Genomic DNA, 130,298 nt, shown 5'->3' on the forward strand with positions numbered 1-130,298 from the left:
TTAGTTTTTTTTTTTTTTCCCAGTAACAATGTCTAGCCACATCATTAGGTACAATGGAATAACTGGTGTAGCTGCTAGTGATACCATGGGCTAAAGTTGTAATAATTACACGATACATTTTCTTTGCTTTGGCCAAGTTGTAATAATTACACAATACATTTTCTTTGCTTTGGCCAAGTTGTAATAATTACACAATACATTTTCTTTGCTTTGGCCAAGTTGTAATAATTACACCATGCATTTTCTTTGCTTTGGCCATGTTGTAATAATTACACAATACATTTTCCTCTATTTGCTTTGGTCATGTGTATAGCCATGACTATAGACATAATAAAACAGGTTAGGGCATTTTTCACAGCCTCTCTAAACTGTGGATTGGTCCCTAAGAAAATACAAAAATACCAACAGCATCAGCCCCTGTGGACTGTCGGCCCAGGGAATGCCTTATACCCTAGATTACCAGCCTAGGCCCCTATAGAAATATATGTATGGACTCACATAACCCTCTCCATTGCCCTGTAGTTGCCTGGGGTCGCCAGAGCATTGACATGTGGTGCCTGGTGTCTGGCTCTGCTGCTGTAGCTGGAATCACTTTGCACCTGTAGCAGGGGAGTCATGGGGAAGCGGTAAGGGCGTCTGGCTTGTCAGCCGAAAGGTTGCCGCTTCAAGTCCTGACCCGCCAGGTTGGTGCAGGAAGAAATTAACCAGCTATCCCCCATCCTGACTGAGGTACCCTGACTGAGGTACCCTAACCATGGTACTGACCAGGGCTGCCCCCTAGCACCGGTGCGGCATAAATGCAATTTTTTATTGTGTGCAGTGGAATGCTGTGTTACGATGCCAATGGGAGTTTCTTAGGTGGGCTTTCACTTGGCTTCACATTAACCACATATCATCGTAGTCAGTGGTTACAGTGGAAGAAGTTAAAACGTTTAATTACTCACTGGGATCAATACTATAAAAACTGTGGTGGAGGACACTCAACTCTGGCTGTCTGTATTGAGAAGATAAGGAGGTGATTTCAGCTGTAATGAGATTCAGCCATATAGCTGGATCGGCCATAAGGCATACAGGGCATTTGGCTGGTGGACTGTTAATGACTTTGGCCTGGTCCTTCCCTCAGTGTAGGGCAGTGGTTCCCAACCAGGGGTACGTGTACCACTAGGGGATAGATAGAGGAACAGATTATAGAGCATGAGTGAGGAGGGTACTCACAGTATAACAAAATGGTTTAAGGGGTACACGTGACAAAAAAGGTTGGGAAACACTAGTGTAGGGGTATCAGTCCTCATGCCGCTACAGCTGACCTGTCCGAGTCAGATTTAAATATTCATTTTGCCTATCGCTAGCTAGTAGCTAGTAGCTAGTAATAATGACTACAAATATTGTCACAGTCTTCATTGTCCCTCTCAATGCCTGGAGGACCGGTCTTGGCTGAAAAGCCACGGCCTGTTTTTTTTGTCCCAATCCAGCCCTGGATTCAGTCCAATACTCAGTAATACAGTAGGCCTATTAGAACAGCTTGATGCTGGAATGTATACAAAAACATCAAGCATTTCACTTCACATTTATGAATGGGACCATATCAATAACACATTACAAACGCTCTGTGTACTAGCAGGCTTACTTCAGCTCACACAAAGCCATACATATTTGAATATAGAGTAGAGTAACTTTATTGATCCCCGAGGGGATTTAAGGAGAAGTGAATTTTGCCTGGACTGACATTACCTGTGCTACTGTTGTGTGCTATTACTTACACTGAAATGGCAAATCTAATCACTGAAAGGATTGATATGCTAATAGTTATTCCATAGCTATTGTGTCCTTTTTGTTATTCAAATATGTGAAGTAATCACCGACTGACTGCATTAGTTGAACAATTAGATCATTCATTGTGTAAGCTTGGATCACTGTTTAACCAGAATTAAACTATCTAAGCTCATTACATCAGAGCTGTAACTCTCGCAGTTGTATTCCAAAATGAATCACGTTTTCAATCTCTCTCTCTCTCTCTCTCTCTCTCTCTCTCTCTCTCTCTCTCTCTCTCTCTCTCTCTCTCTCTCTCTCTCTCTCTCTCTCTCTCTCTCTCTCTCTCTCCCCACCTTCAGTCCTATATTGTTTGATACAGTAGATGCCACTCACTGTTCATTCATCTCTCTCTCTCTCTCTCTCTCTCTCTCTCTCTCTCTCTCTCTCTCTCTCTCTCTCTCTCTCTCTCTCTCTCTCTCTCTCTCTCTCTCTCTCTCTCTCTCTCTCTCTCTCTCTCCCCACCCACCTTCAATGCCACTCACTGTTCATTCATGTCACTGACTGACACAAGCAAGTAGTCATATTCATAATAAACGTCATAAGAAATGTTCATCTAAAGGGATTTAGGCCTATCTCCTGTTTTGTTTTGTACCCTTTGTCCTGTCTGCAGCTGAGCCTCTTGTTGCCCCTGTCTCTCTCCACTGTGCACTGCAACCTAAGTAATACTTAATGCTGATGTAGGTCAATCCCTTATAAACCATGCAGAGCCACAATCCTCCTCTCCTCAACTCTGATGACATTTATTTTTACAATTAATCTATTTAACCGAAGCGCTGATTATGTGTTGTTGAGAGTGTTGTTGAGAGTCTTTCTGGATGCTCGACTTCTTTTGTGCCAACTATTTTCAATCATCCTGCCAAAAAATGTGATGAAACTAGCTGTTGATCAGCTGATCAGCCTTTGCAGGGTTGAACAGCGACATCATGGGTCCAACTCAATATGTAACCTCCTGCCCTCTTCTTTTTGCTTCTGGCCTCGTGCTTGGCTGACGCCCCACCTCCATGGACAAAACAATGAGGTGTCCCCACTGTCAGCCTATGACGTCTTACTTCGTATCACAAGGCCACAAGAAAAGTGAGAGGAGGAGGTGGTATCACTATTTTAAGGGGTCTTTAATTACAGTGTGCTTACAAATTTGGAATTACTGGTGTAATAACATATAAGTACAACTTTACTACAACACAAAACTTTTATTACATCGTATATGTTGTGTATCTACATATCATCATGCCAATAATGACTGTAATTTCCTATGCAGTGGTTTTATAATACTTTGCCAAAGTGATGAATTCCTCTAGGGAGACAAAGTGCTGAACTAAGGCAGAGGCCTATCAGGCACCCTTGATATGTAGATACACAAAAATACACCTTGTGAGTATGATGTAATAATATTTACTACAGTTGTACTTACATGTTATTACACCAGTTATTGCACTGTGCCTAAATACTGTAATTAAAAGCCACTTAAAATGAAATGTTACCTGGGAGGTTAGATTTTCACATTAACACAATTACATACATTGAAATTGATTCACTTGCATGGTTAATACATTGATTTAGGCCTACATTTACATTTACAATTCCTGTGAATCGCCAAACTAATTTAAATATTGAAAAATGAATACTGTATCAAAATTTTTAGGCAAAATGCGTTTGGTGTGTGGAATAATTGGGGTGAGGGTGGCCACTAACATATTCTTTGATTCAAAGATAGAAAGACAGCAGGAAAAGTTCTAACCTCTGTCTTTTTTTATAAATACGATTTTTTTGGGGTCTTTATCGACTTTATTTGATAGGACCGTGTGAGAGGTGGACAGGAAGCAGTTTGGAAGACAGACGGGAAGGGGTCGGCAAAGGACTCGGGTCAGGAATCGAATCCGGGTCAGCCGCATGGCAATCGAGTGCCCTACCAGTTGGCCACGGCAGAGCCTCTAATCTCTGTCTTACCTGATGTTTAGTCTAGTAGGCCTAATGTCCCCCTCTTTCAAACAATGTCTACAACAGTGTCTGGAACACAACAGCACCTTTGGAACACAACAGCACCATCTGCTGTTTGCTGCCATTTAATGCATCTTACCTATTTGAACATGAAACAAACAGATGGTGTGTTGCGGGCCGGACAGTTTGCGCCAAAAGAGTTAATGGTGCCCGTTTACAAATGTTAGGCACAAGCTTGTATTGATGAGGACAGTTTATAACTCTAATGATGAAGCCAAAGTAGACCATAATAACCAAAGATCTGTCTGTCTGTCTGTCTGTCTGTCTGTCTGTCTGTCTGTCTCTCTGTCTGTCTGTCTGTCTGTCTGTCTGTGATATCTGTCTAGGCCTACTGCCATCCGAAACTTCTACCATCTTTTTTCCTTATTTCTCAGTTGTTCCCACTAGCCACGGGTCACTCTTTTGTGAGAAAAGTAGCTGGAAAAAGTTCCATGATAGACTCAGCCAGCCAGGATTAGAGTTTGGAGTAAAAAAACAATGTCTCCAAAGTGTTTTGGTGTTTCATGAGCTTGTAAGTGGGTAAAATTCAAGCAACTTTCATGGTCTGTATTTTCACAAACCAATTCAGTGGACCAGAGTATCTAAAGAGTTCTTTTCCACAACTCTATAATAAACTCATTCGATTACAATTATCATAACTGCTTTTTTAATCAGGATTTTATGACATCCAAACAAAGAAAGAAGGAAAATTACAACTGGGTTAATGTTAACTGACATTTCCTAAACACATACAAACATGAAAAGAGACATGAAAAGAAGATTTCAATCAGGTAGGTACATTAACAGAGAAATACATTAAAAAACATTTTAACAGGCCTGTTTTTGAAAATGAATATCATTTTGGAAAAGAGTTGTCCTCTTAATGAGAGACAGTTCCCCTTCTAATCGGCATGCAGACCAAAGCCACTTCAAATGTCTCATATAATGTCACATTGAGACACGTCTTCTACTTTACTGGTGGAGAGCCTTTTTTTTATTTCTAACGAGAGTGCAATGAGGCGTGCACAGATGGGGACGAAGTGGTGCTCAGAAACCTAATGGACAAAAAAAATGCCCTTTCTGAAATGTGTCACAATGTGGTCCATCTTGACATGATGATCTACTAATGCTTCACGATCAAAAGCATTGACAATGATGCCCCAATATAATATAGCCTCTAGTAAAGCAGCCAGAAGTTCCACATGCCCCCAACCACCTTCAGCACCTGCCCCACAAAATGTGCATGCAACTAGCAATGAATGCGTCATCAAGGGATGACTCAGCTGAACATTCCCAGGGCAGATTGGCGGTCTGGTGGCCTGACTAGCAATCTTGTGCACAGTAAGCCATCCCTTCATTGTAAATCGTCTCACACACTCTAGCCTCTCTCTCTTTCTTTGACTGTGTCGATGTCTGCCTGTCTGTCTATCTGTCTGTCTGTGTATGTCTGCTTGCCTGCCTGCCTGCCTGCCTGCCCCCCCCCCTCTCTCTCTCTCTTACACACACACACACACACACACACACACACACACACACACACACACACACACACACACACACACACACACACACACACACACACACACACACACACACACACACACACACACACACACACACACACTCTCTCTCTCTCTCTCTCTCTCTCTCTCTCTCTATCTCTCTCTCTCTCTCTCTCTCTCTCTCTCTCTCTCTCTCTCTCTCTCTCTCTCTCTCTATCTCTCTCTCTCTCTCTCAGTGTGTGTGAGTGTGTGTGTGACCCATTAAATGGGATGCTAAACATGCTTTTCGTTTGCTCTGGTGTCACGATAAGTGCTCAGCACTACATAAGGTCAAGGAGAGGTCAGTAGAGGGTAAACACAAAAACAGACAAACCACACTGAGGGCATTTTGCTGCCTGCTGCCACTATGACGACTTCAAGGCCCAGACTTGCTGTTCTGCTGAGGAAGACTGTGAGTCGCTGCTGGGCTATTTTTGGAACAAAAATTCCCCGGCTGAGATCTGACCTTGTGAATGGTAGGCTATGTATAAGTGCAGAGGTGACCTCGGTGAGGATGGAAGAAAAAATCAAATTGAGATTTAAATGTATTGCTTCTCATAATGCACAATTCAACAATACATATTATATGGGGTAATGCAATCCAATAATATGATAATGTACGTATGTTCTCTGGTCCTTATTTAAAGGGACACTGTGAGATTTGTAGTTGTTTATTTCCAGAATTCATGCTGCCCATTCACTAATGTTACCTTTTTCATGAATACTTACCACCACCATCAAATTCTAAGTATTCATTATGACTGGAAAAATTACACTTTTCATACATGAAAAGGGGGATCTTCTCCATGTTCCGCCATTTTGAATTTCCAAAAATAGCCAATTTTAGCTGCAAAAATGACTGTACTTGGACCATAATAGAAAATAGTTGTTTATTACTTGGTAAACTCAAGATCAAATTTGGCAGTAGGCAGACCAGTTTCAATGAGCAGCATAGTTGCAGTACCTTTTTTGACCATTTCCTGCACAGTGTCCCTTTAACAAATAGGGCTGTAATGATATTGTATCGAACCGAGAAATTGCGGTACGCAAAGTCACGATACTGTATTGCATTGCAAGAAGGCAGTACTGTGATATGCCATTTCAAAGTTCTGTTACCCCTCAGCCCAGAAAACAACCACATGATATGATGTGATGCTTCCAAGCTTCAAATCATTATCATTTGTATTTTAAAATGTTTTTTTTTTAAACAAAACTGTGGTGTATCGAAACGTAGGTTAAAAATCGTGACACAAATGTGTGTTGAGTTGTACACCCCTAATGAATAGAGATTGTGAAAGTTAAGAAAACTTCCAGTCTCTAATAAGACAAGATGAAGCTTACTGTAAAGGGGCACTGTGTAGGATGATGGCCAAGTATTGTAACTATGCAGCTTATTGAAACTGTGCTGGCTACTGCCAAATTTAATCTTGTCATAAATATTTACTGAATAATTAACTAATATTTACTATTATGACCATGGACCACAGTACGTTTTGTAGCTAAACATGTATTTTTAGAAATTCAAATGGCAGACATGGAGAAGATCCACTTTTTCATATAAAAAGTGCAATTTTCCCAGTCATAATGATTACTTACAATTTTGGTAAGTATTCCTGAAAAGGATAACATTTGTGAATGGGAAGCATGAATTCTGGAAACAAACTAGGCCTACTAAAACATTACACGGTGCATGTTCAAGGAAAGTTTCAGTCACTATATTTACCGGACATTACTGTCAATGAATTCCTGCTGAAAAGGGGATTTTTTTTGGGTGAGTCACTCCTAAAGCACTCTGGGAGATGCGAAAGAAAAACAACAAAAGCAGTGACAACAAGATACAGTTTCCACAAAGCGCGGTTGTCGAGGGCCGATGATCATCACAATAGCTGAGTCACCACTGACGAGCACTGCTGTACCTTCTTCCTGATGGGTAACTTACACTGAAACAAAAAGACTAAAATAACATCCCCAATCATACATCACAGTGGACACACATCACATTCATCATAAAAACAATTGACTTGCAATGATTTTTCCGTCTCAGTTCAGTGTTTTGTAATAGACACATGTCGTTTCACAAGTTATATCCAAGCTATTTGGACACAAGTTATATCCAAACTATTTGGATAAGTGCAACTCAAATCTACACAGGGCCAATTATTATACATGTTGCACATGTCACTACATGAGGAACATCACTTCCAAGCTACGTTCTGTACTTACCTCCCTTTAATTGCAACCAGGACCCAGGAATACCTGCTATTGCCACAACAAGTTCTATTGTGTAAACCTTGGCTAAATACAAACCAGTGGCGGTTCACTCTGGAGCAAGCCAGTTACTTCAGTTTTCCAGTCAAGGGTGTATACTGGTACCGATATCCGGCGGCAGCTAAAGACAGCAAACTGTTTGTGTGTTGTGGACATGCTGGGGGATAGGGGGACACTGTGTGGGTGGGTGTGTGTTTTGGGACTTTGAGGGGTCTGTGCCTTCGGCTAGTTTAAGATAGGATGAGCATGTAAATTTCACATGCACCCGTGTTTTGTATAAGCACCATTGGAACAGCAAGACCCGTTGAACCTATAGACCTTATGTGTGAATCTACAGATACCATCATAAGCCATTTGAACAGAATAGTAGGCCTGGTGTGCTTTAAATCGCAACGTGACCTTGTGAGTGCAATCAGTGTGTGTATGTGTGCGTGTGTGCCTGCCTGCCTGCCTGCCTGCCTGACTGTCTGTCTGTCTGTCTGCCTGCCTGCCTGTCTGCCTGCCTGCCTGCCTGCCTGTCTATCTGTCTGTCTGCCTGCCTGCCTGTCTATCTGTCTCCTGCCTACCTGTCTGTCTGTCTGTCTCCTGCCTGCCTGCCTGCCTGTCTGTCTGTCTGCCTGTCTGTCTGTCTGTCTCCTGCCTGCCTGCCTGCCTGCCTGTCTGTCTGTCTGTCAGCCTGTCTATCTGTCTGTCTGTCTGAGGATGATAATGGGTTCAGAGGGGAGCAGTGGTCTGTCTGAATTTACGTAACAAGGAAGAGAGGACCCTGTCTTTATTTGATGTCAGGTGCCGTGCTCTGCTGCCAGTATCGTCTCAAACAGCCTGTAAAGTACTTTTCCTCTGTGATGGTGCAGGATGAGCCCTCTCTCACCCTGAACGGTAAACATTGTTAAAACAAAATGTCTACTCCGTTCCCTACCCTTCAAGTGCAAAATAAGCCTCCAAAAGAATGTCCCAACTGCTAAATAGTGGATTAAATGAAAACCAAAGGGAAGCAAGACTGTGTGTGTAATAATAATTATGAACAATAATTATTGCTGAAAAATGAAGGAAGTGAAACAAAGTACAGGTGACGTCAGCTATACATTGTCTCAGAAGTAGGTCAAACTATATACACACAGTAGGCCTATATTTATTTTTAACATAGGTCAATTTGATGTCAGGAAAGGACGAAGAACAAGGAACACTCTGTTAGTGTCATCTAGGAATGTCCCAGGGGAATCAGACGGCTGTTCCGTAGTGTTCCATATAAAATCGATTGATTGGTGGGAAAAAGTGGCAGGGGACTGTCATAGCTAATAGCAGTAGCAGTAGCAGACACAGTAACAATAGTACTGGCAATAGTAGTAGTAGGAGTAGTGAACAGAAGTTGTCATATTACCATTAATAGTAGTAGTTAGTAGTATTAGTAGTAGTAGTAGTAGGCCTATTAGTATTATTATTGGTTGTAGTGGTTGTAGTAGTAGTGTTTAGGTAGTGGTAGTGGTACACAGTAGTGTGCGCACACACACACACACACACACACACACACACACACACACACACACACACACACACACACACACACACACACACACACACACACACAAGAACGCGTCAATATGGCAACGTTTCTACTGTCAACAGAATTGTCGTGCAAGCCACAGATGTCCTCCACAGCATGCTGGTGACAGCAGGCCATCAGGATAAGTGGATTGTGGCGGTGGGGACGGAACACTTCCTCTTACCGCACGTGTGGGTCCCGTTTGATATCATGTGGTTGCCGGGGCGATGACAGCGCCCTTGTCCTCCTCTCAGCAAAGTATCAACGATGGCTTAGAGTAGTGTTTCTCAACGGGGGCTCTACAGCCCCCCCAGGGGGTGTTAGGGAGCCCTCAGTGGGCCGTGAGAAACATACAGCTGGGCCCTGCCGTGGCCATCCGGTAGGGCACTCGCCTGCCATGCGGCTGACCCGGGTTCGATTCCCGGCCCGGGTCCTCTAGCAACCCCTGCCGGTCTCTCTCCCCATTCGCTACCTGTCTACCTCTCGTACTGTCCTAAAGTCTAAAAGACCAAAAAAATATCTAGAAAAAGAGAAAGATACAGCTGAGAGAAGATGCTCAGTTGCAACTGGGGGCCATTAGTCTATTTTATTTTGAAATACTAAAGGGGGTCATTAGGAGGATTGATGAGGTCAAGGGGGTTTGTTTTTTCAAAAGGTTTAGAGTATTAGGTATTAGGTATTAAGATTTGAACATGAAAATGGATATATCACAGGAATACGAGTGGGCCCAGTCCATTGAAACAGCCCACACTCAAATGCAACAGAATATTTGCAGGCCCATTTGAATTATATGGGAATCTGTTTAAACATAAATTGAAACATGAGCAATTTAAAAATATTGAGTTTGGCCCGCGACTTCGCTCCAGATTTTGATTTTGACCCTTGGTCAATTTCAGTTTGACACCCCTGCTTTAGAATCACTGGATTAGAGCTGAGTAAGGCCAAATGGATCTGTACTAGCAGAAGACTGTAGTCGCAACCATGGGTATCACTGGCGCTTTCCACTCCTGATTCAACTGCTAACTCCCTGGACGCTCCTTCAATGTGTCATGTCAAGGAAAACTGTCTTCAACTCACATCCTCACCACAGACGTACCCCAAGGATTAGTGCTGGGGCCACTTCTGTTCGCAATGTACTGTACAACACCACCTCCCTGGGGCATGTCATTTGAACACATGGGTTCACTGCTATGCTGATGACACCCAGATGTACCTGCCGTTCCAGCCAGATGACTCCACAGTTTTGGCACGCCTCTCGGCCTCCCTCACCGCCCTGTCAACATGGATGAAGGAACACCACCTACAGCTGAACCTGTCCAAGACAGAGCTCCTAGTGATCCTAGCTAAATAGTAAATCTGTCACAACATCAACATGAAGATAGGCTCTGCCACTGTGGCCTCAAACAAAGTCGGCGACAAAATATTGGCGTGATTGTCAATCTGTCATTTTCCAACCGTCATTACATTAGTAGCCTGCCGATTTGTGCTGATCATCATAAAGACAATGAGACCCTATCTGACTCAACATGCAGCACAACTACAGGTTCAAGCCATGGTCATCTCCTGGCTTGTGCTCCTAGCTTGTGCAATAAAACTACTGCAGATGGTCCAGAACGCAGCAGTCCATTTGGTATTCACTCAACCCGAAAGGACCCATGTTACTCCTCTATCCATCAAGTTGCACTGGCTATCGCTCGCTGCCCAGATCAAGCACAAGGCCTTGACCCTTGCCTACGAAACCACCTCAGGAACAGCTCCAGCTTAGGGGTCAGTTGTCCCAGGCCCAGGGTGAGAGGGCCCCCAGAAATGGGTTCTCATAGCACTGTATGCATTTACAGGGGGGCCCTTTCAGATGATTTTGTCTCGGACCCGGTCAAAGCTGTCAGATGCCCTGAGGAAAGGCATGAATGTTGTTGCATACGCTAATCAGGGATAGGGGAACCTTTTTCATTTGAGGGGCCACTTCAAATTCTTCCGAGGGCCGTAAAAGTCCTCAGAGGGCCATACTATGAACACAAATCAGGATTTCCCCCTGCACTGTAGGCCTATATTGAAGGCAGCCACCTTTAAAACAGATCCCACCTTCTCTAGGTCCCCTGAATATAACTTAATTGTATTGCAAATGTATTTTCTAAGATTCCATTACAAAATATGTCATATTTCATGTGAAGCTGCATAGCATTAAAATTACATCGGGCGCCGGATAAAACGCCCTCAAGGGCCACAAACGGCCCTCGAGACATAGGTTCCCCCATCCCTGCGTTATATGATGAACATCTATGTAATGACAGTGGAGTGACTCAGCTAAACATCCCCGGAGAACTGGGCAAAAGGAGAATTGCCCGTCTGGTGGACTGGCATTCTTGTGCACAGTGGGCCCTCCCTTCATTGTCAATATTCTCTATGCACTCTGGTGTATATGTGTGTACTGTATGTGCATATGCTGGCGTGCGTGTGTGAAATCTTTCCCTGAAACTCTACAAGGATGAGAGATTTTGAATTCAGGCAGAAGGGAACTCCCAAGGTCTTTTGTCTCACCCAGGACTGGCACCATTATGGCCAATGTGTTTACATTTGACTAGTGTAAATAAGACAGTGTGTATTCATGTGCATGCATCGCTTTGTACTATATTGTAAAAATGTTAATGGTTCGTGAGCTTTTTCATGTGGCGATGGTGCTTGCACGTTAGGTGATTTAGGTGTTTGAAGTATGCACGTGTTTTGTTTGTGTGTGTGTGTGTGTGTGTGTGTGTGTGTGTGTGTGTGTGTGTGTGTGTGTGTGTGTGTGCGTGCGTGCGTGCGTGCGTGCGTGCGTGCGTGCGTGCGTGCGTGCGTGCGTGTGTGTGTGTGTGTGTGTTTGCGACTTTGCGTGTGTTTGTGTGTGAATGTTTTCTTGGAAGGAGTTGGGCCTGAAGCCGGTGGCTAAGCACTTCATTAGAGAGACCTAAAAGGCCATCAAGACATCAGAACTCAGACCAGTTATCATTCCACTCGGCAGGAAAAGCAGGCAAAGAACAGGAACGTTTGGTGCGTTTACAACCTTTTCATCTCTTAGTCTCTCTCTCTGTCTTTGTGTGTGTCTTTGTGTGTGTCTTTGTGTGTGTGTGTGTGTGTGTGTGTGTGTGTGTGTGTGTGTGTGTGTGTGTGTGTGTGTGTGTGTGTGTGTGTGTGTGTGTGTGTGTGTGTGTGTGTGTGTGTGTGTGTGTGTGTGTGAAAGGTAAGCTCTGGGGCCAGGTTGCCATGTTATTCTTTTTCTCCCCTCCCTCGTCCTTGCCATCAAACATTAGAGGATTCTCACACCGAACCAGTCAAAATGTAACTCTGGTAAATTCGGGTGGATTTGTAAACCCTTAACTGTCGACCGCCAATGACTCTCTGAGCAACTGCTGCAGCAACATGCAACAGTCAAATGTCTCCGGCTCTGTTGCCCAGTAAACACTAAACCATACTGGTACACTGGTGAATGACCTGGTGCAGTCTCTCTGTCCTCAGAGACTGTGGACACAATTGCTTTTGTTGTGTTGCGGGCGGCAATTCCACTCCATTTAAAGGTACTCTGTGTCATATATTTAGTAGTTCGTTTCCCGAATTCATGCTGCCTGTTCACAAATGTGACCTTTTTCATAAATACTTCAAATACTACAAATTCTAAGTATTCATTACGCACATTCCATACGCGAAAAGGGGGATCTTCTCCATTGTCCACCATTTTGAATGTCCAGAAATAGACATCTTTAGCTGCAAAACGTACTGTTCTTTGGTCATACTAGTAAATATTAGTAAATTATTTAGTAAATATTCACGAAAAGAATTTTTGCAGTAGACAGCACAGCTTCAGTGAGCAACACAGTTGCAATACTCTGGACAGCATCTTACACACACATCACATCATACATCTTTGCACCTTTAACTATTTAGTTATTTAGGGAAACTTGTTAAAATCCCCAGTGCAATGTGGGATTAGGTGCATTGCTCAAGGGCACTTCACTATCAGTCAAAGTGGCTAGGAAGTTGTCATTGCTACCAGCCAAATGGAGCTTTCACCAGCATTTGGCTGGTTGGTGGGTGTTCATTTAGAGCCCTGGATGACGGTGTGAGGACACTCTTCAATGTGGGATCCAGTGGTGTAGTCTACGTAGAACGCAGGTATACAAAGTATACCCACTTCTAAATTTAAGGGGCTTCAGTATACCCACTTAAAATAGATTGTTCCATTATTTACAATAGCATAAATATATACAGTGTATACCCACTTCAAAAAATGCTCGAATATACAGTATACCCACTTCAAAAAAGTAGACTACACCGATGGTGGGATCCAAACCAGCAAACCTGCCATCTCAAGGCCTGGCCTGCTGGGAAGATCATACAAATTCAGATCATTCGAAGTCCAAAATGTGAAACTGACATTTCTTAATATTTGTCAGGCTTTTTGTGCCTTTATTTGTGTGAGGACAGTTGAGAGAGACAGGAAGCAAGTGGGGAGAGAGAGAGAGACGGGGGAAGGTCGGCAAAGGACCCAGGCCGGAAGTAGTTATCGATTTACCCTGGTTAAACAAATGCCACATATCACCAGAGTTGTATATTGTAGAGGTAAAAGTACTTTTACAAATTTAATTACAACACTAGTAGTAGCATGATATTACAAAGTGGAAACCATGTAATATCATACCACTAGTGTTGTAATTACATCTGTAAGAGTAGGCCTATTTCTACTTCTACTTTATACAACTCTGCATATCACAGATGGAACTGATAGACTTTTATGATCCAATCAAGGGGGAGAGAGAGAGAGAGAGAGAGAGAGAGAGAGAGAGAGAGAGAGACTGAGAGACTGAGAGTGAGAAAGCAAGAAAGCGAGTGAGAGAGAGAGAGCAATAGATCTTAAAACGCACAAGTGCACCTGTGTGTGTCCCATCATTTATGAACTGCTCCAACAAGACTGTCCAGGTGAGAGGGAGAGAGAGAGTGAGTGAGGGAGCTGAAGGGAGGGAGGTGGCACCTGTTCCCTGTTACCTCACCTGCCCAGACTAAATACGGCCAAGAGGAGTGGGAGAAGGAGGGAGGGGGAGGAGGGATGGAAGAAAGGGAGGGAGGGCAACTCAGGTGGGCGGCACAGCCCAGCAGCAGAGGTGTGAGAGCCCTTTCCCTCAGCTAAGGAGAGAAACACACATTCACACACAGTGGTCACACACTCACACACAACACAGCAGGGACAGACACAGGCAGACTAGTGCCAGTGGTGCTAGAGCAAGTAGGCTGGCCTCGGGAAAGGGCACCTTTTTATTCCTTTATCCCTCCTTTCCTCCTTGTGAAACATGGCCGGTGTGAGCAGAGCCAGAGGACTGCTGTGGCGCCTCACCTGGGCCCTGGTGCTCTCTCTGCTGCTTCAGGGGCCCCTCTGTCTGGCCAACGAGGAGCACCATGACGCATCATCCACCACCACGGACACCGGAGGAGGGGAACATGGCACCAGTGGCGGCGGGGACAGCCATGGGGACAGCCATGGGGACGAGCACGGGGACGGGCACGCGGTGGCGAACATCACCACCCTGCCCATCGTGACTTGGAAGTGGCATCACGTGGAGACGCCGTACCTGGTGACCCTCTGGATTCTGGTCTGCTGGCTCTGCAAACTGGGTAAGGAGAACACAAGGAAAAATACTGTATAGTACTGTTTATACTGTAGGTCCACATGCGACACTATTCCATGCTTCTGCAGACAAAGTTTACTTTCAAAACGTTTGTATGCTATGATTGTCCTCTATTGTGAGTCGTTTTTGGTGTTAAATGTCATGTAATGTCATGGGTTTAGAGAGTTGGTTAGTCTGCTGGCTCTGCAAACTGGGTAAGGAGAACACAAGTTCAACAAAGACGCTTTTGCACACCTCTGTAGTTGGGCAGGTGCGTAGGATATTATCCCAGTGGGGTTGTCATTTGAGGGTAAAGAAATCCCACACACTGTCCATTCCACCATCAAACTTTAATACAACGTTTCGGTCATCCGACCTTTTTCACGTAAAGTAGAATGACCAAACGTTGTATTAAAGTTTGTTGGTGGAATGGACAGTGTGCGGGATTTCTTTACACTTGAATAAGAAGAACACAAGGAAAATATACTGTAGGTCCACATGCGACAGTATTCCATGCTCCTGCAGAAAAAGGTTACTTTCAAAACGTTTCGGACGCTCAGTCCTTCATCACAGTGCGCTGTCGAAACGTTGGCCTTCGTCTGGGAGCATCGAACAGTGTTTTGCGGACCTATAGTTTCCTTAGCGTGCGTTCTCGGACTTCCATCAGTCATTTAGTAGGGAATGCAGAGGTGGATGTGTTGAATGAAGACGTACTGAAAAGGACATAATTATAGCATACATCACTTACACTTTGTATCTGCAAGTGATGTATGCTATGATTGTCCTCTATTGTGAGTCGCTTTTGGTGTCAAATGTCATGTAATGTCATGGGTCTAGTGAGTTGGTTAGTCTGCTGGCTTTGCAAACTGGGTAAGAGGAACACAAGCCATCAGTCAGTCATTGGTGGTAGAAACATTGTTTTTGCTCCAACCAATTCATGAATTAGCTGATCCTAATGAGCACATCCTTTAAGTCAGGTTGAGGAGATAATTTGTGAAATCACCTGTGTAGAGTGCAAAGGCAGAAGGATAACCTAAGCAGGACTTTTAGAAGCTGTTAACATGTAGGCCTATATGGATATTTTTGAAAACGCATTGGTTTCGGCCTCTTGTTTACACGTAAACAGAGTTTTAGAATGCATTTCAAAACACTGGTTTTACAAATATCCCATTTAGGGGGCTAAGACACACCTGTCACAATGGATTTTTAATTGTTTTACCCCATGTCATGTTCACACCCACACGGATAAAAACATATCCACATTTAAAAATATGCACATACGTGTAACCTTACGTTGACAGTTATATATTTCACACTGAATGTAGTTTACTGAGTTAGTCAGTACAGAACAGTCATGATCAAAATTGATTCATTAGTTACAACAGGGTCACGTATTCCAAATGACCTGGTTTTACTTGTCCAATTCAGCCAATTATTGGGTCATTATTCAACCAATCACCTGGCAGAACCAATTCTTTTGAAATACATGGCACTGGATTGTAATTAATGCTCATCGCTAGGGAATACAGTGGCGGGGCATTTAAATGGATTTGGGTACAATATTGTCGCTCAGTGTTGAACTGTACTCAATGGAAGTGGACAAGACATGCAGTGCTGACATACCGTAATAGTGAAAGCCATAGTGAGGAATATTCAGAGGAACTGGGTAGGGTGACAGTGCTCAGTCACACAGTAGTGAATGCAATGATGGGGCTACTTGGTGGAATTGTGTCAGGTGGAGGTTGCTACTGTTTTGAATTCGATATGCAGTTGTGTCAGTGCCCTCCTTCAAAATAGTTAGGCTATATGTGTAGTAGTACCGCACACCCCCATGCTCCAGATATTGTGCTGTCATAAGTAGGCCTTCTGTAAATTTGACTTGTTTAAGACAAGAGGTGCCATTTCTAGATAGAGATAGACTAAATCGAACAGCTGTCTCATAATTATTCCATACATAAACAGACCACTGTTGTCTGATGGCAGTCATCATCAGTTGGAGGTGGAGTAGTGTGTCAACCAATACCGTCAACCAATAGGCCTACAGTATGTTGAATCAAGACACATACAAGCGTAGGGGCAGATGGGCCTGTCGTTCACTATAGCAAGGATATTTAAAAGGCTAAAAAAACACCCCAGATGTTAATCAGACTTTCAATTTAACATAATTGAAGTGTCTTACCAACGGAAAATAGGCTATCGCAACCACACACGAACACACGCATGCATGCATGCATGCACATAAGTTATTATGAAAACAGTTAACATACTTCCTCATTGCTTACTATCTGAACCAAAGTCATACCATATTTACTGATAACAGTCTCCTTGGTCTTGGGTGTCACTCAGCTTGAAAGCTGAGTTTTTACACTGAAATAACGACTACAATTTTAAAAGTATTTTCAGTAGACTACACATGCACAGAAAACCTTAGCAAGGCTGCATGTCAGGCTGCAATTTTCAGCTGGCAATCCACAAGAAGGTCTTCACATGTCTTCACATGAGAGCTTCCCTGCATAACATAACTAAATCCACTCACCTCTAATCATGGGTACTAACCTGCACTCAGTGGTGTAGTCTACGTAGAACGTGGGTATACGGAGTATACCCACTTCTAAATTTCAGGGATTTCAGTATACCCATCCATTATTTTGAATGGCACACATATATACAGTATACCCACTTCAAAAAAATGCTCCAATATACAGTATACCCACCATAAAAAATAGACTACACTACTGCCTGCACTACATTTCATAGGTCCTCCAATATTTTCTGCTCTCTATCTGTTCTACATTACTTAGGCTACTGTTGTACTCTGTACTGACCCATTACTCTGTACTTGATTGGATGTCCTCCTTGTGAGTGTCTTTGGTCAAAAGTGTCTGATAAAGTTAATGTAATAATGATATTTTAAAAAATGGATTGCATTAAAAAAAACTTCCCCTCTCCACTGTAATATTGAAGTGCTCATGGGTGACACAAGCGTGACATGGACGGTGGAGATTGACTCATCAACACAATAGTAGCTGCAGTATAATTGTGTGTCTGATGTGATGATGATTAAGCAATAGTGTTGCGTAATTACCATGGGAAACATTTAGCTGAAAGAGGGTTTCAATATAACTAAAATGCGTAGTGTGACAGTTGATGTTGGCCATTGTCAGTGGTGCAAGGGGAAAACTGACAGGAACCTGTCCTTCAAGGGAGATTACACTGACACTTGGATATGTGAGAAGTCAGAGAGTAAGGAAAGTGAGTGTGAGTGATTTATGCAACATAATGTGTGATGTTCACCATATGTGATTATCAGTGCAGGGGAGTCATGGGGGAACGTTGCAAGACTGATAATCCAGGGGACCAGATCTGCCCTGCACAGGCAAAGTGCATTACCGTATTGGCCCGAATATAAGACGTGGTTTTTGTTCTAAAAATAGTACTCTAAAAAGGGGGGTCGTCTTATTTCCGCGCGCTAGAGAAAAAAGTTAAAAAAAAAAATTAAAATAAATAAATAAATAAACTTAACCTGAATTCGGCCATTAGCCTATGCTTCACAACAATGCCACAAAACTCAATAATGGATGGGTTAAGAGATTGTTTTGTCCATATCAAATTTGCAGATGCTTGTTTCGTTATGACAGTTGCACCGCACGTCTATCAACTGTCAATGTCAACGCGATGCGGACGACAGTGCAAGGGGGAAAACACAAGTCAATCGCGGCTTGTTGCTCTGCTTTTATTTGTGTTTGGTTTTACAGTCTCATCAGGAAAGGTTTGGTCGTTCTCTCTGGTCAGCCGATAACGCCACTAGAACTAACGAAATGAAGGGTGATTTGACGAACAACCTGTAGGCTAATGTTGCCTTCACCAGCTCGGGACCTCTCGAGACAGCTGACGAGACTGCTCACATGACAATCGAGTTCTGGAGTTTGGCGCATGAACGCCACTGATCCCGGAACAATCGGGATTCATGCGTGTTTTGTTTTGGTTCTCTTTTCTTTTTTTCACCTCACCTTGAGCCTCCACACCCACGACATATAATTTTAGCTGAAGTAAGCTAAATTAAACAGCCAGAGACCAGCATTACTGACATATGTGCATCTGCAATTGAATGACATTGACTGGTGTTGTTGATAGTGATTACAAGATGATATTTTAGCATTTATGATACTGTTTACATGTCAGTTGCATGCATGGGCGCCATGTTGATGATGCGTGTGTCGTCACACAAAACACAAGCTCAGGAACTCGTTCTTCTATACTTCCGCCAGAGATCAACCTCGATAATTATCGATCTGACATTGCGTCACCAAATGTTCACTCCCACTTTCCCGAGGTTTTAGGTCGGCTTTCTGGGGATTCTCGATTTTTTGAACGAGCCATAAGTTTGGGATGCTGTCATAAGCCAATCAATGGTCATCTGTGTGCGCGACAAAGCGGCACCTTTGAGTCACCTTTGACAAGCGGTGCCTTTTGACGATATGCCTCGCAACGATGCAACAACACAGAATAATGGTTAGGGCAAGAGATTGTCTTGTTCATATAAAATCACTAGGAGTTTTACCCTTGGTACGAAATTAATATCAATCGGACTTTTAATGTCAACGTGGTCCTGATACGCGGCGCATGGGTTTCAAGTAATGCGCCAATCTGCCTTTGGTCACGTTCGGTGTCTACAGTCCAACCAACGGAAAACTTTGGATGCATAAAATGAACGGCGATTTGGCGAGACGGCTGCTGGTTAGATATTGCTGTCAACAAGCAATTCGCAAAATCTGTGCATTGCACAATAGATGGCCTATCTCTACTGGACTGGTTTCCTGGCTGGCGCAGACTCTGAGTGTAGGCTATGTTGCGTCGCACTTTACAGGCGGGCCCAGACGGCTGTAGCCTGTTACGGTGCCTATTGGCGTTAGACAGGTGAAGTGAGTAAAGAAAGGAAAAGGATATGAGTAGCCATCTGTAACGGAGGCTAACTAACACAGAGTTGGCGTGGAACGTTGGTAAACCTCCCTCCGATAGCTTCATACAGTCTCGTGCCGTTGGGCCGAGAGACTAGTCTCTTGGCCCAGCGGTATCGTACTGTGTCTCCCATTGCCGGACCGTTGTAGTTGACGAGGTCGCACGTTCGATCCCCGAGGGGGGTGAACAGGTGCAAGATGACCTCCGTCACAGTGGTGCCGTGACCCGGGATGGGAGTGAGGTTTAAGGGGGAGAGTGTAACGGAGGCTAACTAGCAGAGTTGGCATGGAACGTTGGTAAACCTCACTCAGACAGCTTCAAACAGTCTTGTGCCGTTGGGCTGAGAGACTAGTCTCTTGGCCCATCGGTATCGTACTGTGTCTCCCATTGCCGGACCGTTGTAGTTGACGAGGTCGCACGTTCGATCCCCGAGGGGGGTGAACAGGTGCAAGATGACCTCCGTCACACATCTGTGGTCTTATATCATGGAAATTTCATGAAAATTATATTGTGAAATTTGTTCTTTGTAAAAAGCCTCAGGTTTTCCAACAAATTAAAAACTGCATTTTGAGAAAAGTTTCAAATGTGAAACAAAATTAAGTCTTCAAAAAACTTTTTTCCCCAAAACATGAGCCTGAAAATGGGGGGTCGTCTTATAATCAGGATCGTCTTATATTCGGGCTAATACGGTAATTACACCAACATTGAAACTGAGCAAATCACTTTCAAAGTATTGGTATTAGATTGGATATTGTTGGTTATTGCTTTAGTATCTGACATAACAATATCCCTAAACTGGGACACATTTGGACCACAAGGCTTTGTCAGAAGATAAAAGGCAGAGTATCATTTATTAATCTCGAGGGAGTTAAGGTGTGACAATGAAAACTAAATATGCCACTGCACTTTGCCTTTGTACGGAAGATACAGTATATAGATAGAAGGGGGGGGGGCACACCAACTGTTTTAGTGGAGGATCCATATCTGAAGTCTGTGCTGTACTTATGGCATTTAGTTATGGTAGTTATGACTTTTTAAAGATATTTTTTGGTCTTTTATGACTTTATTTTTACTATAGGACAGTGAGAGAGTGACAAGAAACGAATGGGGAAAGAGAGATGGGAAAAAATCGGCAAACGACCCGGGTTGGAATCGAACCCGGGGTCGACGCGGTGTAGCAGCCCAGTGCCCTACAAGTTCTGACTTATATAGAGGTCACTTAACCAAGCAAAAGGGAAAGAAATCTGGTGCCACACGGATGTCTATTTTCTGTAATTTATTCTTTAGTGCAGTGAGACTCTCTGATGAAGACGCATGTCGAAACGTTAGTCTCACTGCACTAAAAAATAAATTACAGAAAATAGACATCCGTGTGGCACCAGATTTCTTTCCCTTTTTGCTTATGTTTTAGTCCTGCTCTGGTTGCACCGGATTGTTAATTTAGAAACGCGGAGTGCGTATCTCCTTTGTTTTATAAGTCACTTAACCAAGATCAGGCCTGGAAGCTGTGGCAAAGCACCAAGCATTCATCCGATACAGAGTTACGATACGATACGATATGATACGATACCATTAGACTTTATTGTCAGTTTTCACAGAAATTCATTTTGCGTCCCTGAGCAACACTCGCTTAAGACAGGACATACACATAACATCACATGACAAGACTATTGCACAACTGAAAAAAAACAGAGGACACAGGCCTACATACAGACATGCATGCATACATACATTACATACAACCCACATAACTTGAAGATCCTACCAACATGGAGTGATAACTCTATGCAGTCTTATGACTGGTATCCTAAACATCCAGCCCCACCAAACGCTCTCCAGTTCCTGTATAGCCACGTGCCCTTCCCACAGTAAAGGTGAGAGAGTAGGCTAAAGCTGCTTCATATCCCAGAGGCGGTCAACCTTAATAAGAGTTAATAGTTAATAGTTTCTCGCACCACCTCAGACAGCATCAATCAAAAACCCAAATGTCAAATCTGTCAAATATGACTCATTCAAAGTACATTAACGACACCATTGCTATGCATTGCCGTTACTGTGAGTTGAAGTGTGACCGGTGGTTTGTGCATGCTTGGTTGCGTTTACGCACACGCGTACGTACATACAGTATGTGTACACACACACGCACACGGACACGCGCACGGACACGCGCACGGACACGCGCACGTGCACACGCGCGCGCACACACACACTCACACACACACACACACACATCTTCACCTTAATATCTTTGTGGGGCCCTCCCAGTGACTTCCATTTCAAACAAAAGCTAAAAAATGCTAAATTGTGCCCAAACCAAAACAATCCCTAACCTTGTTTCCTTCTGTCAGTGAGCAAATGTTACACTTTACACTTCTACTTTAACCAGTAACAACAACACTACCCCAGCAAAAGGGGTCAAAGGGGCCTTGGATTTGGGCCCCACATGGAGCGAGGGCCCCATCTTGTTGGTGTGCTCCAATAGTAGTGGCCCCACACAGGCAGATTGGTGTGAACGCACGCACGCACACACACACACACACACACACACACACACACACACACGCACACGCACACGCACACGCACACCCACACCCACACGCACACGCACACGCACACGCACACCCACATGCACACACACACACACACACACACACAGACGCACACACACACACACGGTTCCGGCGTAAGGGGTCTGAATCAGCAGGACACAACCACCTCCGTCCATCACCACCCACGGGCGGAAAAGGTGTGAAAAGGATGCAATATAGCGGGTTAATGTGGAGCTACATTAAGCATTTTAGTTTCAGGCCCGCTGTTCCCTGAAGGACATCACGTGTGGCTAGCTTTAGTTTCGGTGACTCCTGTGTGGTTGACTACAGTGTTCTATAGCCTGCAGGGCAGCTGACAGCCTTGGCTATAGGCCCAGGACAACATCATCTGGAAGGGCACCCCATCAATCCCCCACCCCAAAACCCAATCCCTGCATTTTTAAAAAATATATATTTTTTGTGGGCTTTTTATTGCCTTTATTTGACAGGATAGTGAAGGTAGTGGCAAGAGAGTGGGCAGAGAGAGATGGGGAAGGGTCGGCAGAGGACCCAGGCCTGGAGTCGAACCCGGGTCAGCCGCATAGCAAACGAGTGTCCTACGGCAGGGGCGTAGGCAGAAATAATAAAACAGGTGGGCCCAGAAAAAAATCGGATGGGCCCAACCTGAAAGCGTGTAGGTAGATATTATAAAACCGCGCTCAAAAATGATACTTTGAAATTGAAATCATAGAAATCACAGAAGATGAACCAGACTTTTGACAAAATGATTAATTATCGCTCAGTGCTATGCCATTAATTATAGTTCAATGAGGGAAAAGTTGACTGTCAAGTGTGAATGGGGAGGGCCTGGATGTCAAGTGGGCGGGCCCAGTCCCAACCAGGCCCACCCTTGGCTACGCCTATGCCCTACGGTAGGGCTCCTCTCCCTGCATTTTATGTAGAGTCTGAGCAGACGGTTTATATTCCCCCCTGTTTGGCGAGCGGGCCGATTAGGAGACGTCATGATGACAGCAGCTGTCTATCTCACCAGACTGGCTGAAGTTGAGGAATGTAGAAACTGAATGAAGGGAAAAGGAAATTAGAGCAAAGGGATGTTAGAAGAATAGAAACATTAAATTACCCAAACATGGCCGTTGAGTTGACTTCAATGTATTTTAGTGCCATTGCTTCTGTGAAACTCAGGCAGCTACGCCGGCACAATAAGGTGTGCTTTGGCTCACACTGTTGCTGTGAGAAGTAATAAAGCATAAATCAAAGAAATGTACGACTTCAGGAATCAATGTCAAGTGCTAACAACATGTATAGGCCTATATAATATGAGAGACGTTGTTGTAAAATATTAATTAAAGAGATGTCAGACACACAAAGTCCCACTAAAACCATCCACCACTCAAACTTGCAGAAGAATGAGTGCCAACACTGTGTGTCTATGACGGATCTGGCAATAGCATCAAGAGGTCCATTGTGCCTGAAGCTTTTCACACACTGAGCTCTCGGCCGTCTCAAGCAACCTGTTGATCAGGTGCCGCAGCGTGCATCTCGTCAGGATAACAATCAGGAGTCTATAACGACACTCTTTCACGGTGACCAAGCAGGAGTCTATATAACGCACTCTCTCATGGTGACTAACGGGCCCCGGAGCTCCCCAACAATTAGACAATGCCTCTTATTGCGCCATAAAGTTACATCATTGGTAATTTCCAGTGTGTTTTAGAGTGTGCTGCATTTGCGTTTGCTTCATTTGCATTGTTTTTGAATTCCTTTGTTTTGCTTCTTACAGACAATAGTCTCGTAAAAGAGCTGATCCATGTATATGATGAAGCCTCTAGAAATGTTATTTAGAGCTCAATGACACCTCTCAACATTAAGGTTTCTTCAATTCTGATCACAAGGACCTAAAGGTGCACTGTGATATTTCCAGAATTCATGCTGCCCATTCTCAAATGTTACCTTTTTCATGAATACTTACCACCACCATAAAATTCTAAGTATTCATTATGACTGGGAAAATTGCACTTTTCATACATGAAAAGGGGATCTCCTCCATTGCCCGCCATTTTGAATTTCCAGAAATAGACATTTTTAGCCGCAAAACTTAGTAAATATTCATGAAAAATATCAAATTTGATATTGATATAGTTTCAATGATCAGCATAGTTGCAATACCTACTCTGGCCACCCTTGTTCTCATAGCCCCACAATGCACACTGTTCCACCAGTCGAACGCTGTAATTGTCGTTGACAAGTTCTTACTAACACAGTAAGGGCTACACTACTATGACATTACACAGTGTCTTAATGCATTATGACTTCGTCCTTGCCATTCTGGTAACAGCCAGTTCACAACAGGGACCATTAAGTCCCATTTGTGACCTGTGGCATGCCATATCAGCAGGGTAGGTTCTAGGGCCAGATTACTCTGGTGGTGATTTACCCTAGGCACCCTGCAGTGAGGGAATACACAATCATTTCAGAATGCTTGGGGTGTCTAAAATTGGGACAAATTTCTCTCAATACAAACAGAATGGCTTAACGGTTGCTGATAAGATCTACATTAATCTTCACATTACAAAAAACTGAACACACATCTCCTGAGGAATCTTACAAAAAGTAAACTGAACAAGAGTTGTGTGTTATTTTAACACCAACCCACTAATAAGTCTTCTGAGGGTAAAGACAGATAGTTGGCCTATTTTGAGAGAGACAGTCTCTCACTCATCCACTAGGAGAAAAACTTTTAACAGGCATTGTGAAACAATCAAGTGAATCATTAAATAGGGAATCATCCGCAGGGTCCAAGTGTGCCAGCGAGCATCTGTTGAATGATTCCTGCGGCTTGGTTAAACATGTGTAATCATGGCCAAGCAGAAGCGTGCCTGTGAATGTACCATGCCTGTTCAAAGGGTTTTCTGTCATTGTCCCTCAATGGTGGAATAAGCTACCAGCTGAGCAGGGTCATCCCTCTCAACCTTCAAGAGGCTGTTGAGGACTCATCTCTTCCGAGAGAGCTTCCCTGCATAACATAACTAACTCAACTCACCTCTAATCATGGGTACTGACCTGCACTACATTCCACAGGTCCTCCACTATTTTTCTACTCTCTATCTGTTCTACATTACTGGTAGGCTGCTGTACTCTGTTCTGACCCCTCACTCTGTACTTGCTTGAATGTCCTCCTTGTAAGTCGCTTTGGTCAAAAGTGTCTGCTAAATGTAGGAACTGTAGCCCTGCACTGCACACCGTTTCACCAGTGGAGCGCTGCGATAGTCACTGAAAGAACTTTACTAACATAGTACTACACCAGTACAACAGTGCACAGGGCCTTTAGTAATACATAACGAACAACCTGACCATTGGCATTCTGATTACACACAGGTAATTTATAACAGGGGCCGTGTCTTACAAGGTTAACATCCATATGCATCTTGAACTCTGTAAACCAAACCAGTGTCCATGTTATTGTTAGCCCAGTGCTAACATCATGTGTTAATTTCAGTGGTAACCAAATTAAAAGTAGAGGTAAAAAAAGAAAACCTGCCATAGTTTCCTTTGAACACAATTAACTTCACTGAATAACTTGTCTACAGTTTCTATAGTTGTAGTTTCAATGTGATTCGGTGATGGTTGGATCAAATTTTTTGGGGGTTATTTTTAGGCTTTTAGATTTTTTTTTTCGGTAACAACACCATCTAGCCACCTTATTCGGTACAATGGAATAACTGCTGTAACCGCAATGTAATACCATGTGTTAGTCTTGTACTTATAAACCATACATTTATTTCTACTTTAAAAAAAAAAAACTTTGTCCGGACACTGATTCAGCCACACAGTCCACTAGCCAGGCCATGCCTTCTGATGCAACACCTTGTGTTGCTACCAGTTATGCCTGTCACGATAACAAATTTTGCTGGACAATAAATTGGCTAAGAAATTATTGCGGTAAACGATAATATTGTGTTCTCGGTCATTTAAAAAAAATGACAATGGGATAGAAATGTGAATACACCCTTTCTAATTTTGAAAGCATCGCAGCAGTGGGTGCTAGATAGAGCGGTAGATGGTAGATAGAGAGCTAGACAAGGCAGACAGACTGAAAATTAAAAGTACACCAATGTTTAAGCATAATTGTGCTGAGTGAAATGTGCCTATCGATATTCAGTCTAAAAGAGAGTGAGGAAAACAAAGAAGCATGCAATAATTTATTGTGGCAAAAAAGTTATCATGCTTGTAAAAACGTATTGTACGATATATTGACTTATTGAATATTGTGACAGCCCTACTTCCAGTCAAACTCTGCTTATCATCCACTCAGCAGTGTGGCTGTGTATAATCTGTCCTTGTAAAAAATGGCCCAGGAATACCCTCTCATGGGTTTATCACCTCAACTCTCTATGAGCAATGATTGGAACACTCATTCCAAATCGTCTCTGCACTACAAACACAATCTTGACCTCCACTACTACGTCTGCAGGAAATGTAGCCTATATCAGATTGCTTCGGTTGTGGGAGCACGAAGAGGAAATGTGAAGAAAATAAAATAAAGAGAAAAGTAAAGAAAATAATAGACAATATAAAAGAAAAGAAAAGAAAAGAACAGAACAGAACAGAACAGAACAAGACTGAAGGACGCAGGGGAGTGAAGTAATTTGTCCCAACCTGTGACGAGGTATTTAAAAGTGGCTGACCTTGCGTCTTTGGACACCTCTGCCCTCAATGCATCAGTGCCTCCACCTGACCACACAGCAAAAGAGGAAATGTAATGGGGAGAGAGAGGGGGGAGAGAGAGGGAGAGAGAGAGAGAGAGAGAGAGAGAGAGAGAGAGAGAGAGAGAGAGAGAGAGAGAATACAAAAGTTAGAGAGAGAAAGAAAGAGGGAAAGAGAAATAGAGGAGGGGGCACAGGAGGGAGAGGGAAAGCAGAGGAGGGAGGAGGGCTGTGTGCTTGGTTGAGATTATCAGGGACATTGTTAGAACATCTTGCTCAGCCACTTATAGGGATCTCTGTCTGGAGCGACTTTTTCCACTGCACCCTTGTGTTTCACCCAAGGCAACCCGACATCAGTCTGGAGGACTACAGAAGATTCTCACCTTGTCTGGACTGGAGGGATGGCCACAATGGTTTAACAGCTGCAGAACTGGAACTGAGTTTTTTGGAACTGCGTATTATTGTTGGTACTGCAATTGCATGTCACTCTTCGCACTACACGCTGAGTGTGTTGGATCACATACTGCTGAAGACATCAAGCAGCCTTCGCCTAAAGACTTCTGCTTGACAAGTGGAATCATTTCATTTTACAGAGGGCTGAAGACATCTAGAGGGAAGACCCTCATTTTACTTCTCTTCTGGAAATCACTATGCATTTTTCTCAAACCTACCTATTGGCGGCGCTGTTGCTCCCCTCTGTAATACACACAATGCCAACACACACGGAGAGCACTGAGGGCATTTTGGGGGCATCCAGTGACCGCTTGGTACACAAGACCACACTCAATGTGGGATCTGGGTCCCGCTTGGAAAATGATTCCCATGTGCTCACAGTATCGTCTGCACATGCTCAAAACCAATCTGGGCGCCATCGCAGCATGGGTGAGCACCACCATAAGGATGACCACCCCAAGAACCTAACTACGATCCCCCTAGTCTCCTTCAGGTGGGACCATGTGCAGGAACCTTATGTGGTGGCGCTGTGGATATTCGTGGCAGCCATGGCAAAGTTGGGTGGGTATATGGCTTAATTTGGGCAATATCTGAGCAGCCGAAGTGTAAGACAGACTGAGAACAATGCCTAAGAATTCCTGCTATGCACTGAAATGGCCTATTGAGTGAGCTGTCAGGCGTTATAAAGTAATTCCTCTTGACCATTGCTTTGCCTTTGCTTCGTACTGACACCAAGGATTGTGTGAGCCACAACTGTGATGAAACTGTGTCTGATCTCTTGCAGTGCAGTCACTGACTGTTCGGAAAAAATACGACAATCTAGGGCTCTGGCCAAAGCTGGTATTGCAATGCCATTTAATGATCTGTGAAGTATCGCACACTAGATGCATGCAGCAGACAAGACCCAAAATTAAAACATACAGTACCTTTAAAATGCAAATACTACAACTTTATTTTGTTGTTGTTCAAATTAATATTTGAATGTAACACTTTTCTCGGATAGCCTCTAATAACCTAGCATACTGTATTTGGACGACATCTTAGTCTATAAACAGCCCTTTTACTGTAAGTATCAGTATAAATTGTGGTAAGCCTTGGCTTCCAAGAAGATGACAGACAGTGTCTGAGTCATAACGAGTCAGTTAGAATATTATCTAAGTTGCTGACAGTGGCACGAGGAAGTGAGTGAAAACGTTTGTTGTGAGAGAAAATTCTGCTAACTCAGCTTATAGCTCAGACATTGACACATGGTAGTGGAGGGTGACAACACTTACCATCTATCAACGTAGGATGCCGTGCCAGGGACATCAGGATGTTTTTATGAGGGAGGCATTCCAGAGATAGCACCATGCCAAAATAGCCCTGTGTAGCTCAATGCCCACTCTAATGACACATCGATGGAGGCCTGAGCTGTTTGGGTTTGTGGTCGGCCGGGTCAGTTTTGCCTGGCGTAACAGTTGTTATGTGGCTTGCTTGGGATTGCTTGGATATGTTTCACAAGCCTCCATCACAGCATGATGCTGTGATGAATTTGTTATTTTAAAGGAAAACTGTCCAACATTTGCAATATTGGGTAGCCATCTTCCTGATCTGGTGCATAGCTGAATGACTCATTACAGCAGGGGTATTCAATTAAATGTCAACGAGGGCCAGTTTTTCAAATTCCTCCCAGTAAAGGGGCCGAATTTTCCGAATGTATTATGGTTGCCACTGTCAATGAAAAAAATACAGGACTCTTCATTGATTTGGGGGTCTGGGGGTCCTCCCCCAGAAAGTTTTGCATTTCCTGCATTTTAACGTCTCATGTCCCGTTTCAGCTCGATACGGAACCCGTACTTTTATCTCTAAATTCTGAAAAACAATTCAGTATTTCAAGAGGTTTGTGGGGGGCCAGAGCCTTGCTGTCCAAGGGCCGCATTTGGCCCCAGGGCCGCCATTTGAATAGCCCTGCATTACAGCATAAGCAGTCTCTCAGCCACTGCAGTCTGTAAAGGAAAGACATAAGCAAGCAAGGTGGCTCGTGCTGCCAAGCAGCTGGCGTCATGGCTAGGCTAGAGCAGGGTTTCCCAACCTATTCCAACTTAGGGCCCACTTGAAATTTTCATAAATATCCGGGGCCCACCTCTGATCCAGTAGATAATAGCTCAAATAAATAGTCAACAGCAGCACACAAACAAATACAGTGTTATTTAGATGTTTCAGAAAATGATTTCAAGGCTCACTTTGAATACTTTTAAGGCCCACCAGTAATCCCTGGCCCATAGTTTCAGAATCGCTAGAGAACTTTAGCTTACTTTTGACCTGTAGGGGGAGCCAAGCAGAGATATCAGCCAAAGGTTGTATAGTGTCACTTTAAAGGGAGGTTTCATTAGGTAATTTGATGTACCGGTATCAAAGACTTGCACAGTCTATGAAATTATGTAACTGAGTGAGTTATGTAACTGACTTACACAGAATGTAATTTTCCACTTACCACTTTTCTCAATGTCCTTTATCCTCTGTGTGTGAATAAAGCCTTACTGAAAAATGGTCAGCAAAGGATGATTTCTGGAAACAATGCTGTTTTGAAAAGATTGTGGCCCATGAAAAATTATTAAGGAAACTATACCTTCATATCTTAGAGCCCGACCTTGCTGGGTCACCTTAGTTACCCTTCAGTAATAAAACTTCTGAAGACTGTACAAAAACACTTTGTATTCTCAGCCCAGCCCTGTATAAACCTTCAAGGGTTACAATAATTGTGCACTGAAAGAAAAATACATTATTAAGTTAACACCGCTACAGAACTATGGCTGCACATATTATCATATGATATTTCACGCGCTGACACCTAGGACACTGGAAGTGTCAATCATTCACTAACTAAAATAAACAAAATATCACCTCAAAGCTCAGATCATGATGTCTTATGTAATGGTTGACGTGACCTTGGCAAACACAGTGGAAAAATAAGCGACATTTTCACACAAACTACTGCTGAAAGTGCTGGAGTGGGGGGGCAATGATGAGAAATGCTGTGAGAATCAGTGGTAGAAAGAAGTAGAAGTGTTCCTCATCGTTATTATAAAAAAGATCAAACAATATCATTTAATGTTGAATGAAGAGAAGACACCGGAGCAGCTCAGATGGGATGCTTTTTCTTTTTAATTGAAGATGGCTTGCCATCGAAACGTTAGTCCCTAACATGTTGTGCACTTGAATTAAAAAGAAAAAGCATCCCATCTGAGCTGCTCCGATGTCTTCTCTTCATTCAAGATTACCTGCCTCCCTCCCGTTGATGCACCAGATGTAAAAACAGAAGCGCGTGGAACCCCATTTTTGTTGATATCATTTAATGTCTTTGTGACCCCATTCGCTGCAGGGGCATAGCACAAAATTCTGGGCCCTATGTGCCAACAGCTCCAATGGACCCCCTTTACATGATGTTATGTGGGGCCCTGGTGCCTCAGTCCCACAACACCCCCCCCCCACACACACACACACACCACCACCACCACCACCTGTATTTCAACGCCATCGAGTCACAGTACCACACAGACCTCAGGTGGCATTGCAACAGCTATATTAAATTGTGTGATGTGCATGATAACAACAACACAAATCCACTCAGGTTGGAAGACAACTTCAAAACATCTGAAGACAATGCTTTCTGTTTGGACTTCAATTGTGTGGGGTGGGGAGGCTAGGGGTGAGGGTGAATGTCACCCCTACCACTAATATTTACTGTGAGGTGATTTTCTTTGCCTTCAGTCTTCGCCCCTGCTGTGTTTGAACGTAACTACCTTTAATTATTTAACCACTCAACTAGCTAACTACTTGCTTACCAGCTTAAATGTTCTTACAGTACCTTCTATTACTTGCTTGTGCCTGCAGTGGTCGAGCTGAACCATCATGTGACGAGCGTGTTCCCGGAGAGTGGCCTTCTCATCCTGATCGGCTTCGTGCTGGGTGGCATCGTGTGGGGTGCCGACAAGGCCCAGACCTTCACGCTGACGCCCACCAACTTCTTCTTCTACCTGCTGCCCCAGATCATCCTGGACGCCGGCTACTTCATGCCCAACAAGCTCTTCTTCAGCAACCTGGGCGCCATCCTGATCTTCGCCATCATCGGCACCTGCTGGAACGCCGCTGCCGTTGGGCTGTCGCTGTGGGGCTGCTACGAGGGAGGGGCTATGGGTGAGTGAGTGGGTGGGTGACCTTCAAAGTGTCAAAGGTCATGGGGGAAAGGGGAAAGTAGAAGGAAATATTCTGTGGATAATTAGGTTTGAGCTGAGTTAAGTATAGTTCAGTTCATTCATTAGTGAGAGCTTACTGTAACTTCATGGCCGTCACTTTGAAAAATGAAAGTTAGCCACAGTGATTTTGCTCTGGGGCTGATACAAGAGAGAGGCCATGGCTGAGTAAATGACCTTCACTAGTTCAACGGTCAAGGGGGAAAAGGGAAAGGACATTTTCATTTGGTACAATAACATTTGAGTTTAGTTTAACTTGAATTCATTCCTTGTAATAGGTTAATATAATCCTAGACACTGGGTTTGTCATAAGGGTTATCGCCTTGGGGTGTTACAAGTGATTGGCCTTCACCTATAACCAAGTCATGGGGGACAAAGGGAAAGGGGATTTTCAATGGTTGATAAAGTTTTGAGTTGAGTTAAGTCATTAGAGCAAGACAAAAATAACTACTGAATGTTAGAAAATGAAAATCTCCTATTTGTTTAAACCAAACATGTTAAGAAAAAGACCAAAGATTTAATGTGGAATGTTCGAACATGCTATCTTCTCAGATGAAAAGAATGTCAACTAATGTATGATAATGGATTCATTATGAGGTGAAAGGTCACATGTCCTTTGTTCTGCAGGTCATCTGGACATTGGTCCAAAAAGAATGTCACAAAGACTTATGTCACAAGAATTAATCTTACCTGACATGTTTTCACCGTCAAAACGTGTCAGGTAAAACACATAAAAAAAACGTTGACATCTGAAACAAAAGAAAATGAATGGCATGCATCTACTTAACACAGAATATCTGAACAATATTCTCATAAGAATGTCAACAAATGAAATGGAACAATTTTGAGGTGAACGGTCACGTGCCTGTTTTTGGTTCTGCAGGTACTCTGGACATTGGCCTACTGCAGTTCCTGCTGTTTGGGAGCCTGATCGCGGCGGTGGACCCTGTGGCCGTCATTGCCGTGTTTGAGGAAGTGCACGTCAATGAGGTCCTCTTCATCTTGGTGTTTGGGGAGTCGATCCTCAACGACGGTGTCACCGTGGTACGTATGTTTGCCCAGCCCACATTTAACATGCATGCTGACCTGTGTGAAGACAGAAATCACAAATCAGGGTGGATACTTTCATTGATACAAAGCTTATCAAACATGAATAAAAATATTTACTTAGTTCAATAAATCAGTATTCACTTTGGTCTTCTAATGTTAGGGTGAAGACTGATAAATATTGACATAGCAATACATGTCATCATGGCAGATGATGTATTTTGTACATTTTGGAAAATGTCTTTGATGTGTTTTTATTTTTTATTTTTTCTTAGGTGCTCTACAATGTTTTTGACTCTTTTGTAACATTGGGAGGCGAGAGGATTGATGCTGTCGAAATCATCAAAGGCATAAGTGAGAACAGAATCTTAATTTATTATGTTGTTTCATTTGATCTTTTTCTATAACTACCTATTCTACCTAACTATCTATTTATGTATATTCTAACTATTAAGGCTTTATCATAACAATTTTGGTGACAATAGGTTATTCTACAAGCTCTGCGCAAAACTTAAAAAAATATTCTCTCTCTCTTTTCTCCTCCTGTCAAGACAATTAGACAGTTTTGTACACAATTACCAATAAACGGACACTGGACAAGAGAAGTAAGGTTTTACACTTTTTGCTAAAGGGAGAGGAAGAGAGGAGCACTTTTCAGAGTCTCATAGCGAACCGATCTTGACTCTCTCCGAGTTTAGCAAAAGCAAGAGTATTTATTTCATAATTTACATCATAGGTAACGGCTGTAAAACATAACACTTCCAATTCCTAACATATGCCGCCTGGTCTCAAGATCCTTATTTTCAGTTCAGCATTCTGAAAGATCTTCCTCTGAGCTATTGAACTTTCTACAGAGCTCATGGCTTTCACAAAGCTGCACGAAAACATTTTTTTACTGATGATAATAACAATTTAAAAAACGGGGATTTATAATTATTCTTATACCTCCCCAGTCTCCTTCTTCGTGGTGGCCTTTGGAGGAGCCCTGATAGGGGTGATCTTTGCCATCCTGCTCTCGGTGGTCACCAGGTTCACCAAGAACATCCAGATCATCGAGGCCGGCTTCATCTTCGTGCTCGGCTACCTGTCCTACCTGACGGCGGAGATGCTGTCCCTCTCAGCCATCCTCGCGTAAGGATCCCAGTTATTACATTACATTACATTACATCACATTACATTACATTACACTTAGCTGACACTTAAAAAAAAAATCCAAAGCGTCTTACAGTTATTTTAGCTGCAGGGTATTGGTTACAGACCCTGGAGCAATGTGGGGTTAGGTGCCTTGCTCAAGGACACTTCAGTCATTGATAAAGGTGCTGGTAAGGGTGGAATTTGAACCTGCAACCCTCTGATCAATAGGCCGGCATTCTAACCATTGAGCCATGGCTGCCCCAATTATATCTAACACACATCCATTTTAGCCGGATGCAGGGTCAAAATTTAAAGTTGGATGTAAGGCAAGGATGAACCGCACATCAATGGCCTCCCTTTCAATCCATTTTTATTTTCATGACTTTTTGGGTCAACACGGGCTTTCCTCAGACTGGTGGCCCGAATCGTCATGAAAATAAGGGATCAAAAGGGATCAAAATGGATCATCAGTGTGTGGTTCATCCTTGCTCCAAAACATACAGAGACCAAGATCAAGCCAGTACTTTTACCTAGTAATTTCACCCTGTAATTCACCTAATAATTATGGTATTATAATATGCACAACTGATAGGACTCCTTAGATCATACTCTCTCTCCTTACACCAATCACCAATATGCTGAATGCTGAAATGCAATAGGTTTTCATGCTCATACCGATTGGAGTTGGAACATGTGCATAAAATGGACGATGTGGTCAAAATACTTGCTTGCTAATATATACTAGATCTTATGAATATGTCATGTACTATAACGTAGCCTCTTACTACAGATGGGGTCTTGGGATATTTGGAGAAGGCCTATGTTTTTTTTTTTTTTTCAAATGTAAACAAACGCTGCCCCCATTAAAATAGCTCATATCTCGGAAAGGGCTTAACCGAAAAATGTGGCATCACCGGGTACTGACAAGTCAAGGGTAGCGTGAGCAATACAACAACTTATTGAAATGGACTGAACTGGTCCTCTAAGACAGCCATTACAATTTTGGTGACAGTAGGGTTATAGCATAGGCTCTATGCTAAGGGGTTAATATTTTCTTTCTCCATGACAGTATTACATTCTGCGGCGTGTGCTGCCAGAAGTACATCAATGCCAACATGGACGAGCGCTCGGTGACGACGGTGCGTTACGTGATGAAGGTGATCGCCAACGGCTCTGAGACCATGATCTTCGTCTTCCTCGGGGTGACGGCCATCGACAAAACCGTCTGGGTGTGGAACACTGGCTTCATCCTGCTGACTGTCTTCTTTGTGCTCATATACAGGTTCATGGGTAAGCAAACACAACATCCTGTAGGCCCAGTAGCAAAAAGGAGGCGCACATTTTTTCAGAGAAAGTGCTTGTGGTGGTTAGCCGGGCCGTGCCCTCCTAGTGACGCAACATCCTCTGCGTTGCTTCTAGTCAGGTAAAGAGCAACGCAAGAACTTTCTGATCTCCCAAAAAAACGTGAACTCCTCCTACTTTGTCGGGAAGCAAACAACCATTAGCAAACCAAGGGGAGGCGGGTCAACCATGCCGTTTGGGAAATGTTAGTTCTTATGCTCTTGGTCAGATCAAATCCTGAAGAGATTTGAAAGTCAATGATAATCAGGCTAGGTGGTGGTGGACTTTGTTTAGATTAGTCTTTCCCAGCTCCCACGGGGCGTTAGGGAGCCCTTGGGGGGCATGAAAAGGATACAGCTGGGAGTGGGGGCTGCTCATTCATTGAGGGACATTAGTCCATTTTATGTTTTAATACTGGTGGGAGGGGGTTGTTGCCAGGCTTATGATGAGGACATGGGGGTGTTTGTTCATAACAGGTTGAGAACCACTGGCCTATATTGAAAAAGAGGGCATCCAAACTTTCTTTATTTTTCTGGGACAAGCCAAGTGCTGAACCTGGACAAAATATTTTGAAAAAAGTTTTAAAAAACATCAGTGGTGTAACATTTCTGGCCACATTGCCTTTCTTCAGACAGTGTGCACTTTGCAGACCTTTTTCATGTCTACCTTAGCAGACACAGCACACTTGTGAGGACATTCAGAGATTTGCTAGTTTTAAGGCGTATTACTTTATAAAGAATACAGGGCCACCTGTCATTGCCAAACTATAACTCTCCCTTCTGTTACAGTACCACATCTCTCTCTCTCTCTCTCTCTCTCTCTCTCTCTCTCTCTCTCTCTCTCTCTCTCTCTCTCTCTCTCTCTCTCTCTCTCTCTCTCTCTCTCTCTCTGTACCTGAATACCTTTCTTGAATACCTGATCCCTGAAACAGTCATAAAAAAGTACATGCAGCCAGTGAAAATGAAAGAACTAAAAACATCAAGAGAATTGTGTATGTTCTGCATTGTCAGCAGTGCCTGAACCAGAATGGATGTCAGTTTGAGATCAGTTGGAGATAAAACAATAAAATGGTGTCTCTAATTTCTATCACACTTTGAAAACCAAACACATTTTAAAAGCGACCTGCTCCCCGATGATCTATAAACAATATAACGTACACTTTTGGGACACCCTGTACTGTGTGCTCTGTATTTTCAAGTTCAATGTGGTTGCTCCACACATAATTTCGTTGCCTTCAATGACAATGACAATAAACTCTTTAATCTTGAATCTTGAATTTTCCCATTTTCTCTCCAAAAGGTGTCTTCTTCCTGACGTACTTTCTAAACAAGAACCGGCTGGTGCCCATTGAGCTGATCGACCAGGTGATCATGTCGTACGGTGGCCTGCGGGGGGCGGTGGCGTACGGCCTGGCCACCATGCTGAACGACGAGAAGATCCCAGAGAAGAACCTCATGATCAGCACCACACTCATCGTCATCTACTTTACCGTCATCCTACAGGTGACACCACACCTCCTGTTCATTTGTCCTCCTCAGCCAGAGTGAATAATATGTGTAATACGTAGATAATAAAATTGAATACAATGAAACATGTAAAATAGATTACATAGTTCATCATCTAGGCCTGCTACTTCCCTGTCATACAGGTGACACCACACCTCCTATTCATTTGTCCTCCTCAGCCAGAGTGAATAATATGTGTAATATGTAGATAATAAAATGGAATAAAATGAAGTAAAATAAAACATGTAAAATAGATGACATATTTCATCATCATCTACTACTTCCCTGTCATACAGGTGACACCACACCTCCTATTCATTTGTCCTCCTCAGCCAGAGTGAATTATATGTGTAATATGTAGATAATAAAATGGAATAAAATGAAGTAAAATAAAACATGTAAAATAGATGACATATTTCATCGTCATCTACTTTACCGTCATCCTACAGGTGACACCACACATCCTGCTCATTTGTCCTCCTCAGCCAGAGTGAATAATATGTGTAATACGTAGATAATAAAATTGAATACAATGAAATAAAATAAAACATGTAAAATAGATTACATATAGCATCATCTACTACTTCACTGTCATCCTACAGGTGACACCACACCTCCTGGTCATTTGTCCTCATCAGCCAGAGTAAATAATATGGATAATAGAAAATGAAATAGAATAAAATGAAATAAAATAAAACATGTAAAATAGATGAAATTTTTGACCTTTTTCATCATCATCTACTACTTCACTGTCATCCTACAGGTGACACCACACCTCCTGGTAATTTGTCCTCATCAGCCACAGAAAAGGGGTTATGTAATAATAAAATAGGATTACGTAGAGGCCCAGTACAGACACCCCATTGCACCCGAGAAGGCGCATATATGAGCTTTGCCATATTCCCCCTAATTATTTTATTTCAATTATATTTCTTGTTCCATGTTTCATGTTGTTCATCTCTCTTCTTTATGGTCAGGGCCTTTTTATATTTTATAGCCTATCATAGCAATTTGTTGTTCCATGTTTCATGTTGTTCCTCTGTGTTCTTTATGGATAGGGGATTTTAATATTTTATTTCATCAGTATTTCTTGTTCCATGTCTGATGTTGTTACTCTGTTCCTTATGGTTAAGGCTTTTCTAGATTTCACATCATGAATATTGTTTGATGTTATTCCTCTCTCTGTGCTCTTTCTGGTCAGGGCATCACTATGAAGCCTCTGGTGCAGTGGCTGAAGGTGAAGCGAGCGGCTGCTCAGGACCTCAAGCTGGTGGAGAAGGTTAACAACAGGGTGAGTCTATGGCTTCGTTTTCATGGGACGTTTCATTCTGAATGAACTCGATTTAATTCTGACTGAAAATGAATTAATTCTTCTTTGAAAACACTATGTAAACACTTCACAATTTGGAATTTAAAAAAAAGTTTAATTTAAATGAAATGTAATTTGTGCTGAGTCACAATGACAATGGGAGTTGGAGTTTGCAAGTTGGGCATTCATATCACGACATTTACTATCGGAATTGGATCATATTAGGGTTATATTTGTGAAGATTTGTTGAAGTATTGTCAATGTGACTCCCTAGGCCTTCGACCACATCCTGTGCGCTGTTGAAGACGTCTGTGGCAGAATAGGAGACAACTGGTGGACCAGAGGGTAAGTTGGGGCAAAGACCAATATATATATAATATAAACTGTTATTGTACTTGATATATATATATACTGTATATTTCTAATATATGACTCCATCTCCGACGTGTTTTTAGATGCAATTTAGTAGGTTTTTTTTCAACAGTTCTTTTCATTTTTAATGGTTTCAAAGTATATGAGCCTGCAATACAATTAAATCTTTAGACTTAGAGGGGGATATACTGCCTGGTTGTTCACCCTAGACCATATCAGAAGTGAGATCTTTCAGATCGGAACGATTATGCAAAGCATCTGGGATTTCCCAACCTTGGGGATAAACACACCTGGTGTAAAATGTACAGTAAGTATTAGTATGAGTTCCGTGGCTCTAACGGTAGGACACTGGGCTGCATCGCCCGCAACCCAGGTTCGATTCCGACCCGGGTCCTTTGCCGACCCTTCCCTGTCTCTCTCTCTCCCCAAAAACATTTCCTCTCTCACTCTCTCTCTTCTGTCCTGTCACTAAATAAAGTCTAAAAAGACCAAAAAGTACGGATTCTCTCCACTAGGTGGAAGCGGTTTGAGGAGAAGTATATCTCCTGGCTCCTGATGAAACCCAAGCCCAGGAAGTCCAATGACTACCTCTTCAGCGTCTTCCACAAGCTCAACCTGGAGGATGCCAAGAACTATGTCCAAGAGGTGAGTGCAGTCTTTTTTCAGAAAGTGTGTTCAGCTCCAAACTTTTTTTTTACAAGGTCTTCAGGTGAGAGAGAACTAGTCAAGCCAAGAGCAATGCAAACATTGTTTCTGATCTCCCAAAAAAACAGGAACTCCAACCACTTTGTCTGACACCAATCAACCAATAGGCCCTAGCAAACCTAGGGAGACGGGTCAACCATGCCATTTGGGAAACGTTAATCATTATGCTCTTGGTCAGACCAAGTCTCGAAGAGATTTGAAAGTCAATTATAATCAGGCTACGAGAGAAGTGATCCATACATTTTATTTGTAGAAAAGCCTCTAGTGTGATTCTTGTATGTGATTCTTCTATCTGTCATGCTAACCCACTAAAATAAAATACAACAATCACACTCAGAAGTGAGTGGATACACATACTGTACATACAGGCTCAGGCAACATTGAACTAACTTTACCTGAAGAAGGTCGGATGACCGAAACGTATTAAAGTTTGTTGGTGGAATGGACAGTGTGCAGGATTTCTTTGCACTTGACTGACAACCCTGCTGGGATAACATCCTACGCACCTGCCCAACTACAGAGGTGTGCAAAAGCGGCTTTGTTGAACATTGAACTCATCACCTTCAGTTTGTGAAGATAACATTCATGTCAAAGTGTATTATATTCTATTTACATTTCAGCAGGTATATTGGCTGAACAAACAATGATTTTGAAACTTAGCCCTTGTACATTTGCTGTTACCAGAATGGCAGAGACCATGTCAAAATATGTTAAAGACTCTGTTTAACCTAATGTCATAGTAGTGTATGACTACGGCAGTTAAGTCTTTTCAATTACTAGTACAACATTCCACTGGCAGAGTGGTGAGCATTATATTTGTACACAAGAAAGAACGAAAGTGCAGTCATTTAAAGATACTGTAATCACATTGTTGAATAGCTAATAAAATAATAACTCCCTCTTTGGTGTGCAGGGTGAGCGCAGGGGCTCTCTGGCATTCGTCCGCAGCGCTGAAGAAGACGACGCCCAAGTCAACTTCAAGAAGAAGTTTGGCGCCGACATGGATGACATGCCAGACATCACCGTGGACGCGGACTACAACAACCAAGTGCCCATGTCCTCAATCATGTGAGTAGTATACACACCAGGGGTACATTTCTCAAAAGAGAAGTTGTTAGCCTGTTAGCAACTTCGGTAGTTGCCAATGGGAAAATGCATTGAAAACAACAAAGTAGCCAATGTAGAAAGCAACTTTGGTTTCGAGAAATGCACCCCAGGAGAGCCAACATAACCACTGTGGTGCCTAGGGACACATTATAACTCCATGGGCCCCTGGGCCAGACAACAAGAAAAGCCCCCCTCCATGACATTGTGAGGTTCAAAATGATTTGGGTGTTTACTGAAGATGTTAGAGGGGGTTCGGCTGTTGTGGAGCGTTCTGGGTTTTCTCCCATGAGAAATGTTACAAAGAAGGCAGTTAAAAATGCAATTTTAACACAATGTCAGAATTAATTATCAGAAATAAGTAAATGTTTTACCTTGTACGGAGGCTAGGACTTCAGGGCCCCTGGACCTGGGTCTGGTAGGGCCGTGCAGCAATCTGTCATTGGGGCTGCTTAAGGGTTGCCAAAAATAGGGGCGCCTCATTCGTGTGGGGGGTTTGGGGGTCTTACCCCATTAAATTGTGTATGTCTTAGATGCAATTTCCTTTCATTTTAAACAAATTTTGTCCCGTTTCAGCTCAATACGGAACCGTACTTTTGTTTCTGAATATGGGACGATTCCGTACTTCAAGGGACAGTTGGCAACCCTATGCTGCTTGCTAACGGAAGCGCATCCAACATCAACACCACCACCACTGCATGGACCATTAGAGAGTCCATAGCTGGGGGTACCCTGATAGCAATATTATTACTTCAAACTATTTCACTTTGTACTCGGAGTTAAAACGGGCGTGAAGGTTGACCTTAACAGTGTGCTGCAGGAACGTGTTGTCAAACTAAATTTGATTAAGTCCAGTTGTACAAAGTGGTATACATGGGTTCTACATTTTAGTTTTCTCCCGACTGCGCGAAACTAGCTGCGCACAACTCAGCCTCTGATTGTTGGAAACCACTGTCGGTCAAAAAATAAGCTCACATGGTTGGCTGCCAGTGTCTTGCACCTCCTCAAAACATTGTGTTTACAAACACGGCAAACCCATGTATTTGTGAGACACTTGTTGATCAATCTTCTGAGAACTGCCTGTCCATGGGCAGTGATGGGCAAAATGGAATCATTAGTTGCAATCTAGGGCCACCTACAGTATTCAAAAACGGACCTTGCTTTACCTATCCAATTCAACCAGGTGATCATTCAACCAGCCAATCACCTGGCTGAATCAGACATGTAAAATCAAATCATTGGAATATGCGGAATGGAATATGTGACACTGGAAGGATCTTGGTGAAACAGACTATCATTGTCGTTATTGCTGGCACAACAAGCCCTTAAGAGACAATTCAATTTCCATATTTGGGGTTAATTCCATTTTTCAAGTTTAGGCTACAATTTGCACAGACAGATAGAACACTTTTTCTTCATTGTTTTAGTTTAGTTACTTGACGCAGAAAAGTGGTGATCTTTGACTCCATATTGTAATTTGTGAAAGAACCTGAGAGAAATGCAGCTTGCCCTTGTGTGCCTTATGGACAGGGCCGGATTAACACACAGGCTAGATATGGCTGCAGCCTAGGGGCCCCCATCAGCCAGGGGGCCCCTGATTGGTCATAAGTGAAAAATTGCAATTATGGCAAGATGCAATACTGAAAAATTCATGTCATGTTAAGTAGAGTTAGTATGTTATCCATAATTCCTAGCTCGTAATTATGACACTGTCTATGTAAATTTGTCATAAAAATTTGGTATCCAGGGGGCCCTACAGCCACCTGTAGCCTAGGGGCCCCAGGTCATCTTAATCCAGCCCTGCTTATGAGGTTTGTCTCTTTCAGACATGACACGGTGCCATCGGTGTCTCTGAACATCTACGAGCAGGACACCCAGGGCCAGAGGGAGAGTGAAGCCTTCAACGCCCACCACTTACTGCAGGAGCATCTCTACAGGAGCAGAAAACATGTACGTTTTTAGCATTCGACTTCTTTTTATCCACCATGAGCAAAACCAATGGAAAGGGACAATAGTCATTATCCAGAGAATAACGCAATAAACAAACCAAACATTGACATTCAACATGACCCCCCGCCCCCCCCACACACACACACACACACTCATACACACACCATCTTGTCTCTTTTTTCTTGTTTAGTATCCCCCTTTCTTTTTCTTTTCATTCATTCATTCATTCATTCATTCATTCATTCATTCATTCATTCATTCATTCATTCATTCATTCATTCATTCATTCATTCATTCATTCATTCATTCATTTTTAACCAAAAGCAGAAATAATGCAAGTGAGCAGTATTCATAGGATTGAGAATAGCAATCTACTGTATTTTACATACAGTTCAAATATGTATGCTTTTAAAATGTGAACTTAATAGTTGACTTCCTGCATGGCTTAAGTATACCATCTGCTGCAGCCAACACCTCAGCAGAAAAAATATACGGTTTGAACATTGTACTAGTCAAGAAGAGCAGAGTAGATATTTTATTGATCTGGAAGGAAATGTAAACTAACGCAAAGGGTCAGTATCCATGGTAATGAGAGTAATAGTATATAGGCACAAAACATATGTTTTTCTAGGATTCTGCCATCAGGTGTCCTTTTCACTTTTGCCCTTTTTTCATTCATTCATTCATGCATTAATTAATTAATTCATTCATTCATTCATTCATTCATTCATTCATTCATTCATTCAGTCATTCAGTCATTCAGTCATTTATTCATCCTTCCATCCATCATCCATCCATCCATCCATCCATCCATCCATCCATTCATATCTGTATTTCTCTGCACTCCTACCAGCATCGCCACAAGTACAGCAGGAGCAACTTCACGATCAACCAGAGCGAGGGGGAGGTGCAGGAGATCTTCCAGAGGACCATGCGCAGCCGGCTGGACTCCTTCAAGTCGGCTAAGATGGGCGCCGCGCCCGCCAAGAGGATCACCAAGCACCCTCCCAAGCAAAAGGTCAGAGGTCACCACCAGACACTTATCCCAAATAATCTTCTATTAGAGAAAGATCATTCAAACTTCGCCCACCCAAAGCAAAGGAGTGTGCTCAAGTTTGGTCTCTTACTGTAAGGGGGCGTTGTCCCCTGCTTCTTCTTCACTTTCTGTGGTGTTTGGTTGCGGCATGCACAAGATGTGCCTAACCTAAGGTCTCTTGAAGGGACGTTCACCTGCCGTCACATGGATCAAGGAAAAGAACGGGCTTGATGTATCTTACTCTAATACAAGATTCTTTGCTTAAGCATTTGACACACAGAAATGGCATGAAATATTCATTAAAAAACAATGCGTTTCACATTTCAAGTTTCGTATTACGTCTGTATTTAAGACGACTTGTAAGCTAGTAATTTGGTCTATTTGCAGATGGCCAATGGAAAACACATAGATGCAAACCAAAGCTACCCTTACGGGGATGAAGGTGAGTGTGTTGTTCTACTATTTACAGCAGGGATGTCAAACTCAGGCACAGACAGGAGCCAAATCTGGCCCACTGAGTCATTATTCGGCCCGCGTGATAATTTCAAATGTGTATTACAGTTAGCCCACATACAGTACACCATTAATGCATACATATAGCGTAACAAAACTTGAGCATGGAATTTGACATGCCACAGGATGTGTAGACACATTTCAACTACCACATATGATGGGAAAGAGTGTATGTGAAATGTAACTATGAGTATTAAGTGCATGCACGCTCAATTTTAACAGAACATTTAAAAAAATATATAGGGGCCTATTGAGTTCGGCCCTCAACTTTGTTCCAGATTTTGATTTTGAACACTGATTTACAGGAATCATCAATAAGAGCATGCTCAAAGCATCGCAAATAAAGAAAAAAAGAATGTTCTGCCATAACACACCAGTGTTTTTGTCTAACAATTCAAAGTGTGTTCACGACTTTCATTTTGCTTTTTCCGGTGCAGACTTTGAGTTCTCTGCGTCATCCGAAGGAGACAGTGCATCTGGAGGAGGAGAGGGGGCCACGGCAGCTCCATACAACTTCAGGAGCGTATACACAGCTGGAGGTACAGCAGAGACCTGTAAATCCCATACGTGTGTGTGGTTTGTGGTTTACGATTGACGACGGCTGTTTATTGGCAGTGGTGTAGTCTACGTAGAACGCGGGTATACGGAGTAAACCCACTTCTAAATTTCAGGGATTTCAGTATACCCACTTAAAATTGATTGATCCTTTATTTTGAATAGCACAAATATATACAGTATACCCACTTCAAAAAATGCTCAAATATACAGTATACCCACCATGAAAAAGTAGACTACACCACTGTTTATTGGGCGTTACGACTTACGAATGTCTATCATTTGGCATACGTAGTCATAGCCAATCGGCTCAGTTGTATCTATTCAAACAAACAGCAGTTATTGCCATTCCACGCCTCCCTGCTCTCTGATGGGAGAGAGACAGGGACCATGATCTGGTACCCTCGCTGAGTGTAGACTCCATGCTGTCTTTCAGATCGGAATGATTGTTCAAAGCAGCATGGGATTTCCCAAGCTAGGAATTAATACATACATACGGTATTTTGAAGAAGGGAACCTTCATCAATTCATGTATTTTTAAAAAAAGGTAGTGTAAAAGGCAGTTCTGCCCAGTTATAAAAGGGCAATTCAAACACATTCACAGTTACTTGAGGTACCTGCACTCAAAGAGACGTCCTGTAAGTGTGTAATGCATATATAAAGTGTCAAATGAATCAATGTTTGCACTGTACGTGTGTCATTTTGATTTGGTTGTAACTAAATCAACTTTTTTCATCACCAGGCAAAATGGCCAAACACACACTCAATAATGGGTCAAAGTGGCTAGTAAGTTGGTGTTTTCTACCAGCCAAACTGCAATGTCAACAGCATTTGGCAGGTTGGCTGGTGTTAATTTAGAGCCCTGGTTGTAAGTCTAGTTCATAAAGAATTGACAATAAAGTTGACTGACTTCGATGATTCCTCTGCTCCTTCCTCAGCTGGTATCGAGAACCCCGCCTTCATGCCCGAGATGGACACGCCCCCTCCGATGCGCAACCCTCCCTGGTTGGACCAGGCGGCGACGGACGCCAGTGGCGTGGCGCCTTCCCAGAGTGCTCAGCGGCGGCTGCCCTGGACGCCCAGCAACCTCCGCCGCCTGGCTCCGCTGCGCGTCAGCACGCGCTCCAACGACTCCTTCGCCATGGCCGACGTGCTGGCCGTGCAGGAGGACCCCGAGGACAGCAGCAGCCCCCCTCGGCCTCGCCAGGACGGGACCAACATGTAGGGGGGCTCCCTCCACCACCACCACCACCCCGCCACACCAGCTCTCCAGGACAGGACAGGACAGGGCAGGGCCAACATGTAGGCAAAAGTGTCAAAAGCCCCAATTCAGAAGTAAAAACCCTGCCACAGTCCCCTCCCAAGTAAGCCGACTTCACAGAGTAACTAGGGGGGGTGTTAACCTTTCTTGGCAGGGCAGTGAAGAATGGCCCGGGAGAGAGTGGGGCACAGATGAGGTAGGGTCGGGAAATGACCCTGGCTGCATTCGAACTTGGGCTGTTTGCCCACTTATGGCATGGTGCAGTATGATGCATAAGCACTGTCCACCATATCACCCCCCTGGCCTACCTGTCTCGAATAGTCATTATGAACTGATTCATAGCTGGTTGGATCAAATTTGTGGCAGTGTTTTTACTATTCTGCACCCGGGATTGACATCTCTGTATGTGGGTGTGCCCTTTGCCCTGCCTACAGTAAATACAGTCATGGAGATCTCCCCAGTAGCATTTACCACAGATGCCCTCCAAAGGCAAAGTGCAGTAACTATGTACATATTTTGTGAAAATTGAATTTATACTGAAAATGGTCTTCTTAACACCTCCTTTATTTTGTGACAACGCCTTATGATCCAAATGTGTCCCGTTTTAGAGATATTGCTATGTCAAATTGACAGTAACTACAATATCCAACCTAATACCAACATTTTTAAAACCTTTTTTTTTAGTTACTGCACTTTGCTTTTGTAGGGCAGACAGGACCTCAGTGATATTGAGTACAACCTCAGGGAGGATTCTGTATAACTAAATCCTGAAGAGTTTAGTGGTATCCCCTTACTCTTTCCTAGTCATTCTCCCCAGCCTACCACTGCCTCAATCCTTTGGTGGCTAATCCAGATAGTGAGGCCGCTGTCTGGCTGGGTAGTTTGATTGGACATCAATCAAAATTATGCAATAATTACTCGAGTAGAGCCGTTCAATGTCAATGCAGTTGCCACGGTGTAGCCCAATCTAGAGCAAATAAATGTCTGCTTTCAGGCTTGATGGCTGAATCAAGATCTAAGCTTATTTAATGTCTTGTTAAACAAGTCAACCATTAAGCTATCCAAGACAAATTCACCTCTTCATTCCCTTTTCTGTCTGATCCACCTTGAAGGAAAAATGTGAAAATGTATCATGCACTGAACTGTATTATGTAATATGTCAAAATGTGAGATGACCAAGTGAGCCATGTTCTTCTGTCCTCGAAAGTGTATAAGACCTACTTCTGAGTATCTTTTTCATAAAAGTGCATTTTCACCTGTAAATAGCATTGTTGCAGTGTTGCAGTGTTAGCACTAATATTTATTCGGGCACATCAAGCATAAATACAGTACATTTTTATGTTGATATTTATTTGAGTTGCTGAAATCAATTTAGCCTACTTCAGACTGGGCAAGGATCTTTTGGTTTCACTATAATCCATGCATTGTGGTTGATATTTGAACAAATGTGATTATTATTACTTAAATCTTTCCCTCCATCTTTCAATTTGCCTTTTGTTACAAAATCTACTGTAAATTGTTGTAAAATAAATATTTATTCACAAACAAATCGATCCATTTTTGCGCAGGTGAAAACGTGGTGTCAACAACAGGGCGGTGTGATTAAGGATGAATGGACCTGCCAGGTGTCAAAGTGTCACGCCAAACTGCTAATACACACCCTATGATGATACGTTTGCCCTTGAATACAAAGTAGTAAAGTGTATGCCATATAAATCCAGTCAAAGTAAATAATGGGCCCTTGGCGGCGGGCTGCATTATTTTGCGCTCAAACGCTCATTTCTCATTGGGTTCGGACATGGTGGCGTAGTGGTTAGCGCGTCTGTTCACCATGCAGGCGACCCGGGTTCGAGTTGTTGATATTTGATCAGATGTGATCTTCACTACTGAATGCCCCCCCCTCTTCCAATTTTCCTTTTGTTGCAAAATTTTGCGTAAATTGTTGTAAAATAAATATTTATTCATACAACTAGGCTATGTAACACTTTTGTCCATCAGTGTGTTGGAGGATTATCGTCATGTCAGGTGAGTACGCAATGTCAAAACAAGGATGTGTGAGAGAAGTAATGGACCTTACAGCTCCAGGTGCTCTCCAAAAGCGCTCCAAAGCCAGCGCCCCATTTGCAAAGCTATGACGCACGGCACAATTGATACGGGTCATAGTTATATTAAATATATATGTTAAACAAAAGTGTATGTTGGCCAATATATCCTATGCAGTGGAAGTATATAACGGCAGAGAGAGTAGAGAGATATACTTAAAGCATCTCTGATCACGGGCTGCATTATTTTGCACTCACATGCGCAAGCGGTCTAAAGCTCTCCAAAAGCGCTCCAAAGCCAGTGCCCCATTTGGAAAGCTATGACGCACGGCTCAATTGATAGGGGTCATAGCTATATTAAGTGTATGTTAAGAAAAGTGTATGTTAGCCTATCCTATGCAGTGGAAGTAAATAATGGGCCCGTAGCGGGCTGCATTATTTTGCGCTCAAACGCGTTCCAAGCCAGCAGAAAAGCATATATATATATATATTTTAAAGGCACTCTTATCTTATATTTAGTCTGTTATTTGTCTTATAACGTGTATCTATCTTAAGTTGTTTCTTTGTTTAATAAATCTGATTGGCGGTGTATTCTGCCTAGGCGATGTAAAAAATCAGACACCCTGAAACCTCGCAGTAGAGTCAAGGGTGGATGCCTCGAGATCAGCGTCACTGCATCATGATGCAGTGAGCCGCGCAGTTAACGTAGTGAAGCCCCCCCCATCACGCAGGTACTCTGGGGCACCTCCCCAAAATTGTGTCTCGACGCAGGGAGCGACGGCGTGAAAGGGCGAAAATAGGTCTCTGATTGGTCCTCTCGACCAGCCTGCTCTGTCCTCGTGTCGAGAACAAGCGCTACTTCCTTGTTCTAACCTTCGTCGGTCTACGGACTGTGAGCTCTTCATTAAATAAGTTGCCCGTGCTTTGTTGTTTGATTTATTTACACGAACCAACGACAACACATGCGCTTGCAAGTTACGACGCTGAAGTTATTTGGACAGTTGAACAGTGGTTCCGAGGTCGAGGAAACATTCCGCTTCGTCCTCGACAAATGAGCCACTTCTTTGTTCCAAACTACTACTGTGGCTGCCAGTGCGATCAAACATGCACGTGATATAAAGATTTAATGTTTCATTTTCATTCTCGTCGAGTCTGTGATGCTAAAAAACAACCGACACGTCTAGTTTACTCTTTGTATTGAAGGCAGTTTCAGCGTGGAATGACATCGCGCAGACCGTGCTTCAAAACAGGGCATAAACAAGAATTAACTGCATCATGGCTGCGTCAAGCTCACTCTGTGGCACAAGTAGGAAGCATAACTGAGCCTTGTCCCACAGTAAAGTGTCGCTAATGTAAACGTTGACAAAGACATGCGCATACGGTGAATGAATTAATGGCCTATGAATGAAATAAAATCTACTTTTAACCTTTCAAGCCATTTACAGTAGACTACCTCTTCACATGTACCCAGTCTTCTCTACAAGGTGTCCAAAATGCATACACATTTATTTTAAATAAGACCTGCACAATGAAAGCATAGACAGAAAATTCCAATTTCTTGGGATTTGCCTCAGAATTGGTCCATAAGAATCACATCATAAGAATAACATCATAAGAAATGCAAAATAAATAAATAAATAAATAAACATAAATCAAAATTCTGTTAAGGTTTTTGAGATATAAAATGCATCATATATGATGCGTCAGGCTTTAAAGGTTTGACCATGCCAATTAAATGACCATTGAAAAATGATTTTTAATGCATTTAAAACTCAGAAAAAGTTGTCAGACAATTTAATCTGAGGATTATTGGTTCGGGTTGTTGATATTTGATCAGATGTGATCATCACTACTGAATACCCCCCCCCCCTTCCAATTTTCCTTTTGTTACAACATTTTGCGTAAATTGTTGTAAAATAAATATTTATTCATACAACTAGGCTATGTAACATTTTTGTCCATCAGTGTGTTGGAGGATTATCATCATGTCAGGTGAGTACGCAATGTCAAAACAAGGATGTGTGAGAGAAGTAATGGACCTCGGCCTTACAGCTCCAGGTGTCAAAGTGCCACACCAAATTGATAATAGACACCCTATGATGACTATGATAATTTTGCCCTTAAATACGAAGTAGCAAAGTGCTTGTGTTTGTTAATATATGCAATGACGGCAAATTATAGGCTCGCCAGTGGCGGACTGCATTATTTTGCACTCACATGCGCAAGCGGTCTAAAGCTCTCCAAAAGCGCTCCAAAGCCAGCGCCCCATTTGCAAAGCTATGACGCACGGCACAATTGATACGGGTCATAGTTATATTAAATATATGTTAACAAAAGTGCATGTTTGGCCGATATATCCTATGCAGTGGAAGTATATAACGACAGAGAGAGTAGAGAGATATACTTAAAGAATCTCTGATCACGGGCTGCATTATTTTGCACTCACATGCGCAAGCGGTCTAAAGCTCTCCAAAACCGCTCCAAAGCCAGCGCCCCATTTGGAAAGCTATGACGCACGGCACAATTGATAGGGGTCATAGTTATAGTGTATGTTAAGAAAAGTGTATGTTAGCCTATCCTATGCAGTGGAAGTAAATAATGGGCCCGTAACGGGCTGCATTATTTTGCGCTCAAACGCGTTCCAAGCCAGCAGGCCATTTGGAACGCTATGACGCACGGCACAATTGATAGGTGTCATGGTTAAATAACCCATGGAACTTTTCTCATTGGGTTCGGATACGGTGGCGTAGTGGTTAGCGCGTCTGTTCACCACGCAGGCGACCCGGGTTCGAGTCCCGCAAGACCCAGACCCGGGCGCAGCATGGGGCAGTGCCGAAGAGAGGACGCACGGCGAGTAGAACAGATGATACGTAGGGACAACGTCACACAGGACCGTCGATATAGACAGCAAGCAAGTTGAGTCAGCAGGCAGGGCAGCACGTCAATCAACGTTGAGGACAATGCCATCGATGGATCACGTTCAATATCAATATGTGCTAGTATATGCACCATTAATCTACAGTGCTAGTATACGCACGGCACTGCTAATCAGACAGCACGCTCAACCCCGCCACTGTGGCTGAACCTTTTGTATTTTCAGACTGGACAAAAAATAAAATAAATAAAAAAGCACACATAGCCTATATTATTTTAAAAGCACTCTTATGTTATATTTAGTCTGTTAATTATAACATTTGTCTTATAACGTGTATCTATCTTAAGTTTTTTCTTTGTTTAATAAATCTGATTGGCGGTGTATACTGACTAGGCGATGTAAAAAATCAGACACCCTGAAACCTCGAAGTGTCAGTCCCACAGTAAAGTGTCGCTAATGTAAACGTTGACAAAGACATGCGCATACGGTGAATGAATGAATGAATAGCCTATGAATGAAAAACATCTACTTTTAACCTTTCAAGCCATTTACAGTAGACTACTTCACATGTACTCTTCACATGTACCCAGTCTTCTCTACAAGGTGTCCAAAATGCATAAACATTTTAAATAAGACCTGCACCATGAAAGCATAGACAGAAAATTCAAATTTCTTGGGATTTGCCTCAGTATTGGTCCATCATAAGAAATGTAAAAAAAATAAGCATAAATCAAAACTCTGTTAAGGTTTTGAGATATAAAATGCATCATATATGATGCGTCAGGCTTTAAAGGTTTGACCATGCCAATTAAATGACCATTGAAAAAGGACTTTTAATGCATTTAAAACTCAGAAAAAGTTACTCAGAATAAGACAATTTAATTTGAGGATTATATTTAAATATTCAGTAAGATCCTTTTTAGGCTGTCCTTGTTTTAGCGGGACCATATTTCATACATCAACTGCCGTTCCCCTTTCACAGCATTGCAACCACCCAAAAATGCCCCCTGCCAGAACCCTCACATAGCACATGGATTTTAATCTAATGATATGAAAACCGGGACATTCCACCATTTCATTCCACCATACACCGGGACGACCAGGACACGCTCTAAAATCAGGACATGTACCAGGAAATACGGACGTTTGGTCACCCTATGAACACGTTAACCAAATTGGGTACCTTGGGAACAAGCAAACTGTAGTGGTGGTATGCTTCGTTTCATTAATTTCAAATTTCTTTATTGGAGGATAGCCTCTTGAGATAAAAATCTCGTTTTCGAGAGGGTCCTCGAAAGTCACTCATTAGTGACCTACGACCTACTTTATCCCCTACCCCCCATCATGTGAATGTGTACACTTGTATGTCCATGGGGTCAGAGAGAGAGAGAGAGAGAGAGGGGGGTGTGTTCTGATACACTCATGATAAGCAGGCACAGGTGTTAAAAGGTAAATAAGGAGTTATCCCCTTCCCCTATTAAGCAGGACCATTATCCGAGAGTTGGATTGAACATCAGACGGTTGCAGGTTCAATCCCCACCCTTAGTAATCCCTTCCTCCCTCCATAGCTGATGTGCCCTTGAGCAAGACACATGACCACACATTGGGCAAGGGACTGTAATCAATTCTCTGAAATATCCGAGTTGCTTTGAATAAAAGCGTCAGCTAAGTGTAAAGAACTGTAGGCCTAATGCTATCCCCTTTCCACATCAGGTTGCAAAGTAAATGTATAGGACCATATTTCATACATGAACTGCCGTTCCCCTTTCACAGCATTACAACCACCCAAAAACGCCCCCCTGCCAGAACCCTCACATAGCACATGGATTTTAATCTAATGCTATGAAAACCGGGACATTCCACCGTTTCACAAAAAAATACACACTCATGATAAGCAGGCACAGGTGTTAAAGGTAAATAAGGAGTTATCCCCTTCCCCTATTAAGCAGGACCATTATCCGAGAGTTGGATTGAACATCAGACGGTTGCAGGTTCAATCCCCACCCTTAGTCAACCCACAGGAGGGAGAGAGAGAGAGAGAGAGAGAGAGAGAGAGAGAGAGAGAGAGAGAGAGAGAAAACAAGACACACAGAGAGAAAGCATGAGAGATCGAGAGTGCAATATAGAACATCATCCACGTGAAGAGAAGTTCATTTAAAACAAGAGAAAACACAGGAAGCAGTTTTTGTTTACATATATATTTTAATTAAAATAACAATTAAATAGGACAACCAAATAAAAGGCTCAAGGAAAGACCTAAGTCAGATAAGTGTTAAGACAAAAACAACAACAACAAAACAATCTTTACATATATATTTTTTTCTAAAATAGGACATTTTGTTTTTTGTTTTTCATGATCAGGCAGGCGATTTCAGCGCATCATACTGTGATCAAAAGCAGTATTTAACCGTTATTATCTCGCTTTTATTTTATTTTACTTATTAATGAATTCGTTATTATGCAGCAACCAACAGTCAGCTCAGGTGCAGGGTTTTGGAGATGTCTGAAGTACTTCCTAAACATGCAGTCCATGATTCTCAAACATGAAAAGATTGCTTGGATGTCTGACCTTTCAGGGGGAAAAAAAACAGCCAATCAAATTTCTCGATCCACCCCTCAAAACTCCTTAAGCACCATGTTCATTGGCTGAAACCGCTTGTTTCTCCATTGTCACACAGGGCTGTGTACCGATTCGGTGCGTACGTAACACAGCATACAGACAAACATATCTGCGAGGGGAAAAGAGTGTTGAATTTGCTAGTAGAATAAATTAGATTAGAATGACAGACTGCATATTTAAGATGGGCGGATGCCAGTGTGGCACACTCATACACAGACTCTGTTTGTTGTAAAGATCAGCAGAGTGTTAATGTACACTAGACTCACAACTCGGCCTCGTTGCAGCAAAACTAACCGTTCTAAAAATGCAATGTTCTCCACGGACACATGGAATCCACTGTCTGAGGCCACAGAGAAGAATCTGACTGGCAGAAGCCAAGCTGTGTGTGCTGAGCCACACGGGTGCCCGCTCTGCCTACAAGCATGGTTGGTCCTGACACCTTGACGATGATCCGCACATCCCGTGTTCTTGGCATATAAAGAGGTACACCACTCTCTCCGTTTCTCAGATACTCACATACACACGCACGCACATACATACTATACAGAATATCATATATATCAATATATACTCATCCATGTAGACAAGGCTCGTTATGCCCCCTTTAAACAGTTTTTTCTTGAGTAAAAGCATTTTTTTTCTTGGATTAATAGTTATACTTTTGTGTTTCAGCACCATCAGGAAAGGCACATTCTACTTAACTACTCACTTTCAGGATAAATCCTTCTCCTCCCTCCTCTCTCTCAATTTCAGATGAGAATTTAAAAAAAGGACAGAGGAGAAAGGACTCTAAGCAGGAAATTATGTCAGAGGCACAGAAGGGCAAAGGATGTCACTGGCTGCCATGGCAACGGCATCAAAGACACATTCTAGAATCTTAGAGAAACTAGGCTGCGCAGGCATGCAGATGGAATACCAAAATGGAGGACAACTCGACGGCTATTTAGCCTAGCAAACTAGATTACCCTTAACAACAGGTTGGTCTAGCACTGCACCAATGGAGCTGATCCAAAAGGACACAAAATATGTGCTTCAAACACAGCACTGTGTGTGCATCTGGTTTGCATCTGTGTAGCGAGTCATTGGTAAGGACTTAGAAAGTTCAAAACACTACATTGACCCTTGACGACACTGTGACCCTTCACGGTGGGCCAAACTCTAAATCTGTGACAAAGTCGTGGACTGACCTCAATATTTATCCATATTTTTTCAATTTCACAAACTCATTCTAATATGGTAGTTCAAATGTGGTTGCACATATTCTGTTGTATACGAGTGCGAGATGTTACACCAGCCTGGGCCAACTCATATTCCTTTGACTCATCAAATCTCGTGTTCAATAATGTTACAATATATTAGTGGTGTATGCGACCACCTGTAATAAACATTTTAAATGATCTCGCGGGGCAAATAAACTGAACTTCAGCTTGGCCAACGGTGCAGTGCCAGAGTATTCATCTGATGTTGCAGTCTGGCTTGCCTGGCTGCAGATGTTAATCTACATGTCCTCAGCTGATTTCAACATGCCAATCAGTGACCTAAAAAGACAATACATTCATGTCTTGTCTGAAATTATCTCAAGACACCAAGAGGCAATTAGTGCATGTTTCTTTTCATTCTTTCTTTTTTTTTGCAATTAAGAGACTGACACGAGTGGTGTGACTAGTCTCGGTCTGAAAGATAACACTGACATAATTTCCATGCTATTTTCATCTCCAGGTTTCTCAAGTCTTTTCACGTTAAAAGCTTTTTTTCTGTAGCGTTCCTTTTTTCTTTACTTTTGGAAATGGAGCATTATTACATAAAAACAAAAAAGAGAACAAAACAAAGACGAAAAAAAAGGTAAAAAACAAAATGACAGGAAGGAGAAAGGGAAGCATACAGGAGATGGGGGAGGGGAAGAGGGGAGCTAGCTGAACCCCAAACCGTCAACACCATCGTCCCCCTCCCCTCCCCCAGAAAACACCATTTCCCACAAGTCCTCACAAACGACATCACTTCCACACAAACCAAAAGACTACACACGACTATGCGTCAACAGTCTATTGCATTACTTAAAACTTGATTATTATTAGTCTCTATTATTATTGTCTTATATTAATATCATTATCGTCAATATTGATTTCATTAATTCTGATCTAACGTCATCCATATCATTTTTTGTTGTTAGCAAAAATAAGTGGTGTGCATTACATAATTTCATTCTTCTTCTTTTAAATATAGAAATATAATTGCACTCTGAGTGAAAAAGATTCTGAGGAGACCAGGTTACATCACAGCTAGAGGGAGGGGTCAATACATGCCCCGCCCACACATTAGACAGTATCCCGCCCCTTCACATACAACGCCCCACCTACTGGGCTCCAAAGGCCATTTTCCCTGGCAACAAGAGTGGATAGTAAAGAGAAAGATTGAGTGAGAGATAGAAAGAGTGAGAAAGAGAGAAGGAAAGCGTACAAGACAACACGAGAGTTCCTGACCCTCCGTAGGGCGGTTTCTGAAGTCTCACAGATAGACAAGAGCCAAAGGACAACCCCATTCCCCATGCCATGTAATATAATATGGACTAGCTCGACGCTAGCAGCTAACCCTAGGTGGTAGCTATTGACGACAATGCGACGGCGGGCACTCGACGGGCCGAGTAAACACTCCTTTCAAGTAAAAAGTCGGGTGCTGGTAACGCGTTGGCTTCTGCTCATTGAGGTGAGTTAGGGGGGTTAGGGTTGGTGGGACAACAGGCCATACATACATATGCCACTTTCCATGCCACCCTGAACACACAGGCACATACTGCCCCCACCAGGCCAGGAGGGAAATAACAATCTCCATAAACTCAAACGCAGACCCGGCAGTCGTTAAGACCCTGACACGCACGCTAAACCCAGGATTCCTGGCGTCTCTGAAGACTTTCTTCTTCTTTTTCTTAAAAAAAGGTCCCTCTGAACACAGTACCGCACATCTTAGCACCTTGAGTGTGTGTTGCATCACAAACACACACACATTTTTTAATATATATACGCACACATGTACACATATCTTAAGTGCAGTTGCATTTTTTTCATACTTTGTTTTTTGTTTGTTTTCTTTGTATAACAGTTGCACTTCATCTTGTTTTTCGCATGAGCAGAGTACTCTTGTGAGAGTACATCACTATGAAAAGGTTTAGCAGCTAGTTTGGTACTCTGGCTAATGGACAGGCTAGTCTATTGAAGGACATGCTACTGCACCACAATCTCGCACATAAAAAGGCAGTGAGAGACACACAAACAAACACGTGGGGGAGGGGTGGTGGTGGGACATGTTTCGGAAAGTTCTAGAGACACTTTACAGCTTGGAGAGACATTCTTGGAGAAATCTCTCCGCCCCCCCCCCACCCTTTCCATCCCCCCGTATACAGGTGACATGACTGGAGTGCTGAAACCGTAGCCCACTCGTCTCTCAACTAGATTCCCATCCAGCACCAAATCAAATCCCGCCACTCCACTCCACTCCACTCAAATCCACACCCTGCCACTTCGCTTAGTCTACCCTCCACCCTCTCCGACAGGCACAATGGTTTGGTCCCAGCACAACACCGCTGAAGTGACAGAGGCATTGGTTGTAGTCTGCTTAGGGGATGCTAAGCAGAGGCAGAAATGCAGACAGAGAGGGAGAGAGAGAGAGAGAGAGAGAGAGAGAGAGAGAGAGAGAGAGAGAGAGAGAGAGAGAGAGAGAGTGAGAGAGAGAGAGAGAATGCCCATTTGAGAAAACATGACACTTTTTAAATGCCGAAGCCACCTCTGAAATATGAAGGCGTGCTTTTTTTAAAACAGTGCAAGAGAATGAGCCCCTTCTGTGAGAACAGCGAGAGGGGATTTGGGGTTACTTGCACGTGGGACCACTTCCCTTCAGAAAGACTCACGATACCTTCAGCTTTTCGAAAGCTTACTCCATGCTTCACTTTCTTTTTCCATAGAAATTCAGTTTGAATAAACTTGAAAATAATATTTCAACATCCCGCCATTTCTTTCTATTTTTTAAACTCTGTTCATAGTACTTTTTGATGGTATATGAAACATCTTTCAACGCCGGGCTCCATATATGTATAAATAAATATATATCCACAAATCTTTCAAATTTCATATATATATATAATCTATTTCCTTTCCTCCACCATCGACAGGCACTTGGTCTTCTCTCTGTAAATACGACTCAACAAGATACTGTATCTGCTCCGATAGCACGTTCCTACTTGCCATTGGTTCAACAGTTCAATGGTTCGACAGTAAGTTCTCTTCTTCTGTTCCGAGCACAAAGTGAAAGCAAAAAAAGTACACCCTTGCACCTCGGACAACAACCGAAAAATCTCAAGAGCAACACAGATAATGCTGCAAAGTTGCTCCATTGGCAAATTAAAAATATGAAACGCACAAACTTTTCTCTGCGTTTCTGTGAGTTTAGTGGCTGCGATATCATGACACTCATAACGATATCAGATCCCAAGGCAAATAGAGAGCACCATATTATACAGTCATCCAGCCATCGAGCCATTCTCTCAGGCCTTACTGAAACATATTTACTTTCCTGACATGCAACGAGTCATTCTCTCCTCAGCGTGTGTATAGGGGAGGTTGGGCTGAGTCGGGGGGATCTACTGACTTAATCTATTCCCTTTGGAGACACTGCCACTGTTGTTTCGGGAACAACAGCAAAATTGCATAAGCCAATCACGTGAAGCCACCCTTGCCTGGATCCACTGGACCAACCAATCAGAGAGTGTGACTGGAGGGAGGGGAGATCCAGGGGGTGGGTGGCTTATTGCACTATATAAAGGAACCCTGCATGAGGGAGGAGGGTGGTTTAAGTGTTTGTTGGCATTATAGCTTCTCTTCAGACCAATTTACAACACCACTACAGACCCAGTTGCAACATACATGCACGCACACGCACACAAAGTTAGGGACCAAACATTTTTGCAGTTTGAGGTTTCGAGGAAGCTGAAAGCCAAGATTCTCCCACACCCCAAGTGGTTTTGCTTACTAGGCGAATGACGTTCACACCATAGGAAACTGCTGGTGAGCAGTCTCCACATGGCCCAGTATAAACATGGCCCAGTATAAAGCTTGAGTACCATCTCAAAAGGCTCAGTTGCCCTCACAAGGCTGGGGTTTGGCATCAGACTCTCAGGCTTACAGTGTGGGTTAGGGATGCAAATTCTCCATTAATCATTAATCATTAGTTGATTGCCTAATCGATCGACTTACGATTCATTGATAAGCAGCGTTTTTCCCCTGAAATCTCATCTTTAAAAAATAAAAAAAACCTATCAAATCTAAAAATTGAAATTAAAAAGTGAGAAATTCTATTTAAATTCCTTAATCCAAAGGTGATTTAAATATTCCCACTATTCAGAACCCTAATCACACATACTCTTCACATGCCCATTTCACCTGGGTCTCTTGTCAGTTGAATTGGCGATTAATTGTGATTAATGTTTTTTTAATCAACACATTCATTGATTAAAGTTGATTAATCGTTTGCATCCCTAGTGTGGGTATGTGTATGTTTGTGTGTGCGTGCGTGTGGTCTGTCTGTCTGTGTGTGTGTGTGTCTGTGTGTGTGTGTGTGTGTGTGTGTGTGTGTGTGTGTGTGTGTGTGTGTGTGTGTGTGTGTGTGTGTGTGTGTGTGTGTGTGTGTGTTTGTGAGTGAATGTTTTGTGTGTGTGTGTGTTTGAATGTTTTGTGTCTGTGGGTGTTCTGCTGAAGGTTGACATTAGCCAATGGGGTCTCACGTCACAAATGCTGACCAAACGAGACACTGTTTGTACTCTTGCCCTCATCATGTCATTATCTCACATGTTCATCTTAAATTGAAAAATAATAGATTCAAACTAAATAAAAGACTCAGCCCAGGGGCCACATTATGCCAGGCATTTTGAAAAATCGGCAGCCAAAACACAGATAAAATAACCCCCCCCTAGAAAACAGTTTGCTTACAGCATGCAATGGGGATATAGGTACTAAAAGTGACAGCCATGCACTGCCGGATGTCATGATTTGAAACTTTGAGAGTGTCCTTGACGGAAAAAGAGAGGTTGCCAGGGAATGGTGTGTAAATGTGATTACAAAACAGTTCTCACGTCAGTACTGAAGTGAAACACATGTTGCGACTGTGGTACAGACAAGGGAGAGAGTGTGGGGGAGGCTGCACAGAGAACAGACACCTCGTACGACGCTCAATAAAAGCTTAAGCACAATCAACACCACCCGTCACTCAGCACCCACCGTTACTGACGGTACATACCTCCTTCCCCAAACTCAACACGCACGCGTCTTATTCACTCAAGGACACTCAACAACTCACAAAAAATGCAAAATAAAAATTAAAATGAAATGAAATACATTTTTTTGCCATCAGTCCCAGACAGACAGGAGGAAAGAAGCACCCCGACTCGGTAGGAATAGAGCAGAGGGGGGGGTCTGGTTGGGTCTCTGCATAAGACCACACAGAGAGTGGGTGTGTGTGTGAGAGCAAGAGAAGGAGAGGAAGAGGGGAGGAGAGGGAGAGAGAAAGAGAGAGAGGGAGAGAGAAAGGGAGACGGGTGTATGGAGGGCGGCTGAGAACTGGCTGCTTTCTCTATTGCATAAACAGTGCAGTGCTCTCCCTTGCCAAAAAAAGAAAGAAAGAAAAACAAAAAAGAGAGAAAAGCGTTGCTGCTGGGTTGCACTGTGTAGGGCTGCAGGCCCGCCATCCTGCCATTGGTCAGACTCTTACTCAGGTAACAAGGTTTTGGTGCGGAGGTTGTCACCTGATGCTGCGCGGTGTGTCGGATGGCCAGGGGGGAGGAGAGGGGGGAGAAGAGGGGGTGGGTGAGGTGGGGGTGTTGAGGGAGGAGTAGACGGTGAGGTCAGATGTTGGAGGTAATGGGTCAGGTGGGGTGGTGGCAGAGGAAGTGGAGGTGGAGGAGTAGGAGGAGGAGGTGGTGGAGGAGTAGGAGGAGGAGGTGGTGGTGGAGGAGTAGGAGGAGGAGGTGTGGGGGCACTCAGGCGAAGTACATGGTCCGTAGCGTGTCGTGGTGGATCTGCACGGCTTTGGCCAGGGCCTGAGGGTCTCGGCCGTTACTCTGACCTGATACATGGCTGCCCTCCGCACTGTAGAGAGAGAGAGAGAGAGAGAGAGAGAGAGAGAGAGAGAGAGAGAGAGAGAGAGAGAGAGAGAGAGAGAGAGAGAGAGAGAGAGAGAGCAAAGTAAAGACATAGTGTATTAAAACAAAAATAACAACAGAACACGAGAAGAGCGATGGACCATCCAAGCCAAATGTGAGCAAAAATCCAGCACAAACATCCCTTTTGAAAAAGACGACACATGTATAGATGGGCAAATAATTAAAAATTCCTTCCAAAATTGACAACACATTCATACATCCATCTACTGCAGCCAGCCCTCCAGCTCACATGTTATGCGTGTGTGTGCGTGTGTGTGTGTGTGTGTGTGTGTGTGTGTGTGTGTGTGTGTGTGTGTGTGTGTGTGTGTGTGTGTGTGTGTGTGTGTGTGTGTGTGTGTGTGTTTTGGGCTCACCTGTCCACCTCCTTGTCCACCAGGCGTGGAAGGCCACCAGAGGAGCTTAGCAGGTGCGTGCGTGCGTGCGTGCGTGCGTGTGTGTGCGCGCGTGTGCTCACCTGTCGTGCTCCTTGTCCAACAGATGGTATTGGATGCAGAAGGCCACCAGGTGAACGTGTGTGTGTGTGTGTGTGTGTGTGTGTGTGTGTGTGTGTGTGTGTGTGTGTGTGTGTGTGTGTGTGTGTGTGTGTGTGTGTGTGTGTGTGTGTGTGCGCGCGTGTCCTCACCTGTCGTGCTCCTTGTCCACCAGGTGGTATCGGGCGCGGAAGGCCACCAGGTGAGCGTAGTAGGCGGGCGCGGGGATGGAGACTGAGCGCGTGCAGCGCACGTAGGTGTGGCACAGCTGGTAGGTCAGCAGCTGGAACTCATCCGCCGTGAAGCAGTTGTCGTCCCACAGCACGTGGTAATGCGAGGGCCGACTGGTACCCTGAGGGGGGTAGAGAGAGAGAGACAGTAAGTGGGGTGGTGTGTGTGTGTGTATGTGTGTGTGTGTGTGTGTGTGTGTGTGTGTGTGTGTGTGTGTGTGTGTGTGTGTGTGTGTGTGTGTGTGTGTGTGTGTGTGTGTGTGTGTGGTGTGTTGGACAGTGTTAGTATGTGACAGTATGTGAAGCAGTTATTGTCCCACAACACGTGGTAATGCGAGGCCGACTGGTACCCTGAACAGGGAAGAGAGAGACAGTAAGTGGTGTGTGTGTGTGTGTGTGTGTGTGTGTGTGTGTGTGTGTGTGTGTGTGTGTGTGTGTGTGTGTGTGTGTGTGTGTGTGTGTGTGTGTGTGTGTGTGTGTGTGTGTGTGTGTGTGTGTGTTTATGATGTGTTGGACAGTGTCTATGTGAAGCTGTTGTCATCCCACAGCATCCCCCCCCCCCCATACATAATTGTAATGTTATGCAGTATCACATAAAATATGACATGTTTTGTAAAGAAGTCCAAGAAATTACATTTGCAATACACAATTAAGTTGTACTTTTCAGGGGACCTAGTGAAGGTGGGGTCAATGGGCGAGTCAACGGGTGGGTCGATCCTAGGAGCGCCTCCTGGTGTTGGGTGGTGGTAGTGATGGGAGGGCGGGAGACAGGATTGAGTGTGTTGGATAGTGGTAGTGGGAATGCATGGGGATGAGAGATGGGAAGTGTGTGTGTGTGTGTGTGTGTGTGTTGGATTGCTACATGTGGACTAGTTTATCCATAGCATATGGTAGTGGGAGGGCGGACTGGTACCCTGTGTGCATGAGTGTGGGTGAGCAATCAAAAAACAAGCAGGATACTAAAGCACTCTTCAAATAATCCTTCATCGGGGCAAGAAGTGGATCAAGCAGGTTGTAGCTTGTGTGCGTGTCACGCGTGTATGTGCAGGATGTTTGGAGTACTAACAACATCGTCTTCTCTACCTTTGACGTGTGTTCTAGTACATGCATGCAGGTGTGCGTGTGTGTGTGTGTGTGTGTGTGTGTGTGTGTGTGTGTGTGTGTGTGTGTGTGTGTGTGTGTGTGTGTGTGTGTGTGTGTGTGTGTGTGTGTGTGTTTATACCTGTATTCCGGCATGGCTGCAGAGGTAAAAGTCAAATTCGTAGGGGTGTGTGATGTCCGTGTCCACAGTGGTACCAGCAGGAATATTGCCACTCCGGCCCACCTGTCATGGAGAAAAGCCTTTGTTCACTTTTCAGCCGCCATCAGTGGACTATGGCTGTAATTGGAAAATCAGTCCAGGAGTAGTGAATAGAATGAGTCCCCCATGATTGGTTGAAATTTGCAGTAAAATGATTTTACTTTTTTTTTTACTTTTTACTACCTGTTGTACTGCATTTACTATAACTGGCCCATGGATCAATTGTGCTTTTGGGGTGCTAACGTCAGGTAGTGCAACCACAGTGAATGCTAAGCAATTGGTAATTTATGCACTGGAATGAATTATGCTTCTTAGGTAATCCACTAAAACAACAACAACAACAAAAAATGTAATCCATACAACTTTTGCATTCGCTGTGACGTCTGCTACTTCTAAAACATCATTGATTCCCATACAGTTGACTTGTTCCGTCACATTGTGTGACGTAGCAGAGGACAACTGCATGTGGTTTCCATGCAGCACAGTGCAACAGAATGATCTCTTCTTACTCAAAGAAAGACCCTGGCCCCTCTCGTCTTACCCTCTCGTTGCGGTCTGCGCAGAAGAGGCGCGTGTGGTGGCGTTTCTGCACCACGATGTAGGTGATGCCCGGCTGGTACTCCTTCTCCAGGCTGATGCACGCCTCGCGGATGGCCAGCAGCTCGTAGTACAGCACCTGCACATCAACACCACACAGCCATCAGACCACGCCAGCAGAGACAAGTGGCATCATATGGAATAGGGATATCGGCTGTGTCTCAAATGGCACACTTGTGTACTTCAGGCGAGATATCGGCTATGTCTCAAATTGCGCACTTGTGTACTTCAGGCACTCTCTTTCAGTGCGTAGGGCGTCCAAGCTGAAAATACAGTGCACGGAAAGTCCAAACCTTCTATTGACAATAAAAGCACTAAAGACCTCAGTGCATTGTGTGTGCACTATGCACTACATGTCAGTGCACTGACAAGTCTGAGACACAGCAACTGTACATCGATATGTCAGCAGTTGCGTAGTAAAGTTTTTTCAGAACCTACATATGGTCACGTCACAATCACCAGAGTCAGACCAGACTGATACACGCATGACATTGGCCTTGTAGCACAGAGCCTTGGCAAGGACTGTACAGTAGAGGGCAGTAGAGAGAGGCAGGAAGCAGCCGGAAACTAGTGCCATGCCATGGCCTTCTTTTAGCCAATGTCTAAACAGAACACCGATAACTTAAAGTGTGAGCAGCTTAGGATGTGATTTATAAATTACAATTATAATAATAAAATACTTCTAACTTATTAATACACTCTACATATGAAAACAATATGCTACCACTACTACTAATACATACATAATATGTATAAGGTAATATAAATACTACTATTTATTTTATACTAATATAACAATATTATTCATATTTTATCATAACTACTTGGCACATTTCCTTATTGAAAATAAGACCTGAGCCGAGTGGGGCAGAGATGTTTGGACTGTGGAGTCCAAGCGCACCTGTCGGAACTGTCCCTCGGACACGCCGTCTCGGTAGAAGATGATGCGCGTGGGCTTGTAGCGCGTGGACTTGTAGAACTGGATGAGCAGCTCGCGCACCATGGAGGACAGGTCCTGGATGATCTCCTGGCGAGGCCGCTGCACGCGCACCGTGGCACAGTAGCGGCTCGGGTGGGCATCCATACTACCCACCACCTGGAAGGAAAGGGGGCAGGAGAAGAGGAAGGGGCCGCTTAGAATTCATATCTAGGTATTTTTTAAATGATCTTAATATAAACAAATAAATGTGCACAAAATTAAGAGAAGTATCTCCAAGTTCTTCAAAAGGTGGGCAACCATACAGCCCGTCAGCTGGAAAAATTGCCAGTCAAGGATAAGATGCAGCTTATGGTATATATATTTTTTCATAAAACAAAAGTTCATATATTCTCAGAAGCGGGGTGTTTACATGTAATGGAATGAAGGAAAAAACAAAATGTTGAAAAAAAATTTTTCAAGACATTCTATGAAACCACATGTGGATTAAACAATGGTGGATTAAAGTCGACATACTGCAGCAATAGAGGGTTTCTTGCCGTCTCCTGCTGGAGGGTGAGTGACATCGGCACCCAGGAAGATGACTGGCTGCTGAAACACTGTGGGCCTGAGAGAGAGGACACAGGGCAATACAACAGGCTTGTCATTGGTGATGTGTTGGCTCACCCAGGCAGAAGGATCTTTGTCAGATTGATTGTTTGCAATACAATAGCACAAACTATTTACAACAGTAACCTGTGATGCGAGATATGGACTGGTCTTAGTCATTCAAGTTGTCATTTCCATATTTAAGTTTAAGTTATTCCATAGTCTGACTTGAGCCTTAGAAGAACAACTGACATGGTGGACACATCAATATTGGCTTACCGTTGATGGGGGACCAGGATGTTGTTGATGCCACCCAGTTTGACGTTGATCTTGAGGCAGAGGTTGGAGAGGGTCTGAGGACTCGTCTTCACCACGTTCTTCACCTGGACGCACTGGGTGGCCATGCCCAGCAGCGTGTCTCCCACACGCTTCACCTCCGCTGGATGGGTCAGACAGACATACATCGAAATATAAGTAAGGGATAATTGACGACACGGTGTGCGTATAACAGAAAAATAATGCACACCTAGGTGGTGATGCCGTTACACCTCGGTGTGCATTATTTTGCAACAGATTCACTTTGCTGGGGATCCATGGCTGGTGTTTCCAGATGCGCCATGCGACATGTGTCAATTCAGCGCGTAATGCTTTGCAACTTTCTTTCCGTAACTTATGAACGAACCTTGGCGCATTAAGACACTAGAGTTATGCGGTCAGAAAAGTGACCTAATAGTGGGACTACTTTATAGATGTGCATCTATAGACAGTTAATCAACACCCCATTTAGCGCGTCACAATGGGAGATTCCAGACTGCCGTGGTATAAACACAAATAAACAACTAAGCAACAACATAATGTAACGTATACATTGTATCGTCGACTCATTCAAGGCGAAGGCCAATGCATGTGGCCAGGACAGCCATGTAGTAGCACGATGGCTAAATTCAGTGGATTAGCGTAAAGTAGCACGATGGCGGATTCAGCGGATCGTAATGCTCCATCTTCTGCTAAACTTGTCCTAAACTTGTGCTAAACTTGCTCAACAGACAGAGCCTTGTGACCATCACCCCCTATGGTGCGATGTTAGACCAGCCCACCAGGCAAAAAATATGACGTCAATGACGTTTAAGTAGTAGCACACGTCAGGGTGGTACAACAACAGATAATGCCACTATTTTATGGATCAAACATTTTGCTTTTGTTTTTAGTGAATTATCTAAAAAGAAGCATAAGCATTGCAGTACATTAATTACTAATTAATTTATGGCCATTAGCTGTGGTTGTACCATCTGACGTCTGAGCCCAAAATAAACCCCTGATTGAGCAGTGTATGTACCATAGATGGGGGTCTTGTTTGACTAAACATGACAATAAAAGGTGTGTGTCCTGACCTTACCGTAGACTAGGGATGTTAACCGGTGGCCGTTTAACCGGTAGTTGACCGGATCAACACTAAACGGTAAAAAAAAAATCTCTGCCGGTTAAGTGCCACCACAGCTTTTCTCCCCAAAACAAAACCCTTGTTCCTCCACAAGTAGGCAAGTGAACAATGATTGGGGAAATATATAATACGAAGGGCAAAAGCAAACATTGTGTGACAGGAGCCCAACCATTCTAACATGGGGCATAAGTTGTTTGACGGGCAGAGAAAGGCGCGCGACAGGACAGGGTATCATAAATGGCAGTTAAAGAATTTTCGGTTAACCAGTTAACCACCGGTTAATGAGGCTCGGTAGTCGGTTTAAATTTTTTTGACATTTTCTCCATCCCTACCGTAGACGGGGGTCTTGCCGGGCAGGATGACGATGATGAGCTGCAGGCCGGCGTAGGTGTTCTTCAGGTGACGGAACATGGGCTCCACGCTGTCCGCCCCCTGCGCGTACTTGCAGAAGCACGGCTGACCCTGGATGGGCATGCCCGCGTCCTTGGAGATCTTACGTAGCTGGTCGGTAAAGCTTCTGTACATGGGAAGGAGAGAAAGACAGTCTTTGAAGCCACATGTGTGTGTGAACGTGTGTGCGTCTGCATGTGTGTGCAACATCTGCAGAGAAAAGATTCTTTGAAGCTGTGTGTGATTGTGTCTTTATGTTAGTACAGGGGTGTCGTACAGGGGGGGTTAAGTGTGACTGAGTCACCATCAGGGCCCCATGTATATAGGGGGGCCACACACAGTCCGATCTATGAAGCTATATGGCTGTGGGGGTCCATTGGAGCTGATTGTACATAGGGCCCACAATTTTCTGCTACGTCCCTGTGTCTGTGCATCTGTATGAATTACACAAATATAATATTTGGTGGTACCACCATCCATGGACCTCCTTGAGGCCTACTTTGGTGATATACGTGTCTACGTGTGTACGTGCATTCTTACTCAATCTGTGTGTGTGTGTGTGTGTGTGTGTCCTTACTTGAGTATCTCCTCTCTGCATTGTCTCTGGGTGGCGAAGCAGGCGATGGCCCACATCTTGATCTCCACTCCGGTGTGGAACTGCTTCCCCCTCATGTCCCACACGCCGTGACTGGGCGTGGCCACTGTGCGGTTCTAGAATCAATGACATCACAAAGCAAAACATGGAATCTGCTTTAGCGCCCTACGCTACACTCAAAAATTAGCCTGGGAACTCCCATACTGCCTTTAGTTCTACACAATCGTTTCGATCTGAAAGACAGTATGGCGAGGATGACTCATAACGTACAAGATCATGGGATCTGTGTCATAATGGCCAAGCATTCCGACCTTAACAGTTTCTCTGCCCAATCAGAGAGCAGGGCAGTGTGTCATAATAGCCAAGTATTCCGGCTCCATACGGAATTACAATAGGCAACTCCCCAGACCTAATCTCACTTGTGATTAGGTCTGGTGTTAACCAGGCAACTCAAAAATCACATCACGCACGCAAATTCAACTATACACATACCGGTATACACACATTCTCACACACACATTCTCACACACATTCTCACACACATTCTCACACACACACACACACACACACACACACACACACACACACACACACACACACACACACACACACACACACACACACACACACACACACACACACACACACACGCACACGCACACGCACACACACACACACGCGCGCGCACACGCGCACACAATAAACAGTATGACTAAAATAATGCTGCAGACAAAATCAAATATACAGTTCAACGAATACTATTCAAATAACAGATCAATGGCATAATTATAAGTAGAAACATTACCAATGGAAAAATAGATATACACACATAAAACACAATAATTATTCTAATCAACTCTCAGTCACACAAATGCTTAAACACATGTTAGGGGTTAAGTGTAATGTGACAAAACAAAACCACTCAAATAAAATCACTCAAAGCAACACTACACAATAAATACCTCATAACCACTACAGAGGTCAACACATCATATGTGGGTCAAAGACGTCCAACATGAAATTGTCCTTCAGTGCTAACGGATACTTTTGCTTACTGTAACTGTGAAAAACATGATTTTCAATTTTTTTTAATGAAAGTCAAGCCAAAAAAATATATCTATATATATATTTTTTTTGCATTTACAGTAAGCAAAAGTATTTGTTACACTGAAGGACAATTTCATGTTAGACGACTTTGACCCTTGTATGTATGAACTACAGCACAGCAGACTAACGCTAATCAAATGTGTTACAAAACATTCTAGGGTTAATGGACATGAAAGCATAATGAACGCTCTGTGCTGTGATGTGTATTGCAAACAGAGAGACAGACATGGTAACATAAACTGCTGATTATCAATTACACTCAAAAGAAAATCAACACGGTCACAGCAAACGCACATACAGACAAGACAGATGGAGAGAGAGAGAGAAAAGTCCAACTATAAAATGCAGACGCACATGCTGATGTAATGTGGGCTCAAGACCAAGAGAGAGACGAACAAAAAAGTGATGAGAGAGTGAGAGAAATGAGTGAGAGCAAGAGCGTATGTGTACGTGTGAGGTCAGAGAGAGAGAGAGAGAAAGAGAGAAAGAGAGAAAGAGAGAGAGAGAGAAAGAGAGAAAGAAAGAAAGAAAGAAAGAAAGAAAGAAGATAGAGATAGAGATAGAGATAGAGAGATAGAGATAGAGATAGAGATAGAGATAGAGATAGAGATAGAGATAGAGAGAGAGAGAGAGAGAGAGATAGAGATAGAGATAGAGATAGAGAGAGGAAGAGGGAGCAACCAGGAGATCTTGTATAATCTTGTATAAAAAAAAGGTAAATCAATGTTCACTCTCTTTCTCCATCAGGGCGAGACAGACAGACAGACAAGAGCACAGCAAGCGGGTGCGAGGCGAGCGGCGTGATTGAATAAGGGGGAGGTACCATAAAGTGCTCAGAGCTCACCCTGCCACCATACTGCAGCATGGGGGCGGGCAGGACGCGGCCCGTCACCTCCGCCATCTCGTCACGCACGCGGAACTGGAACTCCTGCACAAAGGGGTCCGCCTCGTAGTTGGCGCTACGCACCTGAGAGGGCGGGTGGGGGGAGATGGATAGAGAGATGGAGAGAGAGAGAGGGAGCGGGGGTGGAGGAGGAGGTGAGAGACATTCAAATTTAGAGGTGGGGAGGTGAGAGAGAGAGAGGGGGGGGAGAAAGGGAGAGAGAGAGAGAGAGAGAGAGAGAGAGGGAGAGAGAGGGGGAGAGAGAGAGAGAGAAAGAGAAAGAGAGAGAGAGAGCGTCAAATGAATATGAATACAGACACCTGGTTGAACATATTCAACTGGTTGAGAATATGAAAAGACTGACATAAAACAATCAATGCTTCATTTAGTATATTTAATCTTGTTTTTATTTGTTTTAACAAAGGCTATTTTTTTGCACATCAAGACAATCTTTTTCAGAGCGTACCCAAAGGGAATGAATTGGTGTGCGTGCCACCACACCACTGCAGCTTGCAGCACTGCCATGACAGCACTGGGAGAGGGCTGTCGGTGTTGATCAGGAATGAAATTCTCTTGCAATATACAGCCATCAGATACGCTTGCCCAGGCAACACTGGGATATTTCATGGCACACTAGTGTTCCAGTGTTTAGAGGTAGGGTGCGCACATCCACAGGTAGTTGTCCAGGTGCCAGACAAAAGGTAGTAGGTAGTGTGATGAAGCGGTCTGCACCAGGGCTTAACACTAACACACGCCAGGTAGCCAAATGCGGGTGAAAGTTGGCGTTGGCTAGTAGATACCGAAGGTTCACTAGCCATTTTGGCGGGTCCGTTACTATTCTGAATGATGAGGCACCGCATTTTGTAGTTTTTTTCCACGGACCGTCTTTGCTACAAAAGCAATACAATGCGATTTCGCGAGCCTACAATACCCATGAAGCACCTGTGTCACGTGTCACCTGTGTGTCATGCACGCCAAGAATCTGATAGAGCTACTAGTCTTGCGAAGAGGAGTGGCTGCGATCTACCGGCATATCAGCGTTGCGTTTGGAAATGTCACTGAAAACCTTATCGTGAAAATAAAGTAGCGAAGTTCATCTCAACTGACCTGTTTTGCGATCTGTCACTAGTACAATACTTAGTAGTAGTGGACATTAAAATGACCAAGGCGAGAGGAAAACACGCCAGGCTGTCTTTTGAAAGTCTCGAGACTAAAGCGCAGTGATAAGACAAGGACACATGCGACATTAATAATGTTCGGTTTAAATTATTTTCTGATTTGCCTGTATGTCTTCATACCTTAATATTCCTCCATGTTTCTTGTGCTGTTGTTCCCGACTGTCAAACCGGGCTTAAACAACGCACAGTGTAGCCTTCCAGACTGCAAAGCATGTCCCTTGCCCGTTTCGCCCGGCGTCCGTTTGCATTTCAAACAACTCAATATTAAACGAAATGAAAGGAAGTCGTAGCCCCTTCTGTAGTCACCGCATCTGTGTGCGCTTTTTAGAGGATACTATAAGAAAATATTCCAGAAGAGGTGTTATTCCACATCCATGACCGAGGACAGGCGAACTTGGCAATGACTTTTGCTATCTACTTGGCGCATCAATTTGGACGGCGACCTCCACAGATTGGCGCATATGATATGAAGAAAGAGCCTTTCAGATCAAAGACGGAAATATTTTGCTCTCGTGTAGCTTACATTTGTGCCCTTCCAAAACACTGTGCTGGGTGTTTGCATGGTCAATATAGGCTATGCCATTCCTCAGATCAGTAAATCTGTTCTTTCCATAGCCTGCATGCATGGACCAGTTAATAGGCCTAACAATTCTAATTATTAAGCACTATATTATATTATATTATATTATATTATATTATATTATATTATATTATATTATATTATATTATATTATATTATATTATATTGTGTTATATTATGTTATATTAGCCTACATTACATTATTACAGCCTATTATATAATTCATTAAAGCTGCTATGATGGTTAAGAAAAGTATGGCTAGTGAAAAGGCCCAATGGCTAGTGAGTCAGGAAAACCACTAGCCACAATGGCTGGTAAGCGAAAAAGTTAGTGTCGAGCACTGGTCTGCACACTGTGTATTAACTCCAAAAATACTTTATTTCATTTTAACATACGGCAACGTTTCGATCCAACAGAGGGATCTTCCTCAGTTTGGAGTTAATACACAGTGTGCAGACCGCTTCATCACAATACGCTAGTGTTCCAGGGCACAGTGGTTGAAAAGCACTGCTCTACCCCATCCTCCATGACTGATGTGCCCTGAGCATGGTAGGCTACTGTGTCCCCTGACACTTCTCCCTCGGCGAGGCATAATAAATGCAATTTATAAATGCAAATAAATGAAGACTATCTCCAAGATCTCTTCTGAGAGGGTTTCCAGGCAAAACAAAACCAACTCTACTCATCTGTAATCCTGGGCACTGACTTGCACTACACTTAACGGGTCCTTCACTACTTTTATATTATTGTTCTCGATCTGTTCTTCATTATTTGTATACTGCTGTACTCTGTATTGACCCCCCACTCTGTACTTGCTTGAATGTCATCTTTGGAAGTTGCTCGGTTAAAAGCGTCTGCTAAATGTAATGTAATAATTTCATTGTTCACTGTGTGCTGTGGTGTGCAATGTGAAGTTCAAGTAACATCCTCCAGCCACCAGGGGGGGACCTACTCACCAGCCTGCTGATCTCCTCCTGTCTGTCGGGGGCAGAGCGAGCCGTGGCTTTGATCATGGTAGATGTTTGGTTGTCTGTCAGCTTCTTGATGCAGCGTTGACCTGCTACTATATTGCAGACCTGGACAGTGAACAGGAAGGATGGGGAGAAATAAGTGCATTTCATTAAAGAATTAAAAAAATAAATAAAAAGTCTTTCACCACCGTGACATCAGTGAAATTCAATTTTTGGAAAAACGTCTATCGCCTTCCATAGAAAACAGTGGGATGTGGAAAAAAGATAATTCTACATTCAATTTATCATTTTCATTTATCAACCAAGCAATGTTTGTTTGGAGTGAGTGGCAGAGGCCTTTCTGTCTCTGTAGACTGCATAAGCTCATCTGCAGTGATCATGACAATGAACCGATGGAGAGCTGGTTGGGACAGGGAGATGCGCTCCGTTTCGACAAGGAGCCTGGGTCTTTGGTAGCCTGGTCCTGACCATCCCATAATACTACCATTTCATTTCGTATTTATGGTCTGGCATTTGTTTGCTCTGAAGCGATTGCAAGAAGCAGGAAGTTTGCACTCAGTTATGGTTTGAAATTATTAATTGGACACCTCTCACCCAATTGCCGGCAGTTAGTCAACAACAACTTAGCGCAGACCAATGGCTCTGGCGCAGATGTGTACGTCATTGTCACAAGCGTCCTCCCCCTTTCGCCCCCACGTCGGGTGCTTATTTGCTTATTGGCTGTTTTCTGGGGGGGCGTTGCGATCAAAATCCTACTGCTCCAGGCACTCAACAGAGAAGCACGGCTTCTGACTCGTAGTGGAGCCAATCCTTTGGCGGAAGTACGTAGGATGGCTCGCGAGCCTGGGTCTTTGGCGCCGTAGAGGCCAGAGCACCACTATGGTACCTCCCACCCTGGAGGCCCTGGTCCGATTCTACTCTCCATTGCTACAGTAAGTTTTTCCTTTCAAAATCCGACAACCTTCTATGGCACCAGAGTAGCTGGGACTGCGAAATGTAATGTAATGTAATGCATTGTAATGTAATGTAATATAAAGTGAAGTACTGTATTTGATTAGTTATATTGTCATGTAATGTAATGGGTTGCCAATAAACTGACCTTTAGCGGCAGGTAGGTGTGCTAAATGTACTGTAATGAATTGTAATGTAATGCAATGTAATGTAATGTTATGTTATGTCATTTAATGTAATGGGTTGGTAGTAAACTGACCTCCAGCGGCAGGAAGGTGTGCTAAATGTAATGCACCGTCATGTAATGTAATGTAATGTAATGTAATGTAATGTAATGTAAAGTAATGCAATGTAATGAGTTGGTAGTAAACTGATCTACAGCGGCAGATAGGTGTGCTAAATGTACTGTAATGTAATGTAATGTAATGTCATGTAATGTAAAGTAATGAAATGGGTTGGTAGTAAACTGACCTCCAGGGGCAGGTAGGTGTGCTAAATGTACTGTAATGTAATGTATTGTAATGCAGTGTAATGTATTTTAATGTAATGTAATGGGTTGGTAGTAAACTGACCTCCAGAGGCAGGTAGGTGTGCTTCTGCTCCTGCCCCACCTGCAGGCAGGGCAGGTGGGGGTACTTGAGCTGCAGGTTGTACTTCTCTCTGAAGTACTGGGCTACCGTGCGCTCCACTGTCTGACCGTTCTCCAGCTGCAGCGGAAAGCTGTGGAGAAGCACAGGCATCATGAACAATCTCTTCACACATCCACAGTTGGTATGTTTTTGTAACTACCGTATTTGACTGAAAGGACTGGAGGTAACCATTTTTTAATTCAAATGTATTATTTCAAATGTATTATTTATACCTATGTAATCTTACCAATTTTTCTTTACCATTTCACTGAAGAAACAGGTGTATAATAAACAATCGGCTTTTTTTTTTTTACCATGAGTCAGTCAACAGCGTACAATGTACAGTCAAGGGAAAGGGATGCCACTAGTTGACCTACATTCTGATGCAGCAGAGTGCCAAACAACAATGGCCGCTCATACAGTAATTAAGTCTGTTTGCAAAATTGTTGCAAGCAACCATCTTCAAGTACGAGGAATCAAACCTCGTCGCCTGCCCAATGCAAAGGAGCGTGCTCAAGTTCGGACTCCTAAGGGGGTGTTATCCCCTCCTTCTTCTCTTTCTGTGGCGTTTGGTGGTGGCCTGCATAAGATGTGTGCCGCCTACCGCCATCTACAGCGCTAAGCGAACTCCATTTATTCTCAACCCGAATTCACCTAAGGGTCTCCTAGAGGGGCGTTCATCTGACGTCACATGGATCCTGAAAAGTACGGACTTAATTTATCTAACTCTACCAGAAAATGTTTTTTTTTTTTTTACCAGAACTTCCCAATACCCGACATTTGCATTTCAGCAAATAATACGAAAAAAATAAAAAACCTAAAAAAACAACTCAATGAACCGTCACAACTACAGTCAGCGAAGCAGATTAGACGGCGACCTCTTCCTGAACTCGAACCTCTAACCCCCTTGCCTGGTGCCTAGGCTAAGCCCCTCTTCCCCTCTTGACCCCCCGGGATGGGATGGGATGGGATGGGATGGGACACTCACGTTTGGTGGCTGGCGGGCCGGCGGGTCACGTTGCACACCCGGTACTTCCTCCTCATGGTGCCACAGTGCGTCACCTCCACTTTCAGACCTGTACGGCCAAAAGAAATAATGACAGAAAAATAATAAAATGACATGAAAACAAATAGCAATGACCAAAAAAGCGTCAGGTTGCCAACCTAAGGCATAGCACATTTCAAACAAGCCGCAAATTAACTGCTTCTGGCATGAAATACGCAGTACAAATGCAGTCTGTTGTTATTATGATATTATTATAATTACTACTAATAGTAACTGTAGTATTAGTATTGTTGTTATTTAATAGCCACCCAGGCATCAGCTGATAAAGCAATCGCTGTAACAGGTTCACGTAATGTAAGGACAGGCACAGACTCTTTGATGTCTCTCACTCACACACTCACACACTCACACACGCGCGCGCACACACACACACACACACGCACACGCGTCTGGTTAGGTTCACTGTCGTTCCAATCTGCTCCTAATCTGCTTAATCAAGAGAGCTGCAACCCCTTGCCTCCCCACACACACCTTTGATCTCTGATCTGTCTCTGACTCTTGAGTGAGTTTACAGACTGGTGATGAAGCACCTTGAGAGCAGAGCAGGGACATATAATCCCTCTGAAAACCCCTGTTGTCAAACATTAGCCCTGGCCGAGCAGAAACACTCTGGGCACGATATAAACACACCTTATTTGCTTTTGGGATTAATTAAGCTTCTCTACTCTACTATACGTGGGTGAACACATGCACAACTCACCCACCCATGCCACACACACGCACACGCACACACATGGCACACACACACACACGAAAAACAAACATACGCGCACATGTTTCTCTGAAGTATTTTCCGCATGTAAACACACACACAGGCGATTTACAATGATACAACCACTTAAAAAGTCATAATAGTTATGAACGTCCGCCAAAGACACACCCACACCACAAGAAACAAACATAATGAAGAGCTTTGTATATCCATCCACGAATATCCATTTTGGAACATTTTGGGAACTTGACATTTTTGTATTGGGCCTTCCATTGCAAAATGCATTGTATACAGGTTTAAAAGTATGTTCTCAAAATTGACTCCACGCACGCACGCACGCACGCACGCACACACTTTACGATGATACAACCACTCAAAAAGTCATCACAGTTATCAACGTCTGCTACAGACACACACACCACGATAAAACCAACACAAGCACACACACACACATCCACCAACCTTTGATCTCTTTGGTGAACTTGACTCTGTGCGAGTCTGTGAGGGGACGCGGCTGCTCGTCGATGTTGTGGATGTCCAGGACCTCGCACATGAACTGGATCACAGGCTGGGCCTTGTAGAAGGCAGTGGCAGACACTGCAAACACACACAAAAACACCAGAGGACACTCTCAATTAGTGAAAATAGTGGCAGGCAGACACATACACACTGCACACACACACTACACACACACACACACACCACACACACACACACACACACACACACACACTCACACACACAGAAAACATCACGTTAATTTATTCAAGTTAATAATAAAAACAGCGGTTATTGCTGTTCCAATTGCAAATCAAACATCTCATGTTCTTTTTTCAAAAATTTGTGAATCAAACATTTCATGTCCAAGTTTTTTTTCGACCACTTCTTCACGGGCTGTGAGTTTGATGGAGCGAAGCTTCTCTCTCTGTAGTTAACATTTTTCTACAATGTCCGTAAATGGCTAATACAAAAATCCATCCACACAACACCATGGTAAAACCTGGAGTGCGTTCCTTGACAACGTCATTGCTAACTAAGTGACAAACTTACTTGGTTGCAATGCAATTTCCCATTGGAAACCTAGTAAGTTGCTAACTGGTGAGCAACTACGTTCCGTGGGTCCACGGGTCCAGATTAGAGGTATTAGAAATAATGTGGACATCTGAAGTAGCAAAATCCTAGTGTCCTTAGTAACCAATTAACGGAACAGTGAACATCCACATGCTTGGCAGTCATGGGTAAGTGGTTAGGGCGTCAGACTTGTAGCTCAAAGGTTGCCGGTTCGACTCCCAACCCATCAGGTTGGTGGGGGGAGTAATTAACCAGCGCTCTCCCCCATGACTGAGGTACCCTGAGGATGGTACCGTCCTACCGCACTGCTCCCTTGGGGTGCCATTGAGGCCTGCCCCCTTGCACGGGTGAGGCATAAATGCAATTTTGTTGTGTGCAGTGTGCAGTGTTCACTTGTGTGCTGTGGAGTGCTGTGTCACAATGACAATGGGAGTTGGAGTTTCCCAATTGGGTTTTCACTTTCACTTGTCGTCATTCATCATAACTGCTCATCAATGACCAATGTGATGGTGATTCCCCGGGGGAACCAGAGGGCAGTGTTTTTAGGCCTTCTGTAGCCTTGTGCTCACCGTCGATGTTGAGCATCATCTTCCACATGGCAGGTCGTACGGACTGGTGGAAGCCGAACCACACCTCTCTACCGCCCCCCAGAGGGTGGTCGTAACCCTCGGGCGAGGAGAAGAAGGAGCGACCCACTGGCGTATACCTGACGGCAACAACATAGGGACAAAAAAGGTTTAAGACGCATTTTTAACAATATTCACTTACGATCGAACTCAATAACCTGATTAAATATGCTTCCTGATGAATATCAAGCCATTTAAAATGTGCATCAAATTGTTGCCATCATTGCCATCTAAAGGCCAAACGAGGTGACAGCACCATGCATGTATGGGCAATTTGCATGTGGTGGTGACATGGGGAATGTGCGCGTGTGTGTCTTCTTAAGACATGTATATTTGTATGTACAGTGTGTGTGTGTGTGTGTGTGTGTGTGTGTGTGTGTGTGTGTGTGTGTGTGTGTGTGTGTGTGTGTGTGTGTGTGTGTGTGTGTGTGTGTGTGTGCCTGTCTTGGGTGACGTGGTGCATACCACATTAACAATGCACTTTATACTGAGGAGTGTGTGTGTCCATGTCTGAGCTGTGTTTGTGTGTGATGTGTCTTATGTCACGGATGGCAGGTGTCTCAGCATCACATTGACTCTGTGCACTGGGTTGTTGGTGTGTGCCAGAGCATGGCAACCCGACCGAAGCCCGACGGGCCTGGTCGGAACCCGACGGGCCGGGCCGGGCTCGGACAAAAAAAATAGAATATCTGTCGGACTCGGGTCGGACTCGGGCTTGAAGCAAACAGACATTGTGAAAATTGTAAGCAACCAGAGGAAACGTTTCAGTTCATGCAAACGGCAGTTTTGTGATTAAAAAATAAATAATTGAATATGCATAAATGAAAATGTTGGTAGGCTACTCGTGCGAGTGATTATTATTGGCTGTATGCGCGCGCCAGTTACCAGTGGCGACATGGACGCTCACTCCCAGTCAGCCGAGTAGGGATGCCTAGTCAACTTGTTTTCTTAAAAGCGCCAAATCAACAGTTGTCAGCGGACGCGTGGTCTTTTGTTGTAGGCCTAGTGTAGCCTATGCCATGTTTTGGCATGCCGAGGCTGTCTTGAATGTTGAACATAAAATGACGAAGTTTGTCACTGCATTGTTCGCCAAGGATTACATTTCCAGCATGTGCTAGCAAGGAGCATAATATGGATAACTAAGAAGATGCACAAGCTACGTGGAGTAAGGTAGGAGAGGTTTCCTGTTACTACTTTGTCCGCTGTGACATATCATGTCCTTCACGTAGGTTCTTCTTAATTGTTGTCACTTTTACTGTACAGTTGTAACTATGCGCGTGCAACCTTTCCTGATTTTATATTGACCGCATGGACATCAGGGGAAATTACATTCTCTTGGGGGCCGAACAGGTTCTTCTGGGTTAAATTATAGCCCATCCTTCTTAACCACAAGGAGCAGCAGCTTCACAGGGCTCGCGGGGATTTATTTGCATTAACAGTAACGTAACAAATGCTTCGATAGCGTGCTGACTGCATCCAAAACGTATTCCCTAGTTTTCGCCTTTCTTATCCTCTCACGCCCCTCCCATGCATTTGGACACCGCACCCAATATCTCTGGTTTAGTCTAACCGAAGGAAACATAAGGTGCGCTGTCACATGTGTGTGTGTGTGTGTGTGTGTGTGTGTGTGTGTGTGTGTGTGTGTGTGTTTATACTTACTATGCGTGCGTAACTAAATTAGGCTACTGCAAATTGCCTCATCCTAACGTCTTTGCCTATCTTGGCTATTTATCACGTGCTATTTTGAGTATGGAGGAGCCCACATAGAAAATCTTGCTTGCGCACAGGTTCTGTTGTTATTACAGTGGTCTCGGGCTTCGGACGGGTTCGGACACAAACATTTTAAATAGTCTCGGGCTCGGGTCGGGGTCGATCACTTTTCTGTCGGCTGAGGGCCGGGCTCGGACAGAAAAATACGGCCCGAGCCACACTCTAGTGTGTGCGTGTTACATAATAGGTGGGTGCATGAGTGTCTGACGTCACGGATGGCAGGTGTCGCAGCACTACATCGACAGCGTGTTCTGGGTTGGTGTGCATGTCTCTTACGTCAAAGATGGCAGGTGTTGCGTGTACTGGGTCTAGTAGACGGCGTGCACAGGGTTGGTTGTGCATGTGCGCGCGTGTGTGTGTGCGTGTCTTACGTCATGGATAGCTGGAGTCTGAGGACCATGTCGACTGCGTGTACTGGGTTGGTTGTGTGTGCGTGTGTGTGTGTGTGTGTGTGTGTGTGTGTGTGTGTGTGTGTGTGTGTGTGTGTGTGTGTGTGTGTGTGTGTGTGTGTGTGTGTGTGTGTGTGTGTGTGTGTGTGTGTGTATGTATGTATGTATGTATGTACGTATGTACGTGTGTGTGTGTGAGTCTCTTACGTCATGGATGGCAGGTGTCTGAGCACCACGTCGACAGCGTGTACTGGGTTGGTGTTGATGGGCTTGTCCAGCTCCAGAGGTTCTGGCACCCCTCGACCCGTCAGGACCTCATGCAGAAGGTGCCAGCTGACCGGGGACACAAACTTGATGGACACCTTAAAGGGACGGTCCTTACCCCCCTCCCCCGGCAGAGTCACGTCCAGGTCCACCTGTCGACGAGCGCACACAACCAGGGGCAGAGTAAGTACGGTCAACATTTGTCATTATCAACATGCACTTTCGTCATTATTTTGTCATATTTTACATGCAATTCTGTTGCCAGTACCTCAAAAGACTTTGGTGTTTGGCATTCACAGTTACACATGATGGTGTCACAAATATACTGTGTTTTTAGCATCTTATAAAATAAATATCAGCCAGAACATGTTGCCAAAAATCTGTAGACCCCCCCAAGCTTCATGCTATTGCCTTTTAAATAAAGCTAGATTACAATTCAGTTTTAATTTGTTCATCCCTTATACACATTCTTGATTAGATGTCATTTTGTGATTTTAAAAAGCATTCTGCTCAAAAAATCAGTTGTTTATTGTTTAATCATTGTAATTAATCATCGTGATTTCAATTTTGACCCAAATAATCGAGGTTATCATTTGTTCCATAATTGTACGGCCCTAATTCCTTACTCCTGCGGATGCCACCGGGAGGGGGTTTGCGGTGTACAGGCTCCTCTTCCCATCGTACACAGGCCGTCGGTCCCCAAAGATGGTGACTTTGAAGTGCTCCACCATCGAGTCCACCACCTCCCTGTTCACACACACGCACGCAGACACAGACACGCACGCACACACGCGCGCGCAAGCATACACACACACACACACACACACACACACGCACACACACACACGCACACACACACACACACACACACACACACACACAGACACAGACACAGACACACACACACACACACACACAGACACACACGTTAGCATTGTCATTACACACCTGCTTCCGTCTAGCCAGCCAGTTTAATACGCTGACTACCTCATCGCATGTGCAACTCTTACACTTCTCCTAATTAGCAGCAATGCGTGTTCCCTCGACATGCGTGCGTGCGCGCGCGCGTGTGTGTGTGTGTGTGTGTGTGTGTGTGTGTGTGTGTGTGTGTGTGTGTGTGTGTGCACGCAAGCATTTGTCTACTCTATGCACAAGTTTGAAACGTGTGTGAGGTGGCAAAGTCTCTGGGGTGACTAGCTGAAGCTACTAGCTAATTACGTAGCTCCCTGGAGAAAGTTTGGGTGAGACAGACAGGGAAGACAAAGCAAGCACACAACGTACTATTTTCAAGACAAAAAAGAAATGCAATCCTGCAAAGGCCAGCAAACGGAAACGTTGAATAAAAACAAACCGGTCACTTGCTAAATACCTTGTGAACCTTTTTTTTTCTCCAACCCCATGAAAAGCAATACAATAAAAGAAGTGGCAAGCAGCTTGTTGTGGTGAGAATAAAGGATTTTTAAAAAGAGGAAAAGGGACTTTATCGTTATTTTAATAATGACAGAAGAGGAAGGCAGATATGCATTTTAACTAAGAAATTAAATGATGGAAAAAATGCCAGTCAGGCAGTGTGTAATGCTTGTGCGCATCTCTGGAGTGCTGTTGAGGGTGACTAGCCTGGTTATAAAGCTGCCTTCTTCCAATCAAATTATATTAAGAAAGTTCAACAGTTCCAAATTCCATGCACAGCTCCTAGGTGCTGGTAAACGCAGGAGTGTTCAATACTTAAAAAAAAAAAGAAGTCTACCGCACACTTTCTTGACCTTATGCTCATTTATTTAGAGCGAACAACGCATTTTGCCTCAGTGCGTCATCAGGCTCGCTCAGGTATTACCTGAGCTCTGTCAGGTGAGCTCTGTCAGCCACACATGACAGAGCTCAGGTAATACCGAAGGCGAAACACATTGTTCACTCTAATAAAACGAGCATAGTCAAGAAAGTGTGCGGTAGACTTCTTTCTTTTGATCTATTAAGAAAGTGTTTCCCAACAAACATTTGCTAGTCAAGGTGGTGGGGGGGTTAGCTGGTGGGGGGGTTAGCACTTTTACTGTATATGAACTATGATATGGCTGCCCCCCCCCTCTCACCAACAGCTTATGCAATTCCTGTGGAGCTACTTTAGAAACTGTATTTACAATAAAAAGCCTAATATTTTCAGGAGACCTAGTCTATGTGGGAAATGTTTGAAACGGCTGCCTTAACTATACGGTTCTGAAGAAAACCCTGAGATACCACCCATCCATCCATCCATCCCGATCAACTAAACACCCAGCCCTAGGTAGATGGAAGGGTCACACAACTTGCAGGTTGATGTGGTGTGTACATTTGTCAGGCTTGGTGTCCACCTCATAAAGTACAGTGTAGTAGAAGGGGCTTACCAAACTGGTCATGATTACCGTTAATATTTATTGAGGACCACCCATCACAGTTGACTAAACACCCAGGAGCCCTACTGTACGTGCCGGTTGAGGCTTGTCTTTGCAGCCATAGGTAGGGGGCTGCTACTAATGCTTGAGGACACTTGCCCTTGCCACCCTAGGTAGGGGACACACTACTGCTGGTTGACGAGTTGTGGACACTTGTGTCCTTCCAGCCCTCGGTAGGGGACACACAGCTGTGCTGGCCTGTTGACATGGTGTGGAAAAGTAGGTAGTACAATATGCTACTCTGAACTTGTGTTTTTTTTTCTCGCACACCTCTCAGCTGGCAGGTGTGTAGGAGATGGCCCATGGGTCACTCATCAGACAACTTGGAAAACATCTCCTGCACACTTGCTATAACACCTGATGAAGGTATAGGACCGAAACAAAAGAGGTTGGATTAATAAAGACGATTCAAAACCCGTCCACCCAATGCAAAAGAGTGTGCTCAAATTGGGTCTCCTAAGGGGGCGTTGTCTAGTTTTGAGGTGTTTGCACGAGACGTGCGCTACCGCCATCGACAGTGCTAAGGGGACTATTCTCAACCTCAGGACTCCGAAGGTCTCCTAACCGAAGGTCTCCTAAAGGGGCGTTCACCCGACATAAAGTGGATACCGGAAAATAACTAGAATGACGTATCTCTGTCTATAAGATCTCTTCCGAAACGTTGCGTATTAATGAAAACAGCAAAAGGGTCAGTGTGACAATATGCTACTACTCACCTGTTGACGCGGCGTGGGCACTTGTCAGGCTTGATGTCCACCTCGTAGAGGTAGACGTCCATCTTGGGGATCTCCACCTGGAAGCAGTTGGCCAGCAGGCGGATGGGCTTCCCCATGGTGCCATAGCCGGGCCGCCGAGGCACGGAGAACAGGGACTGCGCCCCAACCACTCCTGATGGAGAAGGAGGAGAGAGGGGGAGAGAGAGAGAGAGAGAGAGAGAGAGAGAGAGAGAGAGAGAGAGAGAGAGAGAGAGAGAGAGAGAGAGAGAGAGAGAGAGACAGAGACAGAGGCAGAGAGTGAGGAAGTGAGAGAGCAAGAGAGAGAGCAAGAGAGCAAGAGACGGAGAAAGATAGAGAGAGAGAGAGAGAGAGAGAGACAGAGAGGAAGTGAGAGAGCAAGAGACGGAGAGAGAGAGAGAGAGAGAGAGAGAGAGAGAGAGAGAGAGAGAGAGAGAGAGAGAGAGAGCGAGAGAGAGAGTGAGAGAGAGTAAGAGAGAGCGAGAGAGAGAGAGCAAGAGAGAGAGAGAGAGAGAGTAAGAGAGAGCAAGAGAGAGCGAGAGAGAGCGAGAGAGAGAGAGAGAGAGAAATTTTTATTTTTACATTGCTTTTCACAGACAAGGCATTCACAAAGTGCAACACATTTTTTTTGGTCTTTTTTACTTTATTTATGATCGTACAGTGCAGGTGACAGGAAGCAAGTTGGGAGACAGAGACGGGGAAGGGTTGGCAAAGGACCCGTGCCAGGAATCGAACCCGGGTCCGCCGCATAGCAAACGTGTGCCCTACCATATGCGCCACAGTAGGCCCGTGCATTACAATTTTAATATGGTAGAGAGAGGGGTGGGCAATGGGAGAAAGAGACCAGAGGAAAGATACAGTATGGGAGAGGAAGGGGAGGATAGAGAAAGACACACACAGAAAAGTAAGGATGGACAAAGAGAGGGTCCAGAACTAAAAAGGACAACCGTGCAGACACAGAGAAAGACTGAAAGAGGAAACCAAGATAAAGTGAGTCGAGTGTTGGTGGAAATGAGAGAGAAACCGAGAAACAGAAAGAAAGAGGAAAAGGTTGACAAAAAGGATGAAGATGACGAGAGAGAGAGAGAGAGAGAGAGAGAGAAGGAGAGAGAGAGAGAGAGAGAGAGAGAGAGAGAGAGAGAGAGAGAGAGGAGGAGGCCGGGCGGGAGACAAGAACAGACAAGAGAGCTTTAATCTGATGTTTGGATCTCTAAAAATAACTGCGTCCGTCCAGGCCCTTTGACAAGAGGGAATGACATCACAAAGAGACGAGACATGGAAAAGCACTGTTACACAGCACAGACTTGGACATGCTACTAGCATTTAGCTTGCGTAGTGATTCAGCACGCCTGACTTAAGCCATCTGTAGACGATGGCCGCTAGCCGCGCTAGCCTTCGCAATGGTACACCCACATCAGAGATTCTTTAAGTATATAGAGATATGCCAATGTAATTACCAGGTTCCGGTCTGCCTAAAGGGGCGTGTCATAATACTCCTAGCATTGAATAGAACAGTCCTTAGGTCTGCCTAGGTCTGCCTAAAGGGGGATTTCCCCCCCCTCCCCCTTGCAATAATAGAACCCGGAAACAATGGGCCAATGGAACCTCTCTCTCTCTACTCTCTCTGGCCCAACTGTCCCTTTAACTGTCAGGCCACAGACTGACCTACTTCAATTACTGACTCTCACAGGGGACTTTGATAGTTAAGGTTGTGGCTGCTTTACGAGGGTGCAGGGAAGAGGGATGGTTGACGTAATTACTGGACAAGTATTACTCATATTGCCATGTTAATATATTCATATTATATAGGCCTACTCGTATTACTCATGTTCTTGTCAGCGCATCTGTTTTAAGCTTTCAAGCTAATATAAATGCGATTCAAATGACGGACCGAGAGTACTGTCAAACACACAACCTCCAACCTACAGTCCAATTAGCCCAAATCCAAGTAAAGTGCTCCTCTATTTGTTGCGAGGGGATGCCCTCAGCCTTTGGGCCGTTGAGGTGGACACCTTAACCACAGAGCTCTGAGGGCGAAACACTGCATTTTTTATGCTGCCTCACCATTAAATAGGAAGCAGTTCACTATGACTGAGGCCTAATCATTCTCTTCGTCTGTCTTCCCAACAGCTCCGACTGTATGCTGAGATCCCTGTGTTTAGGCCTCGAATTACGATACCCTCGTAGACTTTTACTAGTGAGAAGTAGTAAGGATATGGTGATAAATGAGCAGAAGTTTACGAACGACTAAGGTCAGGCTATCTGTGTTTAGACTAGCTAACAGAATGGTGTTCTGCACTGAATCGCTTTCTCTCTCCCTCACACACTGACACAGAATGGACTTCTAAAATAGAATTCTAGTCCATCTATTCTATACATAGTGCTCCGAGTCTCTGGCACTATACAAACTGACTCTGATCACATGTTCTCCTGAGGTATAACCATGACGACAGTGTACCTGTGTGGCTAGACGCCTCGCCATAGCAACTACTAGTCACCCAGAGCACTGAGCAGCAGGAGAGGAGATGAGAGGGGAGAAGAGGAGAGGAGAGAGGAGAAAGAAGAGGAGGGCAGAGAAGAAGAGAAGAACAGGTGTCTTCCACCCTCCCTCCTACCACAGCTGCACAGGTTTTTGCATCCACACACACACACACACACACACACACACACACACACACACACACACACACACACACACACACACACACACACACACACACACACACACACACACACACACTTAACCCTTTACAACAAACACACATACACACATGCATGCATGCATGCACACGCACACGCACACACCTCCAAGCACAATTTGCAACAAAATCCCTCCACAATGTGGAATGCAGCCACTGAACAAGCTACTACTTTCTTTTAGTGGTGGTGGTGGTGGGTTCAAGGCCAGCACACCAAGTAGTTGTGACAAACTAAACATCAGGGCAAGTTTTTTTTTTTTTTTTTTTTAATCACGCTTGTGAGAAACTCTGAAACTTCCAAAATGTCTTCCTTTCAAGGCCAAGAGCATTGGCAACACTTGTGCTGCCGCAGGGCCCAGAGTTCAAATCTAATCTGCCCTCTCTGTAGCCATCAAACACCAGTGCCCCTCTCACAACAGCTTGCAGCTACACCAGGCCTCACTGTGTGTGTGTGTGTGTGTGTGTGTGTGTGTGTGTGTGTGTGTGTGTGTGTGTGTGTGTGTGTGTGTGTGTGTGTGCGTGCGTGCACGTTGGTGCGTGCGTGTGTGTGTGTGAGAGAGAGAGAGCGATAGAGAATACTGAATTCAGATTGTTGGGTGTTCTTTTAGAAGTGGTGAGCAAAAACACTTTGTGAGGTAAATCAAAATGCAACATCAGCTGCATTGTGTTGCTATGCCAATCATGATGTGCATGACAGGATTAAGACATGGTGCAGCAATCAAATTCTACCTACAAATGAGCCACTTTATCTCAGAGGGCAGTCAGAAGTAGTATAAAAGGGCAGATGAGCACATGCAGTAAGAGAATTATGTTTTAAAAGTGAAAGGGTTGAAGTTTTCCTGCAGGCTAAAACACGGGACATTTGGTCCTATTGTATTGTTTGCATATGGGAACAGGAGCAGGCGGTTTATCTCGTGATACCGACGGACAGAGCTGGAGTTGTTCTTCATCAGGCCGTTGTCATGGCCACGGCTTTTGAGAAGGGCCACGCACCTGACGGAGCAGCAGAGCAACACCTGCGGGTGACAGCCGAACCGCACTCACGTGAGTGACGTGGCCATCATTCTAACCGCACACATGGCATTGGGTGACTGCAGAAAACCATCACGCCAACTGCCAGACAGAATAATTTGCTTGCCAAACCTGTTCTGATACAAAAAAGACAGTTGGCAAAGAAAGACATTCGTATGGTCTGCATTTGCCTCCGACTTACACGTGTCATCTCTGTTTGCACCTGTGGTAAGGAAACCCATATTTTATACCACCTTGGAGTCCATCTGGCAAATGCATCTAAGTCCCCGTCGAAGACAATATGCTTTACTAAGCCCGTTTTCAGTAGAAACTGTCAGAACCTAAACATGTTGTCGTGGGCCTTCTGAAACGACATTTCTAAACTTTGTCAACTGATTTACTTGCCACGGCGAGTGGATGACATAAAAAGTAGAATAGGAAGCCTACCTGTAGTACCGATTTCCATTCATGAGGTCTCTGTCCGGATACTTCCCGGCTCTCAATGATCGAACTCGGTTCAAGTTTCCCTAACGTTACTCAACGCTACTGCTCCGGTGTCGCAGGTTCACCGCACAACGCCTGTCTGCAGACGACTCCCCGGCTTCTGTCGCTGGTGTGAAAAACGGCCCGCTTGGGGGGTCCGCTTGGCCGGAGGTCCACCCGGCCTCCGTCTTCTTTGCCTACAAGCGCCGACTTCACGACGTATCCTTCACTCTGTCGAGGTTCCGTAATTGCTCCCAGCTGACAACCAATGCCTTCCAACAAACTCCCTAGAGTCTCTGAAAATATTTTTATAGCTAGTTTGGTTAGCCAGCTAGCTACCTCGAACAGTCTCTGGGCGGTTGTGGTAGCAGATCTAGCAAGCTAATGAGGCGTCGGAAATGTCAAACAATACTGACGGAGAGGAGAGGGAGCAGCCGGGAAGTAAATGCCTCATTCACGGCACCGAAATTGAGGGTCTTGGGACTTGTTATCCCCGGTGACTTCGGTTTACCCCCGGTCCTCTCGCTCCTGTAACCGGTTTGGCGTTTCTCCCTTTCCCCGTCAGGGAATTCCAACAGGAAATACCAACTGTCGAAATTATCGTCACATCCGGGAGTCAGATGTCAAATTTCTGGTGTTCTGAACAAGTACAGTCTGTGCTGCACAAAATTGTATTTATTCAATCATTCTGGTATATTTGGACAATTGATGATGATGTATGTACATTTGGTGACAGAGACATTGTTTATTGTTTAGTGCAGTTATTGTTTTAATGCAAAGCTGACTTTGAAATAGCAAAATTAGGAATGTCTAAACGACCAGATGCCACCCAAATTCGCACCCACTTCATGACAGTGTGGGAGGCATTTAATGACATTTCATCACATGACTGTTCCTAAAATGTAACTCTTGATTGATTCTAATTCAATTCAGCATGTTTGTTCAAGGGCCACTCGATCTTGACAATATCTTCTCAAGAAGATTGCACTTTGATTGCACTCAATTGCACTTTGATGGTGCCTTAACTTTGAACTTAGTAGCCTGCTTGGTGGTGAGTTAATACAACAGATTTACACAGATGATAAGTGTTCATCTGTGTGATTCATAGCTGTGGGTTATTGCCAGGTGGCGCTAGTGTACGGCATTTGGCATACGGCTGTAGAAATGTGCCGAGGAAGCAGAAGCAGTAGCCTACAGGAAATGCTGCACTAGAGCTGAATGAAGAAAACTGTTGTTTAGTCTAACAGCAAAGTTTTATTTTATTTAGTAATCATGTCAAAACTTCGTATACAGTTGCTATACTCTCGTGTCATTCACGGGGTATCTAATCAGCCGTACTAACAGAGGGAAGTAGTGCTACATTTAAAGTAAGTTAACAGCTGGTGGAACTCGCATGATAAAAATCAAAGTCCATTTGCCCTGCCCATGCACGTTGATTATGCCTTTTCACTGGAATCAGATATCCTCCTGGTTATTCCATGTAATATGGTGGTATGCGCGGTGTGCGTGATTTCTCCAATTCCCTGTTTTTCAGACTGATCTTTATTTTGTGTAGTAATGGATAAAGTGATCAACTGTTTCCGCAAGAAGCCAGACGCGGTGGCTCGGCTCATATGTTTCCCGTGGGCAGGAGGAGGCTCCATCCACTACGCGCGATGGGGCAACCTGATGAGTTCAGTCGAAGGTGAGTGACGGGCAGCTCACAGCAAAGACGTGGGTTGCTAAATCTGGGCTCAAACGAAACTAACTCCAGTTGAATTACAATGCTGTCATCATGTCTGCACAATGAATAGAAAACATGATTCCCACTATGATAGGCCTACTACCGGTATGTAATGGAGTTACTTACTGTAAAATATACAATAGTTCATTACATGATTATAACGACTAAGATTTTCTATTCTATTAGGCTATTGTTTACATTGTAGTATCATGTAGTAATGTGCAACATAACAGGTGGCGTGTTCATAAAATGACACTGTATCCTTGTATTAATAATCAATAATTAATCTTTATTCCTTTCACACATCCATGATTATGACATCTGTTATAAGTCAGTTATTGGCTTTTCTCTTCCATGTACTGTACTATAGTGTTTGCTGTACGGCTCCCTGGGAGGGAGTCTCGGATGAAGGAGCCGTTCCACCAGAGCATGCAGCAGGTGGTGGAGGAGGTGGTCGGGGCATTGCTACCTGTCCTCAGGGAGAAGCCTTTTGCCCTCTTTGGCCACAGGTGAGCCGGAGGAGGACAAACACAATCAGGGCTGGACTGGGACAGAAAAACAGCCCAGGTGTGACGGAGGTGTTCCTGCACAGCTCGTACCCTTTGGGGACGCGAACCTGCCACCTCGTCAACTACATCTGTTCGGCAATGGGAGTCACAGTATGAGCATGCTTCGCTAAAGGGCCGATCCGATAGCCCAACGCTACCACACTATATTGAGGCTTCGGGAGGGAGGTTTACTAACGTTCCACGCTGAACTCTGCTAGTTGGCATCCATTACACAGGCATCCCTGACCTTCCGCGATATTATGATTAGCTAATTTCACTGTCTTTTATAAAACAGACCAATGGGTCGCCCCATCTAAATTGAGGGCCGTTGCAATATGCGACCTTGCCTCCTCCACTTGCGCTTGTCTCCTTGTCCCGCCTCCTGGCCCCTCCTCCGTGGAGAAAACGACAAAGTTCCCAGCTGTCAGCCTAGCCACAACAACTTTTGAGGGACTGTTTTTCATTCACCATCCCAATTGCAAATGAGAAAAAGACTCTACAATTGAGCCTTTGCAAGATATTGAAATATAATGCTGTTGTCAGTGATGTCATCATGACATATTACTTCCTGGTGTGAGGAGAGAAGCAAGTGGAGGAGGCAAGGTCACATATTGCAACGCACTCCCAGTCTCTAAGGGGAAAGCAAACAAACAAAAAATTAACAGCGTCGGCCCCTGAGGACTGTCATGGAAATGCTCTGTATGCCAGACTACCAGTCCAGCCCTGAACACAGTTCTTAAAAGGTTATCCACCATCTTAAATGACAGATAAGAGTTCATCCACGTATCGATACAGTTTATCCTTTCATCCTGTTTACATGTCATTCCATTTTGAAGAGACCATCAAAATGGGACAGTTAAGAACAGCTTGTGATGCACTGTATATTCACCAAGAAGTACATATTTTACCACAGCACCTCTGATTAACACTGTAACGAGACCAGAAAAGATACTTGTCCCACGTAGCACTAGAGCCTATTAGCACATCTCGTAAGGGAAAAGTTACACCTACTCTCTTCCTGTTGTCCCTGTCAGCTTTGGTGCCATGTCCTGTTTTGCCTTTGCGGAGTACCTGAAGAGAAGTCACGGCATGGAGCCTCTCCACGTCTTCCTCTCTGGAGCGTCTGCTCCTTATGTGAGTACAACAGACTTAGCAGAGGCTGTCACACACATTAAGCCCCTTTACTTGCATGTCCTAGACATACAAAGGAGTTGAAAAATGTGATTAAAAAGAGTTTGCGGAGGTTGTTCATTGGGTGCGGAATTCCACATAAAACATAGATGAGTGAATGAAGGGAGTTACAGACGGCCCTCTTCAGATTTTTCTGTGTTTATAGGGTTAAAGTCAGTTATGAATTTGTTTTGCCGCCTTGTACTCACGGGCTACGACTGCGCAAACCAAGTTTGGAGCATCACAATTCCGCTACTAACCATTACATTGTTTGAATAGTGTTGCTTAAAAAGTGTTTTCCTTTGCTCTTACTTACTGATCATGTCTAGTCCGAGACACGCCTCAATGCACCCTCCAGGAGTGGCCTGTCAGACGAGGACTTTCTCCATTGGATGAGCACCATCGGGGGCACGCCCCCAGAACTACTGGCCAATCCGGAGGTGATGAAGCTTTTCCTTCCCCCACTGAAGGCAGACCTTCATGTAATTGAAACCTATAGGTAAGTGTAGAAAAAAATGGAAGCTAGCTTAGCTTTATACTGATAATGTTTCTGTAAACATAGTTTGGGAGTGCGCCAAGCACTCATAGGTGACTAGTGAACATGGGATGGGTTGGCCCTACCGTGGCCTAACGGTAGGGCACTCGTTTCAAACGCGGCCAACGCAGGTTCGATTCCAGGTCTGGGTCCTTTGCCAGCCCTTCCCCGTCTCTCATCCCAACTCGCTTCCTGTCTGTCCTTCACTATTCTCTCTCTCTCAAAAAAAAACATGGGATACATGGGTAAACATAGCTGTCAGTTAGTGAAATGCCATCTTCCTCTAGGGGGCAGTAGAGGATGGAGGGTCCAGGGCAGGGGCCCTTCTAGTAAAATAAAAGGATGAAGACAATTTTGTGTTCTCTGGGTGTTCCAGTCTGTAGTCTTGCCTTGATAAACATACTGTACATATATTATTGAAATCTATCGTCATGTACAGGATGTAGACATACTGTACGTACATTAGAGGTGTACGAAATCTGATTCTAGAAGTCCAGGGACAGTGAGACAGATTAATTAAGAATTGAAATGAAGTATTAAAAAAAAATACTGTTTGATAATTGATGCCTCATATGATGTCATGCCTTAAAACTCATCTGTTTCAGTTAGCCTATTCTTCATGATTCTTTAACTCTATTTTGTTTTATTTTATTTTTATCTATTTTCTATATATTTATTTTTTGTTTACAATCTATTTATCTGTCTTGTTTTATTTTGCCTCTCTCTGTACAGTGTCCTTGAGTTTTTTGAAAGGCGCTTTTAAATGAAAGGCATTATTATTATTATTATTATTATTATTATTATTATTATTATTATGTCCTTCCAGATGCCCTCGGCCAGACACGCCCTTCCTGTCCTGTCCGGTTTCCTGCTTCGATGGAAAGCAAGACATGCCACATGATCTCAAAGGTCAGCTGAGACTCCCTCTACCTGTCACCTGTGACTGCCTGTCATGTGACCTGACCCCTTGTTGTTGCCATGGTAGCAACCACGACCCACAATGCAAAGGGGGTGCGATGGGTGGATATGACATATGGAAGCAGGAGTTAGCTGAATGTAGGCCTTGTTTGAAGTGACTGACACACACCATGGTTTGCTTAAGGCAATGCATGCTGGATTTTATATTGTTTTTTGACAATCTCATCTGTACATCACTGAAGTATAGGTCATTTATCAACCCATGCCGTAGTAGGCTATGCTGGCATTCAAATGGGCTGAAAACTGTCCAAACATGTAGCCGATTCAAGTGAGCCTAAAGTTGTGCCTTACTGTACTCTCCCTCTCTTAGCGCATTCAGGCCGACTGAGAACCGTGCCGGTGACCGTTCTCGCACCTAATCGCGAACCGTCCGTCGTGTTCACACCACAGATTTTAGCGTTCGCAAACCGGAAAGTTGGTTCGCAATGCGAACCGCAAAATACTAGGTTTTTCTCCGGGAACCGTGATGACAGCGTGGCCGTCAGCAGGTTCATCCGGGTAACACAGTCACGTGCAGGAAAAGTTCAGAGCCCGGTATGAACACGGGCGGTTAGCAGATAAGCACTCTTCAGGCTCCGTTCTGGTCGGCCTGAAAGCCCTATCTGTGGGCACATCTGTTGAAGTGTGTGTGTGTGCGTGCGTGTGTATGTGTGTGTGTGTGTGTCTGTGTGATGAAAGCAGTTGTATTGCTTTTGTTCTTTTAAGTGCTGCCAGTTGACTGTCCTCTCTCTCTCTCTCTCTCTCTCTCTCTCTCTCTCTCTCTCTCTCTCTCTCTCTCTCTCTCTGGCAGCCTGGAAGGACATGACCAGTGGAGACTTCAGCATCCAGATGCTGCCAGGTGCCCACTTCTACCTGAAGGAGGCAGCCAATGAGAAGATCATCCTGGACCATGTGACTAAACACCTGGAGACAGCGGAGATGGACTACCTGTGACTGTGACCTGTAGATATACACACATGACCCACTGAAGCACCTTTGAGAGTCCCATGAGATGTCAGTATCTTTCCTGTATGGGATTCAAAGAAAGACATTTGAAAGCCTTCAAAGAGACTCATTGATCTGTTTCTTGGGATTGAAGGAAAGAAAGATGTTTGAAAGTCTTCAAAGAAACTCATTGATCTCTAAGCAACTCTGCTTCTTCTTTAAGCTCGAAAAGCTCAGGATTCCAGAAGAAGTCAATTTGCTTACAGCTTAACTTTTTGTATAACATGCCCTGGATGAAGGAGAATCTTCACAAACATGTTTGACTGTGGTATACCTGGCACGTCAGGGTGGTGTAACCACAGCCAATGACACTTTTCTATGGATTAAATGCTTTTCAGATGCGCCGTCCAAGCATCTCTATAAGAGGCTGTGTACGTTCGTCCATCCGTCCGTCTGTCCGTCTGTCCGTCTGAAACGCTTTCTTTGTCTGAAACACTTTCTTTAAATCGGGCACCCGCCACGTCACAATGCCAAAGTCAGCAGACCGAAACTACAGAAACTGGACAGGGTGAAGAAATTGCCTTTTCATGAATATCCTTACACTTACGATATAATATTTTGCTGTAGTATTAACTTCAAGACCCCCAGGTCGTCAGATCAGACCTCATTTCTGACATTTCCACTATGGGGCAGAAAGTAACTGACATGAGCCAGGAAATCCTGTCATTGAAAAGAAAATTGAAAACAAAAGAAGAGCAGAACAGTTTTCTATAACACCACAACGCAAAATTACAGCGGTTGGTGGATGAGGTCTTGAGAGACAGGCCAGGTAATCATTCTAGCCATTATTTTACATCAAATATACTCAACACATCAAAAACCTTTGAGCAAAATAATAAAAAATCTTCAGTATTTTATGTCCAAACGGCATGATTTATGTTTATGATGAATACATTCATAAAGAAAACCTCTCTCACAAATATATTTTACACAGTAACCGAACGCCACGTCATAATTGCAGCTATGCTGTTCACCTGTACACCTGTTCATTTCAATCAATAAGCAACCAGTGGACGCATCTTTGTCCGCCTGTTGGACTTGTTTTGTTTTTAGTGGATTATCTAAGAAGCATATTTATTGCAGTGCATTAATTACCAATTACCAATTAATTTATGGACATTATCTCTGGTTGTAGTAACAATTTTCAATGGGGTTTCATTTCTGGTGATTTAGAATTAAACTTGTGAGTTAGCGCCAAAACGTGGCATGGAAATCTACGGGGTATATTGAAGAGTGAAGTGTGGGACACCAGGTCAGCAAACAAGAACAGCTGACGGCAAAGCATCAAGGATATCTGGGCTTCCATTACTCCCATGCACTGTTTCTGCCATTGACTTCAATGTTAAACGCATCATGGCCGTTATTAAGACAGAGAGAGTCCTAACCAAGTATTGAACATTGCATGTTATGTAGAAAGTACCAGATTTCAACTGATTTGATGTGCACTGATGTGAAACGAATTTTGATGAAGAAAATTGTGATTTTATTACAATATGATGCGAATTCCCCAATTCATGGGTTTTTTTAGCTGGAAGACCAAAATATGTAAAAAGAAAAAATTGAATGATTGGAATAGTTAAAAAACTGGTCCATGAATCTACAATCCATGACAGTTTAACATTATTGATGGAATTATGGAAATAAATCAACTTTTTCATGCTATTCTAATAAAGTGGCCTGGAGCTGTAGTTTTGGTACATTTGTATTTATCAACTGTTCACAACAGCTTTTTTGTTTACTTTTGTTTTTTGTTGTTGTCGTTCTTTTCCCCCCTGAATTACTCATGTGGAATAACGCACCGAGCGAAACTTCCTGAGAGAGACAAAGGTGCAGACACCAGCTCTAACTTTACTCATGTAGCCTCATGTATTTATTAACATTTCAAGTCACTACTGATTTAAGCTGGGCCAAGAGTTCCTACATTTACCATGACAGGGCTTCCTATATACTTGTAGATTCTGGCAAGGCCTAACCTTGCATGGGTCGTGGCACACTATTTTTCCTGTGCACCCCCTTTCACAACCATAGTCTACTGTCTGTGTCTGTGTGTCAGTGCCCCTTATCGGCCCTATAAAATAACAGTAATAGTAGTAGAAATGTTTAGTGATACAATTGGTTATTATAATGCCGTTCTTAACTAATAGGAATATTGCTGAGCTTATTTTTTATTATCTTGGTGTGTACATGAATTATTATTCAATATGTTGTGCTATACTTTTTATTCCAATTTGCAGCGGACCCCCATTTCTATTTGTATTTGTATTTAACATATTAATAACAAAATAAAAAGATTTTTCAGACAGTGAAATTTGTCACTTCAAAATATATGCAAATTGTTGCATATTTAATTACACACAGCCTAATTAGCATTTAAACACAAAATTATTGAAAACTAATATTTTTTTTCCCTATCTGACCAGGGATAGAATAGAATTCCCTCGGTTCTGAGGTTCCAAACTGGCATTGTGACGCAGCATTCTACAAAACTACAGTCGACACATTTTAGGGGTTTTGCAGGCCGTTACCATGACACTTCAATTATTAAGTAGCCCGTTTGACATGTTGCTTTGTGTGTTACCTGGCGACCGTCAGCGGGCATGGTTACCTCGCGCGTCCCGGTGACTGCAAACTCGCGCCTTGGAGCGGACGGACAGCTGCCCTTATAACTCCTGTAGCGTAAGGTGGGTTATAATTCATAAAGTACCGCCAACATCGCATTGTATTAACTGATTATCTCTTCAATATTGCGGGTGACGTTTTAATGGTAAATATAGTGAAATTAGCAAACTACAAATTTGCTGAATGTGTGGGGAAGTAGGCACGAAGTCAGACGTTATAAATGGAGTTACGCAATGGATATTGTAGAATAGCTGTAACATTATTTAACGTTGTATATAGGCCTATGATGTGAAACGTCATCCTGTCTTTCAGATATGTTTCAGATTGGTGCTGCTTAAAAAAGCTATTCTCAACAAATGAACATTTTCAACCAGCAAAACGTAGGCCTATGGCTTGATTGGTGGTCTCCAAAATTGGACACAATTTCAGCGTCCTATCCCACCATCCTTTTAGTATCACAAATGCCTACCAAACAACACATAGCTGTTGTAGGGGAGGACTTACAACTTGAATACCTAACCTAACCTAACCTTGTAATTAATCAATCCTTTATTTTATGAATCACACATGTTATAAAATGTAAAATAATCAGGACTGCTCATCAGATTACATGTTTGTACACAGTGCATTGTAGCCAGTGTCTGTTCATATGATAGAGGTATTGTATGGTTCGGTTGGCTATCTCATGTCTTGACTGAGTGAGTGTATGTGTCTGTCTGTGCATGTCCTATAACATGATATCTCCACCCTAAGGCTGCTTGTCAACATGGCCACTCTAAGCGCGAAGCCAGGCCTGCGCCACACCGTGCCGGAGTGGGAGGCCAGGAATAAGCAGCTGTCAGAGACTGCCATCCACCACCGGGAAGTATCCCACAGCGTGCGGCAGGAAGGCCTGTTTTTCCGCAATGAGACCAGCACCAAAGTAGGAACGAGCGCCTACTTGCATCTTGCAGCCGTTTTGTTAGGCCGGGGTGGGCAATGCTCTCTTGTGGGCATGGCCCTGGGTTGTTGTATGTGTGTGTACTGAATGGAGCTCAGCCCCTTCTTCCTGCTATACAAGCAGGCCTTGATTGGTAATCTGGCATGCAGGGCATTCCCAGATGGGCCAACAGTCCAGTCCTTAGGGGCCGATGCTTTTGGGGTTTTGTAGAAATGTTTTTTTCTTTTCTGGTTTTCCCCTGGCTGCACAAACCTGGCTGCGCACAATTCAACCTCTGTCGGTCGGAAACCGATGTCGGTCAAAAAAATAGCTCACGTGGTTGGCTGCCAGTGTCTTGCCCCTCCTCACAGCACGACGTTTATAAACAAAACAAAAATCGTATATTTTACAGGCTAGGTGTCCTGAGGAGGCTGTGCAAAAATGTTTGATGATATAACCCCTGTACAATTTTATAATGACCAATAATGGCCTTTGCCCTTACCATCTAAGAATACAGATTGTATGTGCTGTATGTGGATGGATTTACAAATAAAACATAGGCCATTCCATTACATTGCTTTATTACACTTAAATGAGTACTGTCTGTATTCTAAACCAGAGGTTTTCAACCAGTGGTCCTTGGCCCACAGGTGGTCCATTGTAGTATTGCTGGTGGTCCTTGACTTACCGTGCATTTTAACAAGCACAAGCATTTAAATGGCCATGTGATTCAATTTTATCCTTGTTGCACCAATATAACTGTTGAGTGTTTTTATACCTGGTGGTGGGTATTTTCATTCCTTCACACCAGTATCCCTTCCCACACAATGATCCCCAAATCAACTTCGATAAGGTGACCCCCCCACCCCCCGGCCCTGAAACATGCACATACCCAAACACAGTGGGCCGCAGAGACCGCGGCTTAGTCTGAATGGTGGTCCCTAGGCCACATCCAGTAGGAAATACCTGTTCTAAGGCATTTTAAAGTATCTTGCTCATTTTAAAGTACATTATATCATGGCTTACCATGGCTCAGATTAGGTTTGCAATATGTAATAGGGGCCTAAAGCTGATTACATGCTGAATTTGAACATTTGCTTCATGTCGTCTACCCTGCTATTGCCTTGCCTTCATCTTTTCTTTTTAGACCACATGGGACGAAACTGACAGCAGTCGCAAACTGAGTGACAGGATCGACGTCCTCAATCAATGGAAGACCAAGCTGGAGGCTTGCGCCAAGGATGTGGATAAGGAAATGGATGTCTTGACTCAGGTGCGTTGTGACACATACTGTAGTAACTGTAAAATAAAATCTTGGCCAAAGATGAAAACTTAACTTGGAACTAGAAATGCATTCAGAAAGTGACCTCTGCCAAGGAAGCTGTTTGATAGAACATTTGGACTATGTTACACCCTAATTTATTTCAGGGCTTTGTGCCTTGTTTTTGTGGGGTTCTGCAATGGCGAAGAATCTTTTTAAAGATTCCTGGAACCGGATCGTGATCCGGATCACCACCAAAATTTAATCACTTTAATCATTTCCAAAATCAAATAGACAGACAAACCAACACGACCCAAAACGTGGTCTCCATAGAAAAATAAAAAATAAAATAAAATACGAAAAACTTAAATTCAAAATAAAATACGAACACAACATTTTGAAGATATCCATCTTCAACACATTGTGTCCAAGTTACGTTTAACCAAATAGCACCTTAGCACCACTGAAAAGAACGCCGAAGCCCTCTGACCTACACCTTCTTTGTCTGGTTCACCATGTGTGTGTTACATGTGTCTTGAAAATGTTCATGTCCATGTGGGCATTATGTGTACTTATGTAAACTACTTTTCCCCCCCGTGGATCAATAAAGTTACTCTCTACTCTACTCTACTCTACTAATGTAATACTGTATGTCCAAAACGATGTTGCAGTCCAAAGAGCAGACGGAGCGCGCTCTGGCGGACACGGTGCTGCCGCTGGAGGTCACCATCGAGTGCTTGGCTCTGTGGGAGGGCCGGCGAGGAGGAGAGCTGGTCAGCGACCCCGTGGAGGCGGAGTTAAAGAAGGAAGTGGAGCTGATTGACAGCTGCCAGCGCATGCTGCAGCAACGCATCGACCAGTCTTTCGAGCAGCTGTGGTGAGACACAGAGGGAGAAGAACTATATTGTCTTTTATTTTATGTCATAAGGTTAAAGAAAGATGACTGGACACTCAAACTCGAAAAGTTTTACTCATTCACATGGGGGCCGCTAGGGGGGGGGGGAAGTGGTACAGATTCTAAGGGCCCAAGCACTGATAGGGGCCCTTAAGGGGGCCCAAGCACTGAGAGGGGCCCTTAAGGGGGCCCAAAATTCGAATCTTTCATGGGGCCCAGCATTTCTGGCAGCGCCCCTGCTCATTCATATCTTTGAAAATTGTAGGGTTGGGGTTTATCTCTTTGGTTTGACCTTTTTGTGTGTGCATATTTTCCTGTCTATGTTAAGTTGCTCTTTTAATGTGAGCACATTAGAGCAGTTTTTTTTTTTCATTTTTATACTCTGTGAACTGTGAGCTTGCAAGGTAGAGCAGGGTTTTGTATGCCATTTTTGACAGTGCTACTACTACCGGTACTGCTACTACGTAGTGTGACATGCCCTTTGTTAGAAGCATTTCAATGGCTAGTGTAGAACATGTCCTTTCTTTGACAAAGTTCCATCTTGCTTGTCTTGGGGCAGCCGCTTAACGGTTAGGGAGTTGGTCTTTCAATCTGGGTGTTGTAGGTTCAAATCCCACCTGACCTCTCCCTACACCTGCATCCATGGCTGAAGTGCCCTTGAGCAAGGCGGCGGCACCTAACCCCACATCGCCCCAGGGACTGTAAACAACTGGAAAAAATAGTAAATGTTAGTCGGTCTGGATAAAAGCGTCAGCTAAATGTAATGTAACTGTAATGTAACTGCTTATCAGCTTGTTGCAAGAGGCATGGCACCAGGTGAACGCGGACCTCCAGAACAAGAGGGATGCGCTGGGTGTGGACGTGTCTTGCCTATCACTCAACGCCGCCTCCCCACAGATCTCCCTGAAGCCCAACCCTTTACGGATCCCATGCAGGTGTGTGTGTGGGATTATTGTCAATGTCTTACCAATATGTTAGTTCAACTGTACTTTAGAGACTATTTTAAACACAATTTTAATCTTTTGGGTTAACCCATTCTATAGATTTTACACTTGACAGGTGACAAAGCTCTCCGTGCCGCATAACTTATGTCCATTCTGTTTTTTTTTCTTAATTTGTCATATTATCTTTTGTGTTTTCTCGTATGTTTCCTAGCAAAAAACAAAGGCATAGTCAACTTTATTGTCACAATAAATAAATTGGCAAAGGATAAATGGCAAAGGATATATATATATACACACACCACACACACACACACACACACACTATAATATAATATAATATAATATAATATAATATAATATAATATAATATAACAGCGGTTCCCAAACTTTTTTCCTTGTGCACCCCCTTTTATATTTCAATGTGGTTCGCATACCACCTAAGCAAATGTTGCACAGCCGCACATTGTGGGCAAGCTTCATTTACAATCGAACTGAAGTTTTTTCTGCTATCATTCTAATGGAACTTGTTGCATGACAAGTCTAGGAGTTATAAATTAAGCTTCCACTTCAGATGGATCCTTCCAGCATACAATTCACCAAACAATTAAAACTACCCTGTGTTCATTAATGTTAGATAAAAAAACACACATACCGGTATCCACCATTGCTCTATTCAGTCCGCGCACCCCATTGTAGCAGGCCGCGCACCCCCAGGGGTGCACGCACCACAGTTTGGGAAACCCTGTAATATAATATAACATAATATAAAATATATTATATACTGTAAATATATAAAATACTTCTATGTCATGTCATGGCTAATAGTGACTAATAGTTTTTTTCTTTTTTCCCTCTTGGGTGACTTGCAGTACCAGCACCCCCCAGCAGTGGGAGCAGTTTAGCATTTACAACATCAGCAGAGCCAAGGACGACATGCAGGCCTCTCTGGCTCTGAGGGAGAACATGAGTATCACACGTGCACAGGTAGGAAAGGCAGCGCGCAGAGCACCGCGCACACAGCAGCAAAACGTCAGCTGCCAGCTACCTTGCACTTTGAAGGGATAGGAAATGAAGCAACGACTCGATGCACTCCGATGCACATTCACTAATCCAATGCAAGTATTTTTTGACACGTTCGGTGTCAGTGCGCATATTCTCAGGGTCGGCTAGATGCCCATTCACTGGGTTGACTGAGGATACACTCGGGCTCTGTACACACATGGCCTTGGCTCTGTAAAATGGAAACAGTGTTCACACAAATGCACGCACGCGCACACACACACACACACACACACACACACACACACACATACACACACACACACACACACACACACACACACACACACACACACACACACACACACACACACACACACACACACACACACACACATTATCCGAGCCAGCCAGTGCTGTGCTCATCCGTGCAAAGAGCAGGAGAGGGGTGGGAGGGGAGATCATGGCTGTTGTTTTCAAATATCCGCCACACTTTTCCACAATTGCTTCCTCAACATGAAAGCATTAACCTTGGTAAACCCTTTAGCCATTAATAATACCAACCTCCTCCATAACACAACACCCAGTAAGTCGGTATCAACATAGCCCATTGTTGCCATACCATTTAGTTTTCTTTTTTATTTATTTATTTTTAATTTTGGGGGCTTTTTTTTACCTTTATTATGATGGTGGCGTGAAGAGTTGGACAGGAAGTGAGTGGTGAGAGAGAGACAGGGAGGGGTCGGCAAAGGACCCGGGCTACCCCGACCCCGACTACCATTAGCAACACGGTATGGCCAGAGATTCTTTAAGTATATAGATATGCCAATGTAATAAGTTGCTATGGGCACCTAACATGACCAGGTTCCGGTCTGCCTAAAGGGGCGTGTTATAATACTCCTAGCATTGAATAGAACAGTCCTTAGGTCTGCCTAGGTCTGCCTAAAGGGGGATCCCCCCCCCTCCCCCTCCCCTTGCAATAATAGAACCCGGAAACAATGGGCCAATGGAACCTCTCTCTCTCTACTCTCTCTGGTATGGCCACCATTTCTGAATTAGATTACACAACTACAGGCCCTGCTGTGGCCCTGCCATGCGGCTGACCCGTGTTCGATTCCTGGCCCGGGTCCTTTGCCGGCCCCTCCGCATCTCTCTCCCAATTCGCTTCCTGTCCACCTCTCACACTGTCCTGTCAAATAAAGTCGTAAAGAGACCACAAAAAAAAAATCTAACAAAGAAAAAAATTGATTATACAACTACAAGGAATGTGACGTAGAAGAAGAAGAAGTAGAAAAATAAAATAGGAATGACAATTGAACATGCACTCTCTCTCCCACTGGCAGGTGCAGAATGACATGGAGGCCCAGGAGATGGTCCTGGAGTTCACCATCCGCAAACGTGCACATAACCTGGAACAGGCCAGGGATGAGCTCAAGTGGCAACTGAAGATTGTGAGTAGCACGTCGCATGAGGCCTGCGTGATGGGTCTGATGGTTTGCGGGTGGGGGGGGGATCACAATTACGGCTGGACGACAGAATTTCAAATGACACGTCGCATGAGGCCTGGGTGATGGGTCTGATGGTTTGCGGGTGGGGGGGGGATCACAATTACGGCCAGGGCCGGATTAATGCACAGGCTAGATATGGCTGCAGCCTAGGGGCCCCCACCTGCCATGGGGCCCCTGATTGGCCCAAAGTTAAAAATTGCAGAATTGTAACAAGATGCAATGTTGAAAAATCCATCTACTGTGTTGAATACAGTTGGTAGACATGTTATCATTAATTCCAAACGCATAATTACGACACTGTCTAAGTAAATCGTTCACAAAATTGCATTCTGGGGGGCCCCACTGAAACATGTAGCCTAGGGGCCCCAGACCATCTTAATCCGGGCCTGATTACGGCTGGACGACAGAATTTCAAATGACAATGGTCTTTTACTTACTGGGCTAGGCAGAATAACATGGTATGGTGTGCGTTACATTTATGTAGCGCTTTTCCACTCCTTCGAGCACTCAAAGCGCTTTACACTGTATGTCACATTAACCCATACACACTCACATTCACACACCGGTGGCCGTGGCTGCCACACAGGGTACCACCCTGCCACCAGGAGCAACTTTAAGTAAACAATCTAAGTGAGAGCGAAAATGAAAGCCCAACTGGTTAACTCCAACTCCCATTGTCATTGTGACATAGCACTCCACAGCACACAAGTGTTCACTGCACACTGCACACAACGAAATTGCATCTATGCCTCACCCGTGCAAGGGGGCAGCCCCCAATGGCGCCCCTGGGGAGCAGTGCGGCTAGACGGTACCATGCTCAGGGTACCTCAGTCATGGAGGAGGATGGGGGAGAGCACTGGTTAATTACTCCCCCCACCAACCTGGCGGGTCGGGAGGCGAACCGGCAACCTTTGGGCTACAAGTCTGACGCCCTAACCACTTACCCATGACTGCCCTCTATTACCAGAGATTCTTTAACCCTATACTGCACGGTGTTGCCATATGGCAACATACCATTCTTTTGGCATTTCCTGGTATTTAAATATAAATAATAGACACTGATTGGTTTTCATATTGAAACTGTGGCCTTGTTTTATCCAATTATGTGGTTTCTTGACATCACCTGACACCACACACTGCCCCAGGCTCACTCTTTCCCTCACTGTACATGAGCGTGTGTCCTTGACAGATTACTCTGGCATTGGCCAAGATTTTTCACACTTTTTGCAATATTTACAAAATTTAAAAAAATATTGGGATGATCTATAGTTAGTCATGATCTGCTTTCACCATTTGTTTTGTTTTCCAACTAAAATTATTTCCATTTTATGTTGAAAAATAGGTATGTTGCCATACGGCAACATTGTGCGGTAATGGAACAAGACGGTCAATGGGGAAAGTGTATTGATACAAATACCCAATTCTAATTGATTGATTAATTGATTTATTTATTGATTGAATGATTGATAACTGATAATATTTATAATTTGTGTAAATGGCAGTCTGTAATGAACATTAAAAATGTTATAATAGGTGTACAGAACTGTTTTATGAGCTTTCACTCTGAGTACATGCAGAAAAGCGAACAAGGCCTATGCAGCCTCCCCAGACTGCCAGAGGTATACCACAAAAATCCCCAAACCCCAGATTAGAGCATAAAGCTACTGTCATCTTGACCATTTGAAGCCTCCAAAATGTTTTGACTTCATGTGTATGTTATAATTAGGCTAATTTGCACACAATGTTTGTCCAAATCTGTCAACCCGATCACAAATTATTGTACAAAGTCAACCATTTTGAAAGTCAGCCATTTCAAAAGCATAATCTCGAAATTTCAAACAGCTCATCAACCAATTATATTATTAACACACAAGATTTACTGCAAATCCAAGCACCCATTGAAAAGTTGTGGCGTAAACAAAAGGTAGGCCGTCTCGAAAGATTGCCAACTTCAAAGTCAGCCATCTTGAAATTCAGCTATCTTGAAAGCACTGGCCTCACAATTTTACATGACTTATTTACTCATTATAGAGTGTTATCACACAAGGTTTAGTGTAAATCCAAGCATCCATTCAAAAGTTATGACAAATAAACTGTCGGTTATGTTGAAAGATGCCTGGCCCGCAAATCGGCCATCTTGAATGTCGGCCATCTTGAAAGTGTTGGCTTCCAAAATTAAATCAGTTCATGTACATATTATAGACAGTTACCATACACATTTTTGTGCAAATCTATGCACAGATATTGTGTTAATATCTAATATAATCATTGGTGGTTGGTCAAAGTAATACCACTGAAATACTGTTTTTCGGGGATATAATAAACAGTATTCACTTGTTCTCTCAGTGGCAAAAATGTGTTAAGTAACTCCCTTGAACTTGTGGGTAAACTTTCAATGTTTTTCTGAGATAAAAACAATTATATTTCTATAAAATAATCCATAATGTTGTATGACCCTTGTTTGGTCTTGGAGGGAAAATGTACACTGGATCCTTTCCGTAACTGCACAATGTTGCCATATGGCAACAAACCTAAAAGTACCCCCCAAAAAAACTTTTTTTTGAAAAAAATTGCAAAAATGTCTTAAGAAGTTCATTTTATGTGACAAAAACCACAGTAAGATTTTTTTCCATGATGGGATAATAATGTGTGCAGTATAGGGTTAAGTATATAGAGATATGCCAATGTAATAGGTTGCTATGGGCACCTAACATGACCAGGTTCCGGTCTGCCTAAAGGGGCGTGTCATAATACTCCTAGCATTGAATAGAACAGTCCTTAGGTCTGCTAAGGTCTGCCTAAAGGGGGATCCCCCCTTCCCCTTGCAATAATAGAACCCATAAACAATGGGCCAATGGAACCTCTCTCTCTCTACTCTCTCTGCTATTACCCATGACTGCCCTCTAAGTGTAATGTAATAGGATCATGTTAGCCAGAGCTTCTCTTGACATCCTCTTGCAGACCCAAGATGAGGTCCAGGAGCTCCAGAAGGACATCCGGGGTCTGGAGATGGACCTGAATGCCAAGCAGGGCTTCCTGAAGCTGGCCCACACCCGCCTGGAAAACCGCACCAAGCGGCCAGGCGTCGACCTCTGCTGGGACGAGGTAGAGCACACACACACACACACGCACACACACACACACACACACACACACACACACACACACACACACACACACACACACACACACACACACACACACACACACACACACACACACACACGCGCCTGGAGAACCGCACCTGCGGGGACGAGATATACAGTATATCACAAAAGTGAATACACCCCTCACAGTTTTTGCAGATTTTGAGTATATCTTTTCATAGGAAAGCATTACAGAAATTTCACTTTTACACAATGATTAGTGACCTTTAAACAACTTATTTAACCGCTTAAATTTCTTGTTCACTCAGAAAAAAACAAAATACAGCCATTAATGTTTGAACATGTACTCACAAAAGTGAGTACACCCCAGATTAAAATCCGGTAGAGAAGGGGCTGTGTTTGCTCGAATCGTCTCGAAATGAAACAAAATGAAAAGGGATGAAAGGGAGGTCATCAGTGTGCGTTTCAACCTTTCTTTGCATTGAACTTTTACATTTTGAGTCTGCATCTGGCTTAAATAGATTGGTGTGAGATTTGAATGGAATCCTATGGAGAATATCATGATCTGCTTCAGTAGTCACAGTGCATGTTGACATGCATGTTTCTTTTAGGTGTATTTCAGATTGCCAATGTTGACAGCATTCATGCATCCCCAAACCATGTCAGTCCCACTATGCTTGGCTATTGAGAGGATACACTTTTTTTGTAAAACTCACTTGTTTACCACCACCACACATGCTTGACACCATCTATAGCAAATTTGTTCATCTTGGTCTCAAGAGAGATGAACAGACCAAGGATATGGATCACTGGAACCATGTCGTGTGATCTGAAGAGACCAAGATAAACAAATATACTTTAGATCAGACGTGGGCAAATTCAGGCCCGGGGGCCACATGCGGCCCGCTCGGCCGTTTCATGCGGCCCGCTCGACCATTTCATGCGGCCCTCAGAGCCTTTCCCAGAAAAAAATGCAGACTCGCATGGTCACTCATTCTTCAATGCGCTACCTAAAACAAGGGTCTTGGAAACCTAAGATTACTAAAGTCTACATCTAGATACAATTAGCAGGAATGGCATAACTGACAATTAATGTAATGTAATTATGCTGCCGTACACCAATTCTTATTATTTGCACGGGCAAGTTGCCTACGACATCCGGCCCTTTGGTCAACTTTCTAAACCCAATGCGGCCCTTGAGCAAAAATAATTGCCCACCCCTGCTTTAGATGGTGTCAAGCATGTGTGGTGGTAAACAAGTGAGTTTTACAAAAAAAGTGTATCCTATCAAAAGCCAAGCATGGTAGTGGGACTGACATGGTTTGGGGATGCATGGATGCTGTCAACATTGCAATACACCTAAAAGAAACATGCATGTCAACATGCACTGTGACTACTGAAGCAGATCATGATATTCTCCATAGGATTGCATTCAAATCTCACACCAATCTATTTAAGCCAGATGCAGACTCAAAATGTAAAAGTTCAATGCAAAGAAAGGTTGAAACGCACACTGATGACCTCCCTTTTCGTCCCTTTTCATTTTGTTTCAATTCGAGACAATTCGAGCCAACACAGCCCCTTCTCTACCGGATTTTAATCTGGGGTGTACTCACTTTTGTGAGTACATGTTCAAACATTAATGGCTGTATTTAGTTTTTTTCTGAGTGAACAAGAAATTTAAGCGGTTAAGTAAGTTGTTAAAAGGTCACTAATCATTGTGTCAAAGTGAAATTTCTGTAATGCTTTCCTATGAAAAGATATACTCAAAAATCTGCAAAACTGTGAGGGGTGTATTCACTTTCGTGATATACTGTAGGGTGCGTTCCAATATGCAACCAGTGATGTCATCATGACATATTACTTCCTGGTACGAGGCCACAAGCACAAGTGGAGGAAGCAAGGTCGAATATTGGAACGCGCACGCACGCACGCACGCACGCACACATACACACACACATACACAGATTACACACACACACACACACACACACGCACACAGACCACACACACACACACACACACACACACACACACACACACACAGACCACACACACACACACACACACACACACACACACACACACAATGTCTATTGTTGAAATGAAGCACGCGGAGCATGTCAAACCAACCCACATGACAAAAATACCCAGCCCACACACCAATATTCAGCCAAGACATTCACAGCATTCATAGTACTCTACTAATGTGATTTCCCTTGTTAAGTTTTTTTTGTGTGTGTGAGGTAATCAAAGAACCAATTCACCAAAAACGCATCAGTAACTCTTTAGTTTAGAATAACTACCCAAAAAGGTTTATAAACACTTAATTAACATTTAACAATATTTTTACACATTTAACAAAGCATTTACAAGTGTTTGTAAATGAGTAAGAGCCAAACTATGACTGCACAGTGGAGTGGGAATCAACTTCACCTGTGTGAGCTTTATGTGGTTTCATGCCTTCTGGCCTTCGGAGGACATAGTAACATAACATAGTATTTTTTGCCCATTTATAAATATTTGTAAACATTTAGTTGATAATTGGTTTATTATATATAAAGTGTTTATAAAGCTGTGTATAGGTAGTTATTCTAAAGTGTTACCAACGCATCACCTTGAGGCACTGACAATATGACACCATGTCAAAATATCGGAAGGCTATCCTAGTCCTTCCTAGTCCTGATGCTTTCAACTATTTTACTAACAAATAAATATATGCAAAGCATTACTTTTATGGTCGTTGTAAAGTACAAACCCTTCACAGGCCTTCTAACCTCATCTAGATTCAAAATAGAATATTTTATCTGCACACAATTGGGCATTTCATTGGGTTTTTTAATGTATATTATTGTTTTTATATATTTGTTTTTTGTCAAATGCATTTTATCTCCATATTTTGTCACCCACACACAACACGCATTGCTATGCTTGTCATGTGAAGTGCTATTTAAGTCCAGTTGAGTTGAGTATTTCGTGTTGCCTGATGGTGTATTTGTGTTTGTGTGGATCAGGTCCAGTATGGGCTGGTGGATGAGGTGAAGCAGCTGGATGCTACTGTGCAGACTCTCACCCAGAGGCTGGCCCAAGCACGGTAAGCCTGTGTGTGGGTGTGTGTGCGTGCGTGCGTGCGTGCGTGCATGCGTGGATGCGAGAGAGAGAGAGAGAGAGAGAGAGAGAGAGAGAGAGAGAGAGAGAGAGAGCATTGCTGCACACCCATGTACTAAGTATATGTAAAGCATGTACTGTATGTATTTTCACCACATTCGTGCCAGGTGTGCGTGCAGGAGGATCTGTCCCAACTTACTCCCAGAGTGTTGAGTTAACACTATACTATGTGTCTCTGCAGTAACTCGCTGCAGGATCTGCAGGAGCACGAGGCGTGCATGCAGGAGGACCTGTCCCAACTTACTCCCAGAGTGTTAAATTAACACTATACTATTTCTCTCTGCCCTCCGCAGTAACTCGCTGCAGGATCTGCAGGAGCACGAGGCGTGCATGCAGGAGGACCTGTCCCAACTTACTCCCAGAGTGTTAAATTAACACTATACTATTTCTCTCTGCCCTCCGCAGTAACTCGCTGCAGGATCTGCAGGAGCACGAGGCGTGCATGCAGGAGGACCTGTCCCGTAAGGAGGAGGCGCTGGCACTGCTGCGGCGTTGCCAGGAGGGACGCCAACGCATCGCCGCCGCCAACGCCCAGCCCGAGCACCCCACCTCCATCTCCGGAGCCCTGGCGCTGATCGGCACCACCGCCGGAGCCGTCGTACCGCTCACCAACTCCAGCGGCAGGCACAGCGTGACCAAGGCGTGAAAAAAACAAACGCTCCCACATTTCACCCCATTTTTCCGATCCCAGTCTCCTTTTTTTCCCTCCCTGTAATTCCTAGTCCTACTCCAGACCCCTGTTGCGCACACGTTTTTCCCTGGCCCAGTCCACTTTGCTCACCTCGCGCACTTCCCATCCCAATCCCCTTATCACTCCCAACTTTGATTTCCCTATCCAGTCACATTTCCCAATCCAGTTCTGATCTCCCATCCTTGACCCATAACCATACCTGATAAAAAAAACCTTGATCTAAAGCTTATTTCGTACTGTGCAATCAGTCTCTCACAAAATGAATATACTATATATTAATCTTGCTCACCCACACACATGCACAGACATTCACGATTCATATTAGTTGTCCTGCATACATAATGTTGGAAGTCTATCTCATCATCTGAACTCTTTTTTTGATTGTAACGTTTCAAGCTCTTCGCTGACTCTTCTGTAGTGTGTGTGGTTTTATTTGTGTGGTTTCTCATCTCATCTCTCCCATCTCATCTCTTTTTTATTTTAATGCTTCAAGCTCTTTGCTGTCTGTACTGTAGTGTGCGTGTGTGTGTGTGGTTTTATTTGATTTTATTTTATTTGTTTTCTTGGAAAGACCTTGTCCATTGTGCTAGTAAGGGTCGGTCATATGCCCTCTCTGAACTTTAACGGATTCCTCTTATGTGACAAGTGTGTTAATACATAATGTACGTTGGGCAGAAATCTGATCTTTCTCCAGCTTTGGAAACTGTATACTTAAGGTTTGAACATATTTATGTTATTATTCAGACACTTATATTATTCAGATTAAATTTCAGAAACAGACTGTGACACACATACAGTCCTACTGTCTTGCACACATTAACATCCACACATAAATCTGGACACAAGCACACCCTTGCACATGCACATGCACATGCACGCACGTACACATACACCTGCTCACTCTCTCACAAACATGCAAACATACAGTCCCACACACACTTGCTCACACTCACACACACCCACGCTCAGATAGACAGTCAAAAGCCTAGTCTGAAACACCCACACATACACACGCACACACACACACACACACACACACACACACACACACACACACACACACACACACACACACACACACACACACACACACACACACACACTCAATGCTACACCCATCCACGTTGATAATAAAGTCCCTTTACTGCCTTGCCTCTGGCCCTAATGTCCGCTAATGTGTTTGTTTGCGTCAGGCATTATCTTGCAAATAAAGTCAAGAAGCAGAAGGAGGAGGAAGCGCTTTTGTGGTCTGCAAATGTTTTTCACAGTCCGACCATGCTGTCATCATGCCGACCATGCTGCAGCCAGATAGATTATGATACTGGCTGCCATTTTGTAAAGGGTCATGGAATCGGATGAGGCCGCTTAAGTAAAGACTTATCGTGCCTGCGCAGACCATTGTTTTTCTTGCATTGGCGATCTGGGCAGCGCGTGCACGGCGGACTTCCTCGAGTTAGAGATACGTAAATGGGGATGTTTTTCAGAGCGAGCTCCAACTGGTTATCTTTACTGTATGCGTGCGGCGTTGAATTATTATGGCCGGGCTGGCCAGGTTTATAGGCTGCCCCCCCCTGCTTTCGACAAGCCCTAATCGATCCTAGTTTATGACATTGTTGATTGTAAAAAATTCCAATCACTCTCAATTTCAGACCTCTTTTTCTTTTTTTCGTTTTACACACAATCATTTCCGCATTTAACAACTCTTAAGGTTGCACTATTTAAAAAAAAAGTGTATGAATTGTTCATTTGCATGTTTTTGGTAATTCTAGTTTCCAACATAATTTGTTTTCATTAGGGCAGCAATTTACACAGTACGACATCTATAGTATTAACAATAGATTACTTCTGAATTTAGTGCATACATAGCCTACCTTGTCATTATGGAAGACACATGCACGCATGCGCGCACACAGACAGATTTTTAACGAGGGGAAATGAAATTGAGGCATTCCCTCCCATTCAAGTGGGTAAAGTTACACACACACACACACACACACACACACACACATTCACGATGTGATTATCCACCAAAGCACTTAATGGTTTTATGGCCTAAAACAAAACCAGAGCTAGTTTCCTCATTGCTTTCCTGAAAATCCCAATTATTCCGAACCATTTCACTAAGCGGCCTCAGGCCTCGGCCATCCCCTCCCCCTCCATGCCTGCCCACCAGAGGTGGACTGGGCCCACAAACCACCCGTGCATTTTGGCATAGACCAGCCCCTCATCCCCACCACAAGGGCCCTAAATTACATTTTTTCTCCACCAGCCAAAATGACTGGTAGATGAAATCTTACTTGCCACAGACAGTCACAAATGTGTGAAAGTGTCTAGTAAGTCTTTTCTACCAGCCAAAACTACACCAGCATTTGGCCGGTTGGCTGGTGTTAATTTAGAGCCCTTCCCACCACCATATTAAAATTATGATGGGCTCAGTCTACTGTATATTAAACACGCACAGATGGGCCGCCCCATCTAAATTGTGGAAAATTTGAAACAAACAAACAAAAGCATCGGCACCTGATAACTATCGGGCCACCGGGAAAATGCCCTGTATGCCAGATGACCAGTCCAGCCCTGCTGCCCACCCACACATGCACACACCTCCTATTCTGGCCATTCCTGGCTGGGCCCTCTGCCAGCTAAGTGCCCTCTCAGGCCATTAGGTGCGCCTCAGTGCTCATCGTCTGGCCACGCTTGCGTCAAGCCGTACCGCTCAGTGTCACACAGCTACTTCCTCTTTTCCCTTCTCTCTCTCTCTCTCTCTCTCTCTCTCTCTCTCTCTCTCTCTCTCTCTGTCCCTCACGCACACCCCTCCACACAAACACACACACACACACACACACACACATACACACACACACACACAGACACACTATTTATTCACACCCCTAGTCAACTTCTCTCTCTCTCTCTCTCTCTCTCTCTCTCTCTCTCTCTCTCTCTCTCTCTCTCTCTCACACACACACACATACACACCCCTACACACACACACACACACACACACACACACAGTCTATTCACGCCTCTTGTCAACTCCACACCACCTCTCCCCCCTCACCTGTTTGCTTGGGCCAGTCTGGTCTGGCGAATCTGGCACAGGCTGGGTCACTCTCCACTTGTCTGACCCCGTTTAAGTTGTCTCCACTGGGCTTTGAGCTTTGTGTCGTAGTAGGTACCCACTAGTACCCACCTCTCCTGCATCCTCTTGTGCGTCTGTCGGGCTGTCTGTCGGAAGCAACATCTCACTATACTGTGTATGGTGACGAGATAACATCTCTATACTACTGTACTTCTTCTATCGTCTGGACTCAGCTCCCCTGGAGACCAAAGCTGTCGCTGTGCTGCCAAGATCGTAATGACTCTCGCATGGACTCACCTGCTGCACATGCACGTGCAGTTCAGAGGATCGATCGGAGGCTGACACAATGACGTCTCACAGATAACAGCTGAAGCATCGTCACCTTTACCAGGAGGGGCTGCTAACACGAAGGTTCACATTGGATGCGGTGTCTGGAGATCGCTGGTCAGATGCTGATGACACTAAGACAGACAAAAAGCAGAAGTGTGTCAGGCTGATGCCATTCGACAAGCAAGAGCAGGAGAATCATCCTTCCACAGAGAGGGCAGATAGGATGGTTTCACATGGAAGGCTGTGTCTGAAGATCGATCACATCTACTGACACCTTTGTAGAGAGAAGAAGAGGAGCGTGCGTGTCAGGCTAATTCCACTGGGGATCGTCGTCTACAGACGGGGCAGCCAGGATTTGTTCCTGTTGAAGACTGCATCTTAACCCAGTAAGACAAAGCCCCTGTAATAAATTAGCTGTTGCCAGAATGGCAATGACCAGGCCCTGTGCACTGTCATAGTGGTGTGGTACTATGGTAGTTACGCTTTTTTCAGTGACTATTACAGCACTCCACTGGAGTCTACTGGGGGTCTAACGATTGACCAGTCAACAGGGGCAGCTAAAATGGTCCCTGTTGACAATTGTAAAGATTGACCAGAGACTTAAACCTGATTGGACAAATAAGAGCAAGGGGCATCACCAAGAGTGTCATCTTCTGCCACCATCTCCTCCACTGAGGGGGGACCAGAGAGGATGGTTCTCCTGCAGAACTGCGTCTGAAGATCGGCCAGAGGTTGAAACCTCATTGGACTGTCAAGGGCAAGGACATCGACAGCAAGGACCCTTACAGTTGGGCGCTCCTCATCTCCTACAGCAGCGATTCTCAAACTGTGGGCCGGGGCCCATGGGTACCTTTTGAGAGCATTACAAGTGGGCCTTGAAATCGTTGTGTGTGTGTGTGTCACTGAGTTGTGTTGTTTATTAGGCCAGAGGTGGGTCCCCAAACATTTGTGCAAAATTTCAAGTGAGCCCCACCTAGTTTGGAAAAGGTTGTGGCACCCCTGTCCTGTCCTGGGGTCCGTATCTCGAAAGCGTCTTTGCTAACGACGTTAGCAAAGTCCTTCGTAAGAGCGACTCAACTCTCTCTCGACAGCAACGCTCACCACTAAATCCAACGGAACGGAAGACGATCTTAAGACGGTCTTAACCCCTTATCGCAGCACTATGGCTCTCTGTAATGTCATAGCAATGTTGTTATGAAGTAGTTAGGCATTTTCAGCAAGTGAATAGGGTCGCCGGCGACCCCTTCTGCAGTAAGAGGCTACGCCGGTTAGCAACGACAAGAATCGAGAAACGGACCCCTGTCCTGTTCTCCAGCTAAGATGGTTCCCGCCGTGGAGGACTGCGTCTCGCTGGTCGTCTACTCCTTCACCTTCCTGCTGGGCCTGCCCTCCAACCTGCTGGTGCTCTTCGTCTACCTGCGCAAGGCCCGCAAGCACGGCGCCACGCCCAGCGTGGTCTACGCCCTCAACCTGTGCGCCGCCAACCTGGCGCTGGTGGCCTGGATGCCCGTCAAGACCATGGAGACGGCCCTGCAGGCCTGGGCGCTGCCCCCCGCCGTCTGCCCCATCTACAGCTTCTTCCTGTTCTCCTCGCTGTACGGCAGCTGCCTCTTCCTCACCGCCGTGACCGTGGGCCGCTACCTGAGCATCGCCTTCCCCATTACCTACAAGCTGTACCGGCGCGCCCGGCTGTCCTGTCTCGTCAGCGCCGCCCTGTGGGCGCTGGTGCTGCTGCACCTCGGCCTCGGGCTGGTGGTGGAGCAAGGGGGCTACTTTGTGTCTGTGGTGGGCAGCGACGACGACGACGGCGGTGGTGGTGACGGCGGTGGTAACCACCACGACAACGGCAGCGTGCCGCAAATGAGCATGGCGTGCTTCGAGAACTTCACCGACTCTCAGCTGGAGCTGCTGCTGCCGCTGCGCCTGGAGATGGCGCTCTTGCTCTTCCTGCTGCCGCTGCTCATCACGGCCTTCTGCACCATGCGCTGCGTGGCCCTGGTGGGCCGCTCGTGCCTGCCCCCCGGTGGCAAGAGGAGGGTGCTGGCCATCACCTTCTCCACGCTCGCCGTGTTCGTGGTGTGCTATGCTCCCTACAACGCCTCGCATGTGGTAAGCCTCCCATTCAATCCTTTTAAGAGGTCCTGACCTGCACACTGTTTGAATGTAAACCTTCAGTTATAATGTTTGGGGATGTGAAAGTTCTCCAACTAACCCTAAAAGTTATGTAACAAGGCGTAAAGGTCTGGGAAGAACCTCGAGATTCCTCAGAGAACTTAAGGTGTTCTTCTTCACTGGCAAACTAAAGGCTTCTCAAAGAACATTTGTGTTATTGGGTTTTCTGAGGAACATTGGAAACAAAAACCTCCACAGAGAACATTTTAGGTTCCTTGGAGACCTTTTAGGGGTTCCCTCACAGTGGCAAACTGAAGATTGTTCTGGGAACTTCTCATTTTTACAGCACTACATGTGTGGAGTCACAAGAAAACTATTTGAATTAAGAAACATTAACTATATCCAACATTACCGGGAAATTACTGGAACATCCCACTTAGCTGACACTATTATTCAAAGCGACTTATAGATATTACAGGTATTGTTGACAGTCCCTGGAGCAATGTGGAGTTAGTTGCCGGGACTCACTAGTTCGACGCCCTTTCGGTACTTACCGCTTACGTCATACGACCCTAAACCTAACCCTAACCCTAACCTTAACCCTAAACCTAAACCTAACCCTAACCCTAACCTTAACCCTAAACCTAACCCTAACCTTAAATCGCTTGTTTGAAATGTTTGATTACCATGTGAAGTACCGAGAGGGCGTCAAACTAGTGGGTCCCGTTAGTTGCCTTGCTCAAGGGCACTTCAGCCATGGGGGGGAGGGAGAAAGGGATTGGTAAGGGTGGGGACTGAACCTGCAACCCTGTGATCTACAGTCCAACTCGTCCATTAGCTCAATTTTTTTAAATGTTGGAAAAAGCAATAGTATGGGGTTACTATGTTTGAATCCTACCAACAAATGAATGATCAAACATCCTACCAAATTCCAAGTGTGATAATAGAGACACAATCAAAGACAGTAGTTACACATGATTTTACGAAGACATACCAATGCAGTTTCTTCAACCTCTACTAATCCTGATGTTTAATCGTTAGGTTGGTGTCAATTTTAAACAATATAGGTTTATTTATTGAATTGTGTGTGTGTGTGTGTGTGTCTGTGCGCATGTGTGTGTGTTCGCATGTCCGTGTGTGTGTTTGCATGTCCGTGTGTGTGTGTGTGTGTGTGTGTGTGTGTGTGTGTGTATGTGTGTGTGTGTGTATGTGTGTGTTTGTGTACGTGTGTTTGTACGTGTGTATATGTGTGTCCGTGCGTGCGTGCGTGTGTGCGTCCATGCGTGTGCGTGTGTGTGTGTGTGTTTACAGGTGGGCTTCGTGCTGGGCGAGAACGTGAGCTGGAGACGGGAGGCCATGTTGACCAGCTCGTGTAACGTCTTCCTGGAGCCCATGGTGATGCTCATGCTGTCCCCGTCGGGGGCCGGGCCCCGGGGCCTGTGCGCCTGCCTCAGGGACGAGGTCCGAGGACATAGTGTGGGAGGAGGGACACAGAGGAGCGCCCGCGAGGTGCACGTCTACACCACCGAGCCGCCATCACCACCGCCAGCAGCAGCAGCAGGGGATGGGGTGGGCGAGACGCGGGCTACACATTGTAAACACAGCAGCAGTGAGAGGAGGGTGGGGGAGACGAGCAGCTCCTGCTCCGCAACTCGAAAGCAAGGGAGCGGAGCGGAGATGAGTAGTGACCAGAGCCATGGAATTCAGAGTTGTGATAACCGGCCGGGGTACAGGAAGTCAGTTGGTGACATGATTCATGTAGATTCAAATAATTCTAGGCAGTGGCCCTCTGTTCGCTAGAGACTAACACTGAACCACTACATAATAACAAGCAAAGATAAACTTAAAGAAATGAATTAAAAATGAATTACATCTACTTTTATCACACTTTCTGTGTTCTGCGCTCACTTCCTGGAACTATTTTGGAACCATCTCAATGGTTGTCTGTGTGTCAAAAAACCCATGAGCTGCCATTGTTATGTAAAAATGGAACACTGAGGTTAGTGGGGTTAGCCTAACTTTTACTTCCATGGCTCTGGTAGTGACTGGAGAGAGAGAGAGAGAGAGAGAGAGAGAGAGAGAGAGAGAGAGAGAGAGAGAGAGAGAGAGAGAGAGAGAGAGAGAGAGAGAGAGAGAGAGAGAGAGAATCTCTCCACCTCAGGGACAGTGGGGGACGAGTTGAGGGTGGAGGAGGGGGAACACACAGTGAAGTGTCCCCATGAGGTGAATGTCTAAGCCCACACCACCGAGCCACCACCAGCTGATGCCTGAGTTCCCTGCCCCCCATATACGTATATAGGGGGGCCAGATACAGTCCGATTTATGAAGATATGCGGCTGGGGGGGTCCATTGGAGCTGATTGTACATAGGGCCCAAATTTGCTGCCACACCCCTGGGAGGAGATGAACGACTCTAGGACTCAAAGACAAGGGACACCACCATACGTAGCAAAGACTGCAGAGAGAAAGAGAGAGACACTCCAATCTGCGACCTGAGCACTTGTGGACGTGTGTGCCTGTGAGATGACTAGGTCAGGGGGGTTCTGGTGGTGTAGGGGGACAGGGACACCCAGCAAAGTGCCCATTTAACCCCTTTGCGCAGAGCCTATGTTATAACCTTATTGTCACCAAAATTGTATTGCCTATGTCTTAATCTGTTATTTATGGCTGTGTGTTTAATGTCATTGCATAGAGATGTTGTTATGATATAGTTGAGTATTTTTCAGCAAGTAGTGAATAGGCCCGCCGGCGACCCCATCTGCACAAAGAGGCTACGTGAACATGCACTACACCACATAGCCACCAGCTCCCACCACACGTAGTGAGACTCAAAAGCAAGGCAAAGGTGCCACCCATAGCAACGATTAGAGAGCGAGAGTCCGCCCAACAGGTGGTCTTATCTGAAAGCCTAATGACAAATGGACATCTGCTGGGGTTGAAAGCAAAGACAATTAAAGGATGAATGAAAAAAAGACAGACAAGACGTACAGTAAATGACAGGGATATGAAAGAACATGAGAAACTGTGGGGATTTTTTTTCAAGAAAGATGATATGACGATGTACTGCATGTATCTTGCAACACTGTTGAATGATGGGGGATGATGACGAGCACTTGATTTCAAAATGTCAAGATATTGAATGACTTTGTAAAGGTAACTTTTCAGGCACTCCTTACTAAAGTTAAAAAGCCTTTATTCAATTCCGGCAACATGTTGTTTTCATCTTTACATGGCTGTTTGGATATCCATGATTAAAAAAAAAAAAAAACATGTATGAGCACCCTTTTTTTAAACTTGTATGCCAGTGACCCAGTGAAGCTTTCCCTTCTCTCTTGTTAGTTATAATGAATGACTTCTTGACATTTCCACATGACGCAAAGGGAAAAAAATATTAGCTGTAAATTGCAATGGGAAATTTTTGAAATTGCAGCATTGCTGTATGTGTGAATGCTGGACACTGTGTTGGATGAACTCATGCCACTAAATCATCCCTCTTGGGTCTTGACGCTAATGGACACAAGCTCAAAGGTGAGAGCATTATGGGAGCGCATTATGCAGCAATAACTTTAGTTTTCCTTGGTGAGTGATTTATGGACCAGCACAGTACAGGCTCTTTGATATGCAAATACTATGAGGACGGGTTAATAAACATTATTCAGCCTTACGTATGTGTCTTATGGCAGCCATATATTTGAATTAATCTTGTAATGTGTTTTCGCCTTCATCAGACATTATTCATTCATCATTCATTCATTCATCTGTATATCAGACTCATCAGTTTTATATCTAAATCTCTACACATGTACAGTAATTAGTAGCGTAAAAATATGCGCACAGTATAAGAACATGATCGCATATCTTTCTAGCTTACTCAATAGTGACGCCCTCCCCATGTATTTGAGAGATCATTCTAAAATGGGTAGACCTACACGGTTGTTATTTTGATTGAAATGTAATGCCATTGTATGTATAATAAAATGAAGTCAATCAACCCAAGTCATTGCATTAAGTATTGCCTTTGTTTTCACGGTTGTTGAAATGCCTTATATAGGCCTACCTACGGTATATGATTGTAAATCCTGATAATACTGTCCTACAACACACGGGCAGCCAGAAGGAAATCAGTTGAATGTAGAAACATAAAGTAGGCTAATAAATATTTTCTGTGTGGCCAAAAATGTTATTTAAATCAGAGAAAGTCACAAATGTTCTCCATAGGTCCGGTGCTTTTTGGTTGTTAGGAAACATTGTGACTGTAAAGAAATTGGGGTGCTCTTTGGGGTATCAAAAAATGCATTTAACGCATTATAACATTTTTACACCTGTGTGCCTTGAAAAATGTGATTGGCCTGTATGTACTGATGTTCATGTTCAATGACAAAATGTGCACTTCAGTGAGTATCTTTTTTTTCCTCATAAAAAAACTGTTAAGCCATTACCTATATTTGAAATTGTTATTTACATGTTTATCTGTGCCAAAAACACAGTGCTCACCAGTTAATTAGCCTAAACCTCACCAAACCTGACAAGAGTCACTATTAGTGTCCAGTAGTCAAGGATGGCCTACTGCACATGCCTATGGGCCCAATGCCCAGAGGCCCAATAGCCAAGTGGGTCCTGAAGCCTTGGCACTTCAAAAAACACTTCTCTATTGGTCTATATTTATGTTCTGATATTGTGTTAAAAGTGCCCTTTTTACTACAATATTTTCAAAATGTCTCTAACACCAACATTTTTTGGCACCTTGTTGTCTGGCCCAGGGGCCCATGGAGTCATAATCCATCCTTGTCAGTAATACAAGCCAGCTGTTCATTACTGCATCTATAAGCATTGCAAAAAAATAAATTTCCCTTTTAATAATCTTGATTATTGCATCAGGATGATGCAGTATTTTACATTTACATTTACATTTACATTTACATTTACTAAACAGTAAATTGTGCTTTAACTGAATAGATGCTTATATGTGAGATAAGTTTATGTGTGTGAGATAAGAATATGACATACCTATATGATGTGTATACGTGTTTGAACATTTTCACGGAAATACATTTGTGAGCGTACAATTTCTGATGTTCTGATTCAAAGTCTTGCTTGACGCTCATATACAGTGGTGCTCATATGTTTACATACCCCAGCAGAATATACGCTTTCTTGGCGATTTCTCTCAAAATATGAAGGATTACACAAAACCTTTTTTTTCACTCATTGCTAGTGACTGGCTTAAGATATTTATTAGCAGTATTCTGTGTTTACTCTTTCAAAAGCATGATCACAACCCAAACTACCCAAATTACCCTGTTCAAAAGTTTACATACCCTAGTTTCTGATGCTGAATATGGCCCTGTTTAACATCAGGGACCGCTCTAAATTGTTTGTGGTAGTTGTGGATAAGGCTCTTAATGTTCTCTGATGACAAAACAGCACATTCTTCCTGGCAGAATGGTTGTTTCCTATAATACCTTTGGGTGTCTTGCTGGAACATCACAGTTGAGGTTTCCCCTGAGTGGCTCAATGATGTTGAGATCAGGAAAGTGAGATGGTCGCTCAAAAACCTTCATTTTATTCTTTCTGAAGCTAATGACGGGTTGATTTGGCTTTCTGTGTCGAAATATTGTCATGTTGGCATGTCCAAACAATGGACCATGTGCAGATTCAAGGCTGATGAGTGTCAAGTTTCCTCCAGTATTTTTCACGGGGCAATGTATTCATCATTCTGTGAGTATGGACCAAAAGTGTAGTGCATTTGTAACTCAAATGTCCCCATGACATCAGTGGTCCATAACCATGTTTCACAGAAGGGATGGTGTAACTTTCATCATAGGCTCTGTTGACTGTTCTCCAAATGGTACTGTTAATAGTGGCTGAAAAAAGTTCCATATTGATCTAATTTTTCCAAATTACTTTGTCACATGCATTCTGATGCTTCTCACTATGCTATTTGGTGTATCATATGCAAAGTAACATGTTTGCATTTTTGTAGTAATGGCTTTCTCCTGGCAACCCCCAACAGCCCATCTTTCCTCAAGTGCCTCTTTCCTGTACAGTTTAAAACATTTTTTCATGTTGTCCTACATTTCACCTGAAGTTATTTTTTGGTTGTTCTATGCCTCCTGAACAATTTCCCTTGCAATGATCATTGCAATGCAATGATTCCCTTGCCCATTGGCTTGATTCCAACCAAACCCCTCATATTGCATTTCTGAATTGAAATTCCAACAGTGCCAACATGACAATATTTCGACACAGAAAGCCAAATCAACCCATCATTAGCTTCAGAAAGAATAAAATGAAGGTTTTTGAGCGACCATCTCACTTTCCTGATCTCAACATCATTGAGCCACTCAGGGGAAACCTCAAATGTGAGGTTCCAGCAAGACACCCAAAGGTATTATAGGAAACAACCATTCTGCCAGGAAGAATGTGCTGTTTTGTCATCTGACAACATAAAGAGCCTTATCCACAACTACCACAAACAATTTAGAGCGGTCCTTGATGTTAAACAGGGCCATATTCAGCATCAGACACTAGGGTATGTAAACTTTTGAACAGGGTCATCTGGGTAGTTTGGGTTGTGATCGTGCTTTTGAAAGAGTAAACACAGAATATTGCTAATAAATATCTTAAGCCAGTCACTAGCAATAAGTGAAAAAAAAGGTTTTGTGTAATCCGTCATATTTCGTGAGAAATCGCAGAGAAAGCGTATATTCTGCTGGGGGTATGTAAACATATGAGCCCCACTGTAAATGAAGCTGACAGTATTGTGAAGGCTAGTACAATTTAAGACGTGGTTCTTACTTAACACATCGATTTGAGTTAATTATTGGCTATAATTCAATTTAGCAACTTACTGATTTGATTAGTACACGCTGTACAGGCCATTGGTGTCTAATTTTCCTTGTTATGAGGGCCATAGGCTATAGAAGTCAAACACTGGAGCTAATTGTTTTGTAGGCGGCAGTAGTGTGGCGTTGTTGTTAGCGTAGTGCTTTTGGCCGAGGGTGTGAGAGCAGGATGGAGCAGCTCATTAAAACTGTGTCCACATGACAGGCTTTATTAGTTTATCCTCTCACCTCAGAGAAGGCTACCACTGGTGTTTGCGAGTGCTCTTCTCAGCAGCAGAGTAACCAGAGGTTAAATAACATGTCCTTCCGTGCTTGTAGGCCTATTCTCATCTCAAAGCAGGAGATGAAGTTAACATATGCTGGATGTCGGGTTTTTTTCAGTGCTACATTTGGTAGTATCTGAAGAAACACACCTGGTCTACCATATTAAGACCATTGTTGATCTAACATCAGTCATGTACAGCAGTCTTTTGAATATACCCATTGCTCTTTGCAAAGCTCTGCTTAGTTGGATGACGTGTAAAAAAAATAAATAAAAAAAAAAATAGTAGTATCTAGTATGAATCACATATGCCTACACCACAGCACTAGTACAGTTTATACAGTGTGTGTGTGTGTGTGTGTGTGTGTGTGTGTGTGTGTGTGTGTGTGTGTGTGTGTGTGTGTGTGTGTGTGTGTGTGTGTGTGTGTGTGTGTGTGTGTGTGTGTGTGTGCGTGCGTGCGTGTGTGTGTATGTGCAAAAGAAAATCAAAGTCTTTCCAAGTGGCTGGTGGGACTACTACATCCTTTGTGCATTTCAGATTTAGTCTCCTTGAGTACATCAGGTCTAGCCTCCAGGTCTATATCAGCAGTCTCATTGTCCATGTGAGATTTATTCTTCATGGCCAGGCCAGGGCTAGTCTCTTTGTCTACATCAAGTCTAGTCTCCTTGAGTACATCAGGCTCAGTCTCGTTACGCATGTCAGGGCTAGTCTCCATGTCTATATCAGCTTTAGTCTCCTTGATTATATCCAGCTTAATTTCCTTGCGCATGTCAGATTTAGTGTTCTTCACCTCAATGTTCATGTCAGATTCTGTCTTTGTGTCCATTCCAGGGCAAGTCTCTTCTATCTCTATGTCTATCTCGGGTCTAGTGTCCTTGAGTACATCAGGTTTAGCCTCTTCGTGTTCGTCAGGTTTAGTCTCCAAGTCAACCTCAGGCTTAATCTCCTTGCTCACATCGACTTCATCAAGCTCCATTTCTATCGCAATCTCAACCTGCTTCTCCACAGCCAGTCCAGTAGGGGGCACCACCACAGGAGGCCGCCGTGGATAGCGGCAGCAGCAGCAGCTCGCCACCCGCCCTGCAATGCAGCAACGCAGCAGGTGCAGCTTGTCCCTGACGCCACGCAGGGTGCAGCTGATAGCCTTGCGCACCACGGCCGAGGAGAAGTAGAAGATGAAGGGGTCCAGGCAGGCGTTGAGCGTGGTGGAAATGAGCGCCAGGTGGCGCCAATCCTCGCTGCGGTGGTGGAAGTAGCCGACCACGTGCGAGATGTTGTACGGGCCGAAGCAGACGGTGAAGACCAGCAGCGTGACGACGCCCAGCCCCACGGCCCGTAGACGGCGCTGGCGCGAGATGCTGGGCAGCTGCGACAGGATGCGGATGAAGTTGATGTAGCAGAAGCAGCAGATGAGAAAGGGCGCCAGGAAGAGGACCAGGAAGAGCTCCAGCCGCACGCTGGTGATGATGGTCAGCTGGCCGTTCTCGAAGTTGTCGTAGCACTTCCTGTTTCGGTTTAGCTTAAGTTTAGCTTCATGTTTATTTGACAGGGACAATGCACAACATTTCGTTGCCTTTAATGACAATGACAATAAACTTCTTGAAAATCTTGAAATCTTGAAACATAAGCCTACAGTTGAGCCAGATTCTAGCCACAAGGCTAATCTAAAGTCCTCTGACAGGAATTGATGTTCAGTTGAAAAGATGATTAGAAATAATAAAATACATATATAAGAAAAAAAATAATAACCTGGGCTTCGAGCTTTCTGGTGGCGCGACGCTGCTGCCGGTGGCGGTGTCGTTGTCCGATAGCTGCATGAGGGGGACTATGTATGTGATGCTGAGGTTGGCTGCGGACACCAGCCAGAAGCAAACGCTTACAATGATGGCGTAGCGCGGCCGGCGCCACACGTTGTACTTGATGGGGAAGGCCACGGCCAGGTAGCGGTCCACAGCCACCGCCGTAAGGATGAAGGTGCTGGTGTAGATGCAGGAGAAGAAGAAGAAGCTGGCGACGGGACACAGGATGTAGTCCATGTACCTGCAAAGGAAAACATGGATGATAATTACATTACATTACACTTGGCTGATGCTTTTTAATCCAAAGCGATTTAAAGTTATTGTGCAGTGTATCAGCCCCTAGCCTCGCGAGCCATCCTACGTACTTCCGCCAAAGGATTGGCTCCACTACTGTAGTCTGGCCGTGCTTCTCTGTGGAGTGCCTGGAGCAATAGAATTTTACACATCTGCGCCAGAGCCATTGGTCTGTGCTATGTTGTTGTTGAGTAACTGCCAGCAATTGGGTGAGAGGTGTCCAATAATTTCAAACCATAACTGAGTGCAAACTTCCTGCTTCCTACAATCGCTTCAGAGCAAACAAATGCCAGACCATAAATACGAAATGAAATGGTAGTATTATGGGCTGGTCAGGACCAGGCTAATCAGCCCCAGGAGCAGTGTGAGGTTTGGTGACCTCCTCAAGAGCACCTCAGCCATGGGTGAGGTAGAAACCCTCTGATCTAAAGCCCACCTCCTTAACAAGAAGAAGAAGAAGAAAGAGAAGAAGAAGAAGATGAAGATGATGATGATGATGAGGAGGAGGAAGAGGAAGAGGAAGAGGAAGAGGAAGAAACAGAGAAAAGTAACCTTCGTTGCTTGGGCCCTAAAAATGACACACCACAGAGATGTGAGCACAGAAGGTACTGCAGTTTATCCTCCATGACACCAGAAGAGCTTGTTGTAGAACCCCAGAAGTTCCAACCAACAACCCTGTAGTCAAACTTTGCCCATCCTCTGATTCTCCATCTATCTAAAAATTTAAGAAACCTTTGTCTGTGTCTTTGTGTGTCTGTTCCACACACAACTCCCACACCATTCGAACAAATGATCTAAAATTTGGAAGGTAACTTTCCAGTGGTATGGTGGTATTGCCTGATTATCATTGACTTTCAAATCTCATACTGAGATGTTGGTCTGACTGACCAAGAAGATAACGAATAATGTTTCCCAAACGGCCTGAGTAACCCGCCTAACTCGGTTTACTACTGGTCGAGGCCAGAAAAGGCTGTGCTGAAGTTTAAACCAAACATTTTCTTTTTTCCAATAGAAGGTCTTTGCTTAAACCATGTCACTGCCTTGAACACGACTCTATCCAGGGCTGTTGGAACTGCTCAAAGTTGATTGCTTCCCGACAAAGTGGGTGGAGTTCTTCCTTTCTGCGGAGCTCAGAAACAATATTTGTATTGCTCCTGGCCTGACTAGAAGCAACTGCAAAGGTGTTGCGTCACTAGGAGGGCGGGCCTGGTTAATGTGGTGTGCAGAGCAAAGTTTCACGCCGTCAGGACATAAAATACCACAGATATTACTTAAACTTATTTTGATTGCCTTTAGTCGCTTGTCCACTCTAGTCTTGGAATTCTCCTGAAATGAATAGCCCACGAGACACACCTGCTACAAAACCATACAACACCTAACATTCCATAGTTACGTAAGTCCACTGAGACTTATCTCCTATACCTTTCACCTGATTTCATCCACTTCAACAATAAGTCTGGCCTTGCCATCCGCTTCTACTCAAGTTCTCATTTTCCTTCTCTGGGTCTTCATGTTACCATCAGCCTACTATGATAAGATGGTATGGTAGATGGTTACACCATTACACCATTTACCTCCCTCCCGAACCCTCAATACAGTGCGGTAGCTCTCGGACCGACCCTTTAGCTCAGCGCGCTCGTACTGTGACTCCCATTGCTGAACCAATGTTGTGTACGAGGTGGCAGGTTCGTGCCCCGAGGGTGCCACCTCCGTGACAGTGTTGCCGTGACCCGGATGGGAGTGAGGTTTAGGGGGAAGAGTGTAACGGAGGCCAATTAGCAGAGTGTGGCGTGGAACGTTAGTGAACCTCCCTCCCGAAGCCTGAATACAGTGCGGTAGCATTTGGCTATCGGACCGGCCCTTTAGCTCAGCGCGCTTGTACTGTGACTCCCATTGCCCTAATCGATGTAGTTGACGAGGTGGCAGGTTCGCGCCTCCAGAGGGACGAACTGAGCAGGATCACCTCCGTCACATAAGAAAATTGCAAAAATTGAAAGTTGAGTGCCTCAGATTTCCTTTATCCTGCACAAGTTAGAGAGTCCCTACAATGATGTGTACCAAGGAAAAAAGGTGAACCCCCTGAAGCACTCCCGCATTCCTGCTGGTTTTCTGACTACAATAATTATGATTTCAATGTAAAACTGAAAGGCACAGTGTAATTCCAACAGGTTGGACAAGAGAGATTAAAAAACAAATCTAGAGGGACGCTGTGGCGCAACGCGCAAAGCCACCACATTTGCATGCCCACAGGTGCCCCGGTTCGAGTCCGGCCGGGGTCATTTCCCGATCTCACCCCGTCTCTCTGTCCCACTCGCTTCCTGTCACCATCTCAGATTGTCCTATCAAATAAAAGGCCCCTAAAAATATCTTTTAAAAAAAGAAAAGAAAACGAATCTAAAGAACCAAATCAAAATCCCATGCTCTACATACCACTCCATGCCGTCCGCCGCCTCCTTCATCTTGAAGGGGAGGAAGATGAGGAAGATGAGGTCGCAAATGGTAAGGTTGAGCAGGAGGATATCCATGGGGGCCGGCTTGCGGCGCACCTTCACACAGAAGGTGCAGAATGCCAGGATGTTGGCGGGAAAGCCAAGGATGAAAGTGACGATGTAGACACACAACAGGATCTGACTCACCGACATGGCGGAGTAAAGATGATGTTTTGGGGTTCACAGCAGGCTCTGATTATCTAAACAGAAGTAAAAAGAACTGGGTATATTGACAATGTTTTTTGTATACTGTGTTCTCTCAGCATAACGCATAATGGTATGGCAGAAATTATTTTTTGTTGACAAACCCTAATGTTACACATGAGGAAGAACCAGTAAATTTAGAGCTCTTTTTCAGCCATTTCAAATTATGGTTGAAGTAATTTGATTTCAGTTCAACTAATCCCATATATAAACAGTACTAAAAGCCTCCCTTAAAGTTCCAACGTATGAAATTGAGCAAGCCCTGGATTATATGCATGGTGACATGACATATTAAAACTATAAGATAAAATATAAAATACAACGACTAATAACAGAGATGGCAATCTTCGATACTATCTTTGAATTCTATAATAAAGCAGCCGATGCAGCGTGACATAATTACACATACAGTATGAGTTAGGCTACCTAGTTAGTTATGTTAGTGCCCCAGTGGCAAAATGTATATAGGATTAGGGTCAGAGTTTTCAAGGGTTGAGCCTAGGGTTAAGTACTGTAGTATGTTACGTATAGTACTCACACACATTCAAATAAAAGAAAACTAATCTGAGTCTTACCTTCAGATACATCCATCCTTCCTTTGTTATTTCCTCCAGGTCTCTGTCTGTTCTGAAGGTCCAGTGCACCAGAGCACCAGCTTAACAAGTACTTAATTGCACTCCATGGCAAACAATGCCTCTCAATGCCTTTGACTTTTAGACAGAGAGGAAATTTAATAAATGTATGTTGCCATAACGTGTATCCAAAGCTGTACAAACAGCGTTTCACAGCAACGCTTGGAAACTCAGGTAGGAGGTACACACAACTGTGTCACAATTACAGCAGCTGGAGAACATTGAGTCACACGAGCTGTTGAAGGTCATGTGAGTTTGATGACAAGTTTGTTTTAGGTATCACAGGCAGGGAAGCCGACAGGGAGGACACGGGTCAGTTGTCCTGGGCACAGGAAGGGGGGGGGGGGCAGCATTGGGTCCTCCTTACACTGTAAGTATGGGGACATTCCAGGTGACTTTGTGCCGGGACCAGCAAAAGCTGTCAGCAGCCCTGGTCACAGTGTATCAATTTTGCAGGCAGGAATAAGGTGATATCTAAGGTGAGTTTTTGAGCAGTCTATTTGTCCTGGTTTTCATGGACCTGTATCTACTGCCAGGGGTGTATCTAGCCATTTTGGGGCCCTATAGGTGAAATATGAACATGGGGCCCTCAAAAGTCATTATATAGACTATTTAGGTGTTTTGTCTCATATGTACGTATCTTCAATTACTTTGCATAAGTTTGTTTACGGCAACTGGTGTGATAGTTGGGGCCCCTAAGCAGGACAGATTTGGCCGGGGCCCTAGGCAATTGCCTAGGTTTGCCTAATGGAACGTCCGCCTCTGTCTACTGCCAGATGAATATGGTGAGATCAGAGTTTCAGATCATGACATGTCGTGGTCTACATTTTGGACTATATCCAATCGAATTTCTAGTGTGGTGAATAACTTTTTTTTTTACATTTTCATCTAGCATTTGTGGTCATGCTTTCTCGTAAATGTTTATAAATGTGTGTCGGTACATGGGGTGGTCAACTCATAGGACAGAGGGTTATTTTGACTTCAAACTGTTTTCTATATATTTTGTATTTGAAGAGTTCAGATGCAAAACCCCCTAACTCCATTTCTGAAGACCTGCACTTCTATATTTTTAGAGAACCCCGTTGTTGGTTTGGTTTACATTCATGTACTTGACAATACATATAAATAGTTATAAAAATATTTATATAAATAAAATAAAATAATATGCGATTTTGATAGCTTTGTATTAAAAAAAAATGAATTAAGATTATTTTCTGAAAAGGCACTTAGGGGGTTTTGCATCTGAACTCTTCATTTTATCTTGCACTCTGTATAGCACTTTGGGGGTCAACTATGTTGTGTGTTATACAAATAAAAAATTACTTCACTTGGCATTGTTGTCTAATAGGCCAATACAGGGCCACTGACTGCTTTGACTGGGCCCAGGACAAAGTCATCTGAAAGGACCCCCCCTATCTTTCAAGATTATCCTTATAGCAACAGTTCATTTGGATATCTGCCAGCCCAGTGTCTCTGCCAGCATCCCTTTTAGAAGGATACAGTGACACATGGAATACAGGGGCTTCAAGGATGTTGACTGATCCCACACAGCATACAGCTACTGTGCACATGTGCAATAAGCCACAGGACAGCCAATGCTGCGAGGCTGGACTAATCCTTTATATCCCTGTTACTGTAAACACCATGGCGCATAATGTTTCCGCCTTTACTCTGTTTGGCAAAGCTAATACTTGTCTGATGCCAACTTCTTGGAAGTCATCTCAGGTACCATTTCCCAGACACATGCTGAGAATTGTTTTATTGTTTTAAACCATAGCCTTACATGGCCAGCCCCTCTTCTTCCATTTTGAATAAGAATGGGGGAGGGGGGCTGGCCATGTGTTAGGCTATTAAATGATAAAAAGTAGGGCCTAGTATGAGTAAGAATTTACCTGGTTACCACCAGACCTAATCACAGATAAGGTCTGGAGACCTGCCTACTGTAAATCCTGTCGGGGGTGTGTGGTTTACGGTTGATGACGGCTTATTGGGTGTTGCGAATGTCTATCTGGAACCCTCTCTGAGGCATACGTAGATTCCATGCTGTCTTTCAGATCAGAACCATTGTGCAAAGCAGCATAGTATTTCTCAGGCTAAATACGTATGCTTGCAGCTGCATTTTTGGACATAATGCAGCACATAGTCTCTTAAACAGAGATCCTTCATAGAGAGGAGTAGAGCAGTGCAGTGCAGTGCTCCAGCCTTGGAGGGACAAAAGCACAAATAAGTAAGTGATCCAGCTGTAAATGGATAGAATTAATATTTACTGAATAATAATTACGCATGGGTGGGGGAAGGTATTACAGATTTTAAGGGCCCAAGCGTTGACATTACTAACAGGGGTCCGAAATTCAAATCTTTCATGGGGCCCAACATTTCAGGCGGCGCCCCTGCTCTTATTTTGTTGGAATATAAAAAGCAAGACTCCTCAGATATAAACATTGCAATTTTATTGTACAATTTGATAGAAATCATGCCAGTGGTTAGGATGTACAGAGAGTTACTAAGTGTGGATACCTGCAAACTCTTAATTGTGGTTTCTGGATTTGAACAAACAAGGAAGAAAACAATTATCAAGGGTAAATGAGGAAAAGCAGACAACAGACTTGCTACACCATGTCAGGCCCATATCGCCACTTCTGGAGCTGAGGGGGAAAGTCTCTTGAGTTCATTTACCTCCAGAATTTCAAATCTTGGCTTACAAATGTTTTTTTTAAATTGACCTAAAGTAAAATTTGAATTTCATGTCACATCTCCAGCATCTCTCTCTCTCTACAACAAATGGATCTATCTTAGCTTCTATCTTTGAGGTCTGACAATAAAATAAGAAAATAAATTTCACTTAAAAATTACAACATTTCTGGCCTACATGATCAACATCTTCATTCAGTGCTTTCGACTGCCTCAAGATTTGAACAAAATGACATCAACCTTCTCTGGGACACTTTCAACCTTTTGTCATTTTTTTGTCAAAAAGCATTGTGTTGCATTCCATAGTTTTGTTCCTCAGACACACTATTAAAAAAATTCTAAGGTCAGTCATTTTCTTTTCATCACATAACATGACAAAACTCTTCTTTCAATTACAAAAAGCACTTGCGTTTACAGATCCAGAGTCCAGTTGAGCCAGTCATGGTAAATATAGTCCCCCATCCAACCCCCCATTTGCTACTTTGGGTGTGTTTGTATGTACGTTGTCCAGAACGTCCCATCTCTCCCTCTGCACTACTGAGGGTGATGACGACTCGTTCACACGCCCCTTGGGAGTCACAGTGTGCGTGCATAATGCGTGCGAGTGCAAATCATTTCCTAAAATCCTTTCCTTTCCTGTCGTCCAAACTTATGCCTTATCAACCTTGGGAAATACCAATTTTATATTGGACACTCATTTAAACCTTCAAGTGATATTGTATCTGAACAACAAAGGTCTTGTGGCTCAAGGGCATTTGTCTGTTTAAAAGTTGGTTTGGTAACAAGGCTGATCTTTTCAGACGCATCACACATGCATGTATTTTGAATGTCAAACAAAAGTCCAATACAGAATGAGCTCTTCCTGAGTCGACAGCAAGGTATGAGATTGAAGACAGAGATAAGGACTCAAGTTTGGAGAAAAGATTTGCCCCCTGTGTGTGTGTGTGTGTGTGTGTGTGTTGCCTTCCATATGCAGCATACAGGTACCTGAGAAAAGCCCGGAGTCCTTTATCCCCCCCCCCCCCCCCCCCCAAAAACACCCGTTCCTCCCCCCACCCCAAACCTCTTCTCCTGCACTAGGCGGTGCGCAGCGTCCCCCCTGGCAAACACTCTACCAAAAAAAAAAATGCTTTACACTACTATGTACATTATTACTCTTTTTCTTTCT

General features: G+C 44.0%; 6 protein-coding genes across 12 annotated transcripts; 4 read left to right on the top strand and 2 right to left on the bottom strand.

The window, feature by feature from the left end:
* Window positions 1-14,459: 14,459 nt before the first annotated feature.
* Window positions 14,460-47,395, top strand: LOC134436014 (sodium/hydrogen exchanger 3-like). Its single transcript, XM_063185044.1, has 16 exons — window positions 14,460-14,781; window positions 31,312-31,614; window positions 32,554-32,714; window positions 32,993-33,071; window positions 33,671-33,848; window positions 34,921-35,141; window positions 36,492-36,694; window positions 37,899-37,988; window positions 38,281-38,351; window positions 38,894-39,023; window positions 39,997-40,151; window positions 42,014-42,137; window positions 42,991-43,155; window positions 43,561-43,615; window positions 44,124-44,225; window positions 45,180-47,395. The coding sequence occupies exons 1-16, from the start codon at window positions 14,460-14,462 to the stop codon at window positions 45,464-45,466; spliced, it is 2,646 nt and encodes an 881-aa protein (XP_063041114.1). The 3' UTR covers window positions 45,467-47,395.
* An 11,344-nt stretch (window positions 47,396-58,739) lies between these two features.
* Window positions 58,740-86,402, bottom strand: ago3b (argonaute RISC catalytic component 3b). 2 transcript variants are annotated; one of them, XM_063185845.1, is made up of 19 exons: window positions 86,306-86,402; window positions 82,131-82,302; window positions 79,615-79,735; window positions 78,932-79,140; window positions 76,509-76,645; window positions 75,331-75,465; window positions 74,079-74,166; window positions 73,034-73,181; window positions 71,496-71,615; window positions 68,743-68,865; window positions 66,774-66,907; window positions 66,139-66,323; window positions 64,645-64,804; window positions 64,294-64,384; window positions 63,742-63,936; window positions 62,785-62,919; window positions 62,166-62,267; window positions 60,866-61,065; window positions 58,740-60,169 (listed from the first exon to the last, which is right to left on the bottom strand). In XM_063185845.1, exons 1-19 carry the CDS (start codon window positions 86,322-86,324, stop codon window positions 60,061-60,063), a joined length of 2,583 nt encoding a protein of 860 aa, XP_063041915.1. In that variant the 5' UTR covers window positions 86,325-86,402; the 3' UTR covers window positions 58,740-60,060. The 2 variants fall into 2 exon arrangements, with proteins under 2 accessions (XP_063041915.1, XP_063041914.1); XM_063185844.1 differs by having other exon boundaries at window positions 68,722-68,865.
* olah (oleoyl-ACP hydrolase) lies at window positions 85,652-94,570 on the top strand. Of its 5 annotated transcripts, none has more exons than XM_063185869.1 (7): window positions 85,652-85,891; window positions 87,897-88,025; window positions 88,435-88,573; window positions 89,647-89,746; window positions 90,112-90,281; window positions 91,144-91,226; window positions 92,086-94,570. In XM_063185869.1, exons 1-7 carry the CDS (start codon window positions 85,810-85,812, stop codon window positions 92,226-92,228), a joined length of 846 nt encoding a protein of 281 aa, XP_063041939.1. In that variant the 5' UTR covers window positions 85,652-85,809; the 3' UTR covers window positions 92,229-94,570. The 5 variants fall into 5 exon arrangements, with proteins under 5 accessions (XP_063041939.1, XP_063041943.1, XP_063041942.1 ...); XM_063185873.1 differs by lacking the exon at window positions 85,652-85,891 and adding an exon at window positions 86,508-86,580; XM_063185872.1 differs by lacking the exon at window positions 85,652-85,891 and adding an exon at window positions 86,957-87,057.
* Window positions 94,571-94,868: 298 nt separating this feature from the next.
* On the top strand, window positions 94,869-108,619 carry tekt2 (tektin 2 (testicular)). 2 transcript variants are annotated; one of them, XM_063185852.1, is made up of 10 exons: window positions 94,869-94,960; window positions 95,652-95,820; window positions 96,965-97,090; window positions 97,750-97,955; window positions 98,765-98,908; window positions 99,787-99,901; window positions 101,260-101,367; window positions 104,386-104,529; window positions 107,546-107,625; window positions 108,105-108,619. In XM_063185852.1, exons 2-10 carry the CDS (start codon window positions 95,665-95,667, stop codon window positions 108,343-108,345), a joined length of 1,320 nt encoding a protein of 439 aa, XP_063041922.1. In that variant the 5' UTR covers window positions 94,869-94,960; window positions 95,652-95,664; the 3' UTR covers window positions 108,346-108,619. The 2 variants fall into 2 exon arrangements, with proteins under 2 accessions (XP_063041922.1, XP_063041923.1); XM_063185853.1 differs by lacking the exon at window positions 108,105-108,619 and adding an exon at window positions 107,881-107,977.
* A 4,503-nt stretch (window positions 108,620-113,122) lies between these two features.
* On the top strand, window positions 113,123-118,691 carry si:dkey-211g8.9 (free fatty acid receptor 3). The gene is made up of 3 exons (XM_063185045.1): window positions 113,123-113,911; window positions 115,226-115,654; window positions 118,674-118,691. The coding sequence occupies exons 1-3, from the start codon at window positions 113,123-113,125 to the stop codon at window positions 118,689-118,691; spliced, it is 1,236 nt and encodes a 411-aa protein (XP_063041115.1).
* A 2,814-nt stretch (window positions 118,692-121,505) lies between these two features.
* Window positions 121,506-125,762, bottom strand: LOC134436016 (free fatty acid receptor 2-like). Its single transcript, XM_063185046.1, has 3 exons — window positions 125,545-125,762; window positions 122,771-123,061; window positions 121,506-122,526 (listed from the first exon to the last, which is right to left on the bottom strand). Exons 1-3 carry the CDS (start codon window positions 125,754-125,756, stop codon window positions 121,506-121,508), a joined length of 1,524 nt encoding a protein of 507 aa, XP_063041116.1. The 5' UTR covers window positions 125,757-125,762.
* Window positions 125,763-130,298: the final 4,536 nt, after the last annotated feature.

Source organism: Engraulis encrasicolus, chromosome 20, assembly GCF_034702125.1.
Source record: "Engraulis encrasicolus isolate BLACKSEA-1 chromosome 20, IST_EnEncr_1.0, whole genome shotgun sequence".
NCBI classification, from domain to species: domain Eukaryota; kingdom Metazoa; phylum Chordata; class Actinopteri; order Clupeiformes; family Engraulidae; genus Engraulis; species Engraulis encrasicolus.

Excerpts from the sequence above, each read along its gene's own strand:
- olah (XM_063185869.1), top strand. The coding sequence starts at position 85,810 with ATGGCCACGGCTTTTGAGAAGGGCCACGCACCTGACGGAGCAGCAGAG. Across the intron at positions 85,892-87,896 it reads GACAGCCGAACCGCACTCAC|TAATGGATAAAGTGATCAAC; the intron begins GTGAGTGACGTG and ends TATTTTGTGTAG. Across the intron at positions 89,747-90,111 it reads CTGGAGCGTCTGCTCCTTAT|TCCGAGACACGCCTCAATGC; the intron begins GTGAGTACAACA and ends GATCATGTCTAG.
- si:dkey-211g8.9 (XM_063185045.1), top strand. The coding sequence starts at position 113,123 with ATGGTTCCCGCCGTGGAGGACTGCGTCTCGCTGGTCGTCTACTCCTTC. Across the intron at positions 113,912-115,225 it reads CCTACAACGCCTCGCATGTG|GTGGGCTTCGTGCTGGGCGA; the intron begins GTAAGCCTCCCA and ends GTGTGTTTACAG.
- tekt2 (XM_063185852.1), top strand. The coding sequence starts at position 95,665 with ATGGCCACTCTAAGCGCGAAGCCAGGCCTGCGCCACACCGTGCCGGAG. Across the intron at positions 97,091-97,749 it reads AAATGGATGTCTTGACTCAG|TCCAAAGAGCAGACGGAGCG; the intron begins GTGCGTTGTGAC and ends ACGATGTTGCAG. Across the intron at positions 101,368-104,385 it reads TCAAGTGGCAACTGAAGATT|ACCCAAGATGAGGTCCAGGA; the intron begins GTGAGTAGCACG and ends ATCCTCTTGCAG.
- LOC134436014 (XM_063185044.1), top strand. The coding sequence starts at position 14,460 with ATGGCCGGTGTGAGCAGAGCCAGAGGACTGCTGTGGCGCCTCACCTGG. Across the intron at positions 43,616-44,123 it reads CTACCCTTACGGGGATGAAG|ACTTTGAGTTCTCTGCGTCA; the intron begins GTGAGTGTGTTG and ends TTTCCGGTGCAG. Across the intron at positions 44,226-45,179 it reads GAGCGTATACACAGCTGGAG|CTGGTATCGAGAACCCCGCC; the intron begins GTACAGCAGAGA and ends CTCCTTCCTCAG.
- ago3b (XM_063185844.1), bottom strand. Across the intron at positions 75,466-76,508 it reads GATGATGCTCAACATCGACG|TGTCTGCCACTGCCTTCTAC; the intron begins GTGAGCACAAGG and ends GTGTGTTTGCAG. Across the intron at positions 63,937-64,293 it reads AGAAACCCTCTATTGCTGCA|GTGGTGGGTAGTATGGATGC; the intron begins GTATGTCGACTT and ends CTTTCCTTCCAG.
- LOC134436016 (XM_063185046.1), bottom strand. The coding sequence starts at position 125,756 with ATGTCGGTGAGTCAGATCCTGTTGTGTGTCTACATCGTCACTTTCATC. Across the intron at positions 123,062-125,544 it reads GCGGCGGACGGCATGGAGTG|GTACATGGACTACATCCTGT; the intron begins GTATGTAGAGCA and ends TTTCCTTTGCAG. Across the intron at positions 122,527-122,770 it reads CCAGAAAGCTCGAAGCCCAG|GAAGTGCTACGACAACTTCG; the intron begins GTTATTATTTTT and ends AAACCGAAACAG.